This window comes from Mesocricetus auratus, unplaced genomic scaffold (genome assembly GCF_017639785.1).
Source record: "Mesocricetus auratus isolate SY011 unplaced genomic scaffold, BCM_Maur_2.0 Super-Scaffold_100691, whole genome shotgun sequence".
NCBI classification, from domain to species: Eukaryota; Metazoa; Chordata; class Mammalia; order Rodentia; family Cricetidae; genus Mesocricetus; species Mesocricetus auratus.
In genome coordinates, this window is record NW_024429267.1 from 30,943,578 (window position 1) to 31,087,756 (window position 144,179).

At 38.8% G+C, this 144,179-nt stretch overlaps 3 protein-coding genes across 10 annotated transcripts; all 3 read left to right on the forward strand.

Annotated features, from left to right (window-relative positions):
- The first annotated feature begins 7,435 nt into the window (after positions 1-7,435).
- On the forward strand, positions 7,436-30,189 carry LOC101834040 (phospholipid scramblase 1). 2 transcript variants are annotated; one of them, XM_005080734.4, is made up of 9 exons: positions 7,436-7,588; positions 14,591-14,616; positions 15,852-15,932; positions 18,149-18,393; positions 19,992-20,034; positions 21,714-21,934; positions 22,048-22,209; positions 26,106-26,267; positions 27,263-30,189. In XM_005080734.4, exons 2-9 carry the CDS (start codon positions 14,604-14,606, stop codon positions 27,320-27,322), a joined length of 987 nt encoding a protein of 328 aa, XP_005080791.1. In that variant the 5' UTR covers positions 7,436-7,588; positions 14,591-14,603; the 3' UTR covers positions 27,323-30,189. The 2 variants fall into 2 exon arrangements, with proteins under 2 accessions (XP_005080791.1, XP_012976464.1); XM_013121010.3 differs by lacking the exon at positions 14,591-14,616 and having other exon boundaries at positions 7,437-7,588.
- Positions 30,190-31,757: 1,568 nt separating this feature from the next.
- LOC101829278 (phospholipid scramblase 2) lies at positions 31,758-51,389 on the forward strand. Of its 4 annotated transcripts, none has more exons than XM_005080717.4 (8): positions 31,758-32,049; positions 35,419-35,499; positions 39,763-39,965; positions 42,116-42,158; positions 43,843-44,063; positions 44,177-44,338; positions 48,384-48,545; positions 51,061-51,389. In XM_005080717.4, exons 2-8 carry the CDS (start codon positions 35,427-35,429, stop codon positions 51,088-51,090), a joined length of 894 nt encoding a protein of 297 aa, XP_005080774.1. In that variant the 5' UTR covers positions 31,758-32,049; positions 35,419-35,426; the 3' UTR covers positions 51,091-51,389. The 4 variants fall into 4 exon arrangements, with proteins under 4 accessions (XP_005080774.1, XP_040596129.1, XP_040596130.1 ...); XM_021233375.2 differs by lacking the exon at positions 31,758-32,049 and adding an exon at positions 34,386-34,491; XM_040740195.1 differs by lacking the exon at positions 39,763-39,965.
- A 16,417-nt stretch (positions 51,390-67,806) lies between these two features.
- LOC101829548 (phospholipid scramblase 1) lies at positions 67,807-104,525 on the forward strand. Of its 4 annotated transcripts, XM_040740031.1 has the most exons (10): positions 67,807-67,900; positions 71,276-71,322; positions 92,322-92,445; positions 92,546-92,767; positions 97,504-97,546; positions 100,063-100,283; positions 100,753-100,866; positions 101,378-101,539; positions 102,716-102,877; positions 104,328-104,525. In XM_040740031.1, the coding sequence occupies exons 4-10, from the start codon at positions 92,711-92,713 to the stop codon at positions 104,373-104,375; spliced, it is 807 nt and encodes a 268-aa protein (XP_040595965.1). In that variant the 5' UTR covers positions 67,807-67,900; positions 71,276-71,322; positions 92,322-92,445; positions 92,546-92,710; the 3' UTR covers positions 104,376-104,525. The 4 variants fall into 4 exon arrangements, with proteins under 4 accessions (XP_040595965.1, XP_040595964.1, XP_040595967.1 ...); XM_040740030.1 differs by lacking the exon at positions 71,276-71,322; XM_040740033.1 differs by lacking the exons at positions 71,276-71,322; positions 100,753-100,866.
- Positions 104,526-144,179: the final 39,654 nt, after the last annotated feature.

Consider the following 144,179-nt stretch of genomic DNA (forward strand, 5'->3'; position numbering starts at 1 on the left):
TTCATGGTTCCGAGTCCCAGGAAGTAAATGCAGCTTTTATGATTTAATGTAGATTCACCTACTAGTTGTTACATATAATGTAGTTATATATACGTGGCACAGAAAAGCAATTGGGAAATTTTATGGATTCCATTTTAGGAAGGAAGCCTCTGGATTCGGCATGTAGCTCAATTGGCAGAGAGATTGCATAGTATATATTGGGCCTTGAGTTCAATCCTCAGAGCTTCACAAACAAGTTCAGGCCTGCAATCCCAGCACTTGGGGAATACAGACAGAAGGATTAAAGAAATTCAAGGTCATCTTTGACTATGGAGAACTTGAGGCCATTCTAAGTCTTTTTGTTCTTGTTGTTTGTTTTGTTTTGTTTTGTTTTTTCCCAGACAGGTTTTCTCTGTGTAGCTTTGGAGCCTGTTCTGAAACTCGGTCTGTAGGCCATGCTGGCCTCAAACTCACAGAGATCTACCTGCCTCTACCTCCCCAGTGCTGGGATTAAAGGCATGAGTCACAGCTGCTGCCGCCACCACCCAGCTAAAGGGCATTCTAATTCTGAGACCCTATATAAAAACCAAAACAAACAACAACAACACCATCAAAACTTGACTTACTTAAAGTTAGCATATCTCCTAGCAAATGATTTTTATATCGCATGACAATAAACTACAATATAAGTAAAAAAAATAGGAAAGCAAAGAGAGGGGAAGATGTTCACTTTTATCTTCTACAGTGGCTAGATTCAGTAAATCTAATCTATTAACAACAAAACAACACAAAGATAGCACCTAAACTGAAACACTTTAGCCATGGGATAACAATTAGAGTTCACACATACTTTTTCAAATCATTCAGTTTCACAACTGATGGAAACTAATGTGCATTTCACAATTCTAAAAGAGTTTTAATCATAAAGAGTGCAGGTTGTATTCTGGGGTATACCTCAGCAGTAAAACAAACAAACAAAAAACCAAAAGCCCAACTTAACTAGCTGCAGGAGGTTCTGATTATAGTCAGAACATTGTTAATATCTCCCAGGTTACTAGTCTCTTCCTAGGTTGTCTGTGTAGCTGAGCTTTTTTCCCATGGAATACAATCTTGGAAATTATGTTCCTAAACATAATCTTAATGAGAAATAAAAAAGGGTAAAAAAGTCAAAGAAACAGTAAATCAAATAATATTTCCATATCATAGTCTATTATATATGACACACCTATATTGAGTATTCAGTCTCTGTCAGGAAATGCATTACGCAATATGCCAAATCAAACTGTGGTGACACTGTTATTTACCCTTAAGAGAGGAGATGGCCAAGGAAGGCACTGAGACAGAGTCATCTTCCCAGAGCTTATAGTTTAGTCAATACCAGTCAACGCATGCATTGTGTTTGGTCATACACGGTGACTTCTGAGAGTAATAGATTTGAGCCTGGGGTTACACGTGGATATGAGCGCAGTTACTGATGTATATCTAAAGTCAATAGCTCTGAGAGACTGACTGGTTTGATAATAAGTTAGCAAAGATTTGACAGTGCTCTGTAGCTGCCATGGTCCAACGCAGAACGCAATGCCTGCACTGCTGGAAGTACCTTCACTGTGCCTTTCCTTGTCTGGGTGGCCTGTTCCTTGAGCCCAAGAAAAGCTAAGTAGTAGCTGAGGCACCTATCTAATTTATCTCATGGCAAAATTATTTCCCCTGTCTGACATTATAAAATAGGAATTCTGAGTATAGTTTGTTGCAGAATGTATCTCTTAGACAAGTGTAAAGTGACACTCTCAAAAGGAAAGGGTGGAGGGATAAGAAGAGGGAAGGGGGCAGAGGAGGAGAGATGGGCTGAATCTGTTAAGGACACCACGAGACAGAACATCGAGGTTATGAGAGGTTGGAATGTGAGAGCCCAAGGGATGGAGGTCACCAAAACCACAAGGCCCTCTGAACCAACTAAGTAAAGCTCATATGAACTCCCAGAGACTGGAGCAGCAAACGCAGGGCTGGCACAGGGCTGCACCAGGTCCTCTGTGGGTACTACATTGAGCAAAGTATAAAACGTCTCAGTCTCCATAATCACTGGATGACATCGCTTACATTGAATCCTCTGTAGAAACACACATCCTAGTGAGTAGGATTTTCTGGAGAACCCCGAAGAATATCTCTCATTTCCAAATATTGCAATCTGCAGAAAAATGACCCCAAATTGCCCATAGAACTAACAAGATGTCTGTATTCTTGTTTGATTTATGATGTTTCCAGGAAGGTTTATATTTTCAACTTAGAGGTTTGGGCTTTAAGAAGTTGGCTCAGAGACTGGAAGCATGCACTGCCCTTGCAGATGACTCAGGTTTGGTTCCAGCTTAGAATCACCCGGAACTCCAGTTCCATGGGGTCCAAAGTCCTCTGGCTTCGCATTCACTTGTACTCACACTCTCTCTCACTTGGTAAGAGTAAACTCTCTCTCTCTCTCTCTCTCTCTCTCTCTCTCTCTCTCTCTCTCTCTCTCTCTCTCTCTCTCTCTCCTCCCTCTTTCTCTCTCTTCCTCCCTCCCTCCCCGTTCTCTCTCATACACACACAAATAAATAAAAATAAATAAGTAAATATTTTTAAAATGTTTATTTCTGTCACATAATGACGTACTCCTACTATCAGAGGTGTTGATATGTTTTCTGGTTCATGGCCTGAAAAGCACTTAAAATTGCTCTTCAGTAAACTTGGTTAGCAACAATAGTATTTCCTTTTTCTGAGTCATTGTCTGTATTTCATGCTTTTCTCTTTTATTCTCTAAACACGTGAAATACAGATTTCATCTCGCTGTTGCTTGAGGTTTTGGACTTATTTTTAGAATCACTGGCAGCTTTTAAATCATGAATGGATGCTGAGGAAATCTGTACAAACATGTTGTTCATTCTTAGACTTTCTTCTAAACCTAATGATAATTATATTTCAGGTAGCCATTTGGCCATTTTTTTAAATAAGTAGGAACCCTTAGGCCTTAAATTCATTTTGTTTGCTTTTGTTGATTTGCATTTTGAGTGCGTGCTAAGGGACATGTGCAAAGTAAAATTTCTAAAACAGCTAAGCTTTCAGGTATGAGTAATAAAATCACAGTAGGCTCCTGCAGGCACAAAGGGGTAGCCCTTGTCTCCCCTACAGCCACCACACTTCTCTCACCTCACTTAAAGTCTAGAAGGAATGCTCTGCCTGAAGACAGAAAGGAGAAAAAAAAAAAAGCACTGAACCCTTGGGGCAGAAACCACGTAGTGAGGTTCTACTTTCTTCAGACTTGGTGATATGTAGTCACAGGGGTTAGTTATGACATAGAAATACACAGTGTGATTCTGATTGTTCCTTTTTTTCATCTATACTGAGATCCCAACTCAACATTTTTAGACCCCTAGTGACTAGCCCATCACAGAGTGACTTGCCCTTCTTCCCTCTCCTGAGAAACCAGAGACCTCAAGATAAACTTAAAAGATAACCCTCCGTTATCCAGGAACTAGCTCAATGTTTAACTGTGCAATGCCTGAAGAATGCTTGCTTGAGATAACCTTCCTGTTAAGACATAAGCTATCATTTAACTTTACATCCTTTATGATGTTTGCCTAACTCCCCGATTCAGTTTCTCCCTTTTAAAAACCCGCAACTGCAGCTACTAGGGGTCGAACTCCTTTGCCTCTGCGAGGGTCATGAGCTCGGCTCCAGTGCACTGGTTCCCCAAATAAACCTCGTGTGCTTGCAGCAAGAACGGTCTCTCTTGAATTATTGGGGCGTCGACTTATCCCGAGACTTGAGTGAGGGTCTCCCCACTCTGGGGGTCTTTCAATACAACTGGAGCAGTGGAGGACACAATAAACTTGACTGCTGAACTATGTAGGCCTCTTTCATTGTTAATAGGTGTAGCTTAAACAAGGAGGTACCATAGGAGCAAGGCTTGGCCACTTCTGATCAGCCTCACTCTGTTTGCTGCTTTCAAACTGACAGTGTCATCATCTAGCTCGCTTCCTGGTTGAGTTCCACAAAAACAAGTTTTTCTGCTTCCCACGCCCTTCCTTGTTCACACCTTCCCTTTCCAGGAAGAAGCAAAGGATCCACCTGCTCTATGATGAGTGTGTCCTGAGTTCCAGTACCGGACCCTGCCTCCTGCTCTAATGTTTGCTCTGAACAATCTGTGAGGTGGGCTCAGTTTCTGAGTCCAGTGCTGGTTCCTCACGCAAACAAAAAAAGGTGAGGGTAGGACCAGAGTGTCTTAAGAACAAAGTGTCCTCACTTTGACACCCTACAAGATTACAAATTGAGTCAATATAGCTCTACCCCAAATGTCCTTTGTAATGTTTTTGGAATTTGAGCATGGTCAATTGCTTAAGGTAGGGACAATCTATGACAATTCTTTTCCTCTCAGAATTTACTTAGTCACCAAGAACTGCTTATTTTTCGTTATCAGTGTATATTAATTTTACAAGATAAATTTTCATTGTGTCATTTTCATCCATGCACAAACCATGCTTTGATTATCTTCACCTTTGCCCACTCCTCATCTTTCAGATTTTAGTAAGTAAAATCTCCTCTCATCTCAGTATCTTACGTTAGCTTCACACTGTCTTGGTGTTGGAATGCCAATAAAATAATCTCCTCTCCTCTTGTTTCTCTAGTCCTACCAAGAACTCTTCATGCAAACTATTCTTTACAAACAAGAACTTTAGAGTGTCTCTCTTGTCCATAAAATGAGATCACACTGTCTTTGTCTTTCAAAAATAAAATCAAATGTCTGCTTTACAAGACCTCAGATCCTGTGACTCCCTCTCAAACTCTCCAGGGTTCAATTCGACAGTGCTAGCAGCTATAACTTATTTTCTCCTACATGGTTATCAGGGTGGGGTTTCTCTGACTGGTGAGCAGATCTTGAATGGAAGAGAATATGAGAGGGTGTTTTAGAATAGAGATGCCCTTCTGCTTTGCTATAACATGACTCAATTCTGCATTAAGATAATGGAAGGACAATGGGACCATGAAAGCATATCAATGTTTTAGATTCCCAGCTTGGAAGTAACAGATTTGTTTGTTTCTTAGATGACACTGGTACTATTTCAATCACACCTGGAAGCAAGAAAAATATATTTCTAGGGCAAACACCACTCCTCTGTAACAACTATGTTGTGTTAGAAGAGGGAACACAAGTTTTGGTCTCCATTGCAAGCTGAGGAACCTCTGCCCACACCATACCTTCTGCTAAAGCGATGTGTGTTTGATTTCTTGAAACACACGAAACACACAACTGCCTCTCTTCACATTAGCACTGCCTTCTCCTCACGGCTGCTTCCTTCTCCTTCCTTTCCAACTTACTTGAGCCATCTATAATATAAAGCTATCGTTACTCTTCTTCCTTCATGAATAACTTCTTTGTATAATTCATATGATTTTGCTTTAATAAATGTCTGGATAATCTTGATGTACTTCCATACATTATTATTTTAAAATGTCAAATTTCCATTTTGCAACGGGACCTGAATAGCATTGGAAAAAGTATCTAGTTCATTTGGAATTATTTTTTTTATTACAAACTTCAGGAAATAGTTCTTTTAAGTAAAAAAAAAGATTTCAGATTTATAAATACATATGCTGAAATACTTGGTTGCTCATTTATTTTAGAGGAGTTTTTGTTTTAGTTTTAGTGGAAATTCCCAGATGAAGGCACAATTTCTTTCTTTTTCTGAGAAGACTCCATACTGCGTTTCCAAGCCTTTCTTGCAATGTATGTGGCCCTTCAACCTAGTTCAAAATACAACATGTGAATAGAATTATGAGTTGTCAGTTCATTGCATAGCCCCCAACCCTCTGTATGTGGCTGAACCATTTCTCACCTTTTGTGAATAGACCATATACTTAAAGCCTAGTACAGAGTCTGGGTCTTAGAATGCTGCTAGGTATCCACATACAGCACCAACATGGACATGTCCATTAAGTTGCTACCTGTTTAATGTTTTGTTTTTAACCTCCTATTATTCATAAGGAATTAGTGCTAGGGATACAATATTTAAATCGTTTGCTATGGTTAGTTTTTCCAAGGAGAAAACTTAGGTGGACCTGAGGCACGAAGACATCAGGAGGAGAAACAAACCTTATGGACTCACTACCATGCAGCTGCTTCCCTGGAAACCCTGTCTCACCTGTGGCAGAGACTGTCTTGGAGCTACTGCTAAGAGAAGTTAGTCTAGGAAACACAACAGGTGCAGGTGAGGGCAGAAAGAAGACTCTTAGGTTGTTCTAATGGTTTCAAGACTGTAGGCTAGGCTTTACTTACAAATAAACTGCTTAAGCTTGGGAAAAAAAGACTCACAAGTAGCTATAATCATACTATCAAATTCAAATGAAATAAACCCTTTTATGCAGAAGGGGACAGTAATAAGGGCCCTTGTTTGGCCTGAGTATGACATCAGGTGAAGAATAGTGATAAATATCCCAAGTCCATAAAAGCAAGCCACAAATCTTGCGCTGTGTAAATTCAGGGCCCATTTCTCCAGTATTGGTGGGCTATGCTCTCAGGGTCTTTTCATATGTGAGTTTCACCTTTCTCAAGACTTGCTCTTTTACTGCTGACAATGATGTGGGAATTCCTCACACCATTTACTTCTATGAAGAAAAAATATATCCTATGCATACATGTTTATGTGTGTCCAGAAATATAAGCACAGATACAAGATGATATCCAGATTTTCTTTTGCTTGAATATACTTAGAAATGCACCAATCACAGGGAAAGAAGGATGAGCTCACCAGTTAGAATTCACCTGTAACCTTCTTCTGTCATTTACTAATAAACGCAGCACCCCAAAGAATACCAAATGATTCAGAACAGTCGAGGCAGGAAAAACTACCTTCTGCGACACAGGGAGATTTCTTAGACAGACCAGACATACTAAATAGGAAACTTGAAAGCATGGCCTTTAAATGTAGTTTTAGTCAGGCGGTTCTTCTCAGGCTGGGATGTAAGAACCTCCGTGTCCTATACAAAAGCAGATGCTGATTCCCCAGAGAGCAAACAGCAGTTCAAACCAAACCTGCATGTTTTCCAGTCAAGGGCAGTAATTTTCTACAGACTGTAATCAAACGACTGTAAAAGCCATAAGGCTTTTTAAAAAGCGAGAAAAATGCTACCAGGGAAAGAGTTCAACAAACTTGAGAATGCAAGTTTTACCCCTTTGGAAATGTGCAAAGCAGGAAAGTAACTTTTATCTTCCTGCACAGAAAGAACCCAATGGCTGGAGCGGTTGAGATCCGGCAATGTAAAGAAACTTCCCAGAAGAGGCCACTCCCCAGGTGATAAGCGACCTTCCCTTCCAAGGCCATCAAAACCCCACTTCCTTTTCGCACCCGCCAGTCAGAGAGCTGCTTGTGGGCGGGGCGGGAAGGTGGACTGCTTGGCCTCAGAGCACAGCTGGAGGATCCTGGAGTGCTGGGTGCAGTGTGTTCCGTAGCCTCACTCGGAGTCCCTTTGCGAGGCTTCTAGGAAGGTGCTGCTGCGTCGTTACAAAGGGGTTGAGATTCAGGACAAGTTGATCACATCCCTGATTTCAGCTCCCCCGGCTGATAAGCAAAAGGAGCCTCAGGTGAGTCCAGCATTCTGTGCCACCCAGGACCGAGCTTGGGATAGTGTGCATGCAGGAGCAGGGTACCAGGATGGGACGCGGAGGCGAGGGTTGAGGGATGAGCAGGAGCGAGGACTGGGGACCCTTTGCTCAGGCGGCAGAGTTACGGTCTGGAGATTGGGGGAACTGGCTGAAAGACCTGAGTTAGTGACCCCGGAAGTGGAGCGAGAACGCCGCCAGAAGCCCTGCTGTCCCTACCGTTGCTCAGGGAACCAAACTGGCGTAATTTCCTTCAAAGTCCCCATGGAACCTTCTTCAGCTTAGTGCACTGCTTTACAGCCCAGAGCAGCCCTGAATCAGGGACAGAGGCTGGGCTCACTTGTAGCTCAGTGGTTAACACTCTTACCAAACGTGCAGAGTCCAAGTTGAATTCCCTTTGAGGGAAAGGGAAGGGAAAAAACAAAGAACCGTTCAAAAAGCCTGCTAGTTCTGACTCAAGTGCCCCTTTAGAGTATGGCTAGAACGCAAACCATGCATAGCATTCTAGATAACCAAAACAGGGAATATAAATGGGGTAAAGGACAGAGTGGAAGATCACTCGTGGATTCAGGCTTCTTTTACACTATAACCTTGAACTCTGACCCGGTTTCTTCAGGTATAGTCAGCTCTTGTCTGAAATTGTTAACTAGTATAAGACTTAAAAATGCGTCACTTTTCAAAATCTCATCACTTGGAACAACAACAACAAAAAAAAAGATAACAAAACAGCAACAAAAGTGTCCGGTCACTTTGGCATCAGTTAATATAAATTGCATAAATTTTCGAGTGAAAATCAGCTTTCATTCGAACAAATACATGACCAAGTTCCTACATCCACAGCTCTTCCCTGTGTGAATTGATTTCTGTGATCCCCTCCTGGGTCCAAGACAAACAATTATGCTTTCTTCTGGCTTAGTGATTGGAACTAAATGGTTAAGTGCAAATGAAGCTTAATGAAAAGCACTAGGCAGGTTGGGGTTTTTCCTTCTAGAGTTTTCCTAACAGCAGAGTGTTCTACCTGGGCACTTACAACAATTGGACCACTTTGAATAACAAACAAACAAGGAAACAGAGGGGGTGGTAAGCCAGCGTTCCTGCCTCTGGGCAGAGAGCATTAGAATACTTCTGGAAGGAGTTTAATGTTAGGTGGAGTGTGACTGGGTGACTGTCTCCTGTGCCCCTCTTGTCATCACCTCTAAAGACCTGTCCCTCCTCTGATGTGTAATTCACAGATTGCCCATTCCCCTGAATGAAATGAGATTCTAGCTTCATGATTTCTGCTTGTGTCGTCAGCCCTCCTGTCTATAGTGCTCACTGCACACACCCACATCTGTAACAACGTGGCCAGGATGATGACAGATTGTTTTCTTTGAATGAGACTTTGGTCTATCTTGAGGGCAGCACAGCCACTACTAGTAAATTCATGCCCCATCATTTTCACTCACAACACTGTCAATATTCTATACAAATACTTAGTTTCCTCTTCAGCCCCGGGTCTCTAGGTTACTGGAGAAATGTTTGTATAGAGCTTTGCATAGTCTATAGTATAGACATATAGACTTTATACTGCCTGTGTATATAGTATAGACAGTATATATGCTGTATGTATAGTATAGACGGGATAAGCTTTATACTGTCCAGGAATACCCCCCCTTGAAACCACGGCATATTCACAAAGTGAATATTTCTTCAGAAAATATTTATAAAAACGTATATGCCCATGTGTGTACACAACATAGGCTTGTAGTTCAGTTTTAAATAAATAGGGCTCAATAAACTGGGCTCTCTGGTTAATGTGTGTTAGTAAGGGTTCTATTCATTTTCAAATTAAATTCTTGGAAAAAAAGCTTACCTAGCCATTAAACTATTAACACAAGAATAAACTGGAATCCAAGGCTTTGATATTTGCTAACAAATTTGGAAGCCTCCTGCCTCCGCAGGGAACCAAAGGCAAGAATATGAAAGTGGGAAAAGGAACCATATTAACTTAAGCCAAGTTAGTGTACTAAGTGGTATTAAACAACAGCTTTAGTTCAGCAAAACATGTCTGTAATTAATGAGTGAGCATCGGGTTATCGGGTTTCCCCGAAGGGCATTTGAAATCATAAAGGAACCTAATAAGCATAACTGGGTTTCGAGATGTATTTCTGCTTCTTTAAATTTACTTCTTAGTTTTGTAGAACACTTGGCCACTACATTTTCAGTATGTTCTAGTTGGTGTATAGTTCTCTCTCTGTCTCTGTCTCTGTCTCTCTCTCTCTTTTTTTTTTTTTTTTTTTGAGACAATTTCTCTGGAACTTGCTCTGTAAACCAGGATGACCTTAAACTCACAGAGATCCACCTGCCTGCCTCTGCCTCCTGAGTGCTGGGATTAAAGGCATGGGCGCTACCACCAATCAATCTATTTTCATTTAAAGTTTACAATGTTTCATTCAGAGTTTAAGCTTGTTTCCTCTTCCTAAGCATGAAATAGAGATGTGGATTTTGAGAGGGAAACTTACTATTGCAGCGGACATTGCATTTGTATGCAACATACTCTTGTACAAGTTTACAGTCAAGGGTGCCCTGCCCCCAAATGCTCACCCATTTGTGGAAATACATGTGCATATTTATTTGCCTCGGTTTACCTATCACCATACCCACAATTTAACAGATGAAATGGGTTTATGTTAAAAGTTTTGCCAATGTGAAAAGCCTACCTAAAAATTTAACTGAAAAGTTCGTGAAAAATTAGTCGGTTTCTGACTAACTAAAACGTAGCCAAAAGTACATGAAAGTTATTTGATATGTGACTTCCTGTGATTTTGCCTTTGCTATTTGGATGACAGCATTGTTTGTTTGTTTGTTTCAATTGTTCAGTGCTTTGAGATGCTAATGGAAGTTTTAAAGCAGTGAGGTGAGGGTGAATCAGGCTTTGGGGATTTAGAGCTGGTTTATCTCCTACAATGGATAATTTAAGGAGAGGCATTTATTCTTATGCATTGAACAGTCACAATCTAATTTGTACTTGATTTATAGACACAGGTAATGTTATATATTCCAAAATGCATTTAAAAGCAATAGAAATTTCGAGATCACAAGAGACAGGTGTTTTCCATACCATATATGGATTGTGAAACACGATCATGGTCCCTCATGGTTTCCTCCCTGTCCCAGGTTGGGAATGTTTTGCAATTATGAAAAACACCCAGGAAAGAGCTGAGGAGATGGCTCGGTAGATAACCTCACTGGTTGTGCAAGCACAGAGATTGCAGGTGGGATCCAGAGACTCTACACGGAAGCCCCGCAGGTGTGGCCACTGCCTAAAATTCCAGCATGCCGGAAGCAGAGACAGTGGCTCCCACAGTCAGGCTGACTAGAAAGAATACCCGGAATTGGTCAGCTCTAGGTGTAGTGAAGGGACTGGCTCAGTAAGTAAAGTGAAATGCAACTGAAGAAGATACCATTGTCAATTTTGGCTCTCTGACGTACAGCCCACGTCTACACACATGCAAACACACCTATACGAGTGCATGCATTCACAGCTAAAAGAAAAAAAATGTTTTAATTAAACTTATTAATTTAAAACAAGAAACCCCAGAAAAGAAATGGTGATTTGCTATTATAATAACAACAACACAACTTCTACATAATTGAGTTGATGTCTATTTGCATTAATATGTATATGATGCCTCAATTTCCTATAAATGTGTCATGTAATATTGTTGCAAAGAATTTCGTAATCTGGGTATTTCTTGAAGTTCTTCATTTGTTGTGGGGAAATTGCAGCCACCTGGGACAGTTTACATGCGAGTTTATTACATATTTTTCCCCCTTTGGGTACATCATAAATATCATTTCCTTTTTCATGAAAACTTTCTGAAATTTTAGAAAAACCAGAGCAGAAACCATTATTTAAACGTCATCGGGTTGAAATAAGGAGTGGCATGCTTCAGTTAGGAACACAGTTGCAAGTCGTTTTCAAAGGTGTCCTGAGAGGGAGCTCTGCTGAAGTGAAATAAGAAAACACCAAAGAGACAAAGGAGCACTGGCCGGGGATTTCTGTGCAAGGAGGAAATGTTCTTTAGCCCCCAAGACAGATGAACCCAGTGGCTTGTGGGCTGGTTACATTATGCAGACAGCACCTTACAGCACCACATTCTTGAGGTCCTCCTGACAAGGCTTAGGAATTCCCCTCTTTCTAGCATGTCCTTCATTCCTGGCTTCACAGAACTTCCTAGACCAAAACAACCACATTCTGAGAAGAAATACTTTTAAACAAAGATCCCATAGTCAAGCTGTGTAGATAGACTAGCAGGAATTGGCAAGCTCTAGGTTCAATGAAAAACCTTTCTCAATATATAAGGTGAAGTGCAGCTGAGGAAGATATCAGGTTCAATTTCAGCCCGTTAATCAACAGTCCATGTCTACACACATGCGAATATACATGTACACATGTAAATACACATGTACACATGCATGCATACCCCACACAGTAAAAAGAAAAACAAGTTTTAATTAAATTGTTAGTTAAAACTTGAGATGTTGAGCTGGTTTATCTTAAACATTGGATGATTTAGGGAGAGGGATTTGTTCCCATTTTTATTTGAAATTCAAACTATGAAAGGTTTTTTTTTTTCCAGTTCTGGGCTCTGTTACAAAATTTAAGAAACATGAGCCAGGCAGTGGTGGTGCATGCCTTTTATTCCAGCAGAGGCAGAGACAGGCGGATCTCTGTGAGTTTGAGACCAGCCTGGTCTATACAGCTAGCCCCAGGATGGCCAGGGCTGTACAGAGAAACCCTATCTCAAAACAACCAAACCAAAATAAAACAAAACAAAAAGCAAAATTTAAGAAACACGAAGCTCTCTGGATGCAAGATGAAAATGGCTGAAAACTACAATACTACAATCCCTTAAAGTTTTTGTGTAGTTGAGGCCATGGGCTTTTGTAAGCTAAATGTATTAAAGAGTGGCATACGAAATAGGGGACATAGCTGGGCAGTGGTGGTGCACGCCTTTCATCCTAGCATTCAAAAAGCAGAAGCGGGTGGATCTCTGTGAGTTTGAGGCCAGAGCCTCTGCTACAGAGCAAGTTCCAGGACAGTCTCCGAAGCAATACAAAGAAACCCTGTCTCGAAAAAGCCAAGAAAGAAAAGGAAGGAGGGGAGGAGGGAAGGAGGGAGGGAGAGAGGGAGAGAGGGAGGGAAGATGGGACTTATGGATAATGAGAAGGCTCAGTCGGTGGTTAAGGGTACTCACTGATCTTGCAGAGGACCCACGTGTGGGTTCTAGCAGCTACATGGTATCTCTCAGCCATCATTAACTCCAGTTCTAAAGGATCCATAGCTCTCTACTGACCTCCTTAGGCACCAGGCACACATGGTGCACATACATACATGCAAGCAAAGCCACTCAAATACAGACAATGAGAATAAATAATTCTTAAAAATATAAATTATGCAGGTAAAAACTTAAAAGACGTTTAACACACATATTAAATAAAGGATACCACCTATTTCTACTCAAGATTTGTCATCTTGGCATATTTTATGAAAACTGATATTCTTTTAAATGCATAACTTTTCATAATGAAAATTTGATGTTGAAGTAGATGATCGTGGCATTGGGTTTGTGTGAATTTCCTTTTATGATATATATGTCATTATATATATATATTCATATAATGGACTCTGAAAGATTAACATAGCCCTATATTACCTTATGCTCTACTGGAATTACACATGCTTCTTAGTTTATTATTAGCCAAATGGATTAGTTGGAGAAAAAAATTTGTATTTCTGCCCTTAAGGATTGAGGAGAGCCCCTGGAGCTGGCTACTGGTTAGTTAATCATGTTCCTATTGTTCAAAATAAATATAGAAGTTTAAATGAATAACACAAATAATTTTTTAGATTTATTCTAGTATAAAGTTTTTGAGATTTGTTTGATCACTGCTGAACTTCTTGCATATAAAGTATTTAAAATTGGGATGATAATTCTTAGGAGTAAGTATTTTATTAAGATATGAAATTTTGTACTTAAAATTGCCAATGGTTAAACACTTTTGAAATGAACTGGAAGATGGCATTGTTTCTTGAGAATACTGGATTTAATTAGTTATGTAGTCACATTAATTGGATGCTTTGTCACTCAGAATTACACAGTACAGGGAGTTAATAAAATGATAGAAAACACTGGAGTGTACCAGAGGAGAGGAGGTACCAATTTAAGTCAGGAGGATGCAAGATAAAAGTTTTGAGCAACGGAATTTTTGTCTGCTATGTTTCAGTTGTAATCAGTAGACACAGAGTGAGTTGCCATTTAGAGTTACAGTATGTGGTACCTAGACAGTAGTAGATAAAGCTAAGATGGGATCCAGTTACTGGGAACAATACCAAGTAGAAATTTTGTTGTAATGCATACTTCCACAGACATAGTCAGATGTCACAAATGCTGTCACCATTAGAACCTTAACCATGTCCCCTAGTAAGAAGCAACTTTTAATCCACAGAACATAGTATCAAACCTTCTCAGATTTGGGGCTCAAGAAGGTCAGGACAGTCCATAGATCCTGGATTCCTGACTCCAGTCCTGTGCCCTGGAAATTCACTTCTGCTCCCTTGCTGGGCCATTCCAGCAGCTGAGGTCAGAGATTCGTATATGAGCCACATGTTTATTGTAGAAGTGCAGGTTGTGAAGGCTGCCCATTTAGCTCTGCTGCCAGTTGGTGGGTCTTTCAGGGTGTTCCTTCTTGGATCTTCCTGTTTCCAAAAACTCTTAGAAATGTGTCCTCCATGACCAACCAAAACTTCTGAAATCCTACTAAGAAGGAGAGTATGGGAATGAGGATCAAACCCAAACGTTTGAGTAAGTAGATGAGGCTAAACTAGATGAGGAGGACTAACCAGACCTGTGCCTGCATAGTCCATGAACACCTTGGAGTAGACACATCTCTCCTATAAATTTGTAGATAATGGACTAATGTCAGGTATTCTATTTTCAGGACTCTTGAAATCATGGAAAAGCACAGTAAGTAAATTCATGTTACTTATTTATTTCTCTTCTTTATAATAGCATCTGATAATCCAATACTTGATTGTAATGTTTCATTCAGCTCTTGAAATTGCCCTTCTGATTCACTGTTATTATCCTTATTTAGTATCCTAGAATGGAGAAGGTAGACACAAATGTCAAGGTCTCATTTCATAACAAGAAAGTCACAGAGAAAGGATTACATCAGGTGTACAGACAGATATATTGTGCAGAATGTACTGGATCTTCTCCAAAGAACTTTTCTGAACTTTTAGACACAATTTATATGCATAATGGTTATCCTGGTCATACTGTTTTTGATATCTGAAGAGTGTTCAGATACATACTTTCATGATGTGTGTTTTATAATATACATATCCTTTAGGATTTAGTAATATTCATCACATTGTTCTTGCTCTTTCTTCCCTGTCAGGAAAGTTCTAAATAAAACATATAAAGTCTACAATATAAGATTTTTGCCTTATCAGAATTTAAATTTTAAGAAGAAAAACATTACATATCTTGGAAAATATTTCTAGTCAAATCGTTTCAGAAATGTTTTCTTCTTTCTCTTTCATCGTCGTTGAAGTGGTCATAATGATACATATCTCACCATAACCTGGCTTTGACGAGTATATTCGACAACTTTCAGGCCAGACCACTTAGTTTTCTTAGTGAATTTTGTATTGATCTAAGTTTTTATAAGACAAAATTAAAGCCCTTGAAATATAAATTTGTGTAGATCTGAGCTATTTTACATGCTATCAGTTCGTTCAGCTTAGAGAAATTCACTTGACCACTGACTGGCACAATCCCCTTTTTACTTATTATATTTACATAGCTGTGTGCATGTAGGTATGTTTGTGACTAAAGAAAAAGAAAATGTGTATGTATGTGAATAAGTTTACATAAAATATATACACATCTATTTGTATGCATAGAAGTAAAATTAAATATTCTCGAGTGATAGCTAGCATAGGTCTCTGTTTCTAAGCTACTTAGGGTAAATTTCAAAGTCACGAAACACACGTCAATCAACTGAAGGAATCAGTTTCCACGATGTGATTGGAACAAAAGTCTCCTTCACATTAACTCTTTCAAGACAGAACTCACGTGCTGAGTTTTCTTTTCCGGTTCAGTTCTCCATCACGCACTGTTTCAGCACTGGGCTCGGTTTTCCTAATGCGCGTCTCATTTAAGCTGACATGCCTGTACCTCTGTCTGAATTGCAGGCATGCAAACAGGGACTCCTCACCCAGGGACACATTTTCCAGCTGGGTATGGCCCTCAGTATCCTCCAGCAGCATTCCAAGGTAAGAACTTGTTGCAGCAGGGAAAATAACGCTCATCATTTGAAATTTGGAAGGGAGAGAAAGCAAGGGGGTGGGGGCACCTATGTGTTTAGTTTAGTAATTCTTTGTCATGAAATTGATTAAAGACATTTTGGCAGATTTGCTGTGCTTCATTTTCTTTTGCTCCACATGTTTTCCACAGGAATATTTGTTTTGAAGTTTTATTTAGGTTAGAAACAATCTTGTTTCACATGTCAATCCCAGTTCCCTCTCCCTCCCCTCTTCCCTCGCTCTCCCCACCAGGTACCCCAATCCTGCATCCAATCTCCACTCCGATCACCAAGGAGGGTGAGGCACTCCATGGTGGATCTCCAGTAACTGTCATTTCATCCAGGACAGGGCCTAGGCTCTCCCCTAAGAGTCCCGGCTGAGAAAGCCTCCCATATTGTGGCATGGGCACTCAAAGTCTGTTTGTACGCCAGGGGTAAATACTACCCAAGGCCCCATAGACTACCTAGGCCTCCTCACTGACACCCACATTCAGGGGGTCTGGGTTAGTCCCATGCTTTCCACACAGCCATCAATCTGGAGTCCAAGAGCTCCCCCTTGTTCAGGTCACCTGTTTCTGTGGGTTAAACCAGCCCAGTCTTAACTCCTTTGCCCATCAGTTCTCCCTTTCTGACAGTGGATTCTAGTTCAATTCAGTGTTTGTCTGTGGGTATCTATTTTTTACAGATGCAGTAAGGGTTAAACATAAAGAAGAACTGTAAAATTAATTTTATCGACTGTTCGTCTGCTGTGAAGACTGTGGTCATGTCATGAGAATTAGGGAAGTTTTCCATGGGTGTTTCTGAGTCATACAGGACTGGGGGTTAATCTTGTTCAGTGAAGTAGTGGGTAAATGAAAAGACTACTTAACACTGGAAGCTACCTTGGGTTCTTGTTTCCACTTTGTGGCGTGTACGATGGACACCTTTATTCTTCGCCAAGCTTAGAGGTACAGGTCCATAATCCTAGAAGCATAGTAAGACGAGGCAGGTAGGCGGTTAAGTTCAAGCATTTAGGAAAAGCCCAATGCAAGGTAAAAGTCACAAATAAGGCCAGGATGAAGGAAATTTGTAGAATGTTTACCTTGTATGTGTGAGAACATAAATCCAATTCCCACTACCAAAAGAGACAAGAAAACACTTTGTGTTGTAATTATGATGATTATTGTTTTTCATGTCTCAGAAAAGTAGACGAATCATATCATTATATACCAGGGATACAAAATTTACATCGTATTTTGAACCAATGCATAAAAGAATGGAAAGATTTTCATTTATGAAATGCAATTGTGAGCATTATCTGACCTCTGTGAATGCCCAGATAATGGTTTACTCAGATTTTCCAGCAGCCAGCTAGCCACATCTTCAAAAAAGCAACCTGGGGATTGTCAAGGTGCTCTGGTTGGGCAGAGGGTTGACGAAGTCTGTTCTCTTTGCTGAGCAAACAGATTGTCATAGAAACTGCCCTGTGGCTCCTAGATCTTTATCAGATGTTTATAATTAAAGAATATGGCCTGGCTAAGTTTCAAGGTTCTAAGGCAGCAGTTGTCAAACATGGCTTCACTTACGAGTAACTGAAATTGTGAATTTAGGAACTGGTGATTTCTGAATTACCAGGTTCTTCTACTGTGAGACCAGGCTTGAAACCCTCTGCTAAGTTCCCAAAGAACTAGCATTGGAGGAGTTTCCACCAAGTTTAAGATACAAGCCAGAGAGTTAGAGAAGGATTCGGTCCACCTCAGAGTTAGCTTCAAGTGGGTGTGTATGTCTCCCTCTTTTCTCACAGTAAGAGTTTTGACATTGTCTTGCATTTCACCTGAAACATGCCTCATCTGCCCTTCACATAGAGAGCCTTTCCTTTCTCGTGTCAAGATGTCAGCATAATCTACATCATGTGACCACCTCCTGTGCCGCCATCTTGCTCACAGATTCCTTCACATCAGTGCAAATTTTGAGTCTCTGTCATAGAATGCCAGAAGGGTTATTTCACGGCTTTAGGACACAGCCTGTTTTCTTTCCCATTCCCAATTACTAGAACATATTTTCTGGCAGATAACAGTCACAGCATCAAATAAATCCTATATCTATAAGGTTTCTGAGATAAGAACTCAGGTTGTAGATAATTGGGATATTTCTCATGAACTGATTTTTCTGTGCAGTGATGATTTATTTTACTTGCTTTTATTTCAGGACCTCCAGAACAGAATGGCTACCTCATGCCCCAGTCTGGCTACCAAGGGCCCCAGGGTCCCTATCCAGTACCCCAGGCTGGCTACCCAGTCCCACCCGGAGGTTATGCAGGTGCTGGTCCAGGTGGCTTTCCTGTCCAAAATCAGCCAGCATACAATCATCCAGGTGGGCCTGGAGCGACCCCGTGGATGCCAGCACCACCTCCTCCACTGAACTGTCCACCTGGGTTGGAATACTTAACTCAGGCAAGTGTAAATGTGTGAACTACTCATGAAGAAAATAAATGTGTGCTTTAAGTTTTTAAGCTGGGATAGCAGACAATAATTTATAAAAGCCTGAAATAGAAAAATAACATTTCTACTACTAGGTACTTCTAATTCTTCTAGATCAGATTCGCTTTGAAGGAGAATATTAGTGTGCAGAGTAACTGTGTTTTCTGTCATTTTGAATTTACCTAGACAGTAGTTATTAAGCACTGCTTTCAGTTCAGTTCCCTGTTCAGTTCACGTATTGTTTCACTGAATCACAGGAAAATCTCTGATATACAGGTGTTGCAATTATCAGGTTTCTCGGAAGAAAAGAACTCGGTGCAAAAAATTGTGTACTTTGTCCCCAACTGACCTTCTAATCTGGACTTTGATACTAAACTTGGTGTTCTTTCGTGTTGACCCCAGTTCATGCCCTGATAATATCACTCATATTTTTACCACCAATAAAATTCATATTTATGCTGTTGCTTATGTCCTTTGAGTGATAGGTTTTTTTAAAAATCCAATGTATAAAAAGAAGCCATGAATATGCTGCATTTCACGATAGCAAGCTACAGCAGTGTTGTTTTTCTGTCGTCACAGAGGTTTCACTAGAATCTACTGCTGTGTTAGCCAACAAATGCTGCTCCACAGTTTCTGGCCTGCTTTTCTGGCAGTGGCTCAACTGCTCGGGCTGTGGCCTGGCAGGAATTCAGTTCCCACAGGAACTGGCTCTGTTGCTTTTGCCAAATATAGCTTTTAATTAAATCTCTATTTTATGTATCAATAAGACTCGAGAATCAAAGACTAGGGAGAAAACTTGCTAGCTCAGAGAGGTTGAGTAACAACCACCGGACCTTCTCTCTGGCATCTCCAAAAGAGAGCATCCTTCTGCTCCCAGTCAGACATTCTCTGACTATAGTATTACTCCCTGTCAAATAGTTGCTAACTAGGTCTCCTGAACAAAGGTTGATTTTATTTAATTAACACAAACACAAACTCAGGGTTCACAGTGATCAAATATCCAACAATACAACAGTATGACTTTTAGCAATTATTTGATAAAGGAAATTAGTTAGGTGAAATAGGAGTAATAAGCATGCTCAATTGATAAACATAAACAAATAGCCTTGTGGTAACTATCCAGTTTTCAGTCATTCAGGCATCTCTGTGGATACTCTGTGTGAGCTTAATTTTCCACAGGTTACTCAAAAGTGTAAGATGGGGAAAGTCTTATCAATTAAATAAATAACTTCAAAAGAGCTTGATTTAAAAATTAAGATCCTATACAAAAACAGGAAAAAATCTACCCATATTACAAATGATGACATTGGTCACACATCTTTACCATCTTGTAGAACAGAAGTTAAAACAAAATGAATATTCCTTTAGAAACTTTTAGAAAGAATACTGTTTTATATATACAGGGACTTGTTATAAATCAGATTTATTTGACCAGAGTGTTATCTTATAATAAATAATTTCCACGAATGTTTTAAAATTTTTAAAAATAGTGCCTTTTAAATGAAAAGCAATACAAATATGAAACATTAATAACTAATTTCAAGAACATGTTGTCTTTTTTTCTGTAACAGATAGATCAGATTCTGGTTCATCAGCAAATTGAGCTTCTGGAAGGTGAGTATGCATTGTAGTGATAATATTTATAGAAGTAGAAGCAGTTCATGCAGTTACAAGCTTGCTAGCTGCTTCCCCTACAGCAGTCTGTGGGAGGCTCAGCCAGGAGGTTACAGATGTCTCTCTTGCAGTGCTTCTCAACATTTTAATACAACTCTTAGATTTATAAGCTTTAAGATACTATGTGCTGTGTGTGTGTGTGTGTGTAACTCTAATGTATGCTGGTTTTTAATGTTCAGGTCTTTTTAAAACAGGAAGTACTTAATTTTGTCTTTTTAAAAACAAATTTTTATTTAATTTCTTATATTATATGTACTGTAATAATCAAATTACTCAGATTTTGCATTTTCAGTGTGTATTATGCATTACTGATATCCCTGTATTCAGATCTAAATATACAGGAATGGCATAAAACTTTTGTTTCAATTTTCATTTTTTTAGTAAACACAAGGAAAATTAGAGACTAAAAACTATTTTCAAATTTCATGACCAAGATTTCTGAGATTAAGATATTAAAACAACGGTAGATTGGATAATAGTTGCCTGCTTAAAATCAGTTGAGTGACAGCCAACTGTTGGAAAACAGGAAGTTCCCATGAATGTAGAGCTCAAGGACTGTCTCAACGCCACCAAAGGCACTTCAATGAATCCCTCACAACAAAGAACATCTCCGTGTAACCCAAAGTCCTTGCACACAGGTGGCATAGAGACTTTGAGCGTCTACAAATTTTAAATAGTTACTGATGGTTTTGAACATTCTTCTGATGAACCATGACTCTAGTACCAGAGAGCTATGAACAAGGAAGGACGTTTATTCTGTCTTCCTGGCTGAACAAAAATAGAAGATCACAGTGAAAGTCAGTATAGCAAGGCCCATCTTTTGAAGCTCTGTGGGTATTTCACTCTATTGGCCCATGGTGTATAAACCTTGTAGACTTGGACTGAAGACATTGCCTACTAAGCACTATACCTCTTGTCTAACACCTCCCATCCACTTCGAATTATTTATTTCTGAGCTAAATGTTATGTATTCCCTAGCTCGGAGTCCTGCTCAGATTGGTTTCCATTTTGCTTTCCTGTACTTTTAGAAAAATCCCTGTCATTGCTTTTGCTAAAATGGCAGGGGAGAAGTGTGTGTGCGTGTGTGTGTGTGTGTGTGTGTGTGTGTGTGTGTGTGTGTGTGTGTATGTATGTACGTATGTATGTATGTATGTATGTATGTAATGTGTGTGTGGCTCAAAAATCACTCACACACACACAAATATATATATATATACACACATATATATATATATATATATATATATATATATATATATTCTGTAAGCCCTAAAGCAAAACTCTGCCAGATGATATGAGTTTTATCTACACATCTAGCCCCATCTTCTCCCTCACCATTGCACTGTCACAGACACTGGAGCCCCTTGTGATAGAGTCCTTGGAGGTGGAGATGCATCTTGCTTCCTTAGGAAGTCTCACATATGGACATCTTTCCTCCTTACCTTAATATTCTCCTCCTTTCCCACTACCATGTCCCGAATCCAGATCGCCTCTCCACTGCTTGTCTCCCCTTTCCTGCTGCTCCCTGCAGTCTCAGGCACACCTTCCCACTGCTGCCTTAGGAGAGAGTCACCTTTCCTAACAAAGTGGTCAATGTGGTTTCCCCTGTGTGTTTTCAGTTTTAATAGGCTTTGAAACAAATAACAAATATGAAATCAAGAACAGCCTTGGGCAGAGAGTTTACTTTGCAGTGGAAGATACTGACTGCTGCACTCGAAACTGTTGTGGAGCATCTAGACCTTTCACCTTGAGGATCCTGGATAATCTGGGCCGAGAAGTCATGACTCTGCAGAGACCCCTGAGATGCAGTAGCTGTTTCTTTCCCTGCTGCCTCCAGGAGGTCAGTGTGACATTCCCACAGCAACTGAGAAGTGCAATAAGAGTTTTCAAGAATGCATTACACCTGGATGGTTTGGCCATGGTTACATTCAACATGCACTCTTGCTTTTGCAGATAGAAATCCAGGCTCCTCCTGGTGTGCCGGTAGGGTATGTGACTCAGACATGGCATCCTTGTCTGCCAAAATTCACTCTTCAAAATGAGAAGAAGGAGGATGTTCTAAAAGTTGTTGGTCCATGTGTTGCATGCAGCTGCTGTACAGACATTGACTTTGAGGTAAGAAGTATCAGAATGTCTACAGGATGTGTTTTCCTCACATGAAAAGAATATATTACTATAGGAAGTTAGTTCCTAATGCATTACCTAAATAGTGTAAATTGATGTGTGCCCGTCTGATTAATGATTTACAATTACTCTGATTAAGGGTCAGTGTAGATAAAAAGCAGAAGTCTGTAGTTGTGGGAGGGAGGCCAGAAAAGAAAAACAAATCTAGCACTTAAAACCTTTATAAGTTTTGGGGAGGAGATAGCTCAGGTGACTAAGTGCTTGCTGTGCAGGTGTAATAATCTACTTTGCATCGCCAGCATTCATTAAGTAGAATGGCATAAAGGCACGTGCCTATGTTCCAGTACTGGGGAGATGCAGACAAAAAAAAACTGCCTGGGGTATGGTGCCTAGCTTCCTCAGCCGTCAGGAGATGCAGTCTCAAAAATAAGGTGGAGAGCATTAAACCCTGTCTACAGGTTTGGCTTCCACCCAAATGCATACTGATATGCACAAACATAAACACCCACACACACAAGCACACTAGCTACTGTATATTTATACTTTGTATGGCCAAGCCCCTAAAATGGGTTTCCTGGACCCTTGTTTCCTTCTTCCCTTGCTCGGCATCCCAAGGTAAGGAAAGTGTGCTGAAGATGAAGTTTCTGTCCTGCCCAGTCCCACAGCCGTTTAACCCCAAATAAACACACAGAGGCTTATATTGATTATGAACTGTTTGGCCGATGGCTGAGGCTTCTTATTGGCTAGCTCTCTTTTAACTAATAACCCATTTCTATTAATCTGTGTATCTCCACGTGGTCTTGGCTTATGGTGATGCTGGACCTCATTCTTCCTCGGCAGCTACCTGGCATCTCGCTCTCGACTCGCTCTCTGTGTTTCTCCTCCCATATTTCTCCTCTTCTGATAGCCCTGCCTATTCTTCCTGCCTGGCCACATCTTGGCTGTTCATTGGCTGAATCAACTTTATTCATCAAACAATAAAAGAAACATACTCACATCATACAGAAGGACATCCCCCATAATCTCTTTTCTGTCTAAATATATAAAGGAAGGTTTTAACTTTAACATAGTAAAATTATAGATAAGAAAACAGTGATCAAGCAAGAACTATAGTTAACAATATATAGTCCACTATCATTAGGCAAAATTTAAAGAAAATATCATCTATCCTAACTTTGTGAGTCTGAAATTTTATGTGACTTATCTTTTATCATAACTAAAGAAAACCATAACCATAACTATCTGTCTTCTACTTCATCAAAAGCCCTGAAGGATAATATATAAACTCTAGAAATGACAGAGACATCTCTTTAGCTTATAGGCTCAAAGTGTCTGACAAACTTTTCTGTGAAGCAGGTACCTTGAAGAACCATCTGTTCCTTGATAAGTTCAGTAGTTATTTTTCTTTGTAACATGCTTGTTCAGTTGGGACAGGGTGCTGCCAAGCAGTTCAGAAAAAAAGCAGTTTCTTGTCCAAATGGCTATCCCTACCATGTTGAAGGCAAACTCCATATCAAGTTTCTTTGATGCCCATCTTCCTCTCTGAAGTAATGGGTGCTGCCAGGATCAGACTTGTCTCACTGTCAAGAAAAGTCTAAGTTCTTAGAGCATTTTAAATGCCATATTCTGTAGATACTTTCTAACCAAGATTCCAGAGTACACTTTTCCTAGAAGAAGTGGAACACAGTCATTTGCCTAACACGCCACCTTCTTACGTGGGTGCTGAGGATCCAAATGCAGATGATTACAACTTATTAATGACAGCTTCAATGTGATTAGTTTAAAAGTTTCAACTTTTCAAGGTTTTACTTTTCACAGGTTCCATTACCCATAGTCAATAATGGCTCTGAAAATATAAAATGGAATGTTCAAGAAATAGTAGTCTGTAAGATGTAAATTGCATCCTTTTCTAGTCGTGTGAACTAACCTGAGGCTGGCCTGCTTCATCCTGCCTGGATGTGAATCATCTTAAATGTCAGTCTGAACCTGCTCTTCTGCTCTCTCACTGGATGACCAAGGAGCCATTATGCATTAGCCCAGTGATTCTCAACCTTCCTAATGCTGCGACCCTTTAACACAGTTCCTCATATGATGGACCCCAACTGTGAAATTGTTTTCATTGGCACCTCATAACTATAATTTTGCTACTATTATGAATCATAATAAAAATATCTGATATGCAGGATGTCTGATCTGTGACCCCTGTGAAAGGGTCATGGGACCTCCATAGGTCATGACCCACAGGTTGAGAAATGATTAACCTAACACAGCCACATGACCTCTGCAGCCTTCATCTCACTTCATCAAGGAAAAGATTAATCGAGAATAAGATCTTCTCAGAAAGACGCCCATTCCCATAATGTTCATCATAGAGTGGTATCATATTTTTCTATTTTACTAATGTCTTTTTTTAAAACATTTACTTTTCTTGATTTATACAATAAACAGCAGAACAGGAATGTATGAGTGGTAAACCACTTTGCACTTTGCTAAGTACTGTTTGCATCTAGTCCTTTATTAGTCTTGGTTTGTGTGGCCCTTTATGACTGATTATAAAAGCTTATGACAGCTATTTGCACATAAAGTGCTAAGATATTGCAGAAGAGGATTTGTTTTAGGCCAGCTTATCCAATGTCATATCTGATGCAATTGCAATGGTTAATGATCTGAAATCAACATCACTGTGTTCATATCTTGGCCTCTAGTACAGCTGAGTTTCTCTCTACTGATGGAAGCTCATGTAAATGGCTCTAACTTGAGCCAGGAAGTAACTTGACATTTGCTCAAGGAAGGTAAGTCTTAGGACTGTACCCACAGCATCTCAGTGGGTGATACTGCTCATTGGTGATCATCTAGGCAAAGCAAATTAGCCATGGTGGACATTCAAGTCATCTGCCATACCCTATCATCAAATTAGACATATAATAAAACCTAATTCTTGAGGAAGAGAAAGTATACTATGCTTTGTGTGGGTGTAGGATGAGAGTACTATTCTATGAGCAATAGTTTGTGACTTTTCTTTCATGTTAGAAGTAAAAATTAACACATTTAACATACCATCCTCCTCCAGCCACACCACGATGTTGGCTACCTCTCAATGTCCCCATGTTTGCTTGGTGGATCCTGTCTGAGGCAAGGGCTTTAAAGGAGGCTGCTCCCTCCTTTGATGCCTTTTGCAGTTTTGGAAAGGACACATCTATCTCCTCCTCCTTTGGCTCAAGCTTATGTGTACATACTTGGTGATCATCTACATGCCCTCTGTGGAGTGACTTTAGTTTGTGCCCTACCTGTTCTACTGTAAAATGAGACCCAGGGCTTTGCTACCACAGAGTCCCCAAATGAGAAGCTTTTCACTTTGGAAATCTGGTTTCATATACTGCCTTTCTTGTATCCTTTGTCTGTCCTAGGAACCTTCCATGGAGCTTCTTGTTGGTCCCTTCCACCCACCAGCTTGCCTTTCTTGGCTTTTGCATTTCATGAGCCCCCCCCCACTGCCACCTACTGCCCATGGGTGGCAGTAAGCCTCTAATACATTTAAACTGTCAAGACGACAAGACAGCTAAGTGTCTTGAGGCAGCATTTGAACAGTAGTTGTAATTATTATTTTCCCAATGGTACTAGAAAGTACAAATGAAGAATTAATTTTTTTCTATGAAAATCTGCTTTGCCTTATGTGTAAGAATTTATACTGTCTGTCTCACCAGGAACCAAAGAATGTTATTCTGGTCCGTGTGCAATCAATACTTGTAGGGACCTACTTAAATCTGTTGGTGTTTGACAGCTTATGAAATTTAATGCGATATTTGTTTCATTGAATTGCGTACTTTGAAAGTGTGTTTGCCATTTAGTTTTTGGAAATGTTTATGACTTTATTTTTGCTGTTGCAGCTCAAGTCTTTAGATGAAGAATCTGTAGTTGGCAAAATTTCCAAGCAGTGGTCTGGTTTAGTGAAAGAGGCCTTCACAGATGCAGATAACTTTGGGATCCAGTTCCCACTGGACCTTGATGTGAAGATGAAGGCTGTGATGCTTGGGGCGTGTTTCCTCATAGTAAGTCTGTTCCCGCTAATCCTCTTTATCAGTGTCTTTCTGAAACCATTTTGTATTCCAAAATTGTGTGTTCTAAAAATGGCTTATGAAGTAGACAGGGTTTTCTATCACTACTCATCACAGTTCAACTTGGTCTGAAATTCCATTTAGCATGACACTGGACGCAGTCTAGTACAGTTGATTGAGGAAACCATATTTGGCCAAAAGACAAAGATCTTGGGGCTAAGAATTATCTTAAGGCACAAGATTAGTGCTTTGGGGAAGATGGCAGCTCTTTAGGTACAGACTAGGTCATGAAGAATTTAAATTAGCTTGTTCATTTAAAATTAGACAAAATTTTAGAAATCCAACTTTACAAAGATAAATCCTGGTGACTCTGTGATAAATCCTGGTGACTTGAAAGGAAGTGGCACCGCAATCATTCAAGCCAAGCGATTGGCAAATGATTAGAAGGGGAGAGGGAAATAAAAGAGATCAAGAAATAAAGCCTCTAGATTTGATAGAAGTCACAGAGAGATGTCAGGCTAGACCCTCATAGGGCAAAATGGTCTGGGGAGCCAGTTAGCCGTTCATAGGGGAGCTGCTGGCCCAGGGCCAGTGAACTCCTCCAGTGATGCTTTCTGACCAAGAAGGCTGCATCAGCCCCAAGTCAAAAGCTGAGCCTGCAACTCCTGTCACTAAAGACATTACATTCCTAGAAAGGACTAACAAAAGTTAAGGAAGCAAGAAAAAAACATTTCAAGGGGGATATGAAAACGTGGTGTCTGGAGGACTAATTTATGAGGACATTAGTGACACTGAACAGAGCAAAGGGAGAAGGGTTGATCTGATGGCTGATAAAGTGGGCAGGGAAAGGCGGAGCTTGCTGAGCTGGGTTTTCCCATTGTTCTTATGCTGCTTAGTTTTTAGCTTCCCTTTGTATGTGGAGATTGCTCTCTGTTTTGCTGTTAAAAACTCTTCTGTTTTTTCTTCTTCTTCTTCTTCTTCTTCTTCAGGATTTCATGTTTTTTGAAAGAACTGGAAACGAGGACCAAAGAGCAGGAGTATGGCAGTAGTTCCTTGAGCTTCCACAAGAGACTTAAGGATACATTCTGAGGGACACTATCTAAAAGGAAGACACACGGCTCTTCCTTTACTGGAACAACTGTGCCGATCAACCTATGATGCCTATACCTCCTGTTGTACAACTGTGCTTTGAAATTATAGTTTATGTTCAGTACTTTTTATACATCCCTAAAGTGTTCACTGTGAAGTAGTGAGAAAATATATGAAATTTTACACATAGAAATGACATTGTCTAAGAAAAATGCTTTGGATCACAACCTTTGATTCATTTTTCACTTTATAAAAATTTAAATATTGTAATTTAATGTGAAATTACACATAAACGTAATTATAATTTACACAAAAGACCTATGTTATCTTATAAATACTATCTATTTAAAACCTTTAAAATATGATCCTGTTTCCTTTACCTTAGGGTTAATTATTACCCAATATAGTCATTAGTAAGGAAACAGTAAATGGGTTTTTGTTCTCTCTTTAGAAAATCAGTATAGTTATGTCAGTCTACTTATATACTTTTTATACTAATAACATATTTATAACATAATAATATAATATAGTTAAATATATTATATTATAATGGTACTGTGTATGTGTGTGTGTGTGTGTGTGTGCGCGCGTGCTTTTGTGACAGGGTCTCAAGGTGTAGCCCTGGCTAGCCTGGACCTTGTTATAGAGATCTGGCTCTTTGAACTCACAGAGATCCTCCTGCTTCTTCCCTGAGTGCTGGGATTAAAGGCTTGTGCCATCATACTCCACCTGATAAGACTTGTATTGACAACTTTTAAGTGAATAAAGGAAGTCATGATTTTCTACTAAAGGAAGACTCATTTTAAAAACTCAAAAATTTTCTGGTGGCACATGAAATGTTTAGCTCTTGTAATTCTAGTAATTCTAGAATAATCAGTTACTGCTCAGATGTTAAGTAAATGGAACATATGTAAACTTCATCAATTATTGACTACAACTACAGTTGAATACCTCAAATAAAAACCTACATATCTATTTTTAAGTTGTTGTTGGAAGGTGGACCCCCTAATGGTAGTGCTACTGGCAATGCTCTAAACAGCACTCTGGACTCAGCTGAGGCTGAACTCTGACCGGGTAAACAGAAGGATTGCTAGTGGGTACACCAAAAACCGGAAGGCCCCATTCCTTAGCAATCTTGTGACCGGCATGCATTTTGCTTGACAGGAAAAGCAATTACTTCGCTTACCCACCCCTTCAGTGATCATATAGTTCCTAATTAAAGCGAAGGAGCCTGTAAATGGTCAAAGTCCCCATCAAGTTCCTAGGCTGTTAGGTTTCCCTTGCCTCTCTGCCTGTTTTACCTCCCAGGCTGTTCTGCCTCGCATGCCTCCCCCTGCTGCGACCTTTGCCCTTAAACTGGCAAGGCTCTTTCTGCCATTTGCTATTCTAATTACCCAGAGACAGATCCATCGTTGATTCTTAAATAGACCTTTTACCTATCCACAGAGGGATCTAGTTGCATGGTTTTACAGCACCCCAAATAACAGTTTTCCCCATCTCTGGGGAACCCAGGGCCTTTTGGAGAGCTAGGCCCTCTACCAATTCAATTACATCCTTAACTATGGCTTTTATTTTTAAATGGAATATGGTCTGTCTTTAGTTAAGGGCACAACTTACTCTTTATGGAATAAAATCTCTATCATTGCTATAGACTAGTGTTACCATATAGGGCTCTTGATGGTGTTCATTTACTATTCCAGTTAAAGAATTAACAGTCAGGGAAAATCTCAAGCTTGAGAGGTAACCATGGAGAAAGCTCAAACACAGCAAACAGAATGGGCATTTGAAGAGAGGCTGTTACTGGGAGTGAGAAAACAGGGTTGGAACAAACAGAGGAAAAGACCCTCCATAAAGCACAGGGGGAAGTCAGGAAGCCAAAAACCCACTCTCTTCTCGAGGGCTGCGTTTTTAAGTCTCTGAAGAGTCTTCCTCCCCTAATTAAGAGTTCAGTTTGAAGACAGACAAGGAGGACAGATTGGCCCATAACTGCTCTATAAATAAGTCCTGACCAGGTTTTGAACCTGTTCAGCAAATTCAGCAGGGGACCTAAGAACAGTGTGAATCCCACCAGTGGAGAATAAGACCACTACCATAATTGAAAACCAAATTTGAAACAAGCTTTAATTAGATACTGGCCAGGTGGATAGGCTCTGGCCATGTTCATGCCTGGTTTTCCAGAAAAAAAAAAATGGCCACTGTTTGCACTGTTGGCAGTGGTTTAAGTATTGCCTGTCAGGTCCAATCAGGGACAAGCGTCCATCCTGAATATGTCCTGACTGTAAACCTCCCACCCACATGGGATAAAGCGCATCGAGTGTCAAACAAACTTGTTTAGTAGAAACATGTGGTTTGTTATCTCCCATGAACAATAGCCTCTAACATTTCAGGCACTGTCCATGGGCAAGGGAATTGCTTGCAGATCAGAGAGGAATCTTTCTGTTTCATGGATGTCTAAGGTGTGGTAGTTAAAACTTAAAAATGCCACTTTGGCTCTGACAATAAGAGAAAAAGGTCACTAGACCCTTGTTTTAAGCTGCCAGCTTTTTGTCTTGGGTCAGGAGGGTGAAGTTGAAAACAGCCCTTTGGAAGTTTGCTATCTTTACTATGTAGCCATGTCCTCACTTCCTCTCTGCCTATCAGGGAATCTAACTCCTAGTCCCTCTCTAGAATTTTTATCTGTTAAGAATTCTGTAGTCATTTAGCAGGGAGGAGTAAAGGGAGATAGGAAAAATGAACTTAAGAAATATGATCTGTGATGGTTAAAGTTATGTTTAAAGTTTGTACTTACTAATGTTGAGAGATCAATAAAGTGAAACAATGTCTCTAACATGTATGTGGTAGAATATTATCTTAAGGTGTGTGACTTTTGCTTATGCTGCATTTGGTTAACTCTGTGAAGCCGTGATTCTTTGCCTGTCTAAACACCTGATGGTCTAATGAAGAGCCAAACTGCTGCCCAATAGCAAGGCAGGAGCAAGACTAGGCGGGGCTGGTAGGTAGAGAGTATAAATAGAAGGAGAATCTAGGAGGAAGAGGAGCAGCAAGAGAAGAAGGAGAGGGGGATTGTCACCCAGCCACCCCCATGGAGAAAGAAGTAAAGTAAGATATACAGAAGTAAGAAAGATAAAGCCCAGAGGGAAAGGTTAAGAAAAGCTGGCTAGCAATAAGCCAAGCTAAGGCCAGGCATTCAAAAGTAACACTAAGACTCCTTGTGTGATTTATTTGGGAGTTGGGTGGTGGGCCCCTCGAAAAGTCAAAAGAGTAAACAACATTTCACTAAACACATGTAAGTCCCTATCTTGTGCAAACTGTACCCTAGCAGCCCACTCTCCAGCCCCCACCCCTGCAGATGTTGAAGAGTTTTCGTAAACTGATCTCATGAAATTTGCTGTTATAGCAAGATAGTAGGTCATAGTGAATAAAAAAAGAAATAAAAAAGAAAGGCCATGACTGCTCCTAGGTATGCTGAAGAAGGTTTATTGTAGATAAGAGGGAGAGCTTAAGTCAGAGGCAGAGGCATCTGAAGAGTCCGTGGTGAACAGGGATAGACTGAGCTGGGCCATGTGAAGAGAAGGGGAAAGGTGATGGCTCACTAAGAGGGGCATCCTGGGCCAAGAGACTGGCCAAGACACAAAGGGTAGACCAAGAAACAGGCCATGCAATCAAAATGGTTGGGTTATATGGAGAAGGGCAGCTGGGGGCAGGGCAGTTCAGCTCATGGGCTGGAGAAGTTTTAGGATAGTGGGGTGGGTATGCCAGCCAGACTCTGAGGGACAGAGAGGAAACCTTGTGGCCAGCATCTGCTTTGATAAGTCACTAAAACCTCAGCTCTTTGTCCTTGTTTGGGACCCAACAATAAGACCACCTCTGGGCAATATGGTGCCTGGAGTTGGGATTTCTGACCTAGGGATAGAGCAGCTCCTTGGAGGGTGAGTGCAACTGTTTGGTTTTATGGCCCCTGGGGAGTGCATTCCAAGAGTTGGGGTTTACAGCCTCTGATTACGGGTGTGAATTCAAAATGATGACATAGTCATGGGTTCCCATAAATTGTCTTTCCTTATCTGGGAGTATACAGGGCAAAGAGTAAAACAGGTGTCAGTGCTATGTGTATAGGCTATATGCGGAAATTCTAAAATTTTTCATATTTCTGGGCTCTTCAATGACAAAAATACCACAAGGAAAAATAACATTGGCTGGAGATTTGAGGACTACTAGGATAAATACTCAAAGTCTCCCATCCCCACACAAACAAACCGAGAAAAGCAAACATAAACAAAAAGAGAAGGAGCAAAAGCATCCTTGAGTTCCAGAGTCTAAAGAAAGACTTGGAGGTCAGGTTAAGGGAAATTCCCCTGTAAATTCTCTTAGCGTTCCGGAAATGTACACAGACTATATCATCTCTCCCTCAGAGCTGGGAGCAGGAGAGCACTAAGGGCCCCAGAACTCAGCTCTCTGTTTGGCTGGGTTACACCTAGGGTGAAGGGGCCTACCTTTCAGGCAGGAAAAGGAAAGTTTTTTACATGCAAAGCTCAGGAAAACGAAACCCAAGCCACAGGCAGCTGCCCCAGACTCACTTCACTTCGCGGGTTTTTCTCCTGCGCTTGAATAGAGTGTGGCACCTGCACTTTTTGCAGGGAGATTTGGAAAGCAGAGCCACTGCGGGTTCCAGATTTGCTACTTAACAAAGGTAAGCCAGCTGCCCTGTCTGTCTCAGGAGAATCCCTTGCCTTCGCAGAACCCAGGAATTACAGAGGCCCCAGGAGGAGGAATCTGAAGGTGGAGTTGTGGCCTGGAGGCTGGGAAAGGTGTCCAGAAGCCGGGAAAGTGGAGGTGGGCACAGGGACTCTGGCTGGAGAGGTAAAACGTAGCTCAGTAAGGTTTGCCTGTAGGCAGGTAGGGGTTTAGGGTTATTTTTCAGGGGCCTTTTTTAACAAGGAGACAGTTCTTCCATTCTCTAGAGTTTCTTTAGAGGTGTCCTTTGTGACTTCCCTTTCAGGATGGTCTTTAGGTGGTAAACACAATTTCCTGTTTGATTCAGCAAAGGGTTCTATCTCCATGGAGGTCATAGCCTTGGCCCCATTTGGGAGGCATCTACTGTCAACATTTGTAAAAATGTTAATTAAAGAGACAAAGGGGCCAAAAACAAAACCAACTACCTCCAACCGGAATAATCAGTCCTTGACTACTAGTAGCTGGACCTAGTACTTGTGAAGTCTCACACAAAGGTTAGAGATTAGCTTCTAACGTGCCAGACTGCTCACATCCAAGGACCACTCTCACAAAGGAAGGTTAGTGCTATATAAAACATATTACTTAACAAGACAAAGGGGTGCTCACAACTGAAATGCACAGAAGTCCATTAAGAGCAACTAATTGTTCTTACATGTTTCAGACACCCATTCCCTCGCAGGAGGGTCATTCTCTCAGAAGCTGTTTGCTTCTGTCGCTCTTGAAGCAGATGTTATTAAACATTTTAAGTATCATTTCTGGTCTGGTGACTGTTTCTCCCTCATACTTGTTATTACATTGACCAGAATCTCTACAGTTTATACAGGGTGTTTAATGAAAGATTTTTCTTAGAGAAAAAAATGCTTTTCTGAAATGATCTTGAATTTTCTTCTTTTGTCTTTGTTGAACTAGCAGCAAACTGATGTGTTTTGCATCAAGTTAGCGCTGATAGACATATCAGACCATCTTCTTATATTTCCCCTAAGGAGTTGATCTTTATTAACAACTGCAGCCTTGACTTACTTAGTGTAAAATTCCACCAAATGCTTTAAAATGTCAGCGTAGGTTGCCTTAAGTTACTTTATTTGGTAGAAGCTTCAGGATGGCTCAGCTCAGTTTAGAAAGATTCATTTGGCTAAAGTCACATTAATTCTTTTGTTTCACATACACAGTTATACATGTATGCATATATGTAAGTATGCATGTGTGTATTTATATGCCTAAATAGAAGTTCTGTATAAATGAGAATAATTATGCATGCAAGGCAAAAATAGGAATATATGTATATAAAAAGAAGGTCATATCTTCCAGATAAAATAATAATTCTATTATTTTTATGTTCCTAATACAGAAATTAATCTGTAATTATTATGTTTTTGCTGTACTTGAGCATCTGTCCATTAGCTTAATTTCTTCTTCACATGAATTCCTCTTGGGACACCTGAAATTAGAGTCCTTCCTTTGCTACCTAAACCCCAGAGACTATGAACTCCTGACTTACTGAGTCCATTGGTCCTGGTTACATGTGTGCAGTTTATATTATTCAAAAGTGGTGATTGTATACCATCCCAGTTCAGCATAGATAGCATCAGGGCTGTAGTGCGTTTCCTTTAGAAATGCCCTGAGACCCAGGGTGAGAGTGTGGCTACAGGCATGGCTTTAACAGACAGGAGAACTAGCGTCCAGGCCACTCATCTGTAGCAGAGAAGTAGGAGACAACAGTTCTAAGGGAATCACCGGTGGAACTTCAGAGATTTTCGACAATGGTGGGTATGTTACAGGAATTTGGGCAAGGGAGTCTTTGTTTCCTGAATTTATGGTTGCCATGGACTCATACTGCTGAAGTTGTTATGAAACAATTGAAAAAGAATGACTTCAGTCTAGGCTTTCCTGCGAACACATAAATGAATGAAGGTGCTCACTTCCTATTTATTTACTACTTGAGATGGGTAAATGACTCACTGGAGAAGTAGTAGACTGAAAAACGTGTACACATATTAAGATGATTCAAGATGTTATATATAGAAGATAACATTGTAATATGTTACTTGACTATCAGTGAATCCTATAGTTTTGTTTGAAGTCAGTAATAACTTAGAAACTTTGTACACTTCAGCCCTGTTGGGGAATATTATTTTAAAGCATGTTGCATGGTTTTTCCTTCTGCTTTTCTTAATAGTTCAAAGATGTGTTTGATTAAATAAAATGAACCTGCAAGCAGGAGGCTGAGTCAGCAAGTAGCTGACAGGAAGCGATAGGCAGGAAACCCACTTTCCAAGGGTTTTTAAGTAGGGGTAGAGAGAAGACTGACAGGTTGTTTGGAAGATTCCAGCAAATGGAAGTTAGCTACTTGATGTTCAGTCTCTCTGAGCCAGCAGAATTTCACCTCAAACCTTGAATTGTGAGTGTTTCCGGTTTACATAAAGTTTCCCTTAGTATCTTTGAAAAGAGTGGGTGCCTGAAGAGACAGAATTGCCTTGGGCAGGGGCCCCTGCTGCTTTGGTCATTGCTTAAGAAGCAGCCTGTAGATAATAACACAGCCCCAGTAGCACAGTTTCAGGGTAATGATAAAAATGGTAATAGAATGTACGTACTAAATATTTATTTTGTTTTTTTTTATTTATGTGCCTCTGTGTGTGTGTGTGTGTGTGTGTGTGTGAAACTATGTGTGCAGATACCCCCAGAGGCCAAGACTGTTAGAGCCACTAGGGCCAGAGTGGCAGGTAGTTGTGAATTGCCAAGCATGAATGCTGGTAGCAGAACTCTAGTCCTCCCAACAAGCAGCAAGTGCTCTTAACAGTTTGAGGCATCGGGACCCTAAATTAATTCTCAAGGCGATGATTACAGACACTTATTCAGTTTAATAAACCATTGTCTCCAGTTTGTACTCTCCTGGGAGGAGTGAAGGGAGGAATTGGACTGAATACAACAAAAATACATTGTATGAAATTCTCCAAGAATTAATGAAGATAGTTATTAAAAAACAATCGACACTGTTAGCGGTACCATCACCACATACAGGGAGTTGTATTACTTTCTACACTGCTTATCTATGTGTGCTTTTAAAATTATCTTTGTCCTAATGTCACAGATGAAAAGTCCTAGGAATTCAGCCCCAGTCACAGAGCTGCCTCAAGCTACCTAGAAGAGAAGTTGCTGCAAACAGGAGTCTGTTACATGCTGGCTGTTTTACAGGCACAGCTTAATGTGTTGAATTTACTCTGCATGCTTTGGTTCAGCATCACACATTATCTTGGCACTGTGCACTGTTCTTGCCGATGCGCATCTCACTTGGGCTGGTAAACATGTACCTCTCCTTGAATTGCAGGCTTGCAAATGGAGGCTTCTCGCCCAGGAACTTATTTGCCAGCTGAGTATGCCCCTCGGGATCCTTCAGCAGCATTCCAAGGTAAAACACTTGTTGAAGAAGAAAACAATAAAGTAACTCTAATTAATTGATGTTCCCAGGAAAGTGAAAGAGGTGGTGACTATATCTTTATCTTAATAATTATTTTTTCTTAAAATTTCATTGAAGAAATGTTAGTGGCCTAGGTTTGGTTTTGTTTTAGACTGTCTACATGCTTTCCAAAGAAGTACTTTTTATTTATAAAGGACAGTAAACATTATGAAAAACTAATCCAATACACACATTTATATTTACTTGTAAAAGGTAACATTGAAAGTAAATTAAATATTGATACAGATAGTAAGTAAAATAAATGTTTTGTTGGCTGTTCATCTGTGCTGAAAATTGCTTCATGTAAGGATTTTTAGAAGGTTGAACTGTGGGTTTTTTTGAACCATGAAGTATTTAGAATTAATTGTACTCAGTGAAAAGTAATAAAAACATAAAACTGGAAGCTGCCTACTACAGAAATGCCCACTTTATAGTAACCCTCATTTTCATTGTGTAAAACATACAAGACTTACTCCTTTATTTTCATTGTGTAACACATACAAGACTTACTCCTTTAGAAATGCTGCCCCATTCTTTAGTCACATATAATACATACTAGATGTTCATTTGTCTTTTCAAACCATAAACTATATCAGAGATCTAGGCAAATTCAATTGTTGGCATGACTAGACTTTTGTAAATTGCAATGTATATGGTGTACCCAGTTTTATCAGTAGTAGGATACACAGATCTTCAAAGAGCACCCTGGGGGTTAATATCAAAGGTGTTCTGGTTTGGCAGAAGGGTATATGAGTTAGTTTTCTATTCTGAGTAAACAGATTGGCTTGGGAGTTGAATGGCCTGTGTAATTGTCTTAGAAAATGCCCCATGGGTCTCAGATCTTATCCAGATGTTTGCAATTAAAGGAATAGGAGCTGGCTAAGCTCCAGCGCTCTAAGGCAGCCATTCACAACCATGGCTGTCATTAATTTTCATTTAAAAATACTAATATAGAGAGCATTTGCAGGGAAATTAAACCACACCTCTAAACAATGACTGCTAATTTTCTGAGAAGCCAGGTGTTTGCAATCTGAAGCCTGGGTTGAGAAAGGCTGTTCTGATTTCTCAGAACAGACATGGAGACCTCCTAGATTGTTCATAATTTAGCCTAGGCACCCATAGGACAGTTTGATTGACCTTAAAACTGATGTAAAATAGGCATACATGTTGTAGTCAGTTAGTATCAGCTATGGAGTATAGTAAAAAAAAAAAAGAGGTAACTTGTTTTGGGAAAGATGAAAAACCTGTCCTTCCATCCAGAAACCTGAGAACTGGAAATGATTAACTGCCTTGTGATCCTGTCAGGCCATATCAAGCTCCTACAACCAGGACAGGAGGTAACTAATAACCCAAATGTCCCTTAGAGTCAGACTCTCCTCCAAACTCCCACAATTAGGATCAGAGGTGGCTAATGGCAAAGATAATCTCTAAGCTATGTGTATGACCATGGTCCAGACCAGGCCAGACTCAGCTGTATGCCCTTAAGGTACATGCAGTGTATCTCTAGAACCCATCTTTGTGGAAGAAATGACAAGTTTCCTGAGTTGAGCTTTAAGGTACTTATGCTTCCTTGTTCAGTGGGGATTGTATTAGACCAGGAAACTTTTTCCAAGTTTTATTGTGTAGACAGATTTTTCTTTGGACCGCAAACTTACAAATAACCTGGGAGACTTACTATTAATTATAAAAAGCTTAGCCTTAATTATAAAAGTTAGGTTTTCCCCTAACTACTTCTTATAACCTAGGTCATATTTTTTAATCTGTGTTTTGTCAAGTGGCTTTGTAGTGACCAGTCCCCCATTTTAGCAGCCATTACAGGCTAACATGTGCTTGCATGACCTTGCTGCTCCTGTCCTGGTCACTAAGGTCAGATGCCCTCCTCGTGGCAGGGAACCAATCAGAAGTTAGCTGGCAGGGCTGTGCTTTACAGCTCTGGGTGTGCTTTAAGAACTGTGCACAACAGTGACTTGCAGAGCATAGCAACCGCCCTGGGAGGGCCTATGGGCCATAACAACCAGTTGACCAATCAACAAAGGACGGGTCACTCAAACCTGGAAGCACACCAATCCTGAGACTGTTTCATACCCCTAGACACTCCGCTTATGCTGCCCTTTAAGATCTCTGCCTCAAGGTTGTTTGGGGTCTTTCTCCAGCCATTCGCCCTGGTGGCGGGGTAAAGGACCCTAGCTAATGGGTTTAGCTTGTTAAACATCTACAATAAAGAACTCTTTGCTTTTGCATCAAAATGGACCTCGTGGTGATTTTTGGGGTCCAGAATTTGGGCACAACAGCTTGATACCTTATCTTTCTGGACTGCCCAAAAGTCCCACCTATATCTCCTGCCTAGTTATTGGCTGTTCAGTTTTTTATTACACTAATCACAGCAATACATCTTCACACAGTGTACAAATGTCCTACAACAATACTAGGATTAAATGTGGTGACATATTGTTGATGATCTAAACTGGAGATCAAAATGCAAAGTCAGCCACAAGCCATAGAGGCCAGGCAGTGGTGGTATACACCTTTAGTCCCAGGACTCAGGAGACAGAGGCAGACTGATCTCTTGTTTGTTCAAGACCAAACTGAACTACAAGAAATTGTTCCAGTCTAAAAGAGAAACAGCTCACACAAAGGTGATCCTAGCACTTGGGATCACATAACTTTAATCCCAAGACTAGGGAGGTGGAGATAGGAGTGATATGGCTGGGTGGAGAAATGAATATAAGGCAAGAGGAGACAGGAACTCAGAGCATTTTGCCTCTGAGTAATCCTGGAGACAGAATCAGCCATTGTGGTCTAAGATAGAGGTAAGCAATAGTGGCTGGCTGCTTTGTTTCTCTGATCTTCAGCATGAACTCGAATATCTGTCTCTGGGTTTTTATTTTTCATGTTACACTTAAACACATTGTAAATAAACCGCCTCCTATTAGACTCCTGGAAGTCTGATGAAGTCAATATGCACTGGGTTTCACTCTTATCTCTTTTACACCGTTCCCTTCTCTGTATAACACCTGCAGGGACCCACTCAGTCCACTTCAAGCAAACAGCAATAAATGTTATGGGTGGGGGGGGGACTTACATGCTTCTGGTAAATTAGTGCAGTCAATAAAAGAATTAGTATTGGAGGTCCCTCCAAAAATTAAAATGGAACTATCATGTAATCCCCTTCTAAAGGAATATGTCAGCATACCACAGTCAAACATTTATTCACAGTTACTACTATACTATTTGTAATAGCCAAAATATGGAGTCACACTTGATGCTTATCAACAGATGAAAGAAGCGCACATACACACACACACACACACACACACACACACACACAGGTTTTAAGTCAGAAAGAAGAATGAAATGTCATTTGTAGAAGATGGATGAAACTAGACACACCATATTAAGAGATACAAACCAGGCTGGGTATGATGGTGCACACGGTTAATCCCAGCAATCGGGAGGCAGAGACAGGTAGATCTCTGTGAGTTTGGCACCAGTTTGGCCTACATAGCAAGTTAAAGACCTGCCAGCCAGGGCAGTGTAGTAAAAACCGTCTCAAAAAACAAATGCCAAAAAACAAAACACACACACACACACACACACACACACACAGAGAGAGAGAGAGAGAGAGAGAGAGAGAGATACAAGTCAGATTTCCAAAGACAGATATTTATTATTTATTATTAATTTTGTGTGTGGAATCTAGTTATAAAACCATGACTGTACATGATGAAAAGAAGACTCAGTTATCTGAGGGACTAGTCAGAATCCAGTGGGAAGATATAGGCTGGTACACAAGACAGCAATGGAAGATGAATTGTGAGCAAAGGGTGTGATATTCAGATATGTCAGTGTCACAATATAATGTGTTACTTTGCTAATTTAATTTTTAGTATTGTTGTAAGCTTTGCTTTGTTGCTCTGAACCGTGTGTGTGTGTGTGTGTGTGTGTGTGTGTGTGTGTGTGTGTAATTTTCTTCATCATCTGTTGGTAGGTATCTAGGCTTATCTCACATCTTGGCTGATTATAACTAGTATAACAATAAACTTGGTTGTTTATACCTATAATTAGAAGCATGTATAAACCACAGATACTGCATTGAAAAGTCTTAAGCATCATAGACCAGAACTTCTGAGTGGAGAGGCCTCAGGATAATTCTACATGAAATGATGATACTTTTCTCTATAAAGTTGCAAATCATTTTTCTTGCCCCTATTGAAGGACCTCCAAAGCATACTGGACACCCTACATTCCAGACTGACTACCAAGGTCCCCAGTCTGGTTACCCAGGGCCTCAGGCTGGCTATACAAGGTCTCCTATTCCTATGCAAAATAACCAGACTATCGTCATTGTTAATAGCCAATGGATGCCAGCACCGCCACCTCTTCGGAACTGCCCACCTGGGCTAGAATACTTAAGTCAGGTAAATCCATATATTCAGAACTCACAAAAGACAAAACTGTATTTCTATTTTCCGTTTACTTGGACAACAAATGAATAATTCACCAAAGCATAGCATTTTCCTTTGTCTTCTGTTTACTCGTAGTACCGTTCCTCTAGATGAAGTTCAGTTGTTAAGAAAATTATCAGTGTGTGAGACAATTGTGTTTTCATGTGAGTTTGCCCTATAATAGCCAACAGAAGTATTTATTATACATTATTCTAGTCATCGTTCCAAGTATAATCCTTAGAAAATCTGTAACATGTACACAAGATTATCACTGCTTTTTTCAAAGAGGGAAACCAGTGTCAAAAGATATTAACTGCTTTGTGAAGGCTCAAAAACCATGGAACAGTCATTGTGATTTACTTTTAAAATGTGAACTTTAGTAATGACTATAAAAGCTTTTGTCCCAAGACTGACCCACAGCACTGGTATTTGAAAAAAGAAAGTATTAAAAAAATTAGTTATTATCTTTAACTGATACCTAAAAAACAGCAATTTTAAATTTTTTCTCTTTTCACTATTTTTTTTTTTTTTGTTTTGGAGACAGGATTTTTTTTTGTGCAGCCCTGGCTGTCCTGGAACTCACTTTGTAGATCAGGCTTGCCTTGGACATGAGATCCTCCTGACTCTCTGCCTGCTAAGTGCTGGGATTCAAGGAGTGCTTCACCACTGCTGGGAAAGAGTAATTTTTTCATATATGTAGTGTTATAGACTATAAATCTGCCTTTATTCGTTAGGAAATCCAATACTATAATTGTTTCCAGTGAGGGAAGAAAGTCTGGGTTTTGCTGAACTATAGTTCAATGATAATGAATTTTAGCAAAAATACAAAGTTCAAAAGTCAGTGAGGGTTGTTGGCACATGCTTTAATCCCAGCACTCGGGAGGCAGAGGCAGGCAGATGTCTGTGAGTTCCAGGCCAGCCTGGTCTACATAGCAAGTTCCAGGATAGCCTCCAAAACAATACAGAGAAACCCTGTCTCAAAAACACCAAAAAAAAAGCTACTGAGGTAAAAAGAGGACTGTGAGGTACACCCAATCCATGAACACATCGAGAGGACCCTGAGATAGCCAAGGCATCTCTAGTTTGTCTGGCACACATGGCACTAACATTTCCTATGTGCGTTCAAACATCATACTTAGAAATGTTCAGTCATTTTGAATGCTCAGCCTTAAAGAGGACATTGTTATGAATTCACACACACACACACACACACACACACACACACACACACACACACGCACAAACTCACGCGTGCAGAGTTTTGGATGAGATATGACTGTTGAACTCAGGAATTCACGGCGGATATGGTTACCTGAACAAGATGAGCCAAGCAGAGTTCCTCCACTGAACCTGGAGGGGCTCCTGAGTTCCTATTCCTAACTGAGGAGCTCTGGACACTTGCTAGCTGCTGGGGAAGGAAACCCGTTCTTCTTTATGGGTGTGACCACTGGTAGCCTTCCCATGCTCCACCGTATGCCTGTCCACCTATGTACACATGGGCAGCGCTGACTGGACTTAGTGGATTATTTAAACAGAAGAAGAGAAATCTCAGTGCTAATTGTAATCTTTAAAAAGAATACCCTGTAATATACATAATTTAATCATGGAAAAGAAACTATGAATGAAAATTATCACTAAAAGTGATAGATTCCTATAAGAAAATGATTTGAATGGATAGATAATCAATCAATCTCATCACTGTTTTGTAATTTTATGAGAATTCCATTATAAATCAACTTTATTTGACTTAAAAATTCTCCCCTTTTACCATTTTAAACGAACTGGTGCTGGGTCTTGAGAAATCGTCGAAGAATTAAGAGGAGTTGCTATTCTTGCAGAGGACCCAGGTTTGATTCCCAGCACCCACATGGCCACTTGTAACCATCTTCAACTCCAGTGTCACAGAGTCTGTGTCCCACTTCTGGCCTCTGAAAGTGTTGCATACAAGGGGTACATGCATGTAGGCAGAGCATTCATGCACATAAAAATAAATACATCTGTAAATAAATAGTGGTCATTTACATATTAAATTTAATGCTATTGGAAATATACTGCAAAGTGTGAAATGTTCATCCTGCTAGGAATTGATAATAATTCCATGCATGTTCTCTTTTCTGGAGCAGATAGACCAGATTCTGATTCATCAGCAAACCGAACTTCTGGAAGGTGTGTATCTGTTGCATTGATGGTATTTCTAGAAACAGGATCAGTTCATACAGTTAATGGCCTGAGAGTTGCGTCTTCTACAGCACTCTTCTGTGGGAGGTTCAGTCAGGAGGCTACAGACAGCTCTCTTCACTGTAAAGAGATTATGAATACCATCTCCTGTCCACTTCTGAGACGTAGGCGTCAGGTGATCAAACTTCCTTTGCTGAACGTGTGTACCCACGAAATCTCACTGTATTAGAAAGGGAACAGTGCATGTTTGTGCTCTTTCTCTGCTTGCACTAAGATAATCTTGCCCTTCACCTAACTCCTATCTCTTAGTCAGTCTCTGCTAGCCTGTGACCACTTTGAGACTTGAACAGAACCTCAGACAGTGGTTGACCCCCGTAGTGAATAGTCATTAGGAATTAGGACAGGGGTCCTTTGTGAAATATTGTTAGCTACCCCAGCTTCTGTTGGTAGTACAGAGAAGGCCTATAGAATCTGTACACTGTGGGCTCTGGATTCCCAGTTGAGGCCCTATGGTGTTGGAGGAACTGAGTACAGCCCCTCAAGGCTGCTCCTCACAGAATACTCCTGTTCTGAGTGGGAAAAGTGCTTCCAGATGCCTCCTTGGATCTAGCATGCCCAGATGCAAAAAGAACTTAAGACACCTCTAGGAGCATCACCACACCCACCAGGAGAAAGCATCCAGGAAAGCTGTATGAGCCAGTGTTCTCCTCTTGCTAGCTGGGTATTATAAAAAGTTGGCTGATATATAGAAAATACCTGTGCCTGGGACCAGCCCCAGCCATTGACAGGTCTGGACTGGAAAAGAGGTAAAGAAGTGAGTTAGGCAGGATGGTCCAGAGAATCTTGCAGACTGACTGACTAACTAGTGATCAGGTTGCTTTATTTATAAAACAAAGACGGACATACTATTTTTCAAAGGATGTAGATATTATTTCATGTCTGAATGTTTGTTTGATTTTCTATAACATCTCCAGGATTGTTTGGTCAGTTACAATGGAATAAGTACAGCTAGAACTGATTTTGCTTTTATCATAGTCCAATGGTCCTATTTCAAAGAATCTATAAACTACTTTTGTTAGGGCAAGCATGCTTAATATATAACAGCTTGTTTTCAGATTCTCTGGCCCAATATCCTGTTCTGATTCACTCCCATTTTTACATCTGTGCTTTTAGAAAGACCCTCTTACTGTTTTTGCTCAAATAATGTGGGTAGATGTGTGTTTGAAAACCACACACACACACACACACACACACACACACACATCAAAATCACAAGCCAGTGATTCAATTTAGAGACTAGAAACACAACAATCACTCTGTAATCTCTAAAGAAAACTCTGCCAGATGAGATAACTGGGCGTTTATCCAAACACCTAGCTCTACTTTCCCCAGCAGCACTGTACAGAAACTGGAGCTCTTTGTGATAGAGTCCTTGGAGGTGGAGATGCATCTTGCTCCCTTAGGAAGTCTCACATATGGACATCTTTCCTCCTTACCTTAATATTCTCCTCCTTTCCCACTACCATGTCCCGAATCCAGATCACCTCTCCACTGCTTGTCTCCCCTTTCCTGCTGCTCCCTGCAGTCTCAGGCACACCTTCCCACTGCTGCCTTAGGAGAGAGTCACCATTCCTAACAAAGTGGTCAATGTGGTTTCCCCTGTTGTTTTCAGTCGTAACAGGCTTTGAAACAAATAATAAATTTGAAATCAAGAACAGCCTTGGGCAGATGGTTTACTTAGCTGTGGAAGATACTGACTGCTGCACTCGAAACTGCTGTGAAGCATCTAGACCTTTCACCTTGAGGATCCTGGATAATCTTGGCCGAGAAATCATGACTCTGGAGAGACCCCTGAGATGCAGTAGCTGTTTCTTTCCCTGCTGCCTCCAGGAGGTCAGTGTGACGTTCCCACAGCAACTGAGAAGTGCAATAAGAGTTTTTAAGAATGCATTACACCTGGATGGTTTGGCCATGGTTACATTCAACATGCACTCTTGCTTTTGTAGATAGAAATCCAGGCTCCTCCTGGTGTGCCGGTAGGGTATGTGACTCAGACCTGGCATCCTTGTCTGCCAAAATTCACTCTTCAAAATGAGAAGAAGCAGGATGTTCTGAAAGTTGTTGGTCCATGTGTTCCATGCACCTGCTGTACAGACATTGACTTTAAGGTAAATATTATAATGTCTACAGGATGTGCTTTCCTGACATGAAAAGAATATATTCCTATAGGAAGTTCCTGGTGTCAGTTGATGTGTGCTCATCTAATTAATCATCATTTAATTATTCAGAGCAAAGGTCATTACTATGATTAAAGGTTAATGTAGAGTGTCCTCAGTGCCATGTAAACAGAGGTCAATTCAGATAAATTAGAAGGAAAAGAAAGCCTCCACCATTTAAAAATTCTATAGATTTTCCTAGTGATTTACTGAATGGCTAGACTGTTTACTGTGCAAATATGAGAACCTGGAACAGAAACCCAGAACTCACAGGAAAACCTTAGTATGAAGGTATCTACCTCTACTCCCAATTCAGGTATTTGTGAGGTAGGAGGCTTCCTAGGGCTTGCTGGCCAGCCAGTCTAGCTTAATAGGAAAAAGCCTGGCTTAGTTAAAAAGACCAAGTCTTAATGAGGTGGGCAATGATAAAAGACATCCAACTTTGACCTTTGATCTCTATAGCCACCATGTTATGCATTGCATGACCACCCATGCCCAAACATGAATACATGAATACACACACACACACACACACACACACACACACACACACACACAGAGTTAACACAGTATCACTTGTTTTAAACCTAAGAGTTTAAATTCCTCTGTCCTTCTTTCTTACCCCATTCTGCATAATAAACCTCACCAGTTCTTTCGAAGGTACACAAATTCTATCACTAGGAATTCCTATCGAACCCCCACTGATGTAATACAGTGTCAGTGTGGAGACTAGAAGCCATGTCTGCTCTCTTCTCTGGTGCTTCATTTTCCATGGCCCAGGGTGAACTGTGGCTTGAAAATAGAAAATAGGAAATTCCTGAAATACACAGAACTTAAGTTGTAAATTATACTCTATTCCCAGTGTTGTGAACCAACCTGAGGCTGACCCACTCCATCCTGCCTGGATGTGAGTCGTCTTCCTGCACACCCTCCAGAATGCCCTTCACAACCGTTTCTGAGGGACCAGTCACAAAGCGCGTTCTTGTGTTGTCTCAGCGCAGTGGTCAAGCAGCCATCATTCCGTAGCCTAAAGTAGCCGTGTGACCTGTGCAGCCTTCATCTCACTGCCTGACACTAGTCAACTCACTTCATCAAGAATAAGTAAATAGAGAATAAGATCGCATTTTTCTGTTTCACTAATAGTTTTCTTTTAAACAGTTCAGTTTTCCCACCCCATAAAATAAACTCTATAACAGAGATACATTAATAGGAAACAATTTCACATACACAGTGTAGGCCTCCAGAAAGGCTTGGCCATGTGACCCTTGCGTAAGACCCACTTCTCTCAAAATACATTGTATGGTTCTGCTTCTCAGGGCTCTGGTAAACCCTTGGAGTAAATGAGGCCATTGGAATATGAATATGTCTGACATTATAAGATTCCTGCAACAACTGACCTAGCCAGCCTCATTGCTCTATTGGGGAATTTGTTAAATTGAAAATCCATGTATTTTTCTTGAAAAATGAAAATGAGGAAAAACTGGACTTAATTTCCACACAGAGGAAAGATTCCCTGAGGTTGAATGGAGTTGTCCCTTTGTCAGAACTCTGGCACCCCAACCCCAGATCTCCCCAAGGCTTCTGATTTCCAGGTTCACTCAGTTTTTACACCCTCTTCCTCCATTCATATGGACTCAATTTCTCTGAGACACTGAGTGTGTGAAGGAAGTTTGCCCTTCTTACAGAATCTATGTTGAAGGGCAGAGCTGAGCGTTTCAAGAAAATACCTGTGACAGAAAACTGTGTATATGATAAGTATGTATGAAACCACTTAAGAACATTTGTAATGATAATTCTTCATACAGAACATTATGCTTGTGTAAGAGTCAGAGAAAGTAGTATTTAGTTACTACATAGGATAGACCTTTTTCTTTTTTTAACCAAGGGACACTATTAAGGGAAATTTTGCTGTTGTGTGCTTAATTTTAAAAATGGAGTTTTGTGATTTTATTAATGATTTTAAGTCTTGTTGTGACATCCGTCATCATAGATGCCTTCAAATAGTCATTGCCTTAAATAAGTTACTTCCTTTATGACATTTTAAGAATGATAATATTGATGTACTGTCTTTGAAAGAAATTAGAAACTTGTTCTGTTTCCTGTACAATATATGATGGCAATGTTTATGTCTTAAAAATGGGAAATGTTAGTATGAGCCTCTACCGTTAGAACTGTGAATAGAACAATTACAGTTGTTATGCCAGTTCATTAATTCAGAGATGGCATTGTCTTATTCAGGAGTCTTATTGAAAATTTCACCTGGGATCTAGAGGTGTGGCTTTTCAGCCAAAGGAAATTGCTACCAAGTTGTCCAATCTGAGTTCTACCCACAAAACTAACATGGAGGAAGGAGAACAATGACATACCAAAATTGTTCCTGAACCTATACCAAGATATACAAGTTCTCTCTCTCTCTCTCTCTCTCTCTCTCTCTCTCTCTCTCTCTCTCTCTCTCTCTCTTTCTCTTTCTCTCTCTCTCTCTCTTTCTCACACACACACACACGCTAAAAACAATTCTCAAATCTAGCTAAAATCCTTTTGTTCTAGTTACTTTTTTCTGTAATTTACAATTTACATTTCTGATCATCCCTTCAATAAAATTACATCTGATAATGAATTCAGCTAATTTTAAGTTATTGCTTTCTAAAAAAATGGTAAATAATCATATGTTTATTTTTAGTTTTGAGTTTATGATGCTGACAAATTACCACTTATCTTCCATAATATAATTCACACTTCAAGCATATCTGTGACGTTTTATGACTGACTATAAAAGCTTATGACAACTATTGCACATAAAGTGCTAAGACATTACAAAATAGGATTTATTTTAGGCCAACTTATCAAAATGTCACATCTGATGCAACTACAATGGTTCATGACCTCAAATTGACATCACTTCACATCATGTCCTCTAGTACAGCTGAGTTCCTCTGCACTGATGGAAGCTCATGTAGATGGCTCTAACTTGGACCAGGAAGTAACCTGCTATCTGCTCAAGGAAACTTTGTCATAGAACTGTACCCACAGCATCTCAATGGGTGATACTGCTCATTGGTGATCATCTAGGCAAAGCAAATTAGCCATGGAGAACATTCAAGTCATCTGCCACACCCTGTCATCAAATTAGACATAACAAAACCTAATTCTCAAGGAAAAGAAAGTATACTATGCCTAGTGTGGGTGTGGGATGAGAGTACTATTCTATGAGCAATAGTTTGTGACTTTTCTTTCATATTAGAAGTAAACATCAATACATTTAACATACCATCCTCCTCCAGCCACACCACAATGTTGACTACTTCTCAACATCCCCATGTTTGCTTGGTGGATCCTGTCTGAGGCAAGGGCTTTAATGGAGGCTGCTCCCTCCTTTGATGCCTTTTGCAGTTTTGGAAAGGACACATCTATCTCCTCCTCCTTTGGCTCAACCCTGTGTGTACATACTTTAGTAAGGATCTGCATTCCCTCTATGGAGTGGTTTTACTTTGTGCCCTACCCATTTTACTGTAAAATAGGACCCTGGACTTTGCTTCCACAGAGTCCCCAAACCAGAAGCTTTTCACATTGGAAATCTGGTTTCACATACTTTTCTTCTTGTTTGTTCTATTCCCTGCTAGTTATCAAATCCTGTCCCATCTCTGCCGCAGTAGCCTCACATGGAGCTTCTTGTTGGTCCTTCCACCCATCAGCTGGTCTTTAGTATTTTCTTTGCTTTTTGCCTTTAATGCCCCCCACCCCCCACCCCCGTCTTGGCTTCATGGCCTCATAGTTGGCAATGAGCCTCTGCCACATTTATACAGTCATCCTGCATGAAAGTTATACTTTTCAAAGCAGATAGTCTAAGAGGAGTTTCATCTGTTGTTATCTTCCCAATAGCTTCTAGAAATTGAAGAAGAGAAACATTTTTAAACATGATTTTAAGAAAATATTTGTCTGACTTTACTCCAGCTTTGAAATTGGGTTTGCTATCTTACGTTTTGATTTTCATACGTAGATCAAGTCTCTTGATGAGCAATCTGGAATTGGCAAGATCACCAAGCAGTGGTCTGGGTGTGTGAAAGAGGCTTTCACAGATGCAGATAACTTTGGAATTCAGTTCCCGCTAGACCTTGATGTGAAGATGAAGGCTGTGATACTTGGAGCATGTTTCCTCATAGTAAGTCTGTTCCTGCTAATCCATAATGATTGGGCAGATTGGGAATCCCAAAGTGTCATTGTTACACTGATGGATTTTATATGAGATTCTGCTTTGTCATAGCTCTTCAATAGCTTGTATCCTGAAATTCAGATCTGGAGGACTACTTTTGCTCTAGAAATCTATAGATCAACACAAGACAACATAGATTTTGTCATTCAGAGGTCCTTGTCTTTCAGTTTTTTTTAATGAAACATAAAATTAGAGATTTGGAGGCAGTGTTGATTCTAATTGGAAAAAGTCTGATCAAAATGCACATGTTGTTAAGCATAAAATTATTGTCTAATATATAACTATAAATTACAATATAGTTACAATTAGGCTGTAGAGATTAATTAATTGAAACATTTATATATCCAGGTACCTGGGCAGTTCAAATAAATCAGAAACTCATGATCAGTTTTCATATAGTATCTCAGCAGATTCCAATATGCAGTCAGTATTCATCATTATCAGGATACTCAGGGAACTTCAAACATTCCCTGCCCAGATTACAATTCCACTAAATTAAACTCTCTGAAGTTTTTTTTCCAGCTTTTAGTCTTGATAGCATTTCTAGCTGGTTCCATTATGTAGCAAGGTTTGAAATGTGAGGTATCTTAAACATTGTTTTGGAGACGCAGTAAGAAAAAAACAAGAGCTTGTGCAGCCCTACAGTCTGGGTTCTTTCAGCAAACAGATACAAATTAAAATAAAGCTAAAATAAAACAGGATGTCACCATAATACCTATTGTGAACCATGTCTGGGCATCAATTCAAGGAAAATGGTCTGAAAAGTCACCTATGATATTTCAAGTAAATATAAACGATGATGCTTTTTGATTGCATGAGGGATATTTTCTGGTGTTTTAGCAAAAACAATTGTCTATATCTGTGTCTATTCAATATAAACTTGTTTTGTAAAATATTTTTGATTTTAAATAATGTGGATAGGAGAATGGAGTTGTACGGTTAGTAACAGGTAGACACAGCTTAATCATTATTGAAGCCAAATGAGCAGGTGCTGCGACTTTTTGCACTGCTGTTCTTTATTTCAGTTTAAACAAATGCTTCAACAAAATGAACCTTATGTAAAAAAGAGGTGTGTGTGTGTGTGTGTGTGTGTGTGTGTGTGTGTGTGTGTGTTGAGTAAGTGTAAAGAACACTTACAAAGTAAATTTAGCCTTATTTTGGGGAAAACATCTTAAATCAGAGTCTGTGTACATGAAAGACCTGCATTTAGCGGAAGGACATGATGTGCAGGGTTTATATTGTTGTGAAGCAGGGTTAAAGGTGGATTGGCAATTATTTTATAGATAGGAAAAAAGAAAGTTCTGAATGTTGTAGCAAAGAAGGTGATGCATGTAACATCAACTTCAAAAACTATGGAAAAGAAGTCCAAAAATTTTCAACCCAATATATAATAAATGAGATGGCCAATATATTTATTAAACATTGTGCAATATGGGGATGTATTGAATGATTACCCCATGTTCCATAAATACATGCACATTTTGAGTCAATTCACAGAAAAAAAATTCTCAAAATATTTGGGAAGCTTAAACATTGGGAAGCTTTTGTAAATATAGAGTCAGTTATTTAAAATTGAACATTGCTCAGTTCAAAGCTAGGCTGAAAAAATAGCTGTGAATACAAGTTTGAAAAGACATAGTGAGGCAACTGTGAGAGACAGATTGAAAGCTCAGTAACACAGACATCGGATCAGCGGAAGAGCTGAGTTATTACTGTTGGTGGAATAGAAGAACGTAGAGAATGGGAAAGAAATGAATTCCATATGATTTGCTAGTTAGAGAAAGGAAACAATGTGGGAAAGAGTAAGAAGGTTTAGAAGAGAATTGCTGTCCCTGAGCCAGCATGCCTGGTGTGTATGTCATTCTGAATGAAAAGGCTCCATCAATCCCATGATCTAACTCTGACTGTGGATCTCCTGTCATGTGAGCCATTACATTAGTGGAATAAAACTGGAAAGAGATGAGGGATGGGCTGGAGGTTGTCAGCACTTCCAGAGGATCTGAGTTTGAATTCCAGCACCACATGCAACTCACGCCCAACTATTAGTCCAGTTTAAGGGGATCTGATACCCTCTTCAGACCTGCACAGGCACAGACATGCATGGAGATACAACACTGATAAACATACACTTAAATCCTTGATAAAAAACAGTTTTCAACTGAGGAAGAATAACGGAAAAATTTCAAGGGAAATACGAAAAAAGAATATTTAAAGAGGTATAAGGGAATTAATTAAATAGATACAGACATAGAAAAATGAATAAAATTAGAGAATTTAATTTCTCTTGTAATCAGAAGGGAAAGGTTATACTTACTTATAGATTTTCCAACATTTACTCATTATATTTAGTTCATCTTGGATGACACTATGTCATTGGGCATTAAGTGCTCTTACTTTTCTGTATCTAAGAACAGGTCATTCTTTGTCTCTGAAACACTATTTTTCTGTGTTTGTTTCTGTCTAGGACTACATGTTTTTTGAAGGCTGTGAGTAGGAACAAACATTTGCACTGTTGTGGGTGCGAATGAAGAAGACAGAGATTTGACTTCTGCACAATGAGAACACGGACATGGGAAACTGGCAGCTTTATTTTTCTATGGTGAAATTTCTCAGAATTAAGCTATAATACATGAGGCATAATGCATACACTTTTGCTTTCCAAATCATATTTTACCTTCTACACAATTGGAATAGACTTGGGTATATGTCTTTATAAACATCTAAAATATTCTCTGCATTCAAGATAAAAATGAAAATGTATATTTAGAAATAAAACATTTTATGGAAAATTAACTTGAATCTGTGATTTTTCATGTTTTTTTTCAATATAACCCTTGCAATTGCTAATTATAAAGCTATCAGTCTATCAAATCTATTTAGTTTGTTTCTCATAACTTGATGTTATTTTGAAAATATACGTTTTGAAAGCTTTTTAAATGTTACTATTTTGTTGTCTGGGAAATATTACTCAATAAAATGCAAATAAAAGTAACTGTACGCCGGGCGATGGTGGCGCACGCCTTTAATCCCAGCACTCGGGAGGCAGAGGCAGGCGGATCTCTGTGAGTTCGAGGCTGGGCTGGACCGACAGCCTCCAAAACAATACAGAGAAACCCTGTCTTGTAAAACCAAAAAAAAAAAAAAAAAAAAAAAAAGAAAGAAAGAAAGAAAAAAAGTAACATGTACTTCCTACTATCTCTAGGAAATAACACTAAATGCTCTTTTAAAATTTCTGCTATTATAAATTTTTATACTGAAAAGTCCGCAACTCACCCATTTTAAATGATTTACAGTGAACAATATCATGGTTTTTTTTTGCTAAGAAACACTAACTTTTAGATCCTACTCTCTTTACTGCTTTACTGTTGGTTTTCTGATTTGACATCACTGTTTCTACTCGATCACTAATCAAGAGAACCTATGATGGATATGGCCAGGGGACCAGTTGATCTTGGCTGTTCCTCAGCTGAGGTTCAGTCTTTCCAGGTGACTCTAGCTTATGTAGAGTTAACAATGAAAACTACCTATGACATCAGGGAGTTTTACCAAGATTGCAGCTGTCGCTATGATTAAACTTGTCACGTGATTTTTACGCTTTTGGGACTGGGTTGTGAGAGCAATGTGGAGAAGTTTGAAACTTTGGGCTAGAAAAATCCAAAAATGCTGTTTGCAGAGCCAGACTGGTCATTCTAGTGGCTGTTTCAATGGCCAACAGCCAGTGAAAATTTTAGACTGCTGAGGCCTAGTTTCATAGGGCAGCATGGACACTTAAGAACAGGGCTAAGACCATCCATACTCTATTCTGACAAAGAGCTTGGCTTTACTTGGACCATATTCAGAGACCTAAATTCAAAAGTAATGGACTAACTTGTAGGGAAGAGGACACTGCAAAGCAGAATGTTATTGGGATTTCTCACCACCAACATTCAGATCTTCAGTGAGAGAAAGCAATTAAACAAAGAGAAATAAAAGAATGTGAAGTTTAGGGTTAGGGTTAGGGTTAGGGGTATAAACAGGCTTAGGGCTGTGCACAACAGAGAACAACTAGCAAAGCATCTGCAGTTGTTAAAGACATTAACATCATTAACAATAGACCCTCATCTCCATGGGAACAGTAATAAAGGTGACCCAAGGGCAAGATCCTCCTATCAAAGCGCCCCCCCCATGTGAAAACTCCAGTAAAGGACAGAGCCTGAAATGAGAATGTAGCTCCTGGGGTCCAGGTGGGGGGATTCTCAACTTCTCTGAAAACACTGCCTAAAAATATATTTCTAGTATCAACACGCAGAAGCTGATAGAGTGGTGGACTTCGAGGAAGGGCAAGGCAAGCTACATCTCCAACTTGTAGCAGAACTTGGCAGTGCCATCTATGTGCAAGTAGTTTTGAGGGTATGGAAGATAAAAGACTGGAGTGTGATGGAAAACAGCTCTGGGCTAATCAATGTGGAAAGATGTCAGAGAGTCTGGAAGGAGGCTACGTCCTGAAGCTGAAAGTGTTAAGGTACCAGTGGAAAACCCAGGATATTGAAGATTCTGGGGGAAATGAAATGAGCACAGAACAGAGCCGCAGGTGTGGAATGGAAGCAATCCAAGCTAGATGTGTGGAAGACAGCAGAGTTAGACACGGAGGCCATCAATACTCTTTGGAGTCCAGAGTTTATTACACCGTAAGCCTCAGGTGTCAGACATGAAAATTTCCGAATACGTAATGTGTTCTGCAGATTTGGGTTTTGTTTTGTGTGACTGTTCCTATTATGACTGTTCCTTGGTTCTTTCAGTTTGGGACCAGAAATATTTACTCTGTCATTGGGTACTGAAAATATGTAACTCCCTTTTGGTTTTATGGGAATTGAAAGTTAAGAGAGGTTAGACATTTAAAGTATTGAAACTATTAATGACTTTGGCATTTTCAATGTAAGAATGACTACAGTTATAGTAGGTATTATAACACGGTTATGGATTTATGAAGCTGTGAGGTTGTATATGGATTAAATGTGATCTGTTTCACTGTCACGTGGAGAAAGGGTACACTTGGGATGATTAATGCTAAATGTTGATGTCAAAGAATTTAGAATCACTTGGAGGATGGCTTCATTAAGCATGCCTACATTGGAGATCTTGACTATGTTGGCTGATGTCTAAAGATTCACCTTGACCAGGGGCAGTGACATGACCTCTTCATAAAATCCTAGACTATGTAAAATGTGAAAGTGAGCTGAGCACTAGGGAACATTCATTGCTCTGTTTCTTGTCATAGGTCCAAGTTAATCTTCAACCTATTTTCTGTGTTTGAATGATTTTAACTGCCCCTATTTGTGCCAAAAAATTGTTTAAAAATTTACCCAAGTTGGAAGCCAACTAGATCTGGAACACTAATGCTTAATTATGTTTCTCTACTAATGAAAATATGATTTTAACTGGATTGTGGGTCTATATCATTAGGATACTGATTTTTTTTCTATTTGGCAGGCCAGAGAACTAACAGTGGCATATTCGCGAGATAAAATTTTGTTTAGTTATGGTGTGTGTGTGTGGGGGGGGTACATGCTTGAGAATTATTTGCTAGGAAACATTTCAACTTTAAATACCCATTGCTAGGAAATGAGTCATGTAGGAAAAATGCAGAGAAACTTCTTACCTGAACTTTACAGAGTAAGTTGTATCCCAATTGATTTCTTATCCTCTCAAGTTCCTACTCTTATAACAGAATGTATTTGATTATATAATTTATAAAGAACAGATATCTATGTCTTACAACTTTGAAGACTGAAGCCCATGGTGAAGGACACAGCTGATTCAATGTCTAAACTTAAGTCTTGTGATCATATTGTTACCTTATTGCTACTTCATTCAATGTTGGACAACACAGAAGAACAAAAGTGACCTGATTAGTTCCCTGGAGTACTTTCATAAAGATACTAATCCCATTCACTCATCACTTAATCATGTCCTACATATTCCACCTCTTCATACTGCAAGTTTCAACTGCCATGGCAATATTAAGCTACACATAGTAAGGATGTCCTATGATATTTTATTGAGGGAGAAATCACTTACGTGAGAAGCCAAGATTGCCGAGAACCAAAGGTCCTCTCACGCTGCTCTCTGGGACTGAACCGGAACCCAAAGAGAGAGCGTCTCCTTCCTCCCAGTTCTTTTATCCCCCCATATGTTCTACGTAGCTGTGACCTTACTCATTTGGGTACATAAGATCTCTCCCTACAATTCCTCTTTAGTCTAAAGAAAAGATTTAGACTTAAAACAAAACTGTATTGTCTCAAACATATATAAAGCATATATACGTAGATGATAAACAAATTATAATCTACCTATATACTATCCTAATTATATCTATCCCATCTAAACCCTAAACTTATCTGAGAGAGATGCCCAAGTCTGAACATACCTCCTTCCATTCCAACCCTAAATAACTGAAAACAAACTCTAACATGTATAAATTATCCTGTAAAGCAATGATAGGGAAAGGGAATGTAGTACTCTCAGAATTACTTCCTGCTGAAATGGGACGATGATGACCTCATGGGATCCTGTAGGAAAAAATGTTAGTGTAGTGAAAATCTCAAGAGGATTGACTACAACATTTGTAGCCAGTCTCTGTTTGGTGAAAGATGCTTGACTGAAGTTCTAGACTGAAGTTCTAATCTTGATTGAAGCCCTTGTCTGAGGTTCTGGCCAGAGTGTAGAAGGTGCACCATATCAGTTAATTAGTCTGGAGTTGTGTAGAATGATGCAGTCCCAAACCGGTTTCAGGGTGGTACTTGTCTGTTCAGATGTATCAGGTTGGATCAGGTGGAATTGATGAAGTGGGGCCCCATTTTCTTTCCATAATGTTTGAAGATTGCTGTTAGGAAATTCTTTGTTCTCTGTGGAAAACTCAAATGTTAATGTCAACAAAGAAATCTCAACATATGAGTTTAAGGGGGATATATGTAAGCTGCAACAGGTTTCCAAACACAGTCAAAAATTCATATACGGAATTGCAACTTTACAGTTAGAAAATTCTCAAGTCATTTCCAACAACAACTTTAAGATCTGTATGCATCTCTTACCTAAGTATATCATCTGAAGCAGATGAGGGTAACATTGTAGAGCCAATTCTTCTTCTTCTTCTTCTTCTTCTTCTTCTTCTTCTTCTTCTTCTTCTTCTTCTTCTTCTTCTTCTTCTTCTTCTTCTTCTTTTACGAGACAGGGTTTGTCTGTATTGTTTTGGAGGCTGTCAGTCCAGCCCAGCCTCTAACTCACAGAGATCCACCTGCCTCTGCCTCCCGAGTGCTGGGATTAAAGGCTTGCGCCACCACTGCCTGGCCAAGCGGATTCTTCTGAGGGACAAATTTCCTTATGGCTGTCAAACACTCATATACTCCCAAAGAAAGAAAGACAATTAAGTGATAACATGGTTCTCTGAGTCCAAACATTGAATCTTAAATCTTGAGAACAAAGTTTACCTGTTTTGCCTTGTGTATATCCTTGGAAGGAGCTGAGTCTCCAAGGCTCAAGGAAAGCACGCCCCATAGATTTACTGGAAATGTCTCAGGATGCAATGTTTACATGCTTTTCAGTTACATCTTATACTTTTGGCTCCTCCTACTTAGAGTTCCAGTTTCTATACTTCTGCAGTTCAGGGAGCATACTAGCTTTTGGGACTTGATTTCTACATGATGATACCAATTCTGTAGCTCCAGGGGACAGGAACCCAGTGAGGTACTCTGCAAGGACCTCTACTCCATGGATCCACAGCCATGCCCAGTCTGTCCATGTTTCCTTTGGAGTCTAGATGAAGGTAGCCATAACCCCATAGATATGCAGTAGACACACACAGCAGATTCAGCACCATGCGAACATTGTTGGTAGTTATTTCTGTGCCATGTGGAGTGGCATCCCAGGACACTCTGTTACCAGAATTCTTTACCACCAGCCTGGTCCCAGAGCTACATCAGCCCCAAGTGAACACATGAGACTTATATTAATTATGAAACTGTTGGCTATTGGCTTGGGCTTCTTATTGGCTTGCTCTGTCTTAATTACTAACCTGTTTCTATTTAATTATTTTCACACGATCTTAACTTACTGGAGAAAGATCCGGGGACCTGTAACTCCTCTGGTATCCCACATGTCGACAGACTCTGCCTGCATTTCCCAGAATCCCCCTTGTCTCTTAGTCCCACCTATCATCCTGCCTCATTGACCACAGTGCTTTATTCATCAACCAGTAAGAGAAGCATATGTACAGAAGATATCCCATCAACACTCAGCCCCACTTGAGCCACACGCAGGGCATTCATAGGTCAGTGCACTAGAATGTAGGAGCCAAGACCAGCAGCAACAGTGGACAAGTAGCGAGTGAAGTTTATGGGTTTTGTACTGACTAGTTCGTTTCTCAGATCCACGAGGGGTCTTTCAGGTTTTGTACTCTAGCACTGTCCATAGACTGGACAGTGTCTCAGACCTACGGTGATCTTTTTTTGATGCTATGCCACTTGGACTCTGGAATCCTGTTGGTTTCACACATCTTTCTGCCTCACTCGTGGAGAAAAAAGCCACTTCTGCTGGCAGACAGCAACCTGCTTATGGTGTCCACCATCTTGGCTATGTGGCCTAGCTTGGGGAAGTGTTTACGGAAGCAGCCCTCTTGACCTCGTGACCTAGCAGGTCTGCCCATTCCATGCCTAGGCAGAGGGGCAGTTTAGCCAGCCCTGCCAAACACAATTCATTTACTTTTTCCTTTTATTTTTTCTCTAATTTCTTCTTTTATTGACCCTGTTGCTCATGGCTTGTTTATGGAACACTGTTCCTTTCCAGGGCCCCCTGCCATATATGCAGTGGATCTGCTTTCTTGTCACTGGTTGCTTTAAGTCTACCATGTCTCTTTAAATCTCCTGTCTGTTTACTACAACATACAAATCAGAGATTACACTCTGGTTCTTCTTTTTACTTTTCTCCAGTCCTGTTTGATATATCTGCTTGTCTCTGTACAGGTGACTTAACATTAATTATATATTTATGTAAGTTATTGTTATACAACTTAAATTCAACTATGTTAAGTCTCAAGTATTTCTAAATTGTTATATATCTTTAAATGATGGTAAACATTTAAGGTTATAAAGGTCTACCTACTATTTAAATATGTAAACTAACTCAATATACAACTTAAATTCAACTATGCTAAGTCTCAAATATTTCTAAATTGGTATGTATCTTTAAATGATGGTAAACATCTGAAGTTATAAGGTCTATTTCAACTTAACAAAATATTTACATCACCCAGTCCTTCCTGTAAGCTGTTTACAAAGCTAAAGCTTCTATTACAAAGGGAACTTTTCTCTCCTTCTTTGTCCTTTACAGGTGTAAATCTAACCTACTAATTTAAAACCAGTTACAGTCAGGCTGGAGGGTTCTGAGTAAAACCCTCCACAGCCTCTCAGCTTCAGTCCAGTTCTCCAGATCCTGCTCTAATCTGTAGCTATACAAATTAATTACAGGAAAAAGGCCTTACCTAGCCACCTATTTGCTTAAGGCAAGTAACTAAAGACAAATTTTGTCTGCTGAGGTATATTAAACAGACAGACAGCCTTCAAATGCTCAGAGATCTAGAAAATATGGCATTTAAAATGTTTTATTAAAAAGTTTGTCATAACAGAGAGACAGGCCAGCTGCTGGCCCCACCTCATTTCTTCCAAGAAGACTGGTGGACACTGGAGAAACTCCACTCATAAAAGTGGCAACGCTAGCCACTGACCGATCCTGCCTTTCACCTCAACTTCTGCAAAGGACTATATAGACTGTGGACAAGAGGACAGTAGAATTGGCATTCTGCACATTGTTGGGCCAACAGCAGGCAAGTCTTCCTAAAGTTCCTAATCCATAGGTCCTATGCTATCAGCAAAAGATGTGTGCCCTTAAAGCCGCTGCCCTCAACAACTGTGGAGGACCTTGGGGGTGGCTGTACATGCAGTCAGCTAGTAAGTCTCTGTTATTCTTTAATCATTAACTCAGGTAAAAATTGATCCTTGTCGAGAACTCTGATGCTTTTGATGACTGGTAGTTTTGCCAGCTGTCACAAAATATATTTCAGGAACAGGTAGTTTAACGTTTATCTATGTGAAGATTGGAAAGTGTAAGGTGTATGAAGGTCTAAATCTGAAATTTATAAAGGTCTGAGAATAGAAGGTCTAAGATGGTAATGTAAGGTGTATGAATTAAAGTTATAAAGGTCGGGGGATAAAAAGGCTGAGTGACAAATAAAGTGAGGTGAGCCATTCAAAAGAGTGAAACATGTTCCAGGTTTCTCCCTTTCGTTATGCGGCTGTTCATAGTCTTAGCATTAATCAAGTTAACAATAAGGTTCTGATAAGCTACTAATCCAACTCTGTCAGAGTGCAAAACACCAAACTGTACCACTATAGGATCATAACTGCAAGGTCAAGATTAAGGTACTTAGGCTAAAATATATGTCAGTTTTAAAACTGTTAATGCTTTCAGCCAAGTTGCTTCTAACATAAACATGCTGCTAATATGTCTAATACTTATGTTTTCACAAACTCTAAGGATTCTTGGAAGTTCCAGGAACCAAATTGGACCAACTCAAACAGTCAGATTCATCCAGATATTATTCAATCTTTTCCTGGTCCCAGGATTCCCTTCTCTCATCTCAAAACCCTTGGAGGACCCCTCTCTAATCTTACAATCTTCCTCTCAAGTACCAAGACCTAAGAAAAATTTTTTCCTAAACTTAACTTTGTCCTCTGCTCTGCCAACATCTTGCCAGATCTGAGAGGTGCCAGAGTTCCAAGAGCAAGGACTACTATGAAACAACCAGCTACCCAGGGACATGGTAGCACCCCAGCTTTCTCAGGTCCCCCAAAGATGGCCAATGCCCCCCAGGTCAGCAGGAAGCAGTCTTGAGAACTCGATGCCCTTATTCCCTAACCTGCCATGCCTAACTGCTCACCTTTTAAATAATAAGGTGGGAATGAAAGGATTCAGGCATTATGCTGGCCTGCCCCTGTTACCTGGCAAAATGCACTCAGGCAGTACTCTGGTCAGCCCAGGGTTCCATAAGCACTAGTCTGCACAAAGGTGCAAAGGACCCCTTTAAAAGACAGACCCTGCCCACTTACACTACCTTCTTTGTCTCTCTCTCTCTTACTGTTCTGCTCTTACCCTCTTCATCTCTTCTCATCTCACCCTCCCTTCCCTTCTCCTACTTTAAGAAACTCTATGGCTAATCCTGTTTCATGTTCCATCACAAAGGTTCCATCTAGTGAGCTCTATTTAACTTAAACAAAAGAACAACATCACCTATCTTTAATATGTTTTCCATTTATATACTTTTGTTATAATCCATGCTATACCCTCAATACTTGGCTGAGATTTTTTTCCTCTGTTAAATATTTTATTGCTTTACCCCACAGGTCTGCCTTTTGTGAAGTCATCAGACACAAACACTATCAAGTCCATTTCTTTGTTACTTTGTGTGAAGTTGGACTTTTCTCTAGGTCCCAATACCTAGTTCCCCATTTTTGTTTAAGGTATTTTGTCCTTCATTAGAATTTTCCTTTACTGTTCAGTTTTCTTCCAACACAATGATTATAACCACTGAGTAAATTTCACCACTATAACACGAATATAAAAACCCAAACAGTTATTGGGGTTCCAGCTGAAGGACAGAAAAGCAAAACAACTGCTAGTAGCTCTTACCTCTACCAAGGCTGAAATAGAGATCCTATCTTCCCTGTGACTGGAAACTGAATCTCACATGAGACCCTTTGCTTCTACGTTATATACCTCTCTAGTGCTGGGATTAAAGTGAGCTCTGTTGCTCTTTTAGACGGATTCATTCTCATGTAGCTCTTGGTGGCCTTGAACTCAGAGAGATCAATCTGCCTCTGTCTCCCAAGTGTTGGGATTAAAGGTGTGTGCCATCACTGCCCAGCTTCTATGGCTGACTATTGTGGCTGGCTTTGCATTCTGATCCCCAGGTAAACTTTGTTAAATCATAAACAGTGTATCACCACGCACTACAGCTCCCCTCTTCTGTTCATCCCTGTGCTGACAAACTAAACCTACTAGGCAGTTGCAAAGTGACCCTGTGGCTTTTATGCATTGATTCAAGGCAGCAGCAGCCACTTCTGCAGGGCAACTGTGAGGACTAGCATTAACTGTCAACCTCAGATAATCTAGAATCACCTGGTAAGAAATTCCCAATGAGGAACCATTTGCATTTGGTTGGCCTGAAAGGGATCGTCTTTTATTATTATTACTATTACATATTTATTATTTTTAAAATTTTCCATACAACATATTCTCTCCCTTTCTCCAGTTCATTCCAGATCCTCCTCACCACCTTACCTACCCGAGATTTTGTTCCTTCTCTCAAAGAAATGCATGGGCAGAGGTGGAGGGCTTCCTTTTTTAGGTTAGTTTTTTGGGAAGACCCAGTCCAATGTGGGTGGCACCATTCCCTAGACAGAGGATTAGAAAGCTTAGCTGAACTCAAGCAAGTAACCAACCAGATGAACTTTCATGCATTTACTTCTTTCTGCTCTTGATTGTTGTTTCAAACTCCTGCCACTGTAACCCCCCCCCACAAGGGTGAACTATATTTGGAACTGTGAGCTGGAAAAAACAAAATGCTCTCTCTCCTAAGTTGCTTTCTTGCCATGGCATTTTTATCATGGCAACAGACATGGAGCTAGAACACCAACATTTGTTTCAGTTCCACTAGTGAAGCTGCAGCCACACACAACAGATTAAGTCATTTATAAACAGAAAAACAAAATCTGCTCACATGTCTGGAGGCTGGGAATTGAAAGCTCTTTTCTTGAAAGCCTTGTTTTGGATTCCTAGAGGGCTCTATGTGCTATATTTTCACAAGACAGAAAGACCAATAACAGACAAATACTGCATCTCACGTGGCAGAAGGGGACCTCACAAAGTTCCCATCCTTAAAGGCAGAGGCCCTTGACTTAATCACTTCCTAAATGTTCTCTCTCTCTCTCTCTCTCTCTCTCTCTCTCTCTCTCTCTCTCTCTCTCTCTCTCTCTCTCTCTCTCTCTCTCTTTCCTTTTTTATTTTTGAGATTATAATTATATAATTTTCTCCCACCTCCCAAAATCTTCCCTATAGCCTTCTCTGCTTTCCTTCAAATTTGGTCTTTATAAATAGGCAATCTAAGCAATAGTGGAGAGACTACCTTAAATTCCCATTCTGATAATGAGCAAAGGGGACAAGACCGGGCTGGTGAAACCCACATAAACAGCTGACCTGAACAAGGAGGAGCTCTTGGAACCCCGACTGATGGCTGGGAGGACAGCATGTGACTGATCCATACCCCCTGAATGTGGGTGTCAGTGAGGAGGCCTGGACAATCTATGTGGCCTTAGGCAGTAGAACAGTATTTATCCCTGGCATACAAATGGACTTTGGGTGCCTCTCCACAATGAGGGAGGCTCTCTCAACCTGGACTCTTGGGAAAGGGCCTAGGCCCTGCCCTGAAGGAAATGACAGACTCTGGAGATCCCCCATCTAGGACCTCACCCTCCCTGTGGAATGGAGTGGGGATTGGGTGAGGGGCTCAGGGCACTGGTGGGAGTGCAGGAGGAGGGGAAAGATGGGAGGGAGAGGAAGGTGAGATTGACATGTGAAGCAAGCTTGTTGCTAATTTAAATAAATATATATTTATAATTTTAAAAACAATAAATAAATAAATATCAAAAATTTTAAAAGTTTTTAAATGTCAAATTGGGTCCTAGATTAAAAACATAAATTTTTTAGGACAGATACTAATAACAAAACAAAAACCAAACCAAAACAAAAAACCTGCAAAGCACATTTTTGCTATTTTCTCTTTCTCCCTCATTTGCTTTGGTAATCTATTTTGTTAGTTGTTAAGACAATAGGTCCACTTAATTCTTATAAGTGCATCTGTGGTATTCATTCATTACAGTAATAGATTAAAAACACTAAATTAATTGATTTATGAGACAAAGTCACTAATTAATGGTCTCATGAAAAGATTCTACGTCTGTCCTGTGTTTAAAACACTTCCACTATTTGTGGCACTAATAAATATTCTTTCCCAGAAGAAACTGAAAGATGATCACTCCTGGAAGAGTTTATTGTGGAATCAGGAGGTTTTTTTTATAGGAGGCAAGGTAAACTACAGAAGTTGGCCACACAAAAAGGAAGTGCAGTGTTTACTTCTTCTCAACAGCCCACAGTTTCAATGTTCATGACATCCTGTATTGCCGGTTTTATGCCAGCTGGCCTGTTAATATGGAGTTCCAGTTTCACTTTTAACTCTATTCCTGAAGTTTCCAGTGACATTGAACTTGCTTCACTTCTTATTTGTATGTTCCAGTTTAGTGAAATAGGTGCAATCTTTTTGCATACTAAGTGACTTTTTCTGCTGATTAGCTTTACTTTTGCTGATTTTTAGAAGTTATTTTCTGATTATCATACTGTTCCTAAGTTAGCAATGCTATAATTTTTTCTCATATATGTCTTTTATTTTACCTGACTTGTGATGGCAGTATGGAATTTATGGTCATAATTACTAATTGTTATCGAGTGATTTGGAGTTTGGTTTGCTTTGCCTGTTTTTCCTTTGGAGGTTTCCTTTTCCTTGTAAGTCATTAATTTTCTCTTTATATAATATGAGTAGACATTAACTTTCATTTTATACAATGGCTAACTTTCTCACTCTCAATAGGAGTCCATCTTTGCCATTAATCTGGAATGCTACTTCTGCCAGGGTCCATGTGCTCATGGTAATTTTGGGGTGCTGTGGGGGATGGCATGGTTCTAGGTTTCCTCTTCCATTCTGTTGGCTTAGAGATCTTTAAATAAGTGCTGAGTATTTTATGTGAGTTTTTTATTTTTTGTGAGCTCTCACTTACCTATGGATGATACAACAGGCAAAAGGGAAGAACAAGACAGGGGTCATTCAATGTCCTGCTAGAAAGGACTTGTTTTTAGGACTGTACCAGGTTACCTACTTATTTAGTAGCATCAGTTTTGTTTATAAACAAGTCAATTGCATTACAGTAAGAAATACCTATTGAAGACAGAACAAAAATTGAGTGACCGATTTTATGATCAAAATAATTACCTACTTCATTTTAATCTTACATAAAATGCAAAGGTATGAGAAAAGTGATGTATAGATAAAATTGGAGTAACACACACACATGCTTTGTAGACTTTAAGAATGACTGCTTTATATGATTTATAAGGAAATTTAATTTTACAGCCCTTAGCTAATGTAACTGGGACCTACAGTGTTGTGTGCTACAGATGGAATTGATCTGAGATCAACCCTTGTAGCATCAATGTAAGTAATTATTGTTATACACAAGTAAATTAAGATATGGATTAATTAAATGCAATTCATCAAGGTTAATAAACTATGTCCATATTACATATATATTAAAAAGGTTGTTTCCAGGGATAGGGAGACTTACGTTCAGCATTTGTTATTCATATTGTATTAAGCACATATGCACTGCAAACATCACAATATACTTACACAATGAATCATGTCATGTTTGCTCTGAGTCAGACTTTAACCTACATGATGTCTTAGTAGTGATGTGAGGCTCAGAAATCTTGGTACTGTGTGTGAAGCCCACTATCAGAGAAACCATCCTGAGGGAGAGAGTGCAGCAGAAGAGAGCCAGGAGCAGCAGCATGGATCTCAGAAACAAGGCTGACTACCTGATTCAGGGCAAGAAGACACTTAAGGATTGACTCTCTGTGTTCCACCTCCTTCTAAAATGTGCAACCAGGGCTAAAGAGAAGGACGGTAGAATTTGAGTACAATGAATGGTTAACCTGTTTTTACCAGATTGTTGACTCTGTGACCAGTTCAGCTTAAGATTCAGTTCCTGTTTCTGCTCACTGCAATATGATTCTAGGCATCAAAGACTCCAGTATTCTCTTACAGTTGTGTCCCTTACACCAAACTGAGAATGGTTAAGTTTATTTCCTGATGACATCACTATGTTGGCCTGATATGAGAGTACCTCAAATAACTTTTATTCTTAACATTGTTCCTGTCCTGTGCTAACTGTGCTTTGAATGAATGGGAAACAGAGAGTTTAATATTTAAAACTATCAACAATAACAACAACAAAATCTTCCTGTGGGACTTCATGCATTGCGCTTGCTGTCTCCAGTCGTGACTCTGTGTCAGAGTGTGTCCCAGGACCTGAGCTCTAAAGCAACTCCTGCCAATTCCTGGTAGCTTCTTTATCATTGTTACTTAGACCACTTTACACTCTGACATTGGGAAAGACAATGAAGTTCCTACAAAGAAATTACTCCTGTGGATAGGATCTAGACCTAGTCAAAGTAAACATGAGCTCAACACAATGATAAAGGTGAATGTTAGCAATGGAATCTAATGATTTTAAGGGGAAGATGTTTGATAAAATTAACAATAGACTCCTTTTTCCCCAATATATACATGTACACACACATACATATATATACACACTCATATACACATGTAAGTACAATTTTACAGATATGTACAATTACTACATGGTTAAAGGTAATATTTATTAAAGGATCTACAGTGCTATGTTAGACTTTTCTTCCCTGCATTAAACCCTGAGAGAAATAGTTAGATTGAAGACAGGTTTATTTTGGCTCGAAATTTCAGAACTTTCCAAGTATGTTTGGTGGTTCCGTTGTTTCTGGGCACATGTTATGGCAGCACATCCTATCTGATGTGCATGGAGGAGAAAGTTGCTCAGTTTATGGAGATAAGAAAACAGTCAGAGTGGAGCCAGGGATAGTCCATTCTTTGTAGGGGTACCAAAAGACTTACCTCTTTCAACTATGTCCAACATCCTATCTTCTAAAAGAAGGCAATACTATCAAATTATAAATCCATCAATGAATTCAGAGCCTTTAATGAACAGATTCACCAATGGGGAAAATCCTTCAACACAAGAACCTTTTGAACAAAACTTAATATTTAAACCATAACAAAATTACCTAAGGTGTTTAACATTCATGTCTCATTCAATCTAAATATCCATGATTCATTTTGTATATGTAGGGTTGTTAAAACTACTAGTTAATTACTCTTCTGTGGCAAATTTACATATAGCCACTGTTCATTCTTCCTAGATGTTACATGAATGACTTGGGTAATGATCTGATAAAATGAAAACTTTAAATCAACAAATAAGCAAATGCATTCTCACTTCTAGATATTTGACTTATGTGTTTGGAAAGATTATTTGAGATTCTTTTTAAAGAGTATTCTTATTTTAAAGAGAACATAAAGTATATTTAGCTATAATTTTGAATCTCATTAAGTATTATTGGCCAAGGATCCTTCGTATTTTAAAGCCCAAGTGGAAGAGAGGTGGAAAGAATGAAGTGCCAGAGGCAGTAGCTGACTACAAGAAAGCAATGTCTTCAAGTCAAAGCGGCCAGCTACACATATGAACTCAGAACAATTGTGGCAACATGCACAAGACCCGTGTTAGCCCAAGCCAGACAAAATCCCCTCATGGAGAGGGAAGTAGGATACACAGTTCCAACTTACAGCCATGGAGCTTCTGAAAATTATTGGCATCTGGGGAGAGGGAAAAGTAGTTTTATCTGAGAGTGTAACCCTTGAGAAATTGATCAAGGTCCAATGGAATACTACACATCCAAGAATATTTGGGCAGCATGACTTGGTGTTAGAGGATTTAAAAAAATAGAACACAAAATTTGGTGAGTAGAAAAAAAAGGGGTTGAATCTTGCAGCAGGAGTATGATCTAAACATGTATGAAATTCCCAAAGAACTAATAACATTAATTATAATAATAAATGCTATCTTACAAATATTTCTTTGATGACATACGTAGTATGTTACTTTAGAGCTTAAATCTTTAGAATAATGAAATATTGTCTTAAGTTGTTAACTACAATTTTAATCCAGCTTGATATTTATTTATTTAAACATAAATACTTTGTTCAGAATCTAAAATTCTTTTTTTTTAGCTCCTGCTAGCATCCAAAATGCATAATCTGAGAAAAGTGTACTACCATATAACTTTATAACCAGAAAAATAGAGCTTTATTTCAAAGGCAATAAAATTGAGGATTGACTATTACTAAGTATGTCACAGTAAAGCTCATTGTAGACTATGACTTCTTAATAGGTCTCGTGTTTTTTCAAATTTTTTGCAACTTCTTGATTCTGTAACAGTAGGAATTGTATCATGTTTTTGTTTTCTCTCATGAAAGAAAATTAAAGGGGAAGTTCTAGAAGAGGCATTCAAACATCTGCATATGCTAGATTTTCGAGTGACACAACAAATCCATGTTTGTATTAATCATTTATTTCTGTTAGTTACTTGCAATGCACAGCTCTACAATGTTAATTTGTTACCTTTATGCTCACAGAGAAAGAGTTCAATATGTTCATCTGGTTAGAAGGTTTGTAAGGAGATGACAAGTCCAAGAATGACATATAGGTGAGGATCGTAAAAGGGTTCTAGTACTCATCCCGCTATCGCAACACTGTTCCTCTAGAAGCCCTAACAAGGTTATTCCATCTTTCTTACATTTAAACGCTTTTCCTTTTTCTTTTTTCTTTTCTTTCCCCCTTTTTTTTGGTTTTTCGGGATAGGGTTTCTCTGTGGCTTTGGAGGCTGTCCTGGAACTCGCTTGGTAGTCCAGGCTGGTCTCGAACTCACAGAGATCCACCTGCCTCTGCCTCCCGAGTGCTGGGATTAAAGGCGTGCGCCACCAACGCCTGGCTCGCTTCTCCTTTTTCTAAAATGTGGAAGTTTGCACCATTTCTTCAGCTCAAATAATGCTTTCCATAATGTAATGTTCTATTTACATTGTTCTCTGTCATTGTTTTTTCATATGTAACTAAGAAGGATACTACTCAATAATATCCCCTTGTATATTATTGCTAAAGTGGAGTACAACACCATGTCAACCATGTCATGGACTGTAATTATGTCATTTCCACGGTGCTTGTCTTACAAAATAGTAATGCCTTTAGCAATCACAAACATCATGGACATATGACAGAAAGTTGCTCAATTATTTGAAAGTAAATTATTCCAAGATCATGAAAAATTATCAATGGCACATCCCTATGTACCTCCAAGTGTTCATAGAAATAGATAGGTTCTATGTTCTGAATGGAATGTTAATTGTTGTAGCTGTTGAGAACTGTCCATCCTGGACTCTTCCTAATAGCAACTTGAAAGTACTGGACTGTGAACCAGTTGAAGATCCAATCTTCTCTGTACCGATCTTTAAGGTAGCCATTTCTTATGTATCTTTCAGAGACTGAATTATTGACAATCATAACTGACGAAAGCTATACTTGTGCCTAGGATGGCATTCATACAAGCCTGTAAGACCCTTTAAGGTGTATTGGGTTTGGGTTGGTTTTTTTTTTTTTGGTTTTTGGTTTTATTTTGTCATTATAACATAACCACATCTGTATAGGTTATAATAATAGAAAGTGACTTCTCACAATCTGGAAGAATTGACTCCAGGATTAAGAGGCTGAAATTTGATATCTGATGAGAGCATGCTCCCTCATGATATGTAGCTTCTATTGGATCCACATATGACTTTCAGGGAAAGTTCTCTCAGAGGTCTGTTTTATAAAGCACTAATCCCATCTATGAGGGTTCTTTCCTCAGGACTTAATATTTCTCCATAAATCTATCACTTCAAGGGTTTCATTTCTTCCAATTTGTCAGGCATACATTCAGGCAATTGAACTAAGAAACTAGTGTTCAGACAAAATAATTCAAATTCTGTTGATACTTCATTGATGCTGGTAGTGTGGTATTGGTGATAATCTTGATGTTTTTGGAGACATTGCTTAAGATTCTGAGTTCTTAAGCTTCTACCTAGAGTAAAAAGAATCAAATGTCCTAGCTGGATTATAACAAATGCCTCCATACTCATTTTACTTCTGACATAAATAATAATATGTATGAAGCTTACATGACCCTGAAGGTGCCTTCTGCTCTACCTTTCCATACTATTCACACTCATGCAAAGATCTAAGTCAAATGATCCTGTTCTCATTTCTCCTCACGACGTGTGGGTTCTGTACCACATGTAAATCTAATGTGAAAAGTTATTTCTTAGGATCATATTCCCATCTTCAAAAATAAGGTGAGGCTTGACCTATAAATGAACAAGACGTTCTCACCTTGAGACAACAACGAATCTTTTCAGAGATAAGATACTTAGCAGGTATGTGATTATATAACCAGAACCTAAGACAGAGGCCTAATTCTAGGGGTTCCAATAAATAAAGTCTAGGCATTGGTTCCAAAGAAAACAAACAAAAGTAATGCTGAAGTATCAGGAAAGGACTATATGTGAAATTCAAATGTTGGAAAGGAGAAAATTAAACATCTGAATGTATCTTTGGGATAGTCATGGACTTTATTTTAGTATTAAAGGGAATTGGGTAGGGAGTGAGAGGTGCCCATGATTGAGCAGTCTTGATTAAACAGTTTTCAGTGGTGGTTATCACAGTTTGGGTTCTGTAAAATTATCCTAATGAAGTATTTTAATGGGAAAATCTTTGGTTCCCAGGAGATTATTACTCCTACTGGCATAGGAGGTAATCTCTCCTCATGGGGGCGGGGAATCTCAGGACTCTAATGTTCCTACAATCCAAGAATGCTGTAGGTATAGACCAATGACAGAATGCTTCCAGGGAAAGTTTCTGCAATTAGAGCTAGATAATACTAAATCCCAAGACAAAGTACCTGAGCTAATATTATCTTAGCTACTGTGTATGGTACTTTGTACCATAAATCCTGAAGGAGGATGGAATAGGTTAGATTTCATAAGTGTTGAGAATATCTATAAATTATTAGCATATTTTTATACAGAACTCTACAAATTTACCCCAAAGTAAAGATAAATGAAATTAGAAATGCCAGAGTTTTATCCTGCTTTTATCTACACTTCGGGCTAAGTGAGAAGTGAATGATTTTTCCTAGATGTTCAGAATTTTCTTCAAAATTATGAAAACTGTATCTCTGACTGAAGGATAATGTGAAATTCATATTCTTTCCAACAACTAAGAAGAATATTTTAATTGAAATAATTATGTGATTGTTGCTGTTCTTTAAGTAATCAATAGGTCTTATAAGAAATCAAGAAACAAAATGTTCTGAAATTAAATATAAAACAAAACACAATATTCACAGGACATGGTGAAGGAAGTTTATAGTAATGTGGTGATTTCAATGAAAATGGATTGCATAGGCTCATATTTGGCTGCTTGGTCCCTAGTTAACGGAACTGTTTGGGAAGTATTTGAAGCCGTGGGCTTGGAGGAGGTGTGTAACTGCAGTGGGCTTTGATGTTTAAAAAGGTCATGCTAGACCTAGTTGTCTCTCTTGTGCTTATGGATCAGATGCAAGTTCTAGCTACGGCTCTAGCATATGCTCCTCCACCATGATAATCATGGACTCACCCTCTGAAACTGTAAGTCCCCAATAAGCTCTTCCTCTTTTAAGTTGACTTGGTTACATAGTGTTATGTTATGGCAACAGGAAGGTATCTAAGACAAACACTAAATGCCAACATTATCGTCTCAGAGAGTTCTCAAATAAATAATTTGTTGATGCTTCTTAAAGCATTGGAAGAAACATCATGAAACAAATACAACTATAGTAAACCGGAAAAACAGATCAGGGCAGAAATCAGGTTTTTGTAATCACAACTGAATATTTGAAGCTAGGAACTACTATTGGGACAGATCTTGTGTCATTTGCTTTTCATGGCTCTGGGTTACCTCATTCAATACGTTTTCTAGTTATATCCATATACCTGAAAAATTTATCTTTCTTTATAGATGAATTGTAATACATGATGCATATGTGACATTTTTGATATATCTTCACTGGCTGAAGGATATTTACGCTATTTATATTTCCTAGCTTTGTGAGTAGAATGTCAGTGGACATCACTGAGCAAGTATCTGTGGAGTGTGGAGTAGGATGCTTCATCCTTTTGGCATACACTGTGGAATAGCTTTGCTTGTTCATATGGTAGTTTAAGTTTAGCTTTTTGAGAGGTACCCCCTGGTTTCCAGACTGATTTCTAAGCTGGATATAACAATTTGCAACCCAAAAACAGTGAATGAAGATTTCCCTCTTTCCCACATCATTTTCAGCTTCTGTTTTGGGTTGTTTTGTTATGGTAGTCATTCTAACTGGTGTATAATGAGATAACAACCTTTTTTAAACTTTCATTTCGCTAATTGCTAAGGACAATATATACACTTTGAAATATTTCTTAGTCATTTTATTTCAAATTTGTAGCCATTTTTGCCACTGGGTCATTTGTCTTCTTGGCTTTTTGGGTTTTTTTTAAGTTCTTTATGTAATGTGGACATTAATCCATTGTCAGATGTAGAGCTGACAAAGATTCTTACCCACTCTGACACTTCATTTCATTTATTGTTTTCTCAGTTGTGTAGATTCTTTTGCTTTTTTAAATGAGGTTTCTCTTGGTATTTGTTGGTCTTAAATCTTGAGCAAATGTAGTCAGCAAGTGTCTGGATCACTATATTCAAAAGGAGTATGGATAGTGGACAGTCCTGTCATGCTCCTGATCTTTATAGAATTTCTTCACATTTCTCTCCCTTTAGGATGGTGTTGGCTGAGAGTTTTCATATGTAGCTTTCATTATGTCGAGGTATGTTCCCTTTTGGCCTACTTTCTCTAGAGTTTTCATGATGAAGGCACGTTGAATTTTGTTATTTTCTGCATCTATTGTGATGATCATAGATTTTTGTTCATAAATCCATCTGTATGATTTATTATCGTGTTGATTTGCATATGTTTAACCATCCCTGTGTTTCTGGGATAAGCTAACTTCATCATGGTGAATGTTCATTTTGGTATATATCTATACTCATTTCCCAAATATGTTGTTGTGGATTGATTATTGGGTCTATGATCATCAGAGACATTGGCTTGAAGTCTTCTTTTTTTATTATTGTTGATTTTTTATAATTTGTTTTCGGTATTACAGTAGTATTGACTTCATATAAGGGGCTTGGAAGGTCTCCTTTTTTTCATTTTGGTTTGTATGTTTTCTTTCTTTTTCTTTTTGAAAGATTTAAGTACTATTAGTTGTAGATTTGTGAAAGTCTGGTATTACCATTTTACTCTCATTTGTTTTGGGTCTGTTTGGGTTGTTAATCTCTTTGTTTAACTTTGGTGGTTTTGATGAATCTCGACATTCTTCCATTTCTTTTAGATTTTTTTTTATTTAACTGAGTATAGGTTTTTAAATTATCCCCTTATACTATTCTGAAATTCTTTAGTGTCTGCTGTAATGGTTCCCATTCATTTCTGATTTGTCAATTCAGTCATATCTTCTTTGTTTTTGGTTATTTCAGTCAAAGGTTTGTAAATATTGTTTACTTCTCCAGGAACCAGCACTTAGATTCATTGATTCCTTTCATTAGTTTCTTTGTTTATGTTTTATTATTTCCTACTCTGATTTTTTTTTTTTTGGTTATATGAGACAGGGTTTCTCTGTATTGTTTTGGAGGCTATCAGTCCAGCCCAGCCTCGAACTCACAGAGATCCGCCTGCCTCTGTCTCCCGAGTGCTGGGATTAAAGACTTGCACCACCACCGCCTGGCCCTACTCTGATTTTTAATCTTTCTTTTCATCAACTGGATTCGGATTTAATCTTTTGAAATTTTTTCCAAATTGAGTTGTATCTTAAGTCATTTATTTACATTCCTTTTGAGTTTTTAATGTAAACTCTTAGAGCTATAAATTTCCCTGGTAGGACTACTGTTAATGTGTTCCAGAGGTTTTGTTTTATTCATTTTCATTTAATTCTAGGAGCTTTTAAATTTCTTTATTGATTTTGTGTTTTCCCTAATGAACTGTTTAATCTCCATAAGTTTGTGTACTTACTGGAGATTTATTTGCTGTTTATTTTAAGTTTTATTGAATTATGGTCAAATTGGATACATAGAGTTATTTCAACATTTCAAAATTTGATAAGCTTTTTTTTTGTACCTGGATGTGATCTATTTTCCATGAAGAAACTTTGCATGGAATGCTGAATATAAAGTGCACTCCTTGGTGTTTGGACAAAATATTCAGTAGATATGTTAAGTATATTTGATGTATGATATCATTTAATTGTAATATTTATTAATTTTTTCAGATGACCTGCCTACCTGAGTAAGTGGGATATTAAGATCATCACTTTTTTGGCTGGTTAATCTATGTCTTTGTTTCCAGTAGGAATTTCTAAAACAAATGTTAAGCATCAGAGTTTGGTTCATAATTGTAATGTCTTCTTGGCTGAATGTTCCTAAAATTAGAATGAAGTGTCCTTTGTTCTTTCTTCTGATTAGTTTTAGTTTGAAGTCTATTTTGTCAAATATTAGGGCAGCAGTTCTGCTTGCTACATGGTCCATTTGCTTTGTATACATTTTTCCACCCTTTTACTTTAAAGTGGTTCCTGTCTTAAACTTAAGATGAATTTCTTATACAATACAGAAAGGGAACTTTTGTTTCTTAGCTTATTCAGTCAGCCTCTGTCTTTTGATTGAAGAGTTGAAGCCATTAAGCTATTACTGAAAGGTGAGTTTTGATTACAGTCATTTTACTGATTTATTCTGCTGTTTGTGTTCTTTGTCATACTTTGTGTTTCAGTAACTACAGCTTCATTGTTTTCTTTTTAAAATATTTATTCATGTATTGTATTTTCTGTTTATGCATGTATATTTATATCTGTATGTATATTTGCACACCAGAATGGGGCATTTGCTCTCATAGGACTATAGTTATAGACAGTTGTGACCAACCATGTGGGAACTGAGAATTGAATTCAGGACCTCTGGAAAAGCAGCCAGTCCTCAACCTTTGAACCATCTTTCTAGCACAGACTTATTTTCTTCCCATAGTCTTTTTGCTCAACTTATTCCTATCTTCAGTTAGAAGTGTTGCTTTGAATATTTCTGTGGGACTGGTTTTCTGAACATGTATTCTTTTAGTCTATTGTATCATGAAAAGCTTTTCTTTCCCCTTCATCAGTCGAAGATAGTTTTCCCAGGTCATCCTTGGTATTTCAGAACATGGAGAGCATTGTTTTAGACTCTTCTGGCTTTCAAAGTTTCTATTGAGAAATCAGTCAGTATTTTAATTTGTGTGTAACTCATGCTTTTTTTCCTCTTGAGGCATTCAACTCTTTATTTGTGTTGTTTAGTGTTTTAACTGTGATATACTATGGGGAAGTTTTTTTATGATCCTATCAGCTTGGTGTTCTGTCTGCATCTTATAGCAGAATATGTAGTTCTTTCCTTAATTTGGGGAAATTATCTTTTATGATATTATTGAAGATATGGTCTGTCTATTGACCTGGAATTCTTCTCTTTCATCTCTGCCTATAGCTTTAATATTTGTGTTTTTTTTAGTTGTCACACAGTTCCTGTATATTCCTTTCCTGTGTTTTAAAAGAATGTTTTCTTTGCTTATGTCATCTAACTCTTATAATTTGTGCTTGAGTCCTATATTGATGGGGGAAGTCCTGTGTATATGTCAATAAAGCACTGTTGGCCAATAGGGAAGCAAGATAGGTGGGACTAGGAGTTGAGGAGGACTCTGGGTAGGAGAAACACAGTGAGTCAAGATGGAACCTCCATAGGGGTAAGAAGACCGGAAACTTCTCCGGTAAGAGAAATACTTAGATTAACAATTATGGGGTAAATACTTAAGTCAGAGCTAGCCAGTAAGAAACAAACAAGGCCAACAGCTTCATAATTAATACAGCGTCTTGTGTGTTATTTGGGGACTACAACACGGCAGAGCCCAGGCAATTGGCAGGGGGAAAAACAAAGCTGCTGGCAAAGAAAAAGGCATCTCTTCACACTATATTTTACTTTTATTCAGTCCATTCTACTTGTAAGGCTTTACCCTGAGTTTTTAAATTCTGTTATTGAGTTTTTTCCAATTAAATTTTCATTTCATCTTGGGTTTTCAATCTTATCTTTCAGTTTGAGTTTGCTTAAACATTTGCATCTCTTTACTTAGTTTATTGTTTAAATCCTGTATTTTCCTTGTCATTTCATTCAGTCTTATGTTCGTGTTTTCTTGGGCATCAATCAGGTGTTTCACAGCTCTCAGGTCATACTCTATCACTATGGGAAATCAGGGCAAAACATGCAGCAGAAGTCACAGAGGAATGCTACTTACTGGTCAGTTTGCTTTCTTGTAAACCCCACCTGCACAGGTGAGGCAGAAGCAATCGTGGGATAGTTAATCAAGGAATTCCCCCAGTCTTGCCTATAGGCAATCTGGATACAGACATTTCACATTTAAGAGCCCCTCCCCCACCCATATGTCTATGTTTGTGTCAAAAACCATCCAAGACCTGCTTCAGTGTCCTAAGTGTTCTAGGACAGATAGTGTGGAATAGAGAATGGCAAGGGGAGTATGGAGGAAGATGTCAGGAATTCACGAAGATCGTGAAAGGATGATGCACACTTTGTGAAGGAAATTAAAGTACAAATGTGGGACAGACTGCAAGCTATTTTACATTTGTTCTCCTTATATTTGTTTCATTTTTAATCTCATCTGGTAGTGTTGGTGCTTTAGGAAATAATTAAGTTGGAGGGAAATTGTGAACATAAAATGTAACAACATTGTGAAAATAAAATGTAAAGAGACAAGACCTAGCTCAAACAATGCAGATGCAGCTAATCTTGGGAAAGTACCTGAAGACCCCATGTTCAGTGCAACCCAGAGTTAATTAGAAATGGTTGTTTGGGTGGTAATTACACTTTTATTGGAGTTTAAATGTTCCAAGCTATATATAGACTGTAGACTAGCATTGCTGTTGCCAGTGTAAGGGAGAGACTGACAAACAGGTGAACAAGTGTTTCTAAAGGGTAGAACTTAAGCTCTTCAGGACCTATGTCTAATATCCATATATGAGTGAGTTTATCTTTCTGTGACTTGGTTACCTCACTCAGTGCTATCCATTTGCATGCAAATTTCAAGATTTCATTGTTTTTCTCCACTGACTGTAAATGTACCACATTTTCTTTATCTATTCTTCAGTTGAGGGACATCTAGGTTGCTTCCAGGTTCTGGTTATTACAAATAATGCTGCTATGAACATAGCTGAACAGATTTCCTTGTTGTATGAATGCGTGTTCTTTGGGTATATGCCTAAGAGCAGAACTTCTGGATCTTGAGGTAGACTGATTCCCATTTTATGGAGAAACTGCCATACTTATTTCCAAGGTGGCTTTTCGACTTGGCATTCCCACAAGCAATGGAAGAGTGTTCACCTCTGTCCACATCCTCTCTAGCATAAACTGCCATTGGGGTTTTTGATTTTAGCCATTCTGACAGGTGTGAGATGGTATCTCAGCATTGTTTTGATTTGCATTTCCCTAATGGCTAACGATGTCGAGCACTTTTTAGAGTCCTCTACTGAGAATTCTTTATTTAGTTCTGTACTCCACTGTTTAATTGGAGTTTTTTGGTGTTTCAGGCTAGCTTCTTGAGTTCTTCATATATTTTGGAAATCAGCCCTCAGTCAGATGTGGGAACCCAGTGACAGAGATGGAGGAGTGATGAGCAAAGGGGTCAAGACCTTGCTGGTGAAACCCACAAAGACAGCTGACTGGACAAGGGGGGAGCTCTTGAACCCCAGACTGGCTAAAAGACCAACAGGGGACTGATCCAGACTCCATGAATATAGTGTCAGTGAGGAGGTCTCAGAAATCTCTGGGGCCTTGGTTAGTAGATTAGTGTTCACCATGGCATACAAATGAATTTTGGGAGCCCATTCCACATGGAGGGATGCTCTCTCAATCTGGACACATGGGGAAGGACCTAGGTCCTGCCCTGGAGAAATGACAGACTCTGGAGATCCCCCCAAGGAGGGCCTTACCCTCCTTGGGGAACGATGTGGGGATTGGGCTGGGGGTGGGAGGGTGGGGCTGATGGAGGGACAAGGGGGAGAGCTGGGATTGACATTTGAAGCATGCATGTTTCTAACTTAAATAAAAAAATATCTTTTCACTAAGGTCATTGTAAGGGGTAGAAAAAGAAAATATGGGGCTGGAGAGATGGCTCAGAGGTTAAGAGCGCTGACTGTTCTTCTAGAGGTCCTGAGTTCAATTCCCAGCAACCACATGGTGGCTTACAACCATCTATAATGAGATCTGGTACCCTGTCTGACCTGGAGGCATATATGCAAGGAGAATGCTGTATACATAATAAATAAATCTTTAAAAAAAAAGAAAAAAAAAGAAAAAGAAAATATGATAAGAGGGAAATAACTTAAAATTAAGTTCAAAGAATTCTGCTTAGAAAAGGAAAATTCCAGTGTTTACTCCTGATTTCCTTAGACACAGTTACTCCTGCTGGAGTTAAAATTTACAAGAAAAAAAACTGAAGATCCCGTGTTTGGAAATAGTATGAATTTTCCATTCATAATTAAAGCTAGAAGAAACATGTTTTCATTTCAGAAGATTATTATCTGTTAATTTTATACTGCTCTTCTAGATAATATTTCTGAGAAAGCAACTTTAGATTACAATAAAATTCATAGGAAAACATCATGCACACTTATACATCACAGTCATCCCTGTTAAGGGAAGAATATAATACAGAAGCATAGTCAAAGGATAATACTGTTCTATAATTTTTTAAGTTCTAAATAGTAAACAGGGTAGGAATAAAGGACTAAATGGGCATATTTGATAGAAGACAAAAGATTGTCATGATTTTAGATTACTGCTTTACTTTTAGAAAAGACCAAATAACTATTTATAATACAATAAAATTTTTGATACACAGTGAACTATTATTTATTGGAAATAATATGTATAAAAGTTCAAGATCAATGATTAACTTAAAATTTATCAGTACTAATAAAATGCTGTGGGATAAATATCAAAATAAATATCCAAGGGCTCCATATAAAATCACAATTCATAATGCCTTGGGGATTTAAGTTGGCTAAATAGATGCCCCAAATTTATTTAAAAAATCCAAAAAATAATATATATGATATATTTTGAGATGAGTGACCATGGAAGAACACTGGTAATCAGCAAGTCAGTCACTGCAACCTTGTAATGTAGCAACCCATGAAACATAAAAACCAGGGAGACAGAAACAGACAAACAAACAAACAGAATGAAAGGAAGGAAGAAAGAAAGAAAGAAAGAAAGAAAGAAAGAAAGAAAGAAAGAAAGAAAGAACTTGTGTGAGAATACTATGCTGGGTAAGAGTATCCTTCAGTAATAATTGGTAAATGGTGACTTTAAAAAAAACTGAGAACTCATGATCAGCAAAGTAAACTTAGAACAGATACTTGAGAGTATCCCATGTTTAGAAGCTAAAGAAAGGTAATTAACATCCCAGAAGCACTTGAAAGATGCCAGCAGTAGATAAGATGCACAGGATATAAATAAAAAGTATCAAATGTTGTCAACACAACCATCAAGTCACATGTGACAGCAGTAAAAGAGGAGGAAGAGTACTTTAATAATTAGAAGAAAATTACCCCCCCAAAAGTCTTTATACGTAAATAATACATTCAATGTAAACATTAAATTGTGAAGTGAAAAGACACAGGCTGCCTTAACAGATTAAAGAAAATATCTAAAAAATACAAGCACATACATGAAGTACAAGAATGGGAATTGATTTTCAAAGAAAATGTAATCCTGAAATAACTACATGTATGCTTGATTTCCAGGTCAAACTGCAAGAAAAAACAAGGACTACTCTACTAGCTCAACAAGAAGATATGATATAAACCTATGTCCATCTAATATAGACAACCAAACTTTGTAAAATAACTCTATTAACCCTAAAGGGAGAAATATGCTCCAATGAAATATAACTGAGGAAGTTAGTATCTTACTTTGATTAATATACAGATCAGAACATTTCAGTAAAGAAATTGTTAAACTTTACTGTAAATAGTTAAGACTGTCCTTTATTATAGCCAGCAGATAGAGATCACATGGCTTTCATTAGCATATGTAACTTTCTTTAGACTAGAGCATATATTAGGTCATAAACAGGCCTTAAGACATTCACCTAATTTCTTAACAACCCAGGATATTTTTTGACAACAATGTATAAAACTAGAAGTCAACAATAAAGTAAAAAGTTTTAAATTACACATGCATGAGGACTGAACACCATATTTTTGAAAGAACAATTGGTCACCCAAAAACTCAAGATTTAATGTATAAAGTTCCCAAAATAAATGAAAATACATTTCAAAACTTCCAGGATACAGCAAGTTCCTACTGAGGAAAGTGTATAATAGTAACTTCCTGTATCAAAAATAGAAAGATTCCAGATAAAGAACATATTTAATGCCTTTCAAAGAACTAGATAACAAATGATAAATCAAATCCCAAATTAGTAACAGGAAAGAAATAACAGATAAAAGCCAAAATATGAGAAGTAAATACTGAAAATAGAATATGAATTTAAAACCTAGGCTTTTGGAAAAATAAACAAAATTGACAAATCTTTCGTTACACTCACCAAGATAAAAGAAAAGAAAGCCTCACAGTGGATACACACTCCATCCCTAACCCAGAAGCCATTGCCAATTGAAAGCCACTCGCAAAAGAAAATCTAGTTTTCTCGAAACGAGACTCGCTAGGGAAACAAACTACTCTCAAGTCAGGCCAACAGAAAATGAACTCAATGGCATCTTATCTTGTCACAAACTATTGTACCAGGACATTTAAAAAATGTGTTTTTTATATTTTATTATACATATTTTATTTTATATTATGTATTCATATGTGTGCACATATCTCTCTTTTATCCTATAAGTCATTTGCATATATTATGGCTCCTAGTTTAGTGTTTTTATGAGATTCCTGAATGTGTGAACAAGTGTGTTTCTGAGTCTATCACTGCTTCTTGTGCTGTTTCTTGGGCTCCTTTCCTTCTATATGTTTGTTTTGTCCTATTCCCATGTATTAGTTTTGGGTTTACCTCCTTTATTTTGTTGTTATCCCTTAGAAGCCAGTTTGTTTTCTAATGAGAGACAGAAAGGAGGTGGATCTACATTAAAGGCAGTGGGGAGGACCTGGGAGGGATACCATAATAAATGGAAAAAAGTCTCAAATAAATAAAATTAAATATGAAATGTAGACATTGAAACCAATATCACAGAAATAAAAACAATTATTAGGTAGTGCTAAAAAATACCTGTGTGCTGACAAACTGGAAAACATAGAAGTGATGGTTAAAATTCTGGACAGGTTTGACTTATACAAATCAAAGGAGAAGGAAGGATGTAAACATCAGAATAGGCTGGTAACATTAGCAATCTGAATCAATTCTTGGCAAAGAGAAACTAAGGACCTGATGGTTCCAAGGCAAATTTTCTAAAATTTCTAAATGAAGTTTATTCTTGGGAATTTTGTACATGTTCATATAAAGTATTACTCATTATACAAACATGTACATATAATGAAATATTATCCTATCTTTATATCTCTTAAAAAATAACAGCAGTTCTTAAACAGAAATCTGAGAGGGCTGAAACTCCTCGCAGTTAATTCTATGGGGCTAGCATCACTCCCAGTATCCAGCAAGAGAATGATAATTAAAAGCACACTGAGATGTTACCATAGCAGGTCAAGAGGAGTTCTTATCCAGAAGACTGAAGATGGCAGGTGGTGAGGACTACAAAGAAGGGAATCCTTGCACCCTCTATGTGTAGATACTATTTACTACAGTCATTGTGGAAAATAAGATAGAGGGTTCTTCCAATTTTCCAAAATATACATAGCAGATTTCAAAAGTCAAATTCCTAACATTTAATCACAAACAAGGGACAAAAAGTTTAACTTTCACACAGTTTTTAAAGGTCACCACTAGTTTAAAATAGGAACCTACAGGTAGCCAGCGTAAACATATTGTTTTTTTCATTCATTATTCATTCATTCCAGTGTGTCCTTTCAAGCACCAGTTTATAGTTGTATTTCCCAACATTAGACCAGTGGTCCTTTTAAATTGTTTCATGTTATATTTCATAGTTCTTGCTTATGCAGGAAATCTGAACATTATTTTCCCAATGAAAGCCAACTGTGATGAACTTCCTGGAAAAAAATATATATGTTTGGTAATTTATTATTTACCTTGATACCCTGGGTAGAAATAAAATAAACCCCATAGAAATAGGAATTATATAATCTAAGTAATATATTTTGTTACCCCCTCTGATTCTGAATAATAGCCACTAGATCCTGAAATGATTAACCTGACTGCACCTATTACAATTTGTGTAAATATGGGCTCAAAACTCCTAAGGAGGCAATTTTTTTAAGCTGGAAAGGGAATTTGAAAATGTCTAAGCTTGATTCTTCAGACTGATTAACATCAGTTCATTTACAGAATTCAGCCACTGAATTCTAACTAGGCCGCATGTCAAAGGACAAAATAAAGTAAACTAATAAATAAGAGAAAGGGCAATTGTTCATATCTGTCCTCCACCATGGGAGGAGTCAACGCATCCAATGAGCACAGAACAGCAGAAGACAGAGGTAGCATCTCACCAGAAGCTGACATCCGAGAAGACCCAGCAGATCTAACTCACGAATCGTTTCGATTACAGTAAGTGGAACTGCATAAGCATCTCAAAATCTGATTATCATTCTACCCAAAAGAAAAACTGTAGATAGCATTATTCAAATGACACTGAGCAAAGTTTCCAGGTGGTGAATATCTTGGGTGCAGCTTTCTAAAGGTATAAGCACATTCCTTAAGATGCCATATAATTGAATTTTTCCACAGTAAAACAAAATCTGATTTAGTGTAGAGCAAATACCCATTCAAAACATGCATGGGTCAAAAATAGTAAGGGCGTAAGAAAAGAATAAACAAATCCCTGCGCACATCTTTCTTTTTTTTTTTTTTGGTTTTTTTTAAATATTTTTTTATTTTCCATTTTAAATTTAGATAAGAAACAAGGTTGCCTCACAAGTCAGTACGAGGTCCCTCTCCCTTTCCCTCCCCTCCTCCCGTGCCCTCCCCCCCATCCCCTCCCCCGTTATCCCCTCATTCCCCCAGGGAGGGTGAGGCCCTCCATGGGGTGTCCATAGTCTGTCATTTCATATAGGGCAGGGCCTAGACCCTTCCCCAAGAGTTCAGGGTGAGAGTGCACCTCACATTGTTCTATGGGAGTCCAGAGATCGTGTGTATACTTGGGATGGGTACTGATCTGCTGTCCAAGGCTCAATAAATTACCTAGGCCTCCTCACTGACACCCAGATTCAGGGGTTCTTGATCAGTCCCATGCTGGATTCCCAGGCTGATGCCTGGGACTCAAGAGTTAACCTTTGTCTGGTCAGCTGTTTCTGGGGGTTCAACCAGCCCAGTCTTAATCCCTTTGATCATCAGTCCTCCCTCTCTGATACTGGCTTTCTTGAGTTCAGCTCAGTACTTAACCAGCCAGTAAATGAAGTTTCTGTTTCCCAGACTCTCTGGCCATAGGATTGTAGGCTGGCACTCCCCAGATCTATGTCTAAAATCCATATATGAGAGAGTACATGCCATGTTTCTCTTTTTGTGACTGGGTTACCTCACTCAGGATGGTTTCTTCTAGTGTCATCCATTTGCCTGCGAATCTCATGATTCCATTATTTTTTTCTGCTGAATAGTACTCCATTGTGTAGATGTACCACATTTTCTCTATCCACTCTTCGGGTGAGGGACATCTAGGTTGCTTCCAAGTTCTGGCTATTACAAATAAAGCTGCTATGAACATAGTGGAACAGACATCTTTGTTATATGGATGGGCATCTTTTGGATATATGCCTAAGAGTCCTGCGCACATCTTTAATTATGCCAGCGATGACAGTCACCAAGTACTTTTGCTGGGTCAGGAAATACACTAGGCACTCTATCTTCATTCTAATATCTTTATACTTCCTTATCAGTGCTAAAGAAATGAGATCACAGTGAAAGAATCTGAGGTAGAATGGCAGAACCAGTTTAATCTGGTACAAAATGAAAGAGTATAGTGAAAGTTTACCCTGAGCCATCTAGTGGACAGAAATCATATTTACACTTATAAGAACATTGGCATTTGAAATACCGTGTGTGTGTGTGTGTGTGTGTGTGTGTGTGTGTGTGTGTGTGTGTATGAGAGAGACAGAGAGAGACAGAGAGAGAGAGACAGAGAGAGAGAGATAGAGAGAGAAAGAGAGAGGAGAGAGAGAGAGAGAGAGAGAGAGAGAGAGAGAGAGAGAGAGAGAGAGAGAGAGAGAGAGAGAGAGAGAGAGAGAGAGAGAGAGAGAGAGAGAGAAGGAGGAGAGGAAAGAGAGAGAGAGAGAGAACATGCATGTATGTGAGTGTCTGCAGAAGCCAAAAGAGGATGTTTGATCCCTTGGTGCTATAGCACAGACACTTGAGAGATGCCTTCTGCAGGGTTAGGAATTGTACTCATGTCTTCCTCAAGAGCACTACGAACTATTCACCAAGAAGCCATCTCTCCTCCCCCAAGTCTGAACTATTTTAAAAACAATTGTGTTGATTCTTTGAAATTCTTCCCCCTGTATATGTAACATTCACCCCAAATATAAGCCATGAAATAAAAATTTCTACAACTGTCAAGTATTTCCAATTCGTGTGAATTGTAATAAATCCTTATTATATATATATATTTGTGCATAGTTCTTAGTACATGCGTGTATACAGTTCAAGCATGTATAATGGGCAGTATAGTACAAGTGAAATAGGAACTCCAAAAATGCAGGAAAGGTTCCAGACCCAGGAGAGATGGAGTAGGCACACTGCCTCCTGCTCTCCACCGAGATGGGACTAAACACCCAGGAGAAGACATCCAGAATCTCTTAAAGGATGCTGGAAATAATTAAATGATGGATGAATGGAGGAGCTTAAGCTGTTTTATAGGCCTCCTCCTTGAATATTCACCCTTAGATTGGGTTTGCTACCTAGCTCAAAAAAAAAAAAGGAATTTAGGGCCCATATTCAAGGGCAGAGTTAAAAGCAGACCATGTAGACCACCATGCCCTGCAGAGCACAGCTCACTGACCTGAAAAAGTTCGAATCAAAAGTGCTGTGATGGAGAGGACTGTAACTGAGGTGTAGCTTGTAAGACAGTGGGCCTGCAAAAAAAAAAATAAAATCTATATTTTAGGTTCAAGAAAACAGGACAAACATGGTAAGAACCAGTCACAGCCAGCTTTGTATAGTATTTTCACTCGGTGTTGAGTAAAGCAATAGCTCATACACTAATTGGCTAAATGTTTTCCAAAACTAGCGAGCAAACCAAAGAAATAAACACACAGCTGTTCTTCAGCACGTGTAACTCTCTCCCCTGCTTGCTGTGGGTCATGAGAGGTCTCGCTGACCCACTGTGCCCTCTCCCTACTCTGAGTTGCTCCCTCTCCCACTGACGTAGAAGCAAGCAAAGGCTAGAACAAGAAAGTTACTTGATACTGAGCAACTCTCCAACCAAGAGAATGAAGATGATTCATGAACTCACAATCAAAAGAAACTTTCACCTCACCCACTCTCCCGAAAGATTATTAATGTCTCTCTTTAAGGTATTTGATTTACTGTCTGTGTTGGAGATAGGCCTTGAACTCATAATCCGCTGGCTTCAGCAGCTCATGTGCCAGGACTGTCTTTTATAGGTAAGACTGAAAGTCTTGAATTTCAATTTACTCTCCTAACCATATCAACTTGATTCCAAGAAACAATTTTTTTCTAAACATTTGCAAAAACAAAATTAGCCATATGAAAATGAAATATTGTTAATTAACTGAAGTACTTTGGTTTTTATGTTTTCTGTCACTTGACATACTCTTACACAATTTGTGCATATGCACGCATAACCCACACATGCATAGTTATATGTTATGAGTGTGTAAGTATTAATCTTGTGTTATAATTTGAATGTGAAATATCTTTCATAGGTTCATATGTTTGAACACTTGGTACCTAGCTGGTGGAACTGTTTGGGAATGTTCTAGAACCTTTAGGAAGTGGAGGCTGGAGGAAGTACATCACTGAGGAGGATTTTGAAATTTGACAGCCTAGCCGCACTTCCTGTTCTCTCTGCTTCCTACTGTTTTCTCTTCCTCTCTGTTTCTTGTGTGCTGATGGAATGTGATCACTTATCTCCATCAGCATCAGATTGTCCTCTTGCTCCTGCCCTTCCTCCTGTGATGGACTGTATAGAACTATAAGCCTAAATAAACACTTTCTTCTCTAAGTTCCTTTCAGTCATGGTATTGTATCAAGGGTGTCTCTAGTGATATTCCTAGACAATTGTTGGGTTTAGGTTTGAAAAAGTAGGAAAGGCCATACGCACTTGCTAACTGTGCTCAAATTCTTACTGTTACAGCTGGAAAGAGGTGTCAGCCAGAACCTGTGGTTAATATCTCCTTCTCATTCTCAAATCCCCACAAGATGTCCTGTCTTTCAAAATCCTGCCGCAGTATAATTTGGGAGGCCAGCTTTGTCTGCTAACTGCAGTTTCTTCTTCCAGATTGCAGTAAAGGGTCATAGTGAGTAAATGGACCAGCAACAAAGAGGATTTGTGTTTTCTGGTGGAATGATTTCAAAAAGGGTGTCCATAAATGTTAAATGTGTATCAGGTGTGACACTTCTCTCTCCTAGAACTTCACTCAGCTGTTAGAAAAAGCTCATGCTAATCAAATTCTGATGTGAAATTCTGTGTATGTCCTAGATAGTTATCATTTTTATGGCAAATTGTATAGTGTGAATTTGTTAACATAGCTTTGTTCATGTGTTTTTAATCTATTTATTTTTTATTTTTTTTTATTTAAGTTAGAAACAAGCTTGTTTCACATGTCAATCCTAGCTTCCTCTCCCTCCCCTCCTCCCCTGCCCTCTCCACCAGGTCACCCAGTCCCTCACCCAATCTCCTCTCCGATCCCCAGGGAGGGTGAGGCCCTCCATGGTGAATCTCTAGTGACTGTCATTTCATCCAGGACAGGGCCTAGGCCCTCCCCCAAGAGTCCTGGCTGAAAGAGCATCCTGTATTGTGGCATGGGCACTCAAAGTCTATTTGTACGCCAGGGATAAATACTAGCCAAGGCCCCATAGGTTACCTAAATGGATGGCACATCCTGAGTGAGGTAACCCAGTCACAAAAAGAGAAACGTAGTACGTACTCACTCATTTATGGAGTTTAGACATGTGTTTTTATTTTTAAAGTAAAATATAAATGCTTTTTGTGTCTTTTTGGCGTTTTTAAAAGAAAAGAATGGGGAAGAAATTGTCTAGTTATGTTTAATTAATTCAACTATAACACAGTCGAATCATTGCTCCAACCATGTAATGCTGTGTCTTGGAATAGATCCACTGAATTAGTCAGATTTCTCTAGAGAAAAAGAGCAATGGGAAATATGTAGCTAGAGCTATGACGTTGGGCTGCAGAGATGGTTCAACACGTAGGTTTCATGCCTGATGACCTAGGTTTGGTTCCTAGGGCACGTATGCTGAAGAGAAAGACTGATTATCAAAAATCCTCATCTGAAATTCACAGATACCTTTTGGTACGAGCATTTGTTCACACATACACACGTGAGTAACCCAAACTCACATACATACATGCACACATGCACACAGGCACACACACACACACACACACACACACACACCACACACACCTCACACACCCTAAAAATAAGTAATTATAATTTTAAAACTATACAAAGTTACAGATTGATTTTTACACAAAGTTAAAGACTCAAAGTTAATTCTAAAGTGGAAATCAAAAGCATTCCATTGTATAATTCAATCCAAGAATCCAGAGAACCAGTGAAACTAAGCCCATTTTGGGTTCACCCCAGATCCAGGAGCATTAAAAGCAGAACACTTGTTTTCTAACCCTCCCCCAAAGTAGCAGAGACTTCTCTTCCCTACTATACTCTAAAGAGAGTAGAGAAAGCCTATTTATGTAGGGTGGGGAAACCACCTATTCAGTTCACAGATTCAAATGCTCATCTCATTTTGAAACATTTTCTAGACACATCAAGACTGAAGTATGGTTTGAGTATGCTGTGTAGACAGAAGTTTCTGCCCTGCCTGCTGCCCCAAACTTTTAGTCACAGAGGCTTATATTACTTACAAACTCTTTGGCCTATTTTCAGACTTCTTATTGGCTAGATCTCTCTTAATTATTAACCCATTTCTATTAATCTATGCATCTCCATGTGGTCTTGGCTTACTAATGATGCCCAGGTCCCTTGCTTCCTCAGCAGCTACCTGGCGTCTCTCTGACTCTGCCTACTATCTTTCACTATCCCTGTTTGCATTTCCTGGCTAAATCCTGCCTGTCCATTGACCAAAACAGCTTTATTCGTCAACCAATCAGAGAAACATATTCACAGCATACAGAAGGACACACCCTATCAATTAAGTGGACACATAAAGTTAACTACTATGAGTCAAACATAATTTTTTTGAGACAGTATTTCTCTGTGTAGCTTTGCTACCTGTCCTGAAACTCCTTCTGTGGACCAGGCTGGCCTCAAACTCCTAGAGATCCACCTGGCTCTGCCTCCCGAGTGCTGGGATTACAGGTGTGAGCCACCATTGCTCAGCTCATACATCTACTTTATAATTTAATTTTCAAAAAAGGCATTAGTTGTCTCCCTATGACACAAACTAGAGTCTCCTGAAAACAGAACTTTAATCAGAATCATCTCTATTATATTGGCCTATGGCCATGTGTATGCAGCATTTATTATTGAATGATTGACTGGCTGATTACTGATGGAGGTGGGAAGACCAGAACCGCTGTGAGTTGGTACCATTCCTGTGCACGTGAGTCTTAATGTATAAGAAAGGTAGCAGGGTAATTCAAATAAAATAGGCCAGTAAGCAGTTTTCCTCCATGTTTCCTGCCTTTGCCAGAATTCTTGCCCTGACATCCCTCAATGATGGTCTGTGATCAGAATGTGTAGAACAAACAACCCCTTTCTTTCACAAGTTTTTCTGAGTCATATTGTTTATCACAGCAGCAGGAAGTAAAGTGTGACGGAAGTTGTTACTAGAGAATAGCATATTGATGTGATGAACCTGCCCAGACTTTTATGCCTTAGAATGTATTATGGGAAAAAGCAGAGAATTTTGGAACTTTGGGCTGGAAAAGCCATTGAGAGTTCAGAGCATTATAAGCTATTACTGGAACTGTAGAAGACAATGCTTGTATCACCACAGACGCTAGAGGCCTGGATCATAAAGTTCCTGAAGCAATATTGAGAATCCCAAAAAGACTATGAGAGCTGGTCATATGATAATTTGAACCAAGAATCTTTGGTTTCTGGTAAGATAGTATCTAATTGACTATGACTAAAAAGTGACCAGCACAAAACTTGCTTAAGTGGGACAATTGATGGTGATTAGCTGTGGCTCAAAATCAACTGTGATTAATAAGAGACCAGTATCACTAAAGTGAAATCTGGGAAGCATTTCTTCAAGGTCAGTGCACATAATCTGTGGTTCATTGATGGGTCCAAGGATACATCTCAAGCTGGAAGTTGAATCTTATAATGTGTAAGAGTCACCCATATGGTCTGGTTTTGAAAGTCATAAAGGGATCATTAAGAAAAGCTTAGACTAGGCCGGGCATTGGTGGCGCACGCCTTTAATCCCAGCACATAGGAGGCAGACACAGGTGGGTCTCTGTGAGTTCGTGGCCAGCCTGGTCTACAGAGTGAGTTCCAGGACAGCCTACAAAACAATACAGAGAAACCCTGTCTCGAAAAACAAAACAACAACAACAACAAAAACAAAAAAAGAAAAGAAAAGCTTAGACTTGGCACCATTGGGGGCTGATACGCTGTTGGTAAAGATACATTCTCAGCTGCAGTAGAGACACTAGCATATTGGAGACAGTAGATCATGCACCAAAGACAGACGCAGCTGTGGAGCAGTGCGAGCCTGAACCTACAAGAAAAGCTGTGTGATGCAGATATGAGTGTAGGACTGGTGGGGCTACCAAAGCCCTTTAGAGCCCATAAGATCTTGAGTGAGTTCCAGGGGGCTGTGCTTTATTGGTGATTTTAACATGAGATCTGGAGGGCAAACAAGAAAGGAAACATGGCTGAACTCTGAAGCATTTGTGTTTTCAAGTTTACAAGGGGTCAACTGTGCTAGAAAGTTTGTGTCAAGTTGACACAATAGAGTTACCTGTAGAGAAAACCTCTGTTGAAGAACTGCTTCCACCCTATTGACCTATGAGGAGATATTTACAAATTTCTTTTTTAATTTATTAATTTTTATTTTATATGCATTGGTGCTTTGCAAGGGTGTCAAGTCCTCTGGAACTGGAATTATAGGCAGTTGTGAGCCACCATGTGGGTGCTGGGAAGTGAACCTAGGTCCTCTAAAAAAGCAGTCAGTGCTGTTAAACCCTGAGCCATCTCTCCAGTCCCTTACAAATTTCTTTGTTGCTGGAGTCCTAAACCACTGAGGGTGGTTCCATCCATTGGCAGGTATGCCTGGGCTGTATAAGAAATGTATCTAAGCTAGCCAAAAACAAACAAATAAAAAATAGCGAAGGCAGAAAGCAGCCTTCTTCCATGCTGCCTGCTTGCATTTCGCTCTGTCTTCCATCAGTGATGGGCTGTCATCAGGACATATAAGGCAAATAGATTCTTTCTTCCCCAAGTTGCATTAGATCATGTTGTTTATCACAGCAACAGAAAGCAAACTAGAACAGTGATTAAGCAGCTATCCAAGTAGAACTGGTAAAGCTCTCATTCTTCTCTACAAGTGTGTAAAGTCCTGCAGCTTCTTCTTCTACTTGATATGTGATGACATAAGTACTATGACATGCAATAAAAATGCTCCAGCACCATGATATATAATCAATGTACCATATGTTACAACCTAAGAGGTTAATAGAGAAAAGAGACCATACACACACACACACCCCTAACAAAGCAAGGAAGAAGTAACTATTGTTTCACAACATTCCATCATGTAATCATGACTGGTATCTGTATCTTCTTCTAATCTGTATTCCTATTTCCTTTGAGAAGCAGCCTAAAGGTCAAATAGCAGCAGAACTTATATCATTTTTATTAAAGTTTCCATTCATTGACATAGAATGATTGTACATAGTGCCAGGTTTCATAAAGACCATTTCTTTCATATTTAGCATATACTTTAGCCATGTTCAGCCTCGTGCATTTTTATAAACACACACACATGTACACACACTCACATGTGTGTGTGCATGTGTAATGTTATAATTGTGTAAAATATAGGAAAATGATACTAGTGTAGTGATAAGAACTGAAAGTTTTTTTCCAGTTGTTTTGCCAGAAGGTACTGTTCCTCATCAACGTGTAACTTAAGGTTTAAGGTTTAAAAAGTAGGAAGAAAGCAAGCAAGCAAGAACAAGTAAGCACTGTTTAGAAGCCATTCCGTTTTCTTCTGGGGATTTCTATGCAAAAGAGAATGGTCCCTGAAAACAGAACAGGTAAATATGAGAATTTGAGGCAGGCATTTCACTATAAAGATCTGCCTGTGCAACCATGTCAGACCTCATGGTTGCTGCAGTTGAACAGACCAGGTTCTTGTATTCCAGACACAACCACAGTCTGATGTCTTGCGGTTATCATGCTAGACCATCCCAGGGGCCCAGTACTAATGCTGAGAAGTGGGACAACAGATTCCTTTAGATGTGTAGACTGTGACGGCTGTAGTATTTGCTTAGTGGTTTTAGGTTCAAGGTATTCCCTCTTGAATTTCTGCCCTGTTGGTTCATTAAAAGTGGCATCACCATCACAGGCTGGCCAATAGCTTCTGAAGTCCTTCCAACAAACGGCATGAGAATGATGATGAAGACCCAAGTCTAGACTAAATGGAAGATGTGAATGTGCAGTTTTAGAGCTCACGTCTGGTCTTCTCCAGAACTTTCTCAAGTGTGGTTTAGGAGGGTGTTTTTCTTTGTTGTACTGTTCTGTTTTTGTCTCCTCCCTATAGCATCAAATTGTTAACTTGTTCATTCTCAGGTATGTGTATTAGTTTTGTTAAAGGGCATCATTTCAGTTTATTTTTAACAATGGAAATTTGAATGCTCAGCATTGTTAAGAAATAAATGATGTCCTGAACTCATCCTTCTCCCCAGAGTTCCTTTTTGCCCGCCAAGCAAACTTAGAATCAAGTCAGAACTCCTTACAAAGGACTTCCAGAGGTAAATTGTGTCTTGTTGTGTCCCTGACAGAGCTCTTTATTCTTCTTTGGGCATCTCTCTTGGTAAGCCTGTCAAATTCCCATCCTAAATCAGGGGTTTCACTTTTCTCCCCTTCCTTCTCCACTGTTTGTCACTATAGCATCTCACAAAGCTTCTGGCACTTTCATCTCCATTTACGCTATATCTATCTAAAATAGCTGCTTTGTGTCTGAAAACTTTATTTTGGAAACATTTTCTTTCTCTTGGAAGTTAATTGTAAGCTGCTTAAGTGCAAATTATCTTCTTGATAATTGTTTCTCTTCATCGTGCAACCAATTCAATCACATCATAGATCATCTATAAATGTTCATTTATTTAGAGGGAATTGACAATAAAAGCCGTGTTTATGAGGCACTTGTATATTTTCTTTTAGCTAAGCCCTGCTTTTAATGACATGTGGATTTCCTTCATCAGTATTCTACTTAAATGCGTTGCCTATTCTGAATATTGGGTTCTCCCCACAGCTATCAGTGCTATTGTGTTATGGAGCCTAGAAACTGCTCTTCTACGAACTATAAAAAAAAGCCTGTGAAACTTAATTGCACTCATACATATTACTGCATATAGAACTGTAATATTAGCAATAGAGCATTCTTTATATTCAAGTGAGCCACCCTGGGCACAAGGGAACAGTGATGGCATCCCTGGCTTCTACGTACCATGTTTCAGTGCCACACTTCTCAAGTTGCGGAAAATAGTCAAATGACTCCAGACCTGGACAAATATTACTTCAGTAGAAAACTTTCCTGTGTTGATATATATATATATATATATATATATATATATATATATATTTGGGACACTGTTGTTCAGGTTTCTAAGTTATTCTTTTTCAAAGGATGCTTTGGTCCTAGAAATGGTAGTTTACATTCTATGTTTTGGTTTTCTCATTAACATCCCATTTCATGAACTCACTCCAAAATCTTCATATAAACAACTCTAGTCATTTGTGAGTTTTGTCTCACATATTTTACATTCAAGTTTGAATGGTAAGGGTGTTGTCTTAACTTTTTCCAGGGAGCTTTGAACAGATGTCTTATTACTCAAGGGCACTGTTAACACACCAAAGTAACAAATCCAACAAAGTCCAATTTGAGGACTTTTACAGATGTGTGTGTGTGAAAGGTTCCTTATAGGAGGAACATGGATGTTTCTTAGGCAACTGCAGCATGAAAAAGCCCATCCCATCCTGGTTGATTGATAACTCACAAGTGGTATATTGTGAGTTATCCCTACAGTTCTCAGCACAACTTGCAGACAGCTCAGCTCAAATGGCAGCAAAGCCTCTCCACAGAGGCTTTGATAACTGATCCTTTACCCTTGGGGAGAGGCCTCTTGCCTGTTGTATATTTCTGCTTTCTCTCATCAGTTAGATTTGTTTACTTCCTGAGGCTTATGAATTCCCCTTTTCCTTCCAGGTAGGGATATTTCAATTTGGGGGAATTTTCTCCAGAGCCAAAAGACTCTTCACAGCCAGCACCCTCAAAATTAGGAGAAGATATGAAATCCCATAAACTTCATGGAAATAGCTTTAAAAAATAGGTAACACACTTTAAAGTTCATAGATACTAGAGTTGAAATGCCAGCTTACCTGTATTTAGGATAATTCAGAAAGTATTGGTCATTCCATTTTTGTGTGCAGTAACAATCATTTGACTGGCTCCTGTTTTGGGAACTTCTGGACATTCTGGTTGCTCAGGACCCGCTGCCAAGTCCAACCATCCATCTATGCAGATGAAGGCCCAGATTTTTTTATTACCCAAAGTCAGGCAGAATCTCATCAGCCAGATTAACCTGCTGTGACCCCATGGATTCCAGCCCCACCGCCTCTGAACTGCCACCTGGATTGGAATATTTAATTCAAGTAAGTTCAAATATATAAAATATTCATAACAGGGCCATGCTTCCAGTTTACTCGTGGGTAAGCAATCACTGTGGTTCATAAAAGTTAGAGACAGTAAACACTGCTATTTTTGACAAAGGGTACCACTTAAAGCCCTAATCTGCCCTGTTTTGAATTCCTCATAATCTATTTACTTCAGTACTCTAACTCTAGATATTATGTCATAACCCACAAACCATGACTATGCATTCTAAAATGAATCACTGATTTCTATGGATTTGTATTATTCCTGAAGTAAAGTTTGAATGCCTTATTGTATTACCTTGGAAGTGATTTATGATAATGGTCAAATGCTAGTATATATGTAGCACAGGTTTCTAGGCTTTTTTATAAGCATAATATATAATATATTCTTCCTTAACTTATTATTTGACAATTCCATATGTGTCTACAATGAAATTCTAGTCATATTAATCCAGCTACCTTCTCTTATCCTCATTCCTACCCTGACAACTGTTTGCCAACTAATTCCTCATCTCACTTTCCTGTGTGTGTGTGTGTGTGTGTGTGTGTGTGTATGTGTGTGTCTGTTTTGCTTTTTCGAGACAGGGTTTCTCTGTGACTTTGGAGGCTGTCCTGGAACTAGCTCTTGTCGACTCAGGCTGGTCTCGAACTCACAGAGATCCACCTGCCTCTGCCTCCTGAGTTGTGGGATTAAAGGCATCCACCAACACCACCCGGCTATATATTTGATTGTTTGAAAATCCCTGAGTTCAAATAGGGCTACCCATGGACCTGAGTATTGCACTATCCACTGGTACATAGGTAAGGCATTAGTAGTTAAATCACTAAGGATAATGATTTCCTTCCCCCAGAATTCTGAGAACCTGAGACCAACAATAGTTCTCAGAGGAGTGTTGAGCACCATGAGTCTCTTTATTATCTGTGTCTAAGTGTTTACCAACTCAGTCTTGTGTAGCTTCTATGCAGAGAAACACTGTTACTATGAGTTCATATCTGTAAGACAGTATTTCAAATGCCTCTTTTCATTTGTGGCTCATTCTTTCTGCCCCATCTTCTGTGATGTTCTGTGAGCCTTGGAGTGGGTGACATGGGGATATGAGTGCTGCGTTTTACTAAGCACTCATCAATCTCTTGTTTTCAGCACCTTGGCCAGTGGTGGATCTCTGCATTAATTCAACATTCACTGCAAAGAGAAGTGTCTTTGATCAAGACTGATGGCAGCACTATTATGTGAATACAAATATAGATATTTTGGAGGCTGTTTGATCATATGTCCACTTAGTAAGATAAAAGTAATAGGCTCATCACTGGTGCCTATGAACCATGGGACTTTGATCTGGTCCCTGATTCAAGGCATGAATTTCCATCTGTCAGACTTCAGATCTAATAAAAAATCAGTTGTTTACCTCTGCAAGAGTTGTGCCACTATTTCAGCAGTATTATAGTATACAAGGTATGAAGTCCACAAACCACTAGAAGTCCAGCAGCAAGAAGGAAACTTCTAGCTCAGGTAAAGTAGGATTTCCTTGAGTTCTGGAACCAAAGTTTGTAGTAGGAGATCAATGACAATGGCCATAGCCTGTAGAGTCTGGGGAACCTTTGGGACCTTCTTGAACACTAATTCCTAGGGAAATGTTCCACACCTGGCACTTGGATTTTAATCTAATAACCCATGGATTCTGGGATAAAGCATTATCTACCAATGCATGGTACATCCATTCTGACAGTTTTAAGTTATGAAGCTTATAAATTAGTAAGTTGTGATATGGATTCTTCATACATCCTTAAATTTTGTTAACCCTATTTCTGCACCCCCTGTCCTCCTCAACCCCTTACCCTTGTTTAAAAGTTGCCATTCCCAGTATTCCTTCAGCTTTCATATCACATGTCTGCTACCTTCCTCAGTTTCCTTTGAGGCCCTTTCATTACCCATAGCCCCTCTTGTTCCAGTGGGGTTTCTGCAGACAGTATAATTTAAATAAACGCATACATAAAGATTCAAACCTAGCCACATTTGAGAGAGAACACATGGTGCTTGATTTTCCAAGTTAGATCTAGCCTCACTGGCTATGATATTTTCCAGTTCCATCAATTCACCTTCAAATTTTCTTGTTTCAATTTTCTTTACAGATGGATAAAATTCCATTTTGTGCATGTACTGCATTTTCATTTTACAGCATTAGTTATTGGACATCTAGGATGATTCTGTTTCTTAACTATTTTGAATAGAGCAGCAGTGACCATATGTGTACAGACATCTCTGTAATAAAACATAAAGTCCTTTGAGTTCATGCAGAAGTGACATAGCTGGGACATATGGACGTTTTATTTTCCATCTTTTGCAAAACTTCCAGATTGACTTTCATTGTGTATGCATTCCTTTGCAATCCTGCCAAGAGTGTGGATGAGGGATAATAAAGAGCTGATGCTCTAAAAGTGCTAGAAGGAAAGTAATGAGTACACTCCACACACAGGCATGGTGAAGTCGCTCTGAACAAGATTCCCTCCAGTAGCATAGGAAAGAAGATTGACAGTCAACCAATGGTCTCTCATGAAGCCAAATCTTATTACCACAAACAAAATTCAATGAGTCAAGAGGCAGCCCAGGAAATAGAAGAAAATCTTTCCTACCCATATATCTGATAGATGATTAGTGTATGAAGTATAGTAAGAACTCAAAACAAAAATAACCAAAACAACTAAACTTCAAGAAAACAAAGCATCCAACAAAAAATGAGGCTATAGAATCGAATGAGCAGAGAGTTTTCAAAAGGAAGAAATTCATGTGGCTAGTAAACATCAATAAAAGTGTTCATTATCCTTAGCTGTAGAAGCTGTCTGTGGGGCTGCTGGCTGTGGGATCAGGATTTATCCCTAGTGCTTCAACTGGCTTTTTGGAGCTCATTCTCTTTGGAGGGATACGTTGCTCAGCCTAGATATAGCAGGGAGGGCTTTGGTCCTGCCTCAAAGTGATGTGCCAGACTTCATTGACTCCCCATTGGAAGGAAGCCTTACCCTCTCTGAGGAGTGGATAGGGAGTAGGGTGGGTGAAGGTGGAGAAAGCAGGAGGAGGGGAGGGAGTGGAAACTGGGATTGGTGTGCAAAATGAGAAAAGATTGTTTTAAAATAAAAAAGATTTAAAAATACAGATTAAAAACATTTTTGAGATTCTATCTCACCTGGAATCATTATCAAAGAGACAATTGACAACAAAATCTGGTATGGATGTAGAGAAAGGACGAATGCTTGCACTCAATAGATGCTATATGGGTTAACAGTTTACTCTTTATTGAAATTTTATGATGTATAAGTACTATAATTATAGCCATTTACACAAGAGGAAAACTCAGAGTTAGCATAGTGACTCGGCATTATAAATCTATGAAAACAGATCTGCCTTCTTGAACCTCATGCTTTGATTCTGTATCCTGTACTCTTTAATCGCAATACTGAATAAATGTCTTGGTGTTTTAAACAAACATTTAATGAATCTTAGAGGCCAGATTCAGTAAGTTGTACTGAAAAATGAATCTATATTCTGTGCATAGCATGAAAATCTACTATTTTCTTGTAATTAATAAAGATATACTTTTCATTCACACTGCTTTTCATTTCAATGTTTCAAATGCTAACAATAAGAGAAGAAAATTCTGGGTTTTAGGGTACTGCATGTAGTTTAACATAGCAATGCTAAGTTGATAGTTACTTTGTTTTATAAATCAGATAGATAAAGTAAGAGTCTATGCTTCAGTGTTTTTTTCCAAAAGAGCATCTGGAGTTCAGCAAATATTTCTCAGAAATACTTTCAAACATCATGGGCTGAGAGGCCAACAGGGGACTGATCCAGACTCCATGAATGTAGTGTCAGTGAAGGTACCACAGAAATCACTGAGGCCTTGGGTAGCAGATCAGTGTTTACCATGGTGTATGAATGATCTTTTGGAGCCCATTCCAAATAGAGGGATGCTCTCTCAGCCTGGACACATGGGGAAGGGCCTAGGTCCTACCCTGGATGAAATGACAGATTTTTGAGATCCCCCCCAAGGAGGGCCTCACCCTCCCTGGAGAATGATGTGGGGATTGGGTGGGGGGTTTGGGGAGCTGGTGGATGGATAAGGGAGGAGGGGTGGGAGAGAGAGCTGGAATTGACATGTAAAGCATTCATGCTTCTAATTTAAATAAAAACATATATTGAGGAAAAATAAGTCAACATCATGTAGGCCATGGTGACCCATGCCCTAAACCCAGCTCTAAGGAGGCTAAGTCAAAGATATAAATGCAATGCCATCATGGACTAGATAAGGAAACACTACTCAAAAAACAAAAATAAAAAACCCTACCACACAGAAGTCCACAAATCATAAGATATACAGAACCCTCAGTTACCACAAACGATGACATCAAGAATAATTTTCAGATGAGCAACAAAACCTCTTAAACAGATAAAGATGTTTTCATATTTCACAAAAATAATCTAGAAAAAACCTTACTTTCTAATTTTTATAGATATCTCAGGTTAGGTCAAATTGACCTAATTTTCCCACATCAATCATAAATTAATTCAGCAGATTATATTTTAATGAAAAACTGTTAAATATGGTTTTGTTAAAAATAAAGTTATGAGAATTTGATACTGATAAATGTTGGCAGTCTGTTATAAATAATAAAAATATGTATCCAGATTTGGTTGACTAAAACATCTGAAATTCTTAATTTTCTTTTCACTATGACAGATAGATCACATTCTGATTCAACAGGACCTTGAGTTTGTGGAAGGTGTGTATTTTGTCCTATTCATCATATTTCTAGAAAGACAACGAAAGTAAGGGCATACTGAATACCACAAATACTGCATTCTAGAGGACCCAGAACAGCAAACTTAATTGCTCACAATGTCTTTTCCTCATAGTCTTCGAACAAGTTCTATCTAGAAATTTTCATTTCTATAAATTAGGAATCTCTTGGTAAATATTATGTCAACTGCCCTCATAATACAGATACTAATTTGAAAAAGAACACCCAAACCTTACGTTTCCTCCCACATCTATAAATCATGCCACTTTTTACCACCCTCCTTGATTTATTAGCTTCTGTCTGCCAAGTTGTGCCCGGTGTGAGACTTGCACAGAACCCCCTTCAATGATGCAGATCCCACAATGAATGGAATGGTCTTTTGGAATTAGGATGGAAGTGCTCTGTCAAATCAGTGGTAGTGCCCTGCCAGACAATGGAATCTGGGTCTTATAGAGCTTCTCAACACTTCCTAGCTCAGCACAGGTCCCTGTTTGTTGGAGATGCTGTGCAGAGCATGGGCTAGGTGCCTACAGATGTCTCCACAGGTGCAGTATCTCCAGGTGCAAAAAGGAACTGAAGAAGCTGCTAGAAAATCATAATAACTGCCAGAGGGAGGGGGAGCATGGGAAGATGTATGAACTACTGTGTCTCCTTCTGTCAACCAGAGCATGGCAAAAACTTAACTGAAACCTAGAGTACATCTTTTAAATTTATAGTTACCTCTTTACAAAGTTTTGTTTCATGGAGAAATTAGAACATGCATTGTGTACACATTTCTGAACTTCATTAAAGTACATAGTTCTTATATCATTTAAATTGCCTTTAATGTACATTACTAGATATTGTAATATTTTGGGCTTATGTTTTTCTAAAACAAGTTTTTATCTGGAAATGAACACTATCTCTTTATAATCTTTTGTATATTGAATATTTACAAAGATTCAATTCCACAGTATATACTATTGAGAATTTAAGTCACGAAGTCAGATATTATATATTACATAGCCTTCAATTTCTATTTTTAGACATGTAAGTTTAAAATTATTTTTTCAGCAAATGTATTCCCTATGTAATAATTAATCCACATTCACTAGTTCTTCAGTCCTTGATTAAAAAATACCCAGGTCTATGAATTTTGCTTATTTTCCTAAATGGAATTATTTTTAATATTATAAATAATAAAAAAGATGATGACTTCTCTATTTTCATCATCTGAGTTTATAACCAGCATTTGTACTTTTATATTATTAAAAAGGAAATAGATGTAACTCTGTAGGTTTTTTTTGCACTCCTAGGACTCAAACCTAGAGCCTTGTGCACACTAAACAATTATGCTACCATAGAACTACATTTGTAGCCCTGCCTGCTAGAGATTCATTTTGTTGGTTTTAATTTTCCATGGAACTGGAAGAAAACTAGTAAGCCTGTTGATCTCACTTTATAGATAAACAAGTATAGATCAAGTTACATAATTGAATTGCTATTTGAATAATAAATGCTCTCTTAGTAAAAAACTAATTTTTAAGTAGTTTTTAAAATCTTTGCAAAATTATTTGTGGCAGGTATTGATAGCATGCCAATTTTTAAGTGACTCTATCTAAGGCCTCCAAGTATCATCAAAAGCTCAAAAATGAGTCCGTAATACTAGGACTTCTGAAGGACATTTTTCTATGGGCAGATTTGACTATTAATTTCTCTTTCTGTCTCTAAATGAGAGAAGATCCCCACAACTGGATTTTGCTAGGATAATATTTGAAAATATGCATTTGGCATCCATGTGGTTTAGCATTAAAAAGAACACCCTTAAGGCAGAGTTCATTTGCAATGCCTTTGCCATTGTGGTATCATGACACTATACTGTGATATGAAAGTTGAAATCTTAGCTGAGTTACCATGCACCTTTCTCACACTTACCACTTGTCTGGTACCTACCTACACTCTCCAAGGGGACTCTGGGCTCAGTGCAATATTATTATTCACCTTCCATTTTCAATCTCACCCACTTCACATGAGTGCATGAAGAGTAAGTCTCGCCATTGCTTCACCATAATGCAAAAAATACAGTTTATAAAACAAAATCTCAACCCAACTGATTTCCTATATTCACATAATTTTAAAAACATTAGTCATTCTTTAGCTTCTGCATAGTGTATAAAAACTATACTAGAGTAGTGGATATTTATCCAGCATCTGTCACCACTGTGCCTGACCCGTGCAGTTGTATCCTTCATGAGTTAGATCATAGAAGCACCAACAATGACTGTTTCATTTTCCATGTCTCCCAGAGGTACTCCGTTTCTTCTTTGTTCGCTAGCCTCTCTTCCTTTTCTTTTGCCTTTCCTTCCCTCAGATTGGATTATCTACTCATACCTTCCTTTTTTCTCTCTTTGTGCTATCTGGAATACCATCTAGACCCAGACTATCTAGATATTATGTGGTCTTAGGATCGACTGAGAATTTTAATGCACTGTTGACTGACTTTCTGTTTTTTCTTTTAGCCATTTTAGGTTTTGAAACTGCTAACAAATACAAAATCAAGAACAAACTTGGGCAGAAAGTTTACTATGCAGTAGAGGAGTCCAGTTTCTGCACACGCATTTGCTGTGGGGAATCTAGGTGTTTCTCCATGAGGATTCTTGATAACTTGGGACATGAAGTTATAATTTTGAAACGACCACTAAGATGTAGCTCTTGTCTCTGTCCCTGCTGCCTCCAGAAGGTCTGTGCACAGATACCAACAGTTTTCAAGATAGCAGGAATTTTTGCCATGTGATTGATATTTTAAAAAGTGACCCATGAACAATGCTTTCATCTTCTTCCAACTGTAGGAAAGAAGATAAATGACTAAGTCTATGCCCCTAGATAATCTCCCCTTAGTGGCTAGGTAACAACTCAAACAACAGTTTCTGATGTTCAGGGGAAGACATTTTGACCAAATCTCTTGTCAGAAATGATCATGACTAGGATGGACCAAACTAATGGAGCTGCATGTCTGGGAATATTTTTCTAGAAATAGAGTGCATTAACAAAAGAGTAGGGAGAAGGCTAGATGTATCCAACTTGTGATTTATCTGATGACTTGGACTCCACTGGAGGACAAATAGAAAAAAATCATCTCCTGTATTTTTCACTTCTTTTTCTTTTAATAAATACAGTAAATTGTATCTTCTGTAATAAACATTCCCCAGATGGAGATGTCCTCAGCCAAAGACCATCTGTCTGTCTCACATCACTTTATGGTCTACTTATTTCAAATGTGGCTTTCAAAGCAGATACCAGGGCACAGAGACTTTATAGTGAAGGTAGGTAGCCTTTGCCTGGATTTTACTAGCCCTGGACCATGTCTGCCCACATACTCCAGTGATTCTATAAATAATATCCTTAAAGTATGCTCAAAAAGAGATAACAAGAAAAAGCTATTTAAAGTTTAATACTATACTTACTGTACTTTGAGAGAATGAGTTTTTTTAAAATAAAGAATTACTTTATTAAAGTATTTAGAGTAAATGCTATTTAGACCAGGTATAATCTGCCATGCATAGCAGTGTCTGAGGAGAACGTGTTTGAGGAAAGTGAAGCATGCAAGTTTTTAAATGTTTAAAATCCATCCCTTCTGTGTGTTAGCTGAGGAATCTGATGCAAGCTAATTCATCTTACTTGGTGTGTTGTCTCTTCCATGAATTAGCAAAAGAGATAGCATTGCTCTAATTAAGGGGAATTGTAGATTGACTCATTGTGTGTCATTCTTAGTAAATGAAGCCACAAATAAACAATCTGATTAACATATTGATCAATGCTCTTTTTCATTTGTAGATAGAAGTCCAAATTCCTCCTGGAGTACCAATAGGTTATGTTATTCAGACTTGGCACCCGTGTGCTCCAAAGTTTACAGTTCAAAATGAGAAGAAGCAGGCTGTTCTAAAAATTATTGGTCCATGTATCACATGCAGCTGTGTAGGAAATGTTGATTTTGAGGTAACAGATGTGATCATCTTTATTGGATTTCTTTTCCTTATAAATTTTTCAATGACCTACAGTTGAATTAAATGGAGATTTTTGTACAAATATTTTAGAAGACAAATAACATGGTCATAGAAATATTTTCTGGTCCAGTGAAAGGTCAGTGTCAAATAAGAAATATGTACAGTCATCTAAAAATAACCACAATTTCTGTATTGGCTACTTTTCTTATTCTTATGACTATTACCTGACAAGAAGCAGTTTCAAGAAAAAAGGTTTAAATAAATAAAATAAACAAGTGAATCATTTTTAGAAGAGAAAAGCTAGTGCAGATATAGTGTCTACTGTCCAAGTATGCTTCTCTGTGATCTCCCTGTTCAGTTAGTCCACTGGAAAACATGTTTTTACATTTACTTCCTGGAGGAATTTTTAAAGATGAGGGAAATTTTGTCATTTTAACTCTAATCCTTTTCAAAATTCAGAAAACCTGAAAAAATATTAGGCCTACATTTCCACAGAGGGGCAAAAATACTCTAAAGTTGATGAGGGCTACCCCTTCCTGATGAGCCTTTAGAACTCTTCTTCATGCCCAGGACAGCGTGTCTGTGGGGGTCACTCTGTCACATGGCCTAATGCACCTGGTAGCCATGCAGGTTTTTCATTGCTGTCTTAGAATCCAGTTACATATACATGAAGCCTTGCCTTCAGTGACCTAAAAACCTAATCACAGACATGGGCAGCTCTAAGAAAACACAAGTAATACAGAAACACTACACGATATCTTACAAATCATCATGTATAAGGTTCTTGGCATGTGTGAGGAAATATAATATGTCCTATAAAAACTTTATATAGTATATGTGTAAAAACAGGTCTATTCGAGAAAGCATCTAGATATGTGCAAAATTATTTCTATTTTCAGAAACACTAACAGAACTTAAGCTGATATACAACTTACTTTTAAGAAACTAGTAAAAACAATGGAGAAACACTGTGAATTTTCATATATAATGCCCCAAATTCCTATTTTATATAGCAAGGCTTCAAATGTTTAGTTACATGACAGGATGATTTGAATGGATTCCTCTTATTCAAACACTGAAAGTAGTTTGTTTGTTTGTTTGTTTGTTTAGTTTTCAAGAGCTTTCTAAGCCTCTCCCTTTGTTCACTGATTTTTGTTTTCCAATTCAGATCAAATCTCTGGATGAAAAAATTGTGATTGGCAGGATTTCCAAGCATTGGTCTGGTTTTCTGAAGGAGATACTGACAGATGTGGACAGTTTTGGGATCCAGTTCCCGATGGACCTTGATGTAAAGATGAAGGCTGTGATGCTTGGAGCGTGCTTCCTCATAGTAAGTCTGTTCCTTGTGATTGTTATTTCAGGTGGAGTCCCCATGAAGATAACATGAAAACTGCACACTTTAAGATCACCTTCTTAGTTAGGGAGATGGGAAGTGGGTATGATCATATTTCATTGCATGTATGCATGAGATTCTAAAAAATTAGGAAAAGGAAAACTAACCAAAGGAGGAATACATTCTTACTTCCCCGATTTTATAGATGAGGTAATATATAGCTCTAACTCTGAGATGATTTCAGGTAATTCTTACAATTTGGAATCACGGGGAATATATTTTCTATCCAGAGAAGCCATGCAGTTTCAAATCAAAGATACAAAGCTCACCTGTTGAGAGATTCTGACTTTACTAAACAAAATGTTAAATTGAGATTTCAAGGAATTAATACTGTAATGTATTACAATGTAATAAAAGCTGTTGAAACAAAGAGTTTTATCTTGACATATTATTTGACTAAAATAAAATGAAGTATAACCATCAATAAGAATATACATCCAAGCTTCCACACCCATTGAGATTTTGTTTTTTTTTAAATATTTGCTCTTCAATGATGAGAGAAAAGTCATAGAGATCAAGGAAATGAAATGATAGCTTAGTCAAACATTGCCATGTTAGTGATTATAAACCAGGTTAGAAATTGCTAGGATTTAGCATGTTATTCTGCAAATTTGAGATATGAGTGATAGCTAATTCCTTAATTAAAGCTTCAATATTGCAACAATTCTATTTACTTCAATAGATAAATATTATATGTATGTGTTTACGTGGTTTCACATGGTATCTTGATTGAAGTTTTGGTTGTGCAATGATCATATCAAACTAACCATCATATACATTACCTCAAGGATTGTCTTTATATTTCAATGTGAACATTTGAAATGTGCTATTTAGCAATTTGGAAATATACAATGCCGTGATATACCTCCAGTCACAGTCCCTGTGTGAATCACTAGGACTTATTCTTCATTAATGAACATTTAGAGCCTTTAAAACAACTTTTATTCCCACAACCCAACTTCCATCCTCAGGCTATAATTCTATTCTCTTTGTTTAGAGTGATGAGTTTAACATCTTTACATTCAGCACGTGAGAGTGTGCTATATTTTATTTTCTTCTCTGATTTATTTCATGTAACTACTACCTTCCAGGTTAATCCATTTTGTTGTTTATGAGAAGTTTCATTCTTATAAATGTGTAGCATTTCATTTGTAATCCACAGACCTCATTTCCCTTTTTTCCTCTTTGGCTTGGTTTATACTTTGCTTATTCTTTAATATCTTGTTCGTCTTTGCTTTGAGAAAAGGTCTCACTGTGTAGACCAGTGTGACTTCACCCTCAAAACTCTACTGCCTCCCACAGCTGAGTTCCCTCCATTTTCTTAATTTGAAAAGTAGCCTCGCTTTTATTGCTGATAATTGACTTTACTATTTTTCTCCTTATCTAGGATTTCATGTTTTTTGAAACTGGTGGAGGCCATAGACCAAAACTATGATTATTTTAATGAATCGATGAATGTGTCCTCAGAAAATGTGAAGCTGGAACACTGATTAAGACGAAGAGGAAACAGTGTGGTTTCTTTCATTGAAATCACTCATCTATCCTTGAATTAAACTAGGTGGTGCATAACTCCACTGTCATATGATTGACTTTTCAAGTTTATTTCCTAGCTCACTAGCTTACATGCTCTTATATGTTATAGCAGATATTCACTTTTTCTTTGGGAAAATCAGCATAATACTTAGAAACTTTATTGTTCCTGCCCTTGTCCTTCCATCAAAAAGCACTTACAGGAGTGTCCCTGTGCCTGATCCTGTATCTTTCAAGCTCTATGGTGATCCTTGAGCCTCAATTTATGTAATTGGTGGCAGTAAAATTTTCTATTAGTAATGTATTAAACTTTTAAAGTCTGTGTATGGACTGTGAGAATCTAATGCACACCTCTCCATCCCAGAACATGAGCAATTTCCAAAACTAAAATGAGAAAAGGGCTTCATTGTGAAAACTAGTGATTCCAAAATACAGGAAAATGGCTCAGGCCAATGCAGGAAACTTTGAAGATGGGATTTCTGTTCCATGACTTTGAATTTGCATCAAATTCACTCTGAATACTGGGAAGACATTCATTCTCCTTTTGTTGGAGAGAGAAATATTCCTATGCAGCTACACTGACTTTCCTTTCTTATGCTCAGCACAAAAAACATGTGCAGGGCTTGAAGTCAGGGATGGGGGTAAAATCTGCAACAGGCTGAATGTTGGTAGACAACACTGGGCTTGAACATGAAAAGATGGCTAAAATGCTGATCCTTAGGCAGCCAGTCACGGAGCTCTGACTGGCCACCCTCTGCCATAGAGTTTACATCATCTGAAGCCTACTGTCCATGTTTGTATAGTAAAAAATACCATAGTAACGTCTCATGAATTTACTTACTTTGGAGATCTACTATTTGCCTGCTAGGAGCATTGTGCCCTGCTTGTGCTCTGTTAACATAGTGAAGTTATTCTGCCTCAATAGTCAATTAAAGCATTGTACTCAAGATGTGAGCAAGCATACATGCAGAAAATATTAGGACAGCACTTAAGGTCTGTCTTGCTTACTGCTCTATTGCTGTGAAGAGACACCATAACCAAGACAGCTTGCAAAAGAAAGCATTTTATTTGGGGCTTGTTTACAGTTTCAGAGGATGAGCCTATGACTCTTGGCTGGGAGCATGGTGACATACAGGCATGTTGCTAGAGCTTTTCCTGAGAGCTTACATCTGATCCACAAGCAGGAGGCAGTGAGTGGGAGACTGGGTCTGGCTTGGGCTTTTGAAACTTCCAAGTCCATTCCTGATGACACACCTCCTCAAACAAGGTCATACTCCTAATCTGGCCTAAGCAGTGCACCAACTGAGAAACAAACATTCAGATATATGAACCTATGAAGACCTTGCTCATTCAAACCACCACAAGGTCTTATTGAAAATATTCATATACCAATTAGTGAAGAATAGTCAGGATCTACAACATACAAACTGAGATAGTTAATATGAAAAAGAAGAGAGAAGGCAGAATTTCTATAAGGAATTGGACTGCAGTTTGAAAGCTAATCTGCCATGGCAGACAAGGATGGAGAGGGTTGAAATAGAGGCCTCACCTTGCTGGCCACATTATGAAGATCAGGCTGCATACAGAGAGCAATCCAGGATTTTGTGGAGAATGGAGTAGGACATGCTGGCCATGTGTCTTCTACTTCAAAAGTAGAAATCAAGACATTTATGACAAAGCTTCACGTTCATTGAGGAAAACTGAGTTGACCCAATGGATCTTATTATTTCAGCAATTGTTTCATGTAGTCCGGATTGACTTCGAACTCGGTATGTAGTCAAAGATTATCTGAAACTTCTGTTCTGTTTACATCTTCCACCTAACTAACTTCCAGGATTCTAGGCATATTCTACCATGCCCAACTTTATTCAGTGTTGGAAATTGATTCAAGGGCTTTTTACATGTGGGCAAACACTGTACCAATTGATCTACATCTCCAGTCCTCCTCCTTAACACTTGTTACGACTATAAGAGCTCCTTCTGAAGAATTGTGTAGTCCCCCATAACAATTTCATAGGATTTTTATCTATCCCATTATACAATATGCATCCATTTCACTTCCCTACTTCTCAGCAAAGTAAATACTCAAATGAAGCTTTCTTTTGTATTGTTCCCATCCATGCTTAAGCATTTATCTTGATCTTGTCTCATCCATGGACTGGACTCCCTTTCTGGTAGTTGCTGTATCCCTAAAGACTCACCTTGACCCTCAGCACTTTAGTTAGTTTGGTAGGAACCACTGTATCCATCTTAGCTGAGAATGTCTGTGACATGGTCAATACCTACTTGATTTGGAGTTTCCTTACTATTTAAAGCCAGATTTACAGCCCATGCATTGAAATCACCCATCTTTCAAATGTACGAGGTGAACTGATGCACTCTGGAAATATTGTAAATTCTCAAAATATCCAGGCCTGTCTATACAGGATATAAAATTAGTAGCCACTTAAGTTAAATGCCAATAAAAACAAGAGAATAGTTTTTTAAGAGAATGTATGCACTATTGGAATAAACTATATTATTTTGTCAATATTTTGATGTAGGATCAAAGGCCAAATATGGATCAGCTCTTCTGTCTTTCCCATCTTACATAAAGGCACATTTTCTCTTTTTCAGTGTGTGTATATGTGTGTGTGCTTCAGGGCAGGGAGGGGTGAACACACACATTCTGTGATGTACATGTGGAGGGCAATTTTCTCCTTCCCTGGTGAACTTGAGGGATAAAATTTAGGTTGTGAGGATTACAGAACAAAATCACTTTTATCTAATGAACTATGACATTCACTCAAGGCGCACATTTTAGGAATTCATTCTAGAATCTTGTTTGGGACTACCTTTAGCTCCCTGGTTCTGTGATCTCTATTGAATGACTTCAAATGAGATACATAAATTGTAGTATAAGGGCCAGGTGGAATTTATTACAGAGTGATACAAGGCACTTTCAAGGGTGAGGGATGTAATGGGCAAAGGGACCTTGTAAATTACATGAGAGTGAAAATGGCCAGAGAGAGCATGGGGCCAGCCTACATTTTAGGCCAGGCTTATTCTATTTCTAAAGTCTCCAAAATGCATACTTTTCCTGGGGAGTGGCCTTTGGTCTAGGTGGTTTAAAGGCCCATTTCAGTTTTTAAAATGTTGAGACATGGTCTTATGTAGTGCTGATAGGCCTCAAACTAAGCAGTCAGGGATGATGTTCAACTCCTAATACTTTCTTCTCCACCAGCTGAATGTTTGCTCCATGGAATAAGAAAACGATGGCTAGCCTTAGAAACCAAAAGCTGTCTATAATGGAAGTGTATTTGCTGGTGACTATGAGCAGTTGTAACTTTCTTCAATTAGAAGACTGTATTTTCTCTTTGCTAGGAGTTTTTGGATTTCATAAACAGAGAAAAAGGATTCCCAGTTGGCATTCATTACTAGCTCACAACAACATAAAAAAGATTCTTCCCAAAGGATTTGCTGGAGATGAGCTCTCTGGCTCATGCTCCATCTATGATGCCAGATCTGAATTCTCAAGCAACTCCTGCCAATTCCTGTTTGCTTCGTCTATCTGTGTGTGCACATTGTAACATGTAACGATATCCACATATATAATCTGACACGTGTGCAAAATTATTAATATTCACTGCATAGTTTAAACATAAGACGTATCCAAGTATTGTGTAGCATACACTCATTTAACACTTTTACAAGTTATAGCTAAAATGCTTTTAAAATAATTTACTTAACAAATATTGGATTTCTTAGTTTCTCAAAGCTTTAAATTAACCCATATGAGATCTATGCATGATAAATGATCACTATAGACAGAAAACCATCTTGGTTATCTGCCTCAACTCTTGATCTCTACCCTACTCCCCCTGGGAAAGATTTTGGGGGTTGCAGATCAGTGAGATGAGACCACAAAGAGTTATCTGGTGCCAAAGATGGTTATCTGAGTTCAATCCTCAGGTCATATATGGTGGAAGAAGAGAACTTTGAACACTATCTGAGTTCCACATGTACACTGTGACACAAGAATGCATGCATGCAATTAAATATATAATACATTTGTTACAGATTTTTAGGTAGCACTGGGGATATTACTTAGTAGATAAAGTGACTGCTTTGCAAGGATGAGGGCCTAAGTTCAGATCCCAAGAACTACATAAATAGGCACATATATTTGTTCTTTCTGTAACTCCCGGGGAGTAGAAATAGGCAGGGCATCTGAAGACAGCCCAATTCCTGGAGTTCACTGGCCAGCTGAACTAGATGAACTGACAAGCTTCAATTTCAAGTAGAGACTGTGTTTCAAAAAATTAGTGATTGAGGATAGACACTTATGTTTACTGCTGGTCCCCACATGCATGCTCGAATACATGTGCACTCACATCCACATGTGCATATACCCACACATACCACAATAACAAGCACATATATTACACATAATTACACACACACACACACACACACACATACACATCAATGAACAGAAGCCATTCTCTTGCTTCCATGTATTGGTATGTGTGCATACAGAGACATTTTCTCAGGTGTTTTAGTGACTTTCTTCTTAACATACTGTAATTATAAAAGTTATAGAGTTTGAGGCCAGCCTGGTCCACTAAACAAGTTCCAGGGCTGCCAAGCTTAGTCAGTGAATGAAACCATAGAAAACTAGAAGATGTACTTGAATGAGTCGGTCACATTCCAGCCCTAGCAAGCAGAAAAACTTGTCAGCTTTAGCCACATCATTCTGGCTTTATTCTATCAAAGATAGAATAAAGGTGTTATAGAAGCTTCATCTACAACCAGGGAAAGCTGTTGAGGCAAAGCATGTGTCAGGGGTTTCCCTGAATAGAGGCCAAGAGAGTCCATTGCATGAAGTTGTGAAGGCAAAGACTGGATTGCCTTGTAGGCCCCAAAATATTGAAGATGCCAGCGTCATGGGATATCTGCCAAGGAAAGCTATGTGGGAATGGAACCAGCCCAAAAGAAAGGAGTGTATTGCAGTCAACAAAGATGAACATAGTTAACAATTTGGAGTGTATTGATATCAGACATGGAGCTGCAGAGTTTGCAGTTTGCCCAGTTGGTTTTAGGAATTCCTTTGGTCCCATATTTCCTCACTATGCTCCCTTCCCTACATTTTGGAATGGTTATATATCATTTGTGCCATTGTATCTTATATGTGTTCTGTTTTTCATTTGATTTTATATGTCATTATAGTTAAGAGATTGCATGAATCTCAGAGAGATTTTGAACTTTGGACTTTAAAACATTCTTGAGACTGTGATACACTATGGGTACTTTTGGAGTGGATTAAATGCAGTTTGCATTATGATTTTGTTACATACTTATGGGAGCTAGGGAGTGAAACGTGGTGGTTTGAATGTAATTGTTTTCCATAAGCTCATAGGGAATGGCACAATTAGGAGATGTGGCTTTGTTGTCTTAGGCGTGGCCTTGTTGGAGGAAGTGTGTCACTGTGAGAGACTAATATATACTCAAGCCACTCCCAGTGTTTCAGACCATTTCCTGTTGCTTGTGGATCACAATGTAAGGCTCTCAGCTCCTTCTCCATCACCATGTCTGCCTGCATACCACCATGTGCACTATGACGATAATGGGCTAAATCTCTGAACATGTAAGCCACCCTAATTAAATGTCAAGTGTTATTTAAAGCACAAGAAAAAGCAGTTCTGTATGAGGTACTTAGATTCGTCAACCAGAAGTCATTTAGAAAGATGAACTTGGAAATAATAATCATGTATTTTTTAAATGTGACTTCCTTTTTAGTGATTTTTTATAAGTTAGCTATAATGCAATCTTTTTTACAGCTTAATTTGAAGTACTACGACCTTCCCACTTTAAAAAAATTATACTAAGACTTATCCAAGTATTGTGTAACATATACAATAATTATTTGATTACACTACAATTAAATTATAGTCTGGAATTGACATAAGAAGACATATAGATCAGTGGAAGATTGCAATGTCCACAAATATAGTTTATATGATGAACAGTTGATTTTTATATAGTATTCAGAAAAAAAGTTGAAGGGAGAAAGTGTCATCAACAAAGATTTCTGAAACAGCTGGGCATCCTGAGTGAGTTAACCCAGTCACAAAAAGACAAACATGTACTCACTCATATATGGATTTTAGGCATGGATCAGGAGAGTACCAGCCTACAATCCCACTGACAGAAAGTCTGGGAAACAGGAATAACTCTAAGAGAGACATGCATGGTACCCCAGAGAAGGGGTATGAGCCAAGATCTCCTGAGTAGATTGGGAGCATGGGGGAAGGGGAAAGGGAGCTAGGAAAAAGAGAGGGGAAGAAAAGGAGGGGAGAGGAAGACATGGGGGAGCAGGAAGATTAAGTTGGAGGAAGAATAGAGAACAGTATGAGAGATACCATAATAGAGGGCATAATAGAGGGAACCACTATAGGTTTGAGGAGAGATCTGGCACTAGTGAGATTTCCAGAGATCTACAAGGATAACACCAACTGGCAAATTAAACAATAGCAGAGAGACTACCTTAAATGCCCATGCCTGATAATGAGTTTGATGACTACGTTATATGCCATCCTAGAACCTTCATCCAGAGACTGATGGAAGCAGAGGCAGATACCCACACCTAAACACTGAACTGAACTCTTGGAACCCAGTGACAGAGGGAGGAATGATGAGCAAAGGGGTCAAGACTGGCTTGGTGAAACCCACAGAAACAGCTGACCTGAACAAGGGGGAGATCTTGGACCCCTGACTGATGGCTGGGAAGTCAGTATGTGACTGATCCAGCAAGGAGGCCTGGACAATCTATGGGGCTTTGGGCAGTAGATCAGTATTTTTCCCTGGCATACAAATGGGCTTTTGGTGCCCTTCCCACAATGAGGGATGATCTCTCAGCCTGGAATCTTGGGGAAGGGCCTAGGCCCTGCCCTGAACGAAATGACAGACTCTGGATATCCCCATGGAGGGCCTCACCCTCCCTGGGGAATGGAGTATGGATTAGGTGGGGGGCTAGTGGGTTGGGGGGGCAGGGGAGGAGGGGAGGGAGAGAGAACTGGGATTGACAGGTGAAGCAAGCTTGTTGCTAATTTAAATAACAAATAAAAAGAGAGTTGATCATAAAATATCTGTCCCTGAAGCCATGAGAGTAGAACTTATAATAACTTCAGTGTGTTTGTAGGCACTGCTAGAATCCTCTTCTAAAATGTTGAGCTGGAAAGCTGCAAGATGGGTTTGTATATTTCCTAAGTCTAATTCAGAACAAGACAAAGTAAACAAAGAATGATTAACCTTAAGTCAAAATCAATAGTACATCTTGTTGCCGTGGAGATTAGTTATAAATTCATGGGAATAAGGGAACTGGAAATTAATATTTACCACAGCCATGTTTTAAATGTTTCATATTGTCCTTGCTTAGGCAAAATATCTCTTCCCTTTATGATAGGATAGCACAGGGGAGAAAGTCCGTCTATTTTCCAATAATTCTGAAACAGAAAATCAATTTTATTAATGGAGATTGAAGTACTCACATGGGAATATTGATAAGGATTCACTTAACTGAAAAACAATGGATCAACTGGGGCATGTTGCATTTTGGCTTTAGTTCAAGTACAGAATACAAATGTAAAACATAAATGTCCACAGGAAATATTTTTTAAATAGAGCATAGATGATGTACTATAAAGAGAAAATAAAATCTTTACATGATTTCAGACTCCAGTCATGTTATTTCAGTAGTGTTAAAATTTAAAACTAAATGTTTAAATCAATTCAATCTGTCTCACTCTAGAGCATTTACATAATATATGTTATGTTTTTATATATAATCTATAATCCACAATGAAATGGATGTGGTCACCCAAGACAGCCCTCATCTGGTCAGCTGAAATGGGACATTTGGCTGTAGTATAATAATGTGTTTTGGAACTTATTTGATCTGTGATACTAGAAAATAGTTCTTTTCAGAATACTAAAGTCTAGTATGCGAATCTGAAAGACCAACGCTATTAGGAAAATGTCTTATTCTGCAGCAGGTTGCATGAGATTAAATTGCAGTGTATTTATGCTATTAATACTGATTTCCTAAGATACCATCAATGCTTAACTTTGATAATTGCTGATGTCTGTAATCACTGGTCAGAACTTATTTATAATACTTAATTAAATGAAACCTTCCTTCTGGATTCATAAATTAAGGTACGTATTTCACAACCGAATATAAATTTCAACAGCTCCTGGATCAATCAAATTAGCCAAAAACATGTCCCCATAGACACGTTCCCACAAATGTTACCAGTAGCTTTATTCATAATGCTTCTATAAGATGATCTAAAATGTCCCACAAAGGTCTTGGTCCCTAGTCTGTGACACTTTTGGGAAGGGGTGGACCCTTTAGAAGATGGAGTCTTTTGGGGTTTTAGGCCATTCAGGACAAGCCTTCCAATAGACTGTGAGAATTAGTCCCTTGTTTGTTTTCTCATTTGTTTTTGACCCTGAGGTGAGTGGCTTTATTCTACCAAGCACTCTCTGGAGGTTGTGCTTGCCTCTCTACAGGCACAAGAACACAGACCAAGGTCAGAAACCACCAGAACTGTATGCCAAAAAAACCTTCCCTTATAAAATATGAATGCTCGTCCCCCAACTTGACCTTCCTGATCACTCATGTTCCCCTGTCCCCTCCCCTTTTACCCTCCTCTTGCTTCTACCTCCCTCCCCCTCCCCCTGCCCCGCCCCATGCTTCCAATTTGCTCAGGATATCTTGCTCCTTTCCCCTTCTCTGGGGGTCCATGTATGTCTCTCTTAGGGTCCTCCTTGTTTCCAAGCTTCTCTGGGGTTGTAGATTATAGGCTGGTAATTCTTTGTTCTGTGTCTAATATCTACTTATGAGTGAGTACATACCATGTTTTTCTCTGTGTATCTTGGTTGCCTCACTTGGGATGGTTTCTTCTAGTTCCACCCATTTGCTTTCGAATTTCTAGATTGCATTTTTTCTCACTGAGTAGTACTCCATTATGTAAATATACACCATTTTCTTTATCTACTCTTTAGTTGAGGGACATCTAGGTTGCTTCCAGGTTCTGGCTTTTACAAATAATGCTGCTATGAACATGGTTGAACAAATGTTCTTGTGATATGAATGTGCATCCTTTGGGTATATGCCTAAGAGTGGAATTGTTGGATCTTGAGATAGACTGAGCCCCATTTTTCTAAGAAACTGATACTGATTTCCAAAGTGACTGTACAAGTTTGCATTCCCACCAGCAATGGAGGAGTGTTCCTCTTTCTCCATATCCTCTCCAGCATAAACTGTCATGGTTGTTTTTTATTTTAGGCATTCTGACAGATGTAAGATGGTATCTCAGATTTGTTTTTATTTGCATTTCTCTGATGGCTAGGGATGTTGGGGGAAGAACAGAGAAGGAGAGCAAGAAAAGAGATGTCTTAATAGAGGGAGCCATTATGGGTTTAAAGAGAAATCTGGCACCAGGGAAATCTCCAGGGATCCATAAGGTTGACCCCAACTAAGAATCTAAGCAATAGTGGAGAGGCTACCTTAAATGCCCTTCCTCTATAATGAGATTGATGACTACCTTAAATGCCATCCTAGATCCTTTATCCAGTAGCTGATGGAAGCAGAAGCAGAGATCCACAGCTAAGCACTGAACTGAACTCCTGCAATCCAGTTGTAGAGAGGGAGGAGTGATGAGGAAAGGGGTCAAGACCAGGTTGAGGAAACTCCCAGAAACAGCTGACCTGAGCAAGTGGGAGCTTATAGACCCCATTCTTACAGCTGGGGAACCAGCATAAGACAGAACAGGCCTTCTGAATGAACATGGGTGTCAGTTGGGGGAGCCTGGGCAGTCTATGGAGCCTCTGGCAGTGGAACCATTATTTATCCCTAGTACATGAATGGTCTTTGGGAGTTCATTCCCTATGAAGGGATACTATCTTAGCCTAGATATACAGGGGAGGATTTAGGTCCTGTCCCAAATGATGTGACAGCCTTTGATGATTCTCCCATGGGAGGCCTCACCCTCCCTGAGGAGCCGGTGGGTGGTGGGATGAGAGGTCGGTGGTGGGGCACGGGAGGATGGGAGGGAGAGGGAACTGGGATTGGTATGTAAAATAAGATTGTTTTTAATTTAAATAAAAATTTAAAATTATGAATGCATATCAAAACATCTTTTACAATTTGGATAAAAATCTATATTAAGCTGATCATTTCAAATATGCAATAAACAATTCTATTTAAATTTCAAAATAACTTCTAATTAATATTTAACTAAAATATGGTTAGTAAATATTTGTTGTCCATTATATTGAATATATTAGGAACAAATAAAACAAAACCTTTGATAAACCAACAATTTTGCATTTGTTTATTTGTATGGTAAACTTTAGATTATTATGCTGTAAAGGATATATGACAAAACTCCTGCAAATTGCTTATAGAACAATCATTTTATACATCTTGATGTGGTACTCATTTCTTTGTGCTGCTATTCTTTTTAAATTTAGTTTGATTACTTCACAATACTTCTCAGAATGGTTGTTTCATAAAGGCTCAGGGACCAGATTGAGTGGAGAGAAATCAGTCCAGTGGGACTTAGACTAGACAGGGAAAATCTCAACACTCTATAGTCTATTACTTTTAAAATGTAATTATTAATTTACATCTTCATCAGAAATAAAAAAATACATGTGAATCTCTGTGTAAAATTGAAGGTAGGTGAAAACATTGGCTTGAATGGCCACATTTCAAAGAGAAAATGGAAAATTTTAGAATTTTTCTATTGCCCAGCAGCAAGTAATTGATGGATCTGAAATTTAGAACTGCATTTGCTATATCTCAAAGCTTGTAGTTTCCAATATTTGACCAATTGAGAACAATTTCAGCTGCTACAATTCACATGGCAATATCACCAAAGGAAAGTCAATAGTGACTTTGTGGATCTTTAATTCTTTAATGGGCCTGGAGGTTGGATCAGAACTGCTGTTAATACCTTGAAAATTTACTGGCATTATATGAACAGAATATATTCTACTTTTAGTGTGCACTGAACCAAAAAGATTATTTAAGCATTCCTGTTTCTAGAAAATATCTCATCATTTCTGAAAAGACTGTTTCCAACTGCTATGATACAGTCTCTCCTAATCAATAAGCAAGTTTACTCTCAGACACTCTTTGTACTGATCCATTTGTTTTAACTTTTGGTGAAGCAACTTTCCTCTCCATTTCACTCTTCTGTCTCCCATGTGAAATGGTTCTAGTGTCTTCATTTGCTACTCAAATGCTCCCTTCCAAGGATGCTACCTCCTGGAACTCCAGGTCCCTTTGTAGTTGTCTAGATGGCTGCTCCTTCAGCTTGAGCAAATCTCAGGAATCAATGAGACTTCCTGTAGGTTATTTAATAGATGATTTGACCCATGTAAAAATCATCTTTAAAGTACAGTGTATGGGGGATTGAGATGACACTGAACAATCCCTCCCCATCTAGGAAGAATACATTGCTCTCTCACCCTGTTTCCATAGCCTGTTATGCAAATGTATTTAAATGTCCTATTTCCTGGAACCATTACTATTGGTTTAATTGGGTTTCTCTTCTCCTGCTAGGTTCCATAAGTATTCGAATACAAGGTTGACTGGCTTTTATATTCTTGGATCCCTGAAACTTAGTGGAAAATTTTATGTATTATTTATTGAAATGAAAGGAGTAAAAATCCAGGGTCATTCTTCCACTTGTTTCCTCAGTAAATATGAATTTTAGCCAGAACCATGAGCACTTTAGGTGGGTTTCATAAACTTTTCTGAGATGAAGCATAATGAAACTCTGAACAGATCCAGCAGTGTCTCCTTGTCTTAAACAGTGTTTCTGATTAGATTCTGCTACTAGGTTTTATTTTCCCAATGTGATTTAGTTAATGTTCTAACTAAAAGGAGAGTAAGTAACTTATTAAATTAATGTCCTACTGTGAGATAAAGTGAGCAACCATTAGCATAAATCTTTCCAACAGCATTAGACAATAATCACTTATAATTACCTAACTAAGTACAAATGTAGTTGTTGTACAGTAGCTACATGAGGATGTTTTATGCTTTTCTTCATTTGTTTTTTTTTTAATATGCCACTTACATAGTATATGAGAGTGTCTTGCAGAGGCATTGACACTTCAGATGGCACAAAAACAATGAAGATGTAAAGAAGGGCACTTTAGAGAGAGGAATTGAACTGGAGAAAGGTGGGGGTGTGTAAGTATAATAGAGAACAAATATTAAAAAACACTGTCAATATTGAATATACTATTGAGCAGGTCTACAGTCCAACCCAGAAGGGAATCCTGGCATTTATGTGCCATGTAGGTATAGCAGAACTTGTCCCCTTTCAATACTATACTAGAGCAATGGCAAGAAACCACTACCAAAAGACCCCTGCTTTGTTTGTGTCTGGTAGGCTCCAGGGGTCAATGTCCTTCCCCACACAGAGCATTCTTGGAAAATAGGACAAATTTCAGAGAACTATACACTGAGACCTGGCCAGAAAATTGTCTCTAGTGGGGGGAACTGAGTCAGAACTGCACAGTGTCCCATGGGTTGGACAACTGGTATGACCCATAGACTGGTATTTGACTCACTGACTAACCAGAAAAAAGATGAACAGTGGCAAGTGTTGAAAGGTCATGGGGTATAAGGTACACAAACAAAGTATGCTGAGAGCATTATCCACCTATCCAGTACCTAGAGACTGAAAGAAACCTGGAGTAATAAACCTTCATAACCTGATTACCATTCAGGGGCCTGACTTTGTACACTACTACATTGGGGTTTAAGCTTTCAGCATAGGTTTGAAAGTAAGTGACAGAGACGGACAACAACAAACATCAAGGCTTCAAAATTGTAATCAGTCCAATGTGCCTATGCTACTTAAATGGAACAACAAATCCTGGATGAGAGCACATCTATTTACAGCAAAGATTTGTACATATTAACTACTGAAATCTCAGAAGGATGAAATCTTTAAAAATGTTGTCACCAATTGACAATTCTCTTTGTCACTGAAAAGCAGACAGAGAGATATCATAAGATTAATGTTTTTCATACTTCCATATGCAACTTACATTCTGCAGTCTAAGGAGTAATTCTGACTTTCACATCTAATGGTTTAAAGAACACCTTTAGTTCGACTTCAGCTGCCCTACATAGTGATTCTTCTTAGAGATTTGGGTAGTAGATTCAAACCTGAACATTTTCTACTGCTCTTGAAAGCCATGGAAAATATTTGTGGTCTGTGAGATATCAAAATAATTGGTATTACAGGAGTAGGGAAGGAAACTGTTTGCAACCCTATGGGAGCCAGCTTTCTATTACTGTGAAAAATAACCAAGAAAATCAACTTGGGACCTACTTCTTGTAACCTTTCCCTACCTGCTAATAGTCCTTAAGCTATGAACAGGTCAATTAAGTAAGCCATTGATGAGGTTAGAGCTCTCACTACCCAATCACCTTTCCAGGCCCAAACTCTGTACATGGCTATTTTTGGTGTTCATGCCTTCAACACAACTTATGAAGTAAGTTTCAGAGACAAACCATAACCATAACAAACATCAAGACTTCAACAAATGAAATAACTAGAACTGTAACAGGGCACTGTATAAATATGGTGACTGTACAACAGCGTTGTATGAAACCCTTCCTACACATCTTTGTCTCATCCACGAGTACTTGACAATTTCTTCATAGAGTCCTAGGTCCACAGGAGACATGATGGTACTGTTTATGGCCCCATTACTAATGAAGAGCTACATTCATTGGACTGGATAATCCTACTGGCTAGGCATCTCCTGCATGGATAATGAGAACTTGGATTACTTTCTCCTCTGCTTGGAAAAGCCTTAGCTGATTTGGATTTTGAAAATCTTCTTCAAGATGCATCTGAGGTAGGTTGCTTCTTTTTACCTCACCAGTCATCTCTAGATAGTTGTCAACATTTCCCTATGGATCTTCACAATCAAGTAGTTCAGGTCTATCACCCACTGCTCTCAATAGCTTACTTTTGCACTAAATACATTGGATTTCTAATTTTTTTCTTTATTCTCGTGAGTCAAGAAAATAACTTGAAAGTATACATAGTAAAACCTTTGTTTACAAAAAAGCCCTCTGCTATTTTTCAGGAATTTGACAGCATAGAGTGGCGACCATTTTCCCCCTTGTAGTAGTGTGCTGTGAGCTGCAGAGCTTAGCTCTGGAAACTGACCAGGGTTTTAAGGAAATGAAGAATGGGCTGTGTGTCTACACAGACATGTATAGAGAAAAGCTGAGGTCAGGAGGGATTTGAGCATTCTGATGGAGTTGTACCAACTACCATAGCAACCCAGAATCTAAGTGTACTTATTATGTACAACACAGGGAGAAATTAGATAGTCTCAGTTGGAGGTATAGCAAGGCTATAAACTTGAAGCAAGTGGAAGTGGTAACTGTAGCATTTGTACACATTGGCCTTTTAGTCATAAATATGTGTACCTGGACCAGACGAAGGCTTGACAAATTCTGAGCCTGGCCCAGGGTGAATGATTTAACAGTTTCCCATGAGCCTGAGGCATTGATCATTGACATGGCCATGCACCTGTTAATAATACACGCTCATTCAAAATGCCATTCATTTCTCAGTTCCCCACAGGCATCAGTGGCCCCTATCTTCTTCCCCACTCATATCCTTTTAAAACTAAATCTCAAAAGATATGAGGTCAGACACCAGTCAATGAGGAAAAGGCACCGTCACCACCTATGTTAGAAGGGAAAAAGTACACTTCTCTTACTGTGTTCACTCTTCCTTGATCAAAAGTAAAGTTTTGCCTTGTGTACACACCCACTCCCCCCACCAAACACACACCACACCACACCACAAATCAGAAAATCTTTGAGAATCACTGTTATCCCAGTAAAAATAGCTAAGACCAAATAATGCTGATGCAGGTGTTACTTGAGGAGATGTCTAAATTAGTGCATCAGAGGGACACCATCTGGCAACTGATGGGAACAGATGCAGAGACCCACAGTCAATCAGTAAGGTGATCCAGAGGAAGGAATACAGCAGAAGAAGGGAGGAAGGATTGTAGAAGCCAGAGTGGATCACAGACACCATGAGAACGCAGCCAATAGAATCAACTAAACAGGGCTTACAGGATTTCACAGAGACTAAGTGGCAATGCAATCACGAAGACTGTATGGGCCTAAGCTAAGTCTTCTGCATATATATTATGATTGTGCAGCTTGGTGTTCTTGTGGGACTCCTAATAGTGGGAGTGCAGGGCATCTCTGACTCTTTTGCCTGTACTTGGGACCCTTTTCCTTGTTCTGGGTTGCTCATCCAGCCTTGATATGAGAGTTGGTGCCTAGTCTTATTGTAATTTGTTTTGTCATGTTCAGTTGATATCCCTGGGAGGTCAGTTCTTTTTGTTGTTGTTGTTGTTATTGAACTGATTTACCTTTTTAAATATTTTTTAAAATTTAAATTAGAAACAAGATTGCTTCACATATCAATCCCAGCTCCCTCACTCTCCCCTTCTCTTTGCCTCCCACCAACTCACCCAGCCCTCCATCCAGTCCCCACTCCACATCCCAGGGAGGGTGCGTCTCTCCATGGGTCATCTCCAAAGTCTGTCATATCATCCAAGGCAGGGCCTAGGCCCTCCCCCATGTGTCTGGGCTGAAGGAGCATTCCTCAATGTGGAATGGGCTCCCAACATCCATTTGTATGCCAGGGATAAATACTGATCTACCACCCAAGGCCCCATATATTGTCGAGGCCTCCTTGCTCACACCCAAATTTAGGGGGTCTGGATCTGTCCCGTGCTGGCCTCTCAGCCATCAGGCTGGGGTCCATGAGCTCCCCCTTGGTGAGGTCATCTGTCTCAGTGGGTTTCACCAGCCCAGTCTTGAACCCTTAGCTCATCACTCTTCCTTCACTACAACTGGGTTTCAGGAGTCCAGTTCAATGTTTACCTGTGGGTGTCTGCCTCTGCTTCCATCTGGATGAAGGTTCCAGGATGGCAAATAAGGTAGCCATCAATCTCCTTATGGTAGCCTCTCCATTTGTGGTTAGATTGCCAGTTAGGCTAACCCTAACCCTAACCCTAACCCTAACCCTAACCCTAACCCTAACCCTAACCCTAACCCTAACCCTAACCCTAACCCTAACCCTAACCCTCTTCAAACCTATAATGACTTGCTCTATTATGGTATCTCTCACCTTGCTCTCCTCTATACTTCCTCTGACTCAAATGTCCTGTTTCCCCATGGCCTCCTCTGCCCTTCTCTTCTCACTCTCTTTTTCCCAGCTCCCTCTTCCCTCCCTCCATACTCCCAATTCACCCATTTTCTCTATCCATTGTTCAGTTGAAGGGCATCTAGGTTGTTCCAGGTTCTGGCTATTACAAATAATGCTGCTATGAACATAGTGGAACAGACATCCTTGTTGTATGAATGTGCATCTTTTGGGTATATGCCTAAGAGTGGAATTGCTGGGTCTTGTGGTAGACTGATTTGCATGTTCCTGAGGAATCTCCATATTATTTCCAAAGTGACTGTATGAGTTTGCACTCCCAGCAGCAGTGAAGGAGTGTTCCCCTGTCTCCACATCCTCTCCAGCATTAACTGTCATTGGTGCTTTTGATTTTAGCCATTCTAACAGGAGGAAGATGGTATCTCAGAGATGTTTTGATTTGCATTTCCCTAATGACTAAAGATGTTGAGCACTTTCTTAAGTGTCTGTCTATCAGTCATTTTATACTCCTCTATTGAGAATTCTCTATTTAGTTCTATACCCCAATTTTTAATTGGATCTTTTGGTGCTTTGGTGATTTTCTTCTTGAGGTCTTTGTAAAATTTGGTGATCATCCCTCTGTCAGATGTGGGCTTACAAATACCTTTTCCCATTCTGTGGGCTTGTTTACTGTGTCCTTTGCTTTACAGAAGCTTCTCAGTTTCAGGACGTCCCATTTATTAATTGTGGATCTTACTGTTTGTGCTACTGGTGTTATATTCAGGAAGCAGTCTCCTGTACCAATTCTTTCAAGGGTACCTCTCACTTTCTCTTCTGAGAGGTTCAGTGTGTCTGGATTTATGTTGAAGTCTTTGATCCATTTGGACTTAAGTTTTGTGCATGGGGATAGACATGGATCTATCTGCAGTGTTCTATATACCAGCATCCAGTTATGCCAGCACCATTTGTTGAAGATGCTTTCTGTTTGTATAATTTTAGCTTCTTTGTCAAAAATCAGTGTCCATAGGTATGTGACTTAATATCACTGTTTTCAATTCAATTCCATTGGTCTTCCTGTTGATTTTTATGCCAATACCAAGCTTGTTTCAGGATTATAGCTCTATAATAGAGCTTGAAGTCAGAGATGATGGTGCCTCCAGAGTTCCTTTGTTGTACAGGGTTTTTTGGCTATCCTGGGTGTTTGTTTTTTCCATATAAAGTTGAGAATTGTTCTTTCAATGTCTGTCAAGAATTGTGCTGGGATTTTAATGGAAATTTCATTGAATCAGTAGATTGCTTTTGGCAAGATTGCCATTTTAACTATGTTGATCCTACCTAACCAAAAGCATGGGAAATCTTTCCATTTTCCATTAGTAGAGTGTGATGACATGGTAACATAAAGAGAGAACAGCAACAGTAGTGGTGGAAGTGGTGACAGCCATGACAGTGGCAGCAACAATGATGAAGGGGCAGCATATGATCTTTAGAGAGCAGCAGGACAGAAGCGATGATGTAATCGATGCCACGGTCTATGAGCAGCTCAAGAAGAGAAGCTGCAGATCTGGTAAATGGAAGACTTCCAGAGCCATCAGGTTAAGTGTCTCCAATTAGCCCATCTCATAAAGAACAAATGATGATATAAAGCTTATCATATAACAAACAGTGAGCTGCTCATTTATCTATTAAAACAAAATCTCAAACAAACAGCCCTGGAAACAAGGCCAGGCAGCAACATCTCTTAACTGACAGAATACATTCCATTTCTTATAGGAGTGCTATTCTTTCTATGAATTGTGATTTTCTTTCTGTTCACTGTTTGTTCCTTATTGAAACTTTTATATGAAGCTGGGAAGATGGCGCAGTGGGTAAAGGACCTGAGAGATCTGAGTACAGATCAACAGAACCTGTGTAAAAGCCAGATATGATAGCCCTTCTGGGTGGATTAGAGATAGACAAGGCAATTCCCAGAAGTTCCTGAGCAAGATAGCCTTGGTGTACATCAGAAAAAACAAAACATCCCAAATCAAAAACCAACCAACAAAACAAGAAGTCAAGAATTTCTACTATACAGGGTTGTCCTGTGACCTCCAGAAGTGTTGTGGTATGCACATGTCATACAGTCACACAAACATGACATACATGGGTGTGTGCACACTCACATGTAAACACACATAAACACAGAAACTTTTACTCCTATCAATTGTTTCTGCCCACAACAGAGATAACTAAATGATTTGCAGATGTTGTCATACAAATTTGTTTATGTACAAAATATTATGTATGTTATATTAAGATTTCTCTGAGTTTCTTAATATTTAAAGGCAGAATATATCGTTTTGGTAAGCAAGATGTACTAAGTGTATGTTAATGTAAAAATCTAACTTTGTCAACATGTTTGTTTATTGGTAACCATCATAGAATAGACTGTATTGTTTGTAGATATGGGAAGAATAACATATTAACCTTTATTACAAAGGTCAAAGCTTCATTCTCAAGCACAGCATATTTTCTTAATTAGGACTACTAGCATTGTCAAGGAAGACTAAAATCAGCCTGGCTGAGGACAAGGAAAATCACATTTCTTTGAGGCTAATTAGATCTGCAACCTTGGAGACTCTCATTCAGATAGCCTTAAATTGCATTTCCATACTTAGAGAAAATGGAAGCCTAAGCTGAAAGGGAGACTAGAAGTCACTGCATTTGTTTCTCAGGAATTGTGATTGATGTTGTCAAAAATGTAGCAGAAGCTGGAGCTGAGTTATACAAAGGATCCATGGCTGTCTCATACACAGTAAAGAAAGGTCATTAAAGGTTAAACGAAGGCCAGTGTGTCCACAGCCAGTTTGCAGGTAGACTCTGTTTTCTTCCAGGATGGCACGTGAATTTGAAAGGATACAACATGAATTCTTGTTGTAAAACAAGCGGGATATGAAATATGAGTACTTCCAGAATATGAATATTTTAACTTACTAGAAGCACAATCAAAGTTTATCATAAACATTACTTTTATAGTACTAAATACTAGAACAATACAGAATAGCAATAATCAACCATCTATATATCAGGTTTCAACCACAAAAGAGCCAAGCTATCATATATGCAAAGGAAGCATTTGTTCCTCAATGGGAACTATGGTTCCATCATGCAACCAAAATCCAGACGATGGGATATTTACACAGAAGACAGAGGTGGGCATTTGAGGGAGAAATGTTCAGGTCTTGAGCGATTTGCTCAGACTTGGGGTTGACGCGTGGGTGTTGTTGGAAGAAGATTGTACATTGGGTTATTTCCAGGAAACGGCAGATTATCTTTGATGACCTACTTCTGAGAATCAGAGGGATTTCTACTCAGGAGGACACAGTCAATTCACCTCTTTAAATCGCAGCAACAAAAACCAGTAAGTTCTGAACAACCTTTACAAAATAAAACAAGCAAAAACAAACATCCTCAATATTTTATACATTAAAGACAATAAATACTGTTTTCCTAGTTTCCCAAAGATGGTTTTTATCCCACTTTCATTAGGTTGTTTTCCTTAAATGAAAGTCTGTTGCCAGGGAAACCCATTCATCTGAATGATATTTCATGATGACACCATCTTGAGTGAAAGCAGATGTGGAACTACAACTCATTTGTCTTTCATTTAGCTAGGAAGAATAAGTACGCTTTCAGCCATGTCTCCATTTTCTTTGTTCTAGTTTTTAAGCTTAGTATAAACAGTGCACAGGAAGTCTTCTGTCAGTACCACAGACTGTGGAGTAGAGAGGGACATAGTTTTACATATAGAAGTTAAGTAATAAATGCTTAATTATGAATGGCTGACAACTTTTCAAAACACTACTTTTAAATATCAATATTTACTGTTTCGTCAACAGTTCCTATAGTTCACCCATTGAAAACTAGATCATAATGACTCCCACGTTAATCACAGCTCGGAGATTTGTACCCAACTATAGTTACTGTTTGAAATGCACTGGTATACTGTTTATAAGCTACCAAGGTTTCTCTGCTCCTCCAGATATCTCACTACCCTAGTTGCTTTCCAATTCTATAATAAACACCATGACCAAAAGCAACCCTGGAAGGAAAGAATTTATTTTATTTTATAGCTTATATTCTATCACTGAAGGAATCTGGATGCAGGAACTGAAGCAAAGACCATGGAGGGATGCTATTTGTTGACTTTCTTGCTAGTTTTATATTCAACCACCTGTCTTACACCTTCCAGGGCTAGCTCTCTAGGGGTCTTGCTACCCACAGCAGTCTGAGCCCTCTTGCATCAAATATTAATCAAGAATTTGCTTCCATAGACTTGTCTACAGACAAACCTCTTTCTCAATGTTTCTAGTTTGAAACAAACCTACAATAAATTAACTAGTCCAACTGACCCTTTGTCAATTTAACACACAAAAATATAGCTATTAAGCCATAACATTCCCTGTTTGATTTGTACCCAAGATCTCATGTAAATATCACAATATAACATATAGTATAACTTTTAAAGTTTCACAGTCTAAAACTTTTAACATTTCAAAAGTTCAAGTTCTTTTAGAAAAAAACCCACATCTCTTTAAAAGTCTTTAAAAATGTATAAAATAAAAAATAAACTATATGCTTCTTATCTTAAGAGGGAGGAACCAGGGCACAGTTACAATAAAATCAAAGCAACACCAAAATCCATAAATATATCAGTGTCCCATGTCTGGAACTCATTCATTATCCTCTGATCCTCAAAAGGTTGAGCTCTATCTACCTCCCCACCTATGCCCATCACAGCACACACAGGTTGTTGGAAAGACAACCCAGCTGCACTTCACATATGCTATTGTCCTTGGTGGTCATTCCCACAGTCCTGGCTTCTCCAATTATTGCTGGCTGGTGGCTGGCTGGGTGGGGGGAGCAACCTCAAGACAGCACAGGGCTTGAAAGGAATCCACAGTGTTAGTGTATACTAGACTTTTCTGTCTGAGGGGGTTGAGGAAAAAGATACACACACATTCTCTCTCTTGATGGTATCCTTCATCTTTATTCTTCATTCTGTGTTCTGTAATCTCCTTTCTTATCTCTATCCCAGAAATGTCCTTTCTGTCTCTCTAGATGTTATTGCTCTTCTTCTCTCTTGATGCTATCCTCCTAATTCTCTCATTGTTGATGTTTTCCTTCTAGCCAATTTTAACTCTCTCTAACTCTGTTCTTTCCCTTACCACTTATATACCCCCAGCAAACTCTTTCAGGCAATATAAAAATTACAATGTGGTTATGTTCTGCTTTTCTTTTTTTAAATTTAACTTTTTACACATGTTACTCTCAGTTCCCTCTCCCTCCTCTCCTCCCCCAGGGCTCCCAATCCTCCCAAACCCCCACCTCACTCCATCCCCATCTGCTAACCAGGGAGGGTAAGGGCTTCCATGAGGGATTTTCAGAGTCTGTCATATCATCCTGGGCAGGGCCTAGGTCCTCCTCTATGTGTCCTGGCCGAGAGAGCATCCCTCCATGTTTAATGGGCTCCCAGGGTCTATTTGTATGCCAGGGATAAATACTGATCTACTCTCCAAGGTCCCATAGATTGCCCAGGCCTCTTCTCTGACACCCCAGTTCAGGGTGGAGGGGTGGAAGGGGAGGGTGTCTGGATCAGTCCCATGTTGGCCTCTCAGGTATCAGTCTGGGGTCCATGAATTCCCCCTTGTTTAGGTCAGTTGCCTCTATGGGTTTCACAAGCCTGATCTTGACTCCTTTGTTCATCACTCCTCTTTGCAACTGGGTCCAGGAGTTCAGTTTGGTTTTTAGCTGTGGGTGTCTGCCTCTGCTTCTGTCAGCCACTGGATGAGGGCTCTAGGATGGCAGATAAGGTAGTCATTAATCTCATTATCAGAGGAGAGCATTTAAGGTAGCCTTAATGCCAGTTGGTGTCATTCTTGTAGATCTGTGAAGATCTCACTAGTGCCAGATCTCTCCTCCAACTTAAAATGGCTGCCTCTATTATGGTACCTCTCATCCTGTTTTTCAAGTGAATGAGTATAATGAACACAAGTAAAAACATGTTTTTCATCTCCCTTACTGTCAGGCTGCTTTTTGGAGTAACAAAGAAGGGGTCAATTACTTTATTTATTATCTTGAAAGCTAATCTTATAAAAAATCTTAAAGGAATCACAAACATGAACTTTTATATATATAAAAGAATCAGTCAGCTCTACTTTAAACCTTTAGGGTACATACCCACTCATCAATAGTTTTTTATATAAGGAGATTGAGGGCAGAAGTGGGTACAAGGAGTTAATCATCACCTAACCCTAACAAGGAAAATATATCAGCTAGTAACAATTGAGCTGCTTTGTATTTTTGCCCTCAACTATGTGTCCTTGTGAACTTTAGATTGTTTTCTGAGATTTTTCATCTCAAAGCTATTGTCAAAACATCTGATCTAACCTGAAGTTATTTTAAACCTTTGTTTCAGCTAATGATGCACACTGAAACCTATGACTGCATCTTTCAGAATTAAGAGAATTAGAGCTAGCCTGGTTCTTGGGGACTCTATTGTTTTCCTTAATCATAACTTGAGCTATGGTCTATGGAGTTCCTTACATGAAACTTAGAGGCCCTGACTGTGTAGCATTTCCTTGTATTTGTTTTTATTCATCAAAACTGTGCATAAGCTAACATTATTATTATCAATTACACTGTACAGATTTGAGAAGAATTGTCTTCATGGCAATCCACGAAAAAAAATGCCCAGTAGAAGGGGAGGTTTCCATGAGATAAACATACTTTATTATAGGCAGTGGGGAATCTTCCCACATGCATTCATACCATGCCAGATATTAGAGTGAGATAGCAGAAGCAAACATAAAGGCAAAGAAGAAGCAAAAGACCTTCTGGGGTCTGTGGTGATAGTGCCTTGCCTTTCTGAGATTAATCATCATAGAGGTTCCTCCTGGTGGACTGACACCTTGAACTTCAGCTGCCACCCGCTACTCTTCTGACAGGGCCACTGGCATCCAATATTCTGGCATCTTCACTGCAACCGAGACTGCACTTTCACAAGTGGCTTCTTCAGAGACTTGAAAACCCTGCCATGTGGTCCCAAACTTCAACTTGACTCCAGGGTGCCATCTATCAGTCCCGAGTTATCCACTGTAACTGAGGCTGCACCAATAGCCTCTCCTGGTCTTTCTTCAAGGAGGCTCCAACCCTGCTACATATTGCCAAGTCTCAGCTACTCCACATGACTCCTTTATGCTTTCAAAACTAATTCCATTTGAAAGACTTTTACACATTATTTGCCACTTTCTGCGGCCAGCTTGATGTATAGCTTTAGTTCTATCAGGTTCACAGCTTCTATGTGGCAATCTTGAGGAAAAACTTTCCAGAATATTTTACCTCCATGATACTGGTCTCTCGTTAATTAGAGCTATTTTTCAGTCCCAACTAACTAGCCTCTAATGTACCAGCAAGCATAGGTTTTACTTCATTGGTGATCATGTCTTCACACTCAAATGACCTGCCTCCTAGGTGTGTTCAGCTGCTTGGGTTTAGGTGACTCTAAATGTAGTCAAGATCACAATCTAAGTTAGCCACCACAGAGAAGAAATCAAGAAGTGTATCAAGAGTGATGGGAACAACTCTGAACGACTGTAACTTGTATGTCATTGCTGGGTTCCCTGATAATGGTTGCTTTTTAAAGTACTTTTATAAAATAGCTTAATTTTCAAAGTTGTGAATTTTTCAGATTGACAGATTTTAATTAAATTTTATTTTAACTCTGATACATTTGAGAACTATGAGTTAATGAGAACTGTTATTTTTAAGTGCATCATTCTATAACATTCTGATTATAAGAATTCACTGAGTCCTTTGTTAAAAATAAAATTCCCACCACTTGTCTCTGAAAATACTACTTAAATATTTGATCTAGAATTTTACACCTTTATCTTATAATTTTGAAAATAATAGTAACTTTTCAAAACTTTCACAGATATATCTTTATTTAAATTTCTCAGTGGTTAAAATAATGCCAAATACACCCAACAGATGAAATTACAATGAATAGACAAGCATATAGACAGGGATTTAATAATGATACACTCCAATAGTCCTACTGTGGTTCCTTCGTGGTGTGGAATTATCAGTTTTTCTCTAAACATTAACAAAATTTCTGTCTAAAAATTCTTCTTTCAGTAGACTACTATGGACAAGTATGAGTTATCCAATTGATTGGATAACTATAAGAAATGGACAATTCAGAAACTCAGTCCAAGTGCCAAGTCCATGACTTATGGTTTTTTATAAATTTATTTTTATTTAATGTATATTGGTTTGCCTATATGAGAGTATTGTATCTCTTGGAACTGGAGTTACAGACAGTTGTGAGCTGCCATGTGGGTGCTGGGAATTGAACACAGGTCCTCTGGCAGAGCAGTCAGTGCTCATAATCACTGAGCCATCTCTCCAGTCCCTAAGTGCTAAGTCCATGTAGCCCAAGGCACCAAGGAATAAAAAAAGCCTTTTCTTTTCAGGCTTACCTACATCACTAAAGTATCTCCTCCAGGTACTAGATGAGAGCCCTGGCTTCCTTAACTTAATCCCAGCTTTCTCATGCCACCTTCTTGGCACTTGCCTTAAATTGCCTAGGCATCACCTTCACTTTGGGTTTCTCTAGCTAGTCATGTGGTCCTAGTAACAGATCAATCCCTCCTTGGCTCCATTGTCTCTGTATTCCTCCATCCATAAAGCCTTAAATTCTGTCTCAAGCTCAGAGGAATAAAAGCTCACATAAAAATTCATTGTTTTGAGGTCATTATTTGTAGAAGAGAATATAATACCTGAGTAATCAAAACATATATACTATCCTAGGTACACAGCACTTCTGAGGTCACTCACATGTCCATGTCATGTGTTCATGCCATATGTTCATGTATCCATGTCCACAAGAAATACATGCAACACACACACACACACACACACACACACACACACACACACACACACACGGCAGAAAACCTTACAATGGTAAATAAAGACAGAAAACATATAATGGTCATACAGTCTTTTTCAGTTAAAATTATTTTATGGTTGTCTCAGCTACTTCAGATATTATCTTTCATAAATAAAATAAATTCTCATAGATGTTTCTTAGATTTCTTAAACGTTGTGTTTGAGAGCCTTGCAAAAAAGCAAGCCACATCATGCAGACCCATTAAACTTATTTCTCATCATCTTACATGAGTGCACACACTGACCGTGCAAACAAAGAGTCCACTGTAGATAGGATATATAGAATGTATATATGGAGCAGGTGTATTACTCCCATGGCTGAGTAGCATGAGGATACTACTCCTATGACAAGTATGGCAGTCTCTGTTTTAGAAACAGAAGTCCTCTGGTGTCCTTGAGAGAACACAGTGAATTTAGTCCTCACCAACCTGAGTATTTGTATTTTGTGAAGTTCCTTCCCTCTCTGCTTTCCCCTGTGACCTTCAAACCAGACAAGCATTAGGAATTAACTTTTGCAAGAACCTCCTTGTAAAAATGTCTAACTTAAAATTTAGGAAAGAGTACTGCTCTGGGAATCAAGCATCCAAGGTTGAAGATATATGAATTCTAAGGCACCTTACTCTTTTTGGCAAGAATTTCATCCCTTATGCAATTATTCTCTTCCTGAAATATATTTATGCTATCTCTCTGTGGGCTGCTTCAGGTCAGAAAAACAGAGCAAGCATCTTAACACCTTTTAACCGTTACAAAGTCACATTCGTGCCTTTCTAGGTCAGATTTCTTGGTAGTGTGTCCTATACTGTCAAAGTCATAAAGAGGTAAGGGGGTGTCTGCTATTAGCAGTGGCAGGTGCTGACTGCCTTGACATTCACTTCTCACTAGAGCCGAAGGGAAGGTGAAAGCCATGACCTTTGGTGTTCACTTCTTCATTATGAGCCTGTCGGTTTTGTGCTTCTCTGAGAATGTGATTTTCTTCCTAAGAACCATCCAGCATATTGGAGAAGAAATAAACCAAGTATCTGGAGCTCTGCCCAGATCTTACTTGCCTGTGACAGGGCTTGGCTGAAAAGGTCAAGTAAAAAGTCTTGATCATTTATTAATATATAGCTAAACCAAGAGCAGTGTGGTATGCAGGATGCTAAACAAATGTTTGTTGAATGAGAAAAGTCCCTAATATTTGCAAGATATTATATTTGGCTAACACTCTTTTCTTAATGAACTGAAAAGCAAGTGAATATAGTTACAGCATGAAACAAGAATTACTACTATAAAGCAAAAGCAGACTAATAGTTTGCCCATATGTATTGGATGGTTGTCACAAGCACATGAGGGGAGAGTTAGCAAATTCTTTATTCAAAGACAAAGATGAATTCTGGTAGGGGTTCATCAGGAGATGAAGTGTGATGTGGGATGTCCTTCTGTATGTTGTCAATATGTGTTGCTTTTATTGATTGATAAATAAAGCTTTTTGGGCCAATGGCCAGGCAGAATAGAGCCAGGTGGGAAAACAAACAGAGATACAGAGAAAAAGAAAGCAGAGTCAGGAAGAGGCCATGACGCCTAAGAAGTAAGGTGTTAGAACATTACTGGTAAGCCACAGACACATGATGGCACACAGATTAGTAAAACTTGGTTAATTTAATTAATTTAATTGTTAGTAATATGCCTGAGCCACTGACCAAACAATTATCATTAACATTAAGCCTCAGACTGGTAATTAGGGAACTGGTAGGCAGGAGAGCCTCCATTTAGAGAAGTGAGTCCCACCTTTTTTATTTCCATCATTTCTTCATTCCATCTTTTCTGGCTGCCATTCTCATGAAAGGAATTGCTAAGAAAGCAAGAAACACAAAGGCCTTCTGGAAGAAATGATGCAGAACAGGGAAAGTTAAAGAATGTGATGTTTATTAGAGCTGCTGAATCCTGAAATTCTGAAAGAAACTTCTTGAGGCAGCTTGTTATCCTAATATTGCTTTCCTTATTACCCGTCATGAATGTATTGGTTGCTCTGCACTTGTGTGTGATGCAAAGGTAGAAGAAGGAAGTCTTGGGGATGGTGCCTGAGTTAGGGTTTCTATTTCTGTGATAATCCTCCGAGACCAAAAGCAGTGAGGGGGAGGAAATGGTTTATTTCAGCTCACAGCGTGTGGTGCACCATCCATTGAAGTCAGGGCAGGAACTCAATACTGGATCCTGGAGACAGAAACTGATGAAGAAGTTATGGAGGGATGCTGCTTACTGGCTTGCTCTTATGGATTGCTACCCTGATTTCTTTCTCTTTTTTTGGCAGTAAGCATACCTGAGACTTTTATTTTTCACAAAAGAAAAAGAGAATCCCCAGCTACTTCCACATGCTCCATTTCATCACATTAGCAATTTTTTGCTATAGCTTACAATAAAAATATTATTATGAATAACAATGAACATTTATGAAGTTTATTATGCAGTAAGTCATTTCAGTAAGTATGTTGGTAATCTTATGTACATCAATTTATCCCATTTGATAAATAAGGAAACGGAGGCTTCAGAGGACATGTGACTTGTCCAAACCTATATAGCTTGGTGATATTCAAAGCAGATATAAAAAGGCTAACCTGATTTCTTTTTTTTTTTAATTTTATTTTCCAGTTTAAATTTAGATAAGAAACGAGGTTGCTTCACAAGTCAGTTCCAGGTCCCTCTCCCATTCCCTCCCCTCCTCCCGTGCCCTCCCCCCAACCCCCCCATTATCCCCTCATTTCCCCAGGGAGGGTGAGGCCCTCCATGGGGGTGTGCATAGTCTGTCATTTCATATAGGACAGGGCCTAGACCCTTCCCCAAGAGTTCAGGGTGAGAGTGCACCTCACATTGTTCTATGGGAGTCCAAAGTCTGTGTGTATACTTGGGATGGGTACTGATCTGCTGCCCAAGGCTCAATAGATTCCCTAGGCCTCCTCACTGACACCCAGAGTCAGGGGGTCTTGATCAGTCCCATGCTGGATTCCCAGGCTTATGCCTGGGATTCAAGAGTTAACCTTTGTCTGGTCAGCTGTTTCTGGAGGTTAAACCAGCCCAGTCTTAATCCCTTTGATCATCAGTCCTCCCTCTCTGTTACTGGCTTTCTAGAGTTCAGCTCAGTACTTAACCAAGGGAGTCTGCCTCTTCTTCGATCAGCCACTAAATAAAGTTTCTGTTTCCCAGACTCTCTGGCCATAGGATTGTAGGCTGGCACTCCCCAGATCTATGTCTAAAATCCATATATGAGAGAGTACATGCCATGTTTCTCTTTTTGTGACTGGGTTACCTCACTCAGGATGGTTTCTTCTAGTGTCATCCATTTGCCTGCGAATCTCATGATTCCATTATTTTTTTCTGCTGCATAGTACTCCATTGTGTAGATGTACCACATTTTCTCTATCCACTCTTCGGGTGAGGGACATCTAGGTTGCTTCCAATGTACCTAGGACCACCAGGCTAACTATGGCACTATCCACAGTAAGCTGGGCCATCCCACATCAATCATTAATCATGAACACACTAAAGATTTACCTGCAGGCTAATGTTATGTAGTTTCTGCTGATGCCCTAGTGTGTTAGCAACTTAAACACACTTTAGGTGTGATTCCACCAGTGTACCATCTCCCATGCTATGTGGGTGTTTTAAATAAGCTATCCCAAACCTTAGAGTGTAAATTGCCAGCAGCTTTTTCCTTCCCTCCAGTACAGGCCCAAACAGTCAACTGTTAACTATGCTTCTCTTTTATACTGAGTATTTTCATGTTCATCTTTTGTGCTAGCATGTGTCTGCTTACAAGTTCTTCATTTACAGAAATCTCTGTTCCAATTGTCACAAGGCCTTCTGTTCCATTGTACCAGACGATGACTGGGGAAATTAAATCTCCTTAGTAACATTAAGACCTCTTGCCTCTGAAGAAACTACAAAAAAATGACATTCCTTGTGTAACTCAGATTTAAAAATCATGACTTACACTTTTCCTCCAGAGATGTCTCTAGAGTCTCTCTTTGCATGTCGAAGTTTTAATTACGCTTTATTCAGCTCTTCTAGTTTTCTTTTATTTCATCTTCCTGATAACATTGCCAAAAACTGACTTGGAATGATTGATTTTTCTAAAACATACAAATTTTTGTATGAAGAACTCATGCAAGAATGCTATAACATCATCACAAAACTTAAAATATTTTTCCACTTTGAAATTACTATTGCTTGCTGTAATTTGAAAGGATCCCCTTTGCGTCTATCTGAAATGGCATGCATGATGCCTCTGTCTTGTGCCCTGGAATTCTAGCGAAAATGTGGCTTCCATGACTTTTTTACTAAGCACTAAACCATGCATACAATGGTCACTATTTTATCTCAAGGCACAGATAATTTATCTTGGTGTAATTATATAAACCATTATTTTCTTGCAAGTGTGTTTTTTATAGCTGTCGTAGTTAAAGCCATTGATCTTCATTTCTTCTGCTTTTGTGAACGTCTAGATCTAAGCAAACTAGATTTAGAAAATAAACAAATGAGACAATGTTGTTGTTACAAGAGCAGACAGATAATCAATTAGGATGACAAAATATTACTCATTTTGTAAGTAATTGCTGTCTATGGCTGTCCCACCCTGACTCAGCATAGATCTGAATTAAACAAGCCTGTAAGTAAACACTGGCAGTCTTAGCTTATAGTCCCCACCCGCCTTGGTCATATGGTGCTAGGTTTTCTATGGAGATGAAATCAAAAGATTCTGGAGTTAGAATGATATTTAGTACACAGTACCCCATGTGAGGTCAAGAGGCATGTATTCAACTGTATAGAGATTGTGGGAAAGGGACAAGTCAGAAAGAGCTGAGAAATTTGTTAACTATCTTAGAACAATCACAAGGAAATTATTTTCTTACTTTGGAGAAATAGAGGGTAGGAGAAGTATAATTGGGTTTAGGAAGTAACCTCAGCATGGGATGTGTAAGCATTTGTAGGAATGTGTCATGTATAGCTTGAAGATGGGAAGGAAAAATCGGAGAGCTTATGATGTGATGCTTAGTGTGAATTAGCAGCTTGAGAGGATGCAGAATCATCTGGGGGATGTAATTATGCCTGTGGATAATACTCTTGGTTGTGTTAACTGACATAGTAATACTCAGCTTAACCCCAGGAGGGGCCGTTCCTTGGACAAGGGATCCTGGACTGTAGGAAGTGCAGAAGAAAAAGCTGGATGAAGAGACATGCCATGCATGGACCCATTCCTCTTCTTTCCTGCTTGTGGGTGTGGTAAGACTAGCTGCTTCATGATCCTTCTGCTTGGTTTCTCTGCATAACACATTGCATTTGAAACGCTGGGTTAAAACATGAAACTAAGTCCAGAAAAGAAAGTAAGACAGAGTGTGAGTTTTAAAATGTTGTAAGCAGTGAGATATATGGACATGTTGAGGACCAGATCAGTCAAATTTCATGATAACTAACCCTGCATGTCAATAATGGACTATAAAAAGATTCAATGACAGACTAGAAAAGAGTACTTACATCACAATTTTTTATAATAAAATAGCTGAAAGACAAAAAAATAAAAGTGAGCAAAATATTCCAATGGATGTTTAGTAAGGAAGAGATATAAATAACCAATTAATACATAAAAATTACTCAAAGGCATTTCACATCAGAAAATACCTCATCAATTCACAAGGAAATATCCTTGCATGTCTGCAGAGTGGCTAACAGGACTGAAAATGACCTCAGCTAACCCTGAGGAGAATATACAGTTTTAACTTCCATATGTTGCCTAAGGATGTAGAAAACTATAGGAGCACATTGGAAAGACACTTTGCCAATTTCTTATAAACTATAACCTTACGACTTTGTTTATTTTTTTGACATAGTAATTCAGCCCTTAAGTGTTTGCTCAAGAAAAAATGAATGTCTACCTATAGCACTTGTCCTCATTCTGTGGATCTTGGGGTTACATATCATATCCTACATATCAGATAATTACATTATATTCATAACACTAGTGAATCTATAGTTATGAGGAATAAATGACATAATTTTATGGTTGGAGGCCACCACAATGAGGAACTGCATTGAAAGTTTGCAGCACTAGGAAGGTTGAGAACCACTGGTCTAGAGAAATACTCATGAATTATTTTAGCATTTTATTCATAATACCTAAAGCTTGAATACAGTTTTTCCATCAATAGGACAATAGATAGAATAAGTATTATGTATCCACACAGTTGAGTAAGTCACAACAATGCAAAGAAAACTTGCTTTTCAGGTCAGTATTCTCAACCTTCAGCCACAATACAATGAGTAGCATGTTAGACTGCTTATGGTCTCTGTCCCCATGCAAAGCCTGCAGGGAAACTTTGGGAAATTGATTGTATTCATATATCTCGATGACTACAAGAGGTTTTCATTTTAAATTTGATTGTGATAGTTTAGATAGATAGACCCCATGTCTCCCAGAGATAAATCCCTACCTTAAGCAGTCTGGCTTTCCTCTTATGTGCATGTTAGGAATGTGCATTTCTTCCTTGTTCTTGTGTGAGAAAATTAAGGCTGAAAACAGTGTGATCACAACTACACACACTCCTTGAGCTCATGTGTCTATTTCATACACAACCATGTCATAGCAAGGAGGTCTGCAACTCAATTCTGTCTCACGATTTGTACACACAGCAAATCCATGTGATCATCCTAGACTGTAGAACTGGACTAAAATATTTGAAACCACCACCAGAGACCTTCTAGAACTTTCTGTTCACCCACCAACAACCTCATCTACTTTGAATTATGCTCTTTTATCATTGTCTCAGAGACGAAGTACAGGTCTGTCTCCCAGAAGAAAGGCAAACAAACAACAAGGGCACACAGTGACAGGTCCGGCCTCGAAAGGACCTTACAAGTCAGTACCTTAACCCTGCTTTCATTTTCCATCCCTGTCTTGAGTCACCAGCCATTAATGTACAAGGCTTCTAATAAGCAAATTCAAGGACCTTGCCTTGCCCTAAACCCACTGAATCAGAAACTGTTTAACAAACTGTCAAAATAATGTCACCAAAATATTAAAAATTGATAGAATAATGTAGTGACCCTAGACTTAGAAACTGATTGGAATCTCATGGGGGATTTTCTCTTTAATGTAATCCTTAGCTCTAGGTGAGAGCACAGCCGGTGGGGGGGGCGTGGTATTCACTGCAACATATTCCAACATTTCTACATTTGGGAGTTGTTATAGTAAAACATTGAGCAAGAGTCTATTTGTCTCATTAGTTATCTTTAACATCTGTTTCACATTAACCAAGTGGAACTATCTGCAAAGTAAATTAACCAGAGAGAGTACATATTATTAGATTTCATTTTTTTCATGTGTTTTCTCATTTTTCCCTTCCTTTTTTATTTTTCCAAACATTTTCCTAATTTTAATGTTGTTTCACGAAGATATGTACACAGCACTTGTCAAAAATTATAATTCCCTTTTTTCGCTATACCATAGGTATACAGAATTGAATATGGGTAATATGAGGTTGACGATTGACTGGCATGAGCAACCTGGCTTCAGTACACTTCATATGACAGGCTGAAGATCATAGCAGCTGAATTGTATTAGCTAAATTGCACTAGGAAAATAAAACTCAAAGGTGGAAGGTAATTGTAAATACTGTGTTTAGGTAATGAAGCACTGACACCCATCTCAGAATTTCCTTTAGTTTTAGTTGGAGAAAGTATTCACATATTCACCTGGAATGTCTATAAATGCAAAAACTACTAATCGTGGGAAACTTTGACATTTCATTACATTAAATTTCATCAAGTACCTCATCAAAAATTTCCAAAATGTGAACTAAGTATAAACATTGATGAGTCAATAGTCCACTAAACCCAGCAAAGAAATAGCAGATTCAGATGTTTACCAGATGGGCAATGGAAAGGGGTTTATATGAGGTCCTTAAAGAACAGAATGAAGGGGATGTTTTTCTTTTTTGGAAGGGGACAGCACCTGTAAATAGTGCTGAATCTGCCTTCCTCTCCCTTCCCCTCCTGTTCCTTTTCTCCTCCTCCTTCTTTCTCAGTTTCTCCTGTTCTTTTGCTCTTTAATCTACTTTCCCTCTATCTTCCCATATCTCGCATCTTAGAAATGAATTCCAAGACAGGTAAACTGGAAGAAGTCACTTGCTTCCTGAATTTTCTCAGGCCAAATTCACAATATTCTGGACACATACAGAAGGAGCCATGTCCTCCTTGAAGCTACAGGAGGCAGCACCATGGGTAGAGAGTGCAGCAGCATTGAGTGAACACTCTAGATCCATTCTTCCTGGGCAAAAAACTAGTGAAATGGAGAGGAGGAATTATTTAAGGGAAGGAAACCATACCAAGATTTTCCAGTGATCAGTTTAGTGTTTTTTTTCCATACTGGTCACCTATTTCTAAAGAGCTTTCTAGATCTCTTCTTGAAACAGAAGTAACTACATAACTTATTGGGCTCAGAGAATGCTAAAATTGTGGGCTCTTTGCAAACTTTAGAATTTCAAGGCCAGGACAGGGACACATAACTCCCATAGGGAAGCCCCAATTGTATTGTGTAATTCTAGCATGAAAAATAAAAGACCCAGAGACTGATATCAGGCTATTGTGTTGGGGATTGTTGTCTGGATATTTGGGGAGTGACCTCGTCAGGATCTTGTGCCTAGGCTTCATGCTTTGATCATGGGAGGGTGACCTCTTCAGAAGCCACAGCCTCACTGGGATGACCACACAACTTCATATGCCAGACTTTGCAGAAAGAAAGGCGTGGGAGAAGAGAGAAAAAGGAAGGAAGGAAGGAGGAAAAAAGAAAAAGGAAGAAGGAATGATATATTATTCTTTTCTTGAGGGTAGACCCTAAATTCTCTCTCTCATTATCAAGAAAGATTCTGAACTCATCCTGGTTGCTATAGCTTTACTAAAACTGAGTAAGAATAAAAATGTAAGCAAACGACTGAAACACTCCTTTGACTGAGATGGTTGAAGTGCTCCAGGCTCATGGATAGATATTTAAATACAAGCAATGGTAAGAGAGCCTCCAAAAGAAGAAAACTGGTTAACAATTCCAGGACATCATGTTGAAGAAGCCACCGCAAAGCTGATGTTAGTAACTGGAGGCAAGTTTCTAGGGCAAAGGCAAGAGCTTAATGAGAAAAGGCACAAAGAGTCAGGAAACAGATGGAAATGGAATCTGGGAGGAGGCAGTCCATGAACACAAGAGGAGGGAGTATCTGGGAAGACAGCCAGAGCATTGTGTTTCCAGGGCTTGCTTTGTGCTCAGTTATACAATGTCTGAGCTGAGCTGATATATAGAGTTCAAAGTAAAAGAGCCTTTATCAGCCATACCTATTAACATAGTTGAACTCTCGTGATGCTGAAGGAGGAGAAATAGTCTTCTCCAGGGAAGGATATACCAAATAGTTATCTAATATCAACCGGTCAGTCCTAAAAACATGAATACAAGTAATATTACATTACACAGACTGAGTCGTTTGTATTTAGGAATATACATATGTATGTATATAATGTATATATATGTGTGAATATATAGATGTGTGTGCATACACAGACACACACACACACACACACACACAAGCAATAACAATTGATGGAAAAAAGGCCATGAATTTGAAAGACAGCAAGGAAGGGTATATGGGAGGGCTTGGAATGAGGAAAAATCATGCCCTTGTATTATAATCTTAAAAGTTAAAGAAAAAATTTATCTCATGATTTAGAAATCTTGACCTAGGAAAGTAGGGTAGAGGTCACACCACCATTCTTGATCAGTACAGCACTGTTGGTATAACATGAGAAAGGAAGTTCATTTCTCTTTTCAAAGTGTTCGGCACTATCAGGAATACCAAAACCATATTCCCTAATTAAACTATGTAAATTTCATGGAAAGGTTCAGATAAAGCAAGCTTCATTAAAATACATGATTAAAGATATTCTTGTTTAATAAAACTTTTAGACAAGTATATGTTATAACTATAACACAATTAACTTCCCCCTTTTATTTCTTACAAGTACACAACTTAGTGAATCTTTATTTATGGAAATCAATTATGTAAGCTAATTCTTTAAAGTTTGTTGAAGGCTTAGAAGAAGAACAAAAACAAATACCAAATGAAAAACAAGGATGTAATTGCTACTATTAAACCATGTCTAGCTCATGACTAATTTCCTAACAGATGTGACAATATTTGTTAAATTTTTCCTATGTGCTAGAATATTGTAATGCTATTAAAACTCTTTAGGGTAAATGAACAGAGATGTATAAACACAACTAAATTCTTTTAAAAAGTTAGTTTTAACATTGTGCTGTAGTAATAGAGAAAACAGTTGGAATAGAAATTGACATTAAAAACTTAATTTGACAAATATGTATTCAATGCACTGTTAGTTTTCAGGATATGTTTTTCAAGGTTATTTGATTTCATTATAATTAAAACGAGGTGAAAATCAGAAATATGGAACAAACAATTTGTCCTGAGCCATGATTCATCTGGTGCTTTGTACTTAGAACACAGTGACTGAGGCTGGAGAGATGGCTCACTGGTTCAGAACACTGACTGCTCTTCCAGAGGACTTGGGTTCAATTCCCAGCTTTCACATGTCAGCTCACAACTATCTCTAACTTGAAGATTTGACAGCTTCACATAGACATACATGCAGGCATAATATCGATGAAAATTAAATTAAAGTAAACAAATTATAAAAAAGAACACAGTGACCAAGAATTCTAGTTAAATGAAAAGATACACACATCTATGAATAATCTTTGTGTTGAAAAAAATCTGTCAGGTACCATGCTAACAACTGGGGCCATGCATGTGCCAATACAGATAATTTTTGTTGGAACTGAGCTCAAAGTCAACTGAAAAAACCTAATGGATAAACCTGCAAAGCCAATGACGAAAGAATGATTGAGAATGTTGAGAGGGAACATGTCCATCAATTTGCCTGCAAATTTCAAGATTCCATTGTTTTTTCCGCTGAATAGTACTACATTGTGTAGATGTACCACATTTTCTTTATCCACTCTTCAGTTGTGGGGCATCTAGGTTGCTTCCAGGATCTGGCTATTACAGATAATGCTGCTATGAACATAGTGGAACAGATGTCCATGTTGTATGAATAGGAATCTTTTGGGTTAAGAGTGGAATTGCTGGACCTTGTGGTAAAATCTCCACACTGATTTCCAAAGTGAGTGGACGAGTTGGTACTCCCACCAGCAGTGGAGGAGTGTTCCTCTCTCTCCACATCCTCTCCAGCATAAACTGTCATTGGTGTTTTTGATTTTAGCCATTCTAACAGGAGGAAGATGGTATCTCGGAGATGTTTTGATTTGCATTTCCCTGATGGCTAGGGATGTTGAGAACTTTCTTATGTGTCTCTCACTTAAGATTCTCTATTGAGAATTCTCTGGTTAGTTCTGTACCCCACTTTTAATTGGATTATTTCATTTTTTGGAGACTTGCTTCTTGAGTTCTTTGTAAATTTTGGGGATCAGCCCTCTGTCAGATATGGGGTTAGTGAATATCTTTTTCCATTCTGTGGGCTGCCTTTTTGTCTTGTTGACTGTGTCCTTTGCCTTGCAGAAGCTCCTCAGTTTCAGGAGGTCCCGTTTATTAATTATGGATCTCAATGTCTGTCTTACTGGTGTTATGTTCAGGAAGCATTCACCCTTACCAATTCATTAAAGGGTACCCCAGACTTTCTTTTCTAAGAGGTTCAGTGTAGCTGGATTTATGTTGAGATCTTTGATCCATTTGGACATTACTTTTGTGCATGGAAATTTACATGGATCTATCTGCAGTCTTCTACATGCCAGCATCCAGTTATACCAGCACCATTTGTACAAGATGCTTTCTTTTTTCCATTGTATAATTTTAGCTTTTTTGTCAAAGATCAGGTGTTCATAGGTGTATGTGTTAATATCGGGGTGTTCAATTTGATTCCACTTGTCTACCTGTCCGGTTTTTTGCTAATACCAAGCTGTTTCAAGACAATAGCCTTATAAAGGAGCTTGAAGTCAGGGATGTTGATGCCTCTGGACATTGCTTTGTTGAACAGGGTTGTTTTGGCTATCCTGGGTCTTTTCTTTTGCCATATAAAGTTGAGAATTGTTCTTTCAAGGTCTGTGAAGAATTGTGCTGGGATTTTGATGTGGATTGCACTGAGTCTGTAGAATGCTTTTGGCAAAATTGCCAGTACTACTTCGATCCTACCTATCCAAGAGTATGGGAGATCTTTCCATTTTCTGGTGTCTTCTTTAATGTCTTTATTTAAAGACTCAAAGTTCTTGATATACAGGTTTTTCACCTGTTTGGTTAGAGATACCCCAAGGTATTTTATATTGTTTGTGGTAATTGTAAAGGGTGATGTTTTTCTGATTTCTTGCTCAGCCCATTTTTTTTGTCTGTATATAATAGGGCTACTGATTTTTTTGAGTTGGTCTTGTATCCTGAACACTTTGCTGAAGGTATTTATCAGTTGTAGGAGTTCCCTGGTAGAGTTTTTTTTTATCACTTATGTATATCATCTGCATATAATGAAAGTTTGACCTCTTCCCTTCCAATTGTATCCCCTTGATCTCCTTTTGTTGTCATATTGCTGTAGCTAGGACATGAAGCACAATATTGAAGAGGTATGGAGAGAGTGGACAGCCTTGTCTTGTTCCTGATTTTAGAGGAATTGCATTGAGTTTCTCTCCATTTAGTTTGATGTTGGCTGTTGATTTGCTGTATATAGCTTTTATTATGTTTAGGTATGTTCCTGGTATCCTGGATATCTCCAAGACCTTTATCATGAAGGGGTTGTTGGATTTTGTCAAAGGCTTTTTTAGCATTCAGTGAGATTATCATGTAATTTTTGTTTCTCAGCTTGTTTATATGGTGGATTACTTTGATGGATTTTCATATGTTGAACCATCCCTGCATCCCTGGGATGAAACCTACTTGACCATGGTGGATGAGTTTTGCGATGTGTTCTTGGATCCAATTTGCCAGTATTTTATTGAGTATTTTTGCATCATTGTTCATGAGGCATATTGGTCTGAAGTTCTCTTTCTTAGTTGTGTCTTTGGGTGGCTTGGGTATCAAGGTTATTGAAGCCTTGTAAAAAGAGTTCGGCAAAGACCCTTTGGCTTCTATTGCATGGAATACTTTGAGGAGAATTGGTAAAAGCGGTTCTTTGGATTTCTGGTAGAATTATGCACTGAGGCCACCATCTGGATGTGGGCTTTTTTTGTTTGGGAATCTTTTGATGACTGCTTTTACTTTTGGGTTATAGGTCTATTAAATCACTTATCTGTTCTTGATTGAATTTTGGTAAGTGCTATCTATCCAGAAAATTGTCCATTTTCTTTAAATTGTCCAATTTTGAGGAGTACAGGTTTTCAAAATATGACCTAATGATTCTCTGGATTTCTTCATTGTTATGTCTCCCAATTCATGTCTGATTTTGTTAGTTTGCATGTTCACAGTCTGTCATTTGTCAAGTTTGGATAAAAATTTGTCTATCTCGTTGATTTCCTCAAAGAACCAACTCTTCGTCACATTGATTCTTTGTTTTGTTTTTCCTAGTTTCTACTTTATTGATTTCAGCCCTCAATTTGATTATTTTCTGGAGTCTACTCCTCTGGGATGAGTTTGCTTCTTTGTGTTTTAGAGCTTTCAGTTATGCTGTTAATTCTCTAGTCTGACAATTCTCCTGTTTCTTCTTGTGGGGATTTAGTGCTATGAACTTCCCTTGTAGCACTGCTTTCAAAGTGTCCCATAGGTTTGGGTATGTTGTGTCTTCATTCTTATTGAATTCTAGGAAGTCTTTCATTTCTTTTTTTCTTTCTTCTTTGACACAGGAATGGTGCAATTGTGCATTATTCCATGAGCTTGTAGGGTTTCTGAAATTTGTGTTGTTGTTGAATTCTAACTCTATAGCTTGGTGGTCTGATAAGAAAAATGGAGCTATTCCAATATTTTTGGACCTGTTGAGGTTTGCTATGTTGCCCTATGTGATCAATTTTTGAGAATGTTCCATGCGGGGATCAGAAGAATGTATATTCTTTCGTGTTTGTATGGAATGTACTATAGATGTCTGTTAAAACCAATTGGGTCATAACTTTTATTAGTTCTTTTACTTCTTTGGTAAGTCTCTGTTTGGTAGTCCTGCCTAATGGTGAGAGTGGGGTGTTGAGTCTCCCACTTAAGTGTGTGAGATTTTATATGTCATTTGAGTTTTAGCAATGTTTCTTTTATGAAAGTGGATTCCTTTGTATTTGTGGCACAGATGTTCATCTTGTTTGATTTTTCCTGTGATGAGTATGAAATTACCTCCTTCATCTCTTTTGATTAATTTCATAAAGTTTAATTTGTTACATATTAGGATTACTACCCCCACTTGTTTCTTGGGTCCATTTGATTCGAAAATGGACCCAAGAGAGCTGGGAAGTG

Excerpts from the sequence above, each read along its gene's own strand:
- LOC101829278 (XM_005080717.4), top strand. The coding sequence starts at position 35,427 with ATGGAGGCTTCTCGCCCAGGAACTTATTTGCCAGCTGAGTATGCCCCT. Across the intron at positions 44,064-44,176 it reads TTCCCTGCTGCCTCCAGGAG|ATAGAAATCCAGGCTCCTCC; the intron begins GTCAGTGTGACG and ends TTGCTTTTGTAG. Across the intron at positions 44,339-48,383 it reads GTACAGACATTGACTTTAAG|ATCAAGTCTCTTGATGAGCA; the intron begins GTAAATATTATA and ends TTTCATACGTAG.
- LOC101834040 (XM_005080734.4), top strand. Across the intron at positions 18,394-19,991 it reads GGTTGGAATACTTAACTCAG|ATAGATCAGATTCTGGTTCA; the intron begins GCAAGTGTAAAT and ends TTTCTGTAACAG. Across the intron at positions 26,268-27,262 it reads TTGGGGCGTGTTTCCTCATA|GATTTCATGTTTTTTGAAAG; the intron begins GTAAGTCTGTTC and ends CTTCTTCTTCAG.
- LOC101829548 (XM_040740031.1), top strand. The coding sequence starts at position 92,711 with ATGGATTCCAGCCCCACCGCCTCTGAACTGCCACCTGGATTGGAATAT. Across the intron at positions 101,540-102,715 it reads TAGGAAATGTTGATTTTGAG|ATCAAATCTCTGGATGAAAA; the intron begins GTAACAGATGTG and ends TTTCCAATTCAG. Across the intron at positions 102,878-104,327 it reads TTGGAGCGTGCTTCCTCATA|GATTTCATGTTTTTTGAAAC; the intron begins GTAAGTCTGTTC and ends CTCCTTATCTAG.